This window comes from Thalia democratica, chromosome 9 (genome assembly GCF_965202585.1).
Source record: "Thalia democratica chromosome 9, ktThaDemo2.hap1.1, whole genome shotgun sequence".
NCBI classification, from domain to species: domain Eukaryota; kingdom Metazoa; phylum Chordata; class Thaliacea; order Salpida; family Salpidae; genus Thalia; species Thalia democratica.
Window position 1 is genome coordinate 22,061,569 of NC_139173.1, and position 144,179 is coordinate 22,205,747.

Consider the following 144,179-nt stretch of genomic DNA (forward strand, 5'->3'; position numbering starts at 1 on the left):
CTATGCCCTTAAGAGTTTAAATTTATTGAGATTTAAAACAGTATATGTGGATAATTTTATCTAACCAAGTTAGTTAACTTTACATACAATAGAATATAGTTTGAATCTTTTTTTGACATTTTCATTTCTTAACTTTAATATTACCACATAAAGTACTCACTGGCCATAGGGGGGTCCGACACTTTTTTTTTACAAATATTAATTTCTTTTACATAAAAGCTTTAAGTACAAACTACAAGCCAGTTTTTATAGAATTCAAAAATATCATTTAACTTTTGAGATATTATAACTTTTATAAAAGTTTCTGATACAAATGTATTGACTGCAATTTTTTTTTCTAAATCACTAAAATCTATCTCCTTCTTCATTTTTCAAGCAATCTTCTTCAAATTTTCAGGAAATGTTCCTTATATTATTAGAAAAGATACACTACTTATGAATTTTAATAATTAAAAAAAATATAAATTTTATGATAAAAAAAATTATATATATATTATAGTATGACAATAAACTTTACAATAATATAAAAAAAAAATATTTAGAATTTATTTTAGTTTAAAGTAACGTTTTTTTGTTATTGTATAAAGATTAGAATGTGAAAGTTTGAAAAGATTGCTTAAAAAATTTAGGAGGAAATAGAATTAAATGAAGTGGTCTTTTTTTTGCTGTTTTAGGGAACCTGTTATGCGGCCCAAATTTGACCTTCCATATCTCAAAAAATATTTCAGATTTTTAAAACAATAAAAATCAACTTGAAGCTTAATAAAAACTCTATAAAACCTGTAAAATCAACCTGTAAAAAACATGACTTACCCTCCCCTTATGGCCTTAACTCAAATCATTATAAATTCTAATTTCAATTTTAAAACAAAAACTACAATGTTATTTCTAAGAATTGTGAAGAACTACCCTCAAAGCTAAAAAAATTCAATTAAGTATTTCAAAATAAATGAAAATTATTTTCTTCAACAAAACTTGGTTTATGCAATAACAAAATATTGAAACAGGATAAACTAAGTCTCATTCTAGATCTCCAAAAAAATCTTCCCTGAGATTTTTATAAAAAGTCAAAACTGCCCTGAATCATCCTGCAAACAAAAAATAAAAACATAATATCCTGAGTTACTCTGAGACTTTCTAGAATTTCAAAATATCCTGGGTTTCCCTGAGTACCCTGAGTTAAATAGATTTTTTCAATCTATCTAATCCTTATTGTTTATTTAAAAATGAATTTAATATACAACTTTAATTAAACTACAAGTAGTTCTGAATATTTCAAGGTATATTTACTGAAAAATTTAGGTATTTATCTCAAAAAACTAAGAAGAAGATATATGTTTTGTGTATTTTTATTCAAAGTATATTGTACTGCCTGACTATAACCAGCTGTATCTCATTTTGAGTATTTCATTTAAATGTTTTTAAATATTCAAAAAGCAACTTGTGGCTTAGTTAAAACTCTGCAAAATATAAAATTTATCAATTTGTATAATAAGTTATTTACCCCTTTATAGCATTATTTTTTTTATATAGTCAGCCTTGTTTAAAATTTTCCATAAAAACTTATACACCATAGTTTTTCATTATGTTTTTAGAAAAATATAAAAATTTTTGTTTTAAGTATTTAAAAATTTCTCTGGCAATTTTTTTTTGTAGATGTTTGGAGGTATTTTTTTATTAAGTAATTTTTTTGCCATTTTTGTTTGAATCTTATTTTTCAAAAGAAACTTATTTTAGTCTCAGTTTTTGATCGCTTGTATCTCAAAAAAAATATTTAAGTTTAAAAAATCTGTAGAAGTAAACGAGTTTAGTAATTTATGTAATAAATCTAATGAACCTCACTTGTGTTCCTAATTCAGTTAGGGTTATAAAATTTAGTATATGATCAAAACAGTAAAATAACAATAAAGTTGGTAAGTCATGAAAACAGGGAAGCAAAAAAGCAGGACTGTCATAAACTTACACCCAACAAGTTAATTTGTAAAACTTAAGGCAGCCCAAGTTTTTCCTATTGAGACTTTTTGAAATACTCAAGTTGATTTGATTATTTAGCAGATATCAGGTTAGGTTTTATAAAATCTAATCAATTTCTTTATTTATTTATTTTCTAGATATTAAAGAATAAAGATTGGTTGATCACTTTTTTACAATTTGATATTATTTTTTAGAATCTTAATTAAGCTACAAGTTAAATTTTACAGATTTTTGTTATACAAACAATTTTTTGATATAGCTGTTACTACAATTGGTTTTTAAATAAGGCCCAAATAAAAAAAGCCAAAAAAGACTTGTTTTACTGCTTGCTAAATACCTGTGCTAATCATACAAATTATGAATTTTTAAAAGAAAGTCTGTATTTTTTATTGCAACTTTCTTTGAGTTTTGAAATTTTATCAAAACCTATTCATACACTTTTTAGTAACTTATCTCAAATGTTCTGTTTTTTTTTAATTACTAAGAAAAACTTGAAATTTATATAAGATAAATTAATTTAAGTATTATTTCTAAAAAAAATTTAACCAAAAATGAAAAGTTATTTTGAGTTTAAATTTCAGAATTTTTATAAAAAAAATATGTTTATATTTTTGTATAGGTTAGACTTGGATAATTTAAAAACAATAACTCAAAAAAATTTCAATAAGATTTTTAACAAAAAAATAATTTATTTCTTCTTAGTCTGTGCCTTTCCTATGAAACCTACTGAGTTTTTTATCTTAGTTGATGTATCAAAATAGTTACTTTAGATTTATAAATGGTAAAAGCAGATAGTCTTATATGTAAAAATAATAAGAATTAAGTGCATAGGGGGGGGGTAAACACCCTTTTTTGGTTTTTTATCTTATTTTATATAGTTTTTACTAAGCTACAAGATGCTTTTTACAGATTTAATTAATTCAAAATAATTTTTGAGATATAGCCGGTCAAAGTCAAAGCCGACAATAGGTTCCTAATGGGAGGCGCAAACTAAAACGGCAAAAATATACTATTTCACTAAAAATCTATCTTCTCCTACGTTTTTTGAGATAACTACCTCAAACTTTTAGGAAGTGTTCCTTGATATATTTAGAAAATTCTGTCGGAAGGAATTTTTAAAAAAATAAAAAATAAAAAAATTATATAAAAAATAAACAAAAAAAACAGTTTTTTTTTGTTTTTTTATTATAAATTTTTTTTTAAATAATGTTTTTATAATTCCTTCCGACAGAATTTTCTAAATACTGCAAGGAACATTTCCTGAAAATTTGAGGTAGTTATCTCAAAAAACGTAGGAGGAGATAGATTTTTAGTGATTTCTAGTTATTTGCCGTTTTAGTTTGCGCCTCTCATAAGGAACCTATTGTATGTTCCGACTTTGACCGGCTATATCTCAAAAATAATTTGAATTTTTTTAATCTGTAAAAAGCATCTTGTAGCTTAGTAAAAACTATATAAAATAAGATCAAAAACCAAAAAAGAGTGTTTACCCCCCCCCCCCCCCCCCTATGCCCTTAAAATAAGATTTACTCAAATTGTCTTATTCAAGTTGAACTATTTTTATTATGTAAACTATTAATGTTTAGCTTATAAATTCAAATAAAGTAGTTTTTAAACTCCACATTAGCTCATCATGCCAACAGTGAAGACCTTCCAAGATTTTGAGCAGCAGTCCGTCAAGCTGATGCAGACAGTGCAAAACCCGGACTGCTTCAGGTTCGTCATGAAGTACACCCACTGCAAAGGGGAGCTCAAAGCCACGGTCACCGACAGCGTCACCACTTGCAGCTACCAGACAAAAGCCAAAAACGACTTGAAGAAATTGGAAGCCCTTAACTTGAAAATCATGACTGCAATTTTCTCAAAACCAGCTGCATAAGGAATGGACTAGGAGATTGAACTGATTTGTACTATTTAAGTGTTTATGGATATTAAGTTATTTTTACTTTTATTTGAATTTCATTTATGTGTCTAGGAAAAAAAAGATAATTTTATAGAATAACCAGTTTCTTTATAATCTCCCTTTTTTGAAGTTTTAAAAGTTAAATATGAAATTTTGTTTATAATGATATTTTTAATATTTTTTTTTGACACATAAAAAAATTATAAGTTCAAAGCTAATTTTTCTAATAATAGTTTATTTGTGGTAAAAGTATATTTTAAGTTTGATGGTGTTATTTCAATATTTTTTGGTAAAGCTAAGTTTATTTTTCTTTAATTCCACATATTCTAAACTGCTCAGTTTAAAGTTTATATAATAAATGATTTTTTCAGAAAAATTTTAAATTAATATTTTTTAAAATATTAGAAAATTCTGAGTTGGTCATTGTGTGTTCTTTCAGAAACTGATAATATAAAAAAGCAAAGGTTTTTTGTTAATTGATTACATTTACAACGTTTAAAACAATGCTTAGTATCTTTAATAAGTTTTAATATTCTTGAGTTTGAAATTGGTGTAGTGAACCTAGGTAAACTGAGTTTTACTTTATACCTAACTGGGTTTCTAGTTATTGAGAAATTTAATTTTTTTATTTCTATTTGTACTTTATGTAACGTAGGTCATAATTATTACTTACTTACTAAAGGTAATTCAAAAATTTAGAAACTAAAGTTACTTGAAAAAAAGAGAACAGTCTTTGAAAATAAATTTATATAAAAATTTATTTGTTTAAAGCTTTATAGATAGTAATCAAGCAGATGAAATTATTTTAACACTGTTATAAAGTTGATAAAAAATTTAAGGCTCAGGCTAATTCATAATATAAAAAGTGTACTATTTTTCAAGTAATCCCAACTTTTTCCTGAAATAAAGTGAATCACTATAAACAGTAAACTTCACTCAGTTTAAAATTAAAGAAAATGAGTTACAACATTCTAAGTTTCTGAAAACACAAACAAAAAGCCTTCTAGAACTTTAAACTAGTATTCTCAAATAGGGACTTTTTGTAATTCTTTTTTTTCTATTTTTTATATATATAACTTAATTGCTTTTGACTCATACCATGTTACTAACTTTACGCAGCAATGTCTATGAGTTACAGATATCAAAAACTAAACAACAGCGTAGACAAGGGCGAACTTTACACGGCAGCGCAGTTCAGAAAACCCAAAGTCGAAGTGCCAGTTAAGTCGATTGCAATTTCTTGCGTGTTAACTTTCGTCGGCCTCTGTCTCGTCGTGGTCGGCGCTCTTTTGGTTTCCGGACACATAGACACGGCGCACAGGTTTAAAAGAAGTAAAGTTTAGACTAAAGTTGTTACTGGAAGTGTATTCAAGGGTAATTTCAACTTTCTCAGTCTGCCAATTTTTTTGTTGAATAATAGATTGCTTCTCAGCCAGGCTAATATCTTTAAAGATAGACAATTTAAAAGTTTTATGATATTTACTAAAACTGTTAGGCTGACTAATTTTTTTTGTAAGCCTAGGACTTGTATAGTTTAAATAGTATTAAGGCCATAGGAGGCTGGGTCCATTGTTTTTAACAATAAAATTTAATATGAGCTTTACTTTAAAGCTAAAGTAAATACTATAACATTATTTTCAAAAATTTGTTTAATTTTTGATTCTATTTAAAAAAAAGTTAGTGTTATAAAAACTTTTTTATAAAAAAGTAACGAAAGGGTAAATCTTTTATGGTTAATATTTTGAGTTATAAAAACTTACTATAAATCTTTGAAACTTTAGAACATTTTGTTGAAATATTTTTTTCTTTAAAATAAAAGTATCAAATTTATAACAAAAAAGGTCTATGCTTTTTTTGTTAAAAAAATAAAAGTTGTTTAGCTTAAGTTAATAAACTTCATTTAAACAATTAAAGCTAAATAAAGATTGCATTTAAAAATTAGGAAACTATTTCTCAAAAGTTTTAGATGATATAATCTTTTTTGCCTTTTTACTCTGCACTTTCTACAAAGAAGCTAATGAACTTTACCATATTGAAATGGTTATGTCACAAAAAAAGATCTAGATTAGAATAATGTTAAAAAACAGCTGATATCTTGGTTATTAAAATAAATAGTATACTAAATAAAAAGTGATGTATATGTAACCTTAACTTGGTTCAGTTTTTTGTATTTTTTTTAGTTTTAAGGATTGGGTAATAAAACTCTTATAAGTTTATCTCGTTTTGTAGGTTTTAACTGAGCTACCATTTAGTTTTTACTATTTAAAGTTTTTAGGCAAGTTTGCCACATTCTCAGGCTATTTTGAAATCTTTGTAAAACTCGATTAGTTTGAATTTTTTATAAAAATTCAGGCTTACTTTGTTTTTTTTTTTGTTTGAAAATGTTTTTTTTTTTAAACATATCTTTTTACTAGGTCTTTTTGTTATTATTTTTATATTTTGCTTGCTTAACTTTTTCTTTCAGATGTTTACAAAGTATGTATGTTTTTTTTAAATTACATTATAACCGGGTTGCTATACACTGTTGGTTGAATTTTACTTTCAAATTCAACTGACTCAGGATAGTTTGAGATTTTTTTAATAATCTTAGGATAGATTTTTTCTAGGTTTTGAATGAGACTTGTGACTTAGTTTCAATATTTTTTTACTTAATAATCAATTTTGTTGAAGAACTTGATTTTTAATAAATTTAAAAGGAAAAACTATTTTTAAAGATTTGTAAAAAAAACTCAGGGTGACTTATGACAGTTTAAGGTCATTCAGAACAGTGTTTTTGACTCAATAAGTGGCAAATTTTTTAGAAACTCTGGCTAGTTTAATTTAATTTGTAATAGTACTTGATCATTCAGGCTCACTTTTCTGACTCTAAGGATGACAACCCCATTTAGGGTACAAATGAGATAGTAAGGCATTAAGGCAAGAAAAAATCTATTTTATGACTTTTTTATCTCCTTGTTTTTTTTCAATATGTGCACTAGGGTGCTTAAAAATGCAGCAACCTTTGAGTTTTCAGCTGGAAATTTCTATTACGTTTAGCAAATACACAAAAACCATGAGCAAAATTTTAGTTGATTGAAGAAATTTTCACCATGGTCGAATTCAGTTTTCTGAAAACCACTCCAATGCGAACTGTATGGGACATAAAAAATGTGACTTTGGAGTTTTTAGCTTGAACCTTTTAAAATGCAGTAATTGTCACATAAAAACTTTGTGCACGATTCAAGACGATTTGCAGAAAATTTTATGGAGACAATTCTTTATTTTATGTAATTTTTATTATATTTATTAATTTTTTTCGAACTTCCAGTTTAAAAAAAATTCAACAAGTGCCATCATAAAGCTTTCTTTGAATTGTCTGAAATTGTGCAAAATGTGTTTTTGTGATAGTTGCCACATGTGAAAAAATTTCAAGCTAAAAACTCCAAGGTTACATTATTTATGTCCCATACAGTTTACATCTTTGGCCGTATAGTAAAATTTTAATCTAATTTGTTTATTTCTTATTAATCTTTTCACTCAAGTGTTAACAAATTTTCCTTTTGCATTAAAAGATTGTTTCTAAAAGTTTTGAACATAAATAAATTTAAAAAAATTATTCGAAATAAATAGATATCAAAATTATAATTTTATTCTAAATTCAATTTGGACTTTTAAGAAACCACTATAAATTTAAGTTATAATATACGGTATATTAGATCATTATGGTAAAATGTATAAACGACATAGGTATTAGTGCTTATGGTTTTCTGGCGCAGTAGTATCTTTATTTTTCTAAAATTTTAACTTAGAATTTACTAAATAAAAATTTTAAACTTTTGCTTTAAAACTGAATTTTTTCTTGATATTTTTATTATACAAAAGTCTGAGTTTCCCCATAAATTAATGCATAGTTTTGTACAAAACGTTTTAAATTGATGCGTTATTACAGGTTATACAAAATTCTGCTAAATAAGTTTTTCAAAAGGTAAAAAACATCAAATAAACTTTAAAAAAATTGATTTGCTCTTTTGATATTATTTAGGATTTTTTAAGCAAGAAAACAACAAAGTTTTATGCAAATAGAAAAAAATTGCCAAATTCTAAGATTGAGTTACATCAATTAGGGTTGCCAAAAAACCTGGAATTTTAAAAGTTTGTGAAGATTCTTGAAAAAACTGGAATTTAAAAAAAAAATTACTAAAAAAGCTGGAATTTTTACATTTAAATACAATGTACATTTAAAAAAACATAATTTAGATAGGCTTTTGTAAATGTTACTCTTAGTATTTATAATTTTTTATTAATTTTCAATAGTTTTTGTTATATTTAACAGCTTTTTAAATTCTGGTTTGTAAACATGTATGAGAGTAAAATATGGTTATACAAATTAAAAAAGAAAAACTTTTATTCTATTATTTCATAAAAACCCTTGTTGTTTATACAATATTCAATTGTGTTAAACTAAAATATCTCCTGCAGAGACAGCACTTGGCCTGTTTTAATTCTCGGACTGATAACTTTAGTGCCTGGGTTTTACCATCTTCGTATTGCTGTTTACACCTACTTAAACTATCCAGGATTTTCCTACGAAGATATTCCTACTTTTAATGACTAAGTAAGTAGAAGTTTGATAATTATGCCTCATAATAAACAAAAAAATTATTGAACAAGGTATAAAATAATTGATGTTTTTTATGAAATGCTAAAGTCTAATTTATCTTTAACATTTTTAGCTTTGGAAAAACGTCTGAATATTTATAAACATGAAACTTTATCTAAAAAATACTAACTTATATATTTGACTCATAACTAATTGGTATAGATGTTAAAATAAAAATGATTTTTTTTTTTTTATCAAAACTGATTTAAAATATATTATAGCATTTATTATCAGATTAGAATAATTATTTCAAGATTAGTTGTATTATAAAATATACTACAGTTTAGAGATTAGGACTTGGATCTTACTGAGATCCCCAAATAAAGATTTTAAACTTTTAAAGCTGAAAATATATAAGCTGTATATTAGGAAAAAGTTAAGTGGAGAGATAATAACTATGCTTAATATTCATCACATCAATGTTTGAAAAAAACTAATGTAACCTAGTTGAGAAATTCAAATAGTGAATAACTAACTGTAATTACATTATTTAATATCTTTCCAGTCCTACATTTTAGCAAACAAGTAGATCACCAAGCTTGAATAAAAATATGTTGTATCTCAGTTTTTACTGTATTACAGTCATTCAATTATTCTTTTCTAAAGTTTTTTAAGAAGTTGCCAATATAGAACTAATGCCTGCTTGGTAGGCTAGCATCTAATGTCAGAGTTTTTGAAGCAATTTAGGCTTTTTGTTTTTCATTTTAAAGTGTTTCATACTAGTACCTAATATGTTATTACTAAGATTTCTGTCAAATTTTTTTCATAGATAATTTAAAAGTTTTGTTTTACTGTTAAAATATAACATGGTCCCCATTTAAAAGAGAATCCTATTATTAGTTTATAATTAATATTGAGCTGTAAAAACTAGACAAAGTACCAATACATCAGACAGCTTGAATCAGAGGATTTATTTTTGCATGTTTAAAATTTTTTTAAGACACTGTCCAAATGAAGTATGCCAAATCATGCTTTTTTAAAGCTTTAAAAAAAAACAGCTAATTAAATAGAAATCAGTTGTCATGTGAGGTCCTCTGCTTTTTAAGGCTATCTATAGCCAACAAAGTAAATTGATATTTTAAAAAAACCTGACATTTTAAAATCAGTTTAATATTGGTTTTTTCCTAAACATAAAACATAATTATTCTATGGAATTTTAAAATATTTGAGTAATTTAAGATCACTAGTTTATGATAAACAGGAAGCAACTAGCACCTTTAACATTATTTATTCAACAAAACCAAGGTGTAAAGAAAAAAATAAGTTGTAACAAAACTGAAACCACACATCAAAGTTTGTACAATAAAAGTACCCAACACATAATTAAATATTGAAACAACTAAAAGTTCAGACAAACAAAACTCGGACAAAAGCAATTTAATTTACTTTAATACCCCTTTTTCTCTACTTTGGCTAAGGTGTGTTTTAAAACGTCCACAGGAAACAGTTCATCAGCAATCTCTTTGGCAACACAATCAGGAGTGTCCCGATTCTTCCTGTTAAATTTTAGATACATTTATTAGTAATCTAGTCCTTCTGTCTTAATATAGATTGAATATGTTAGAATTTTTTTTTACTAGCAATTTTTAAGTTATTCACTTTTGTTGATTGTATGTAACAACTTGAAATTAAACCAACCATTTAACAATGAAATATTGTGCTTCTTCATTAGATGCTTCACCCAATATCTTCTCAGGTCTCAGTCCTCGTTTGCTGTCAGGAGGTATCTTGTCATAATCATCATTTAATAAGAACCTTTTGGCAAGAGGCTCTCCACTTTCAGTAACTCTCTTCGGCCTTTCAACTTTCGGACTCTGGTTTGTCACCGGCACAACACTTTGAGGCGTCTGATTGGAATATTTTTCCGTGCCACCCGATGCACTTGATGGACTGTTGAGCCAGTAGTCTGTGTAGTTGTTATCAAAGTCCAGCTTTGGTAACTGTTGGTTTTTCAAGCGAGACTGAGAAACGTTCCAATCGTACTCGCCTCTTTTCCCTGCTTTGGAACTGTCAGGCGTTACTATGTGTGGCATGTCAAGGTGTCTTTCTCTTCTTCTGGTTTCTTCGGGCGACCACTGCGACAAGTGGTCGCAAATGTCAACTTTTGGAATTTTTGTCAGCGCATTCAATGTTTCTGTACCAGCTTGAATTTTTTTTCTAACTCCATCCATTCACTCAGTGGATCCCTACCTTGCGCTCTATTTCTTGAATTTTGAACTACAAGTTGCATTTGTTCTCTCAGCGCTTTTTTTTCAGAGTGTGTTTTTCTTCTCCAGTTTTCATCAATTTTTTTCAGCATATCGAGTTTTTCTTTTTGAGAATGAAATATTTTTCTCGGTCCAACTCTACCTTGCACTTTTTTTCTTGCAGTTGTAAGTTCAGATTGCACTTGTTCCCTCTTCGAACTCGTTACCTGCGCGATTTTTTTCGCAGTTGTGGGCGGCGAACAATCCGAACTCGACGACCTAAAATCGTCTGTATCGTCTGACGACAAACAGTCTTTTAAGTTCCAACCAGGCATCTTCGACTTGTCGTCCGACGTCGGCACGTTGCTCGAGCTTGCAGATTTCGTCCTCCAGTCGGAGGATCTCAGAGGAAGAAACTTTTTTGCGGCATTTGGAAAGTCGTCTGAAGGTGAGTACGAAGCAGATGGCGCTTGGTTCGAGATTTCATTCTTTGTCCTCCAGTCCGAGGATCTTGGGGGAAGAATATTATTTGCGAGATGGGCCGACGAGAAGTCATCTGATGATGAGTACGGACCAGATGGCACGGAACTGAAGCTCGTTTCCTGATTGGTAGAACCGGTGAGCTCCTGGATCAACCTCAAACTGCCTTCGTACCCTTCAATCAAATTTTCACAGTTGTACAAGTGATCTTCATGCACCCAAGAATTCTTCGAACTGTTGAAATTCAAACGGTTTTGAAAATGTCAAATGGTGTTGTTTAACAATTTGCAAGTCATTTGATATTAAAAATTAGTAACTCTCTATGTTTTGTTCATATGGAGCAGAGTTTCCCAAAGTTAGCCATGACAGAAATTTAGGGGCCATAAGGTCATAATTTAAAACTTACACTAGATATTCTGGAGTTGATGATAGAGAGCAAAATAAAGGTAATAGGTGTTTTTAATGGTAGTTTTGAAGCTTTCATCAGATATTTTGGACTTAATGATGAAGAGAAAAAAAAAGCTTCTTATATGTTTTCAATGGCAGTTTTAAAAAATTACAATAGATATTCTTGAGTTGATAATAAAAACAAAAAATTTTTTAAAACTATATTTTTTTGAGTAATCTTGTTGGAAGGAGCCATAGCTTTTTTAATTTATGTTTAGGGACCCTTTTTTAAAATAAGTTTGGGAAACCCTGATGTAGAGTCAACTTAGTAGATTAATACTTCATTTTCTTTTCATGTTTTTAGATGAGCTATATATTTAGTTTTTTTTTTAATTGTTCAACTACAATATTTCTACTTTATTCAATACGTATTTTACATAAGTCAGTAAATGTGAAAAAGTTTAAGTAAAGTAGTTAGATTTAAAATATATCTGAAAAACAAAATACATCATTATACGTGTCTATATTTTATTTTTGCATGCTCAAGTACACAAATTCAAGAGAGCAACTCACGGATCGCTGCAGTCTTTCCATTTCACTTCGTAACTTTTATCTTTTTTGCCAACGATGTCGCCCACTTTACACAACAAAACTTCCTTGTTCGTTATCACGTCAATATAAGCCCCGTTAAATTGGCAGCGAGCCATTATAATTACCACTAAAAATACTTATGACAAACTGAAAGTTTAAAATTTAAGTTAGTGGCTGCAAGTAGAACAAGTATAAGTAGAATAGTTTAATTCTTGATCACTAATTTGATAAAATGTTATATCATTAAATTTGTTACTTATACTTATAAAAATATAAATTTATAAAAAGTATTGAGTTTTCAAATTTAAGCATAAATAAGTTGTTTTTGTGTGTATAAAACAAAGATTATTAAAAAATCGATTGAAATATAACTTAACAATAAAGAAATTTTAACATTTAACTTAAATTTAGAAGTTTTCATACACAAGTGCAAAGTTTCAGTTTGTCTCTTTATATTACTTTAAACAAATTATTAGAAATTGACTCAAGCTTCAAAAGTTGAATATCTAAATTAGAGTTATGCTTTAATAGTTAAATAAACACATTTTGGCTTTTTATGACTACGTAAAATAACATATACTTCTGGTAAAAATAATGTTATTTGTAAATATCAATATCTAGGTAGAACTACTAAAAGACACAAGTTTTATTTTGAATAAATCAAACTTTGGAACTTGAACGTTGTGAGGTGAAACAATTAATAACTTTACATGTTTTAAACTAATAAACTAAAAAATATTTATTTAGTAAAAAAATATAAATTTGTATAATTATATAAACTTTTAAACAATTAAAAGCAAAAAAATTAATAAATTAAGTTACAACGCACTACTAATGCTAACTTATTAATTCGTCAAGGTTTAATTTTCAAAGTTAATTTTTTTAGAAATTTATACGCAAAATATATTCTACAACTGATTATTTCATAATGTTTTTGTGTTCAAATATTTTAGATTCGACCTGTTATTAGAAAATAAAAATTGAAAGTATCAGAAATCAAGCTACATTTTATAGCGTTAAAAAAAAAAAGTATAAAAGTAGTTTATATTAGCCTGCGTTTAGCATAAGAATTTTATTGACTAAGAATTATAAAAGATTTTAAATATTTTCATGTAATGATAATTAATTAAAAGAAGTTTACGAAGTTAATAAATATTATAAAAATATTTATTAACTATAATATTTTTATAATCTTTATTGTAAAGTAGGGTGGGGCAACTTGCTGCCCTCTGAGTGAAAATGCCAAATATTTACAAATTTTAGCGAAATCCGACCCGCGAAATTTAAAACTGTGGTCCGTTAAAACAAACTTTTGAAACTTACAACTTAAATTTAGAATTTGTAATGAAGCAAAAATATTTCAGGTACAACTTGAAAGACATTTGAAAATGTCACTAGATTAAGTAAAATAAAATCAAAAAAGTTTTTTTTTGAACAAATATATTAATAATGAACTAATCCGACTTAAGTAAAAAAATAATGGTCGGAATAAATGAAATAATCCGACCAAAAACGTTGTCCATCCTTATTAATTTGGGTCTATGTTTCCGCAACAATTGTTTTAGTTCTTTTTAAAAATCCTTCTGTTGTATCAGAAAACAATAGTCATTTGGTTGTTTTTTAATTTTTTTTTACTTAATTTATCTCCATAAAATTTATTAGTTATATTTATTTAAAGAACGTTAATAGCTGAATATGATAATTTATAAGTTTACAAAAAGTTATTGTATAACTGCATACTAATAATACTTTATTTAAACTAGAGTTTTTTGTTATTATTCTTGAAATTTAAACTCTAAACGTCAAGTCGTTTTTAGTTTTTGTATTTAAATATTGTATTTATACCTTTAGTTGTAACTTTATGTTAAAAACAAAGTCAGTTCTTTGAAGTATAAAAAATAATAAAATAGGTATGCCAACTGACATATACTTTAACACGTACAAAATTTAATATGACTTTTTTTTATTTAACGACAAAAAGACGCTCAAAATAATTGGTCCTGGGACCTGGTGCACGATAAAGCATTTCAGTTATCGAGTCGCACACACCTAGGATACCTTTTAACGTCTTGTCCAGGACATAATTGTTATACTTTTCTTTTAAATCTAGTTCAATCGCTTTAAAAATATTCTTGACTTCAGAAAATTTGTATGCGTGTACCAAACAAATAAACTTCAACAAAATTTTAAGATTCTTATTAAAATATAATCAAAACGTGTGTATCTATTGTTATTTATAAAAAAAAACAGCAAAATGGCAGCAAGAAAGCAGCAAATGGACGACCTGGTGCGCCAAAACAAAATGTACCAGGACATCAACAGGCTGGCCGAGCGGGTCGTGTCCACCAAGCATCACGTGATCAAGCTGTGCGAGATGGAGAATTCGAACCGGGAAGCTCTCAACGCCCTCAAGCGGATGGAAAATTTCGATCGGAAGTGCTGGGTGAATATGGGAGGCATGTTTATTAAAATGAACAAGGTTTGTTGTAATTAAAGTTTTATTTGTGTAAAAAAATTCAATATTATTAAAGTATAGCACTTCTGCGAAAATATAATCCAACTGTTCAGAAGTCGAATTCTATTTTTTTTGTGTTTTTTTGATGTTGAATTTTTTATCTTAATTACAAAAATTTTAACTGAGCCATTCAATTTTGATGGAAATTTTACATTAATGAAATTTGTTGTTTAGAAAAAGTTTGATACGTTAGTAATCACAGTTTAAAATTTAATAAAGTTATATATGAACATACAGTTGAAAAACTTCAAGACTCATTTTTACAAAGTTTTGAGGCACTGATATATTTCTAGTTATTTTAAGAAGCTGTAAGTTTTGTTAAATTTTAAATTTTGTAGTATATATGTGCAATGTTTTTTTTTTCCTTTGTTTCGATTAAAAACACGTGGTGAATGAAAAAATATCACTTTTATTTTTTATTTTTAGGCAGAACATTTGTTATAAATGCTTTATGATTTCAAAACTATGTAACATAAACTAAGAACTTTGTTAAACTTACAAGTTTTAAAAAGAAAAGAAATACGCCATCCGCTAAAGTTGTTAACTGAAGTACTAATTTAATAACTACTATACAATTCTTTATTTTATTCCAACTTTAAAAATCAAAATTCATAAAATCTCTTTTTTTTTAACAATTTGAAATGATATACTTTTACTCCAAGGATCAATGCAGAAACATGATCGTGGAAGATCAGGCGAGGTTGAGGGCGGGAATCGAGGAGGGGAGAAACTGCCAGCCGGACAAAGTGGCCGCGTTGAAGGATGCCGAGGGAGCGAGTCACGTGACCGCCTTCAACTTGAAACCGCTGTCGAGGCAGGAAGTGAAATGCGTCAAGTATTGAACTTTTTTGCTTCAGTCCTTCTTAGGTTAATTTTCCAGTACATGCCTGTTGATTGTACTTTGCTGCATTCCATTGTGTTAAAGTTATGATTTTCCTTTAAATACATATATTGTGACAATTTTACTAAAACTTAGTTGATAAAAAAAACACTAGGCACGTAAGCAAATGTAGTTATTTCTTTTTAGATACAGATAGTTGTGATTGCTATATTAGTTAAGATAAATTAAATTTGAACATTATTTTTGCTTCGTTTTTTCTCTCCAAGTTTCACAATTTTTGTTTTATAATAAAAATTTATACTGCAAAAGAGAAAAAATGCTTTAATAACTAATTTCGTTGTTTTTAAAATAATGCAATAATAGAAGTTTACACAAACAAAGTAAACAAAAATAATGTCAATTTTTTTTTCAAAGCTTATTTACAATTTATTATAGCTTTGATTATCAGATTAAAATAATTATTTTGAGATTAGCTGAAAATTTTATAATTTAAAGATTAGGACTTGGATCTTACTGAGAACCCAATATAAAGCTTTAAAACTTTATAAGCTGAATATATTTTAGCTATACATTGATAAAAATTGAAGTGAAGAGGAAATAACTATGCTTAATATTCATCAAGTTAATGTTTTAAATAACTAATGTAACCTAGTTGAGAAATACAAACAGTGAATAACTAACTGTAATTACATTATTTAATATCTTTTCAGTCCTACATTTTTTCAAATAGATTAATAATTAAGTTTGTATAAAAATATGTTGTATTAGTCTTAATTGTATTCCAGTCATCCAATTATTCTTTGCTGAGATTTTTTTTAAAAGTATTTGCCAATATAAAACTAATATCTGGTAAGCAAGCATGTAATCTATTGTCAGAGTTTTTAAAGCAAGCAATTTAGGTTTTTGGTTTTTCATTTTAAGCTCAAAGCAGTGTTTCATACTAGTAAGTAATATGTTGTTATGATTTCTGCCAAAATGTTTTTCATAAATAAATCAAAAATGTTTTTTTACTGTTAAGGAAAAAATTATTCTTTCTAATTAAATATCCATTTTTAAATGACTCTTACTTTTAGTAGTTTAAAATTAGTATTGAGAGCTGTAACAACTAGACAAAGTACCAATACAACAGACAGGTCGAACTGGAGAATTTATTTTTGCATGTTTAAAAATTTTTAAAGACACTGCCCAAATAAGTCTACCAAACCATGCTTTTTCGAAACTTTGATCGTTTTTAAGTTATCAAAAAAAACGGCAAGTTAAATAGAATTTAGTTTTTATTGAAGGTCCTCTACCTTTAAGGATATCTAAGCCGACAAAGTAATTTGGTAATTATAAAAACCTCTGACATTCTAAAATAAGTTTAATATTGCTTATTATTCTCTTAATTTCCTAAACATATAACATAGTTATTCTATGGAAACTTAAAGTATTTGATTATTAAAATCACTAGTTTATGATAAACTAGAAGCAAGTGGCAACTTTAACATTATTTATTAAATAAAACTTAAGTGTAAAGAAAAAAATAAGTTGTAACAAAACTGAAATCACACATTAAAGTTTGTACAATAAAAGTACCCAACACTTAATTAAATATTGAAAAAACTAAAAATTCAAAACTAAACTCGGACAAAAGCAGTTTAAATTATTTTAATACCCTTTTTCTCCATTTTGACTAAGGTGTGTGTTAAAACGTCCACAGGAAACAGTTCATCAGCAATCTCTTTGGCAACACAATCAGGAGTGTCCCGATTCTTCCTGTTAAATTTTAGAGATAATTGTTAATAATCTAGTTATTCTGTTTTAATATAGATTGAATATGTTACAATTTTTTTTTACTAGCAATTTTTAAGTTATTCACTTTTGTTAATTGTATGTAACAACTTAAAATAAAACCAACCATTTAACAATGAAATATTGTGCTTCTTCATTAGTTGCTTCACCCAATATCTTCTCAGGTCTCAGTCCTCTTTTGCTGTCAGGAGGTATCTTGTCATAATCATCATTTAATATGAACCTTTTGGCAAGAGGCTCTCCACTTTCAGTGACTCTCTTCGGCCTTTCAACTTTGGGACTCTGTTTTGTCACCGGCACAACACTTTGAGGCGTCTGATTGGAATATTTTTCCGTGCCACCCGATGCACTTGATGGACTGTTGAGCCAGTAGTCTGTGTAGTTCTTATCAGAGTCCAGCTTTGGTAACTGTTGGTTTTTCAATTGATACTGAGAAACGTTCCAATCGTACTCGCCTCTTTTCCCTGCTTTGGAACTGTCAGGCGTTACTATGTGTGGCATGCCAAGGCGTTTTTTTCTTCTCCAGTTTTCATCAATTTTTTTCAGCATATCGAGTTTTTCTTTTTGAGAATGAAATATTTTTCTCAGTCCAACTCTACCTTGCACTTTTTTTCGTGCAGTTGTAAGTTCAGATTGCACTTGTTCCCTCTTCGAACTCGTTACCTGCGCAATTTTTTTCGCAGTTGTGGGCGGCGAACAATCCGAACTCGACGACCTAAAATCGTCTGTATCGTCTGAAGACAAACAGTCTTTTAAGTTCCAACCAGGCATCTTCGACTTGTCGTCCGACGTCGGCACGTTGCTCGAGCTTGCAGATTTCGTCCTCCAGTCGGAAGATCTCAGAGGAAGAAACTTTTTTGCGGCATTTAGAAAGTCGTCTGAAGGTGAGTACGAAGCAGATGGTGCTTGGTTCGAGCTTTCATTCTTTGTCCTCCAGTCCGAGGATCCTGGAGAAAGAATATTATTTGCGAGATGGGCCGACGAGAAGTCGTCTGATGAAGAGTACGAAGCAGATGGCACGGAACTGAAGCTCGTTTCCTGATTGGTAGAACCGGTGAGCTCCTGGATCAACCTCAAACTGCCTTCGTACCCTTCAATCAAATTTTCACAGTTGTACAAGTGATCTTCACGCACCCAAGAATTCTTCGAACTGTTGAAATTCAAACGGTTTTGAAAATGTCAAATGGTGTTGTTTAACAATTTGCAAGTAATTTGATATTAAAAATTAGTAACTCTCTATGTTTTGTTCATATGGAGCAGAGTTTCCCAAAATTAGCCATGACAGAAATTTAGGGTTCATAAGGTCATAATTTGAAACTTATACTAGATATTCTGGAGTTGATGATAAATAAAGGTAATAAGTGTTTTTAATGGTAGTTTTGATGCTTACATCAGATATTTTAGACTTAATGATGAAGAGAAAAAAAAGTTCTTTTATGTTTTCAATGGCAGTTTTGAAAAATTACAATAGATATTCTTGAGTTGATAATAAAAACAAAAAAATTAAAAAAATCTATATTTTTTTGAGTAATCTTGTTAGAAGGAGCCATAGCTTTTTTAATTTATGTTTAGGGACCCTTTTTTAATAAAAGTTTGAGAAACCCTGATGTAGAGTCAACTTAGTAGATTAATACTACATTTTCTTTTCATGTTTTTAGATAAGCTCTATATTTAGTTTTTTTTTAATTACTGAATTACACTATTTGTACTTTATTCAATACGTATTTTACATAAGTCAGTAAATGTGAAAAAGTTAAAGTAAAGGAGTAAGATTTAATAAAATATCTGAAAAACAAAATACATCATTATACGTGTGTATATTTTATTTTTACATGCTCAAGTACAATTTTACACAAATTCAAGAAAGCACCTCACGGATCGCTGCAGTCTTTCCATTTCACTTCGTAACTTTTATCTTTTTTGCCAACGATGTCGCCCACTTTACACAACAAAACTTCCTTGTTCGTTATCACGTCAATATAAGCCCCTTTAAATTGGCAGCGAGCCGTTGTAACCACCACTAAAAATATGTATGATAAACTGAAAGTTTAAAATTTAAGTTAGAGGCTGCAAGTAGAACAAGTGTAAGTAGAACAGTTTAATTTCTGATCACTAATTTGATAAAATGTTATATCATTAAATTTGTTACTTATACTTATAGAAATATAGTTTTATAAAAAGTATTGAATTTACAAATAGAAGCATAAATAAGTTGTTTTTGTGTATATAAACAAAGGTTATTGAAAAACTAATTGAAGTATAACTTAACAATAAACAAATTTTAACATTTAACTAAAATTTGCATAAATGCAAAGTTTTAGTTTATCTCTTTATAATACTGAAAACAAATTATTAGAAATTGACTCAAGCTTCAAAAGTTAGGATTTTAAATTAGAGTTATGCTTTAACAATTAAATAAACACAATTTGGCTTTTTATGACTACGTAAAATAACATATACTTCTGGTAAAAATAATGTTATTTGTAGTTATCAAATGATAAATATCTAGGTAGAACTGCTATAAGACACAAGTTTTATTTTGAATAAGTCAAACTTTGGAACTTGAACGTTGTGAGGTGAAACAATTAATAACTTTACATGTTTTAAACTAATAAACTAAAAAATATTTATTTACTAAAAAAATATAAATTTGTATAATTATATAAACTTTTAAATAATTAAAAGCAAAAAATTAAGAAATTAACTTACAACGTACTACTAATGCTAACTAATTAATTCGTCAAGGTGGAATTTTCAATGTCAGTTTTTATAGAAATTTATACGCAAAATATATTCTACAACTGATTATTTCATAATGTTTTTGTGTTCAAATATTTTAGATACGACCTGTTATTAGAATAAAAATTGAAAGTATCAGAAATCAAGCTACATTTTATAGCGTTAAAAAAAGTACAAAAGTAGTTTATATTAGCCTGCGTTTAGCATAAGAATTTTATTGACTAAGAATTATAAAAGATTTCAAATATTTTCATCTAATGAAAATTAATTAAAATAAGTTTAAGAAGTTAATAAAAATTAAAAAAATATTTATTAACCCTTAAGACAAAAAAACGCTCAAAATAATTGGTCCTAGGACCTGGTGAACAAAAAAACCTTTCGATCATCGAGTTGCACGTCACGGGTACCTTTTAACGTCTTGTCCAGGACATAATTATTATACTTTTGTTTGAAATCTAGTTCAATCGCTTTAAAAATATTCTTGACTTCAGAAAGTTTTAATGCGTGTACCAAACAAATAAATTCAACAAGATTTTAAGATTATTATTAAAATTTAATCAAAACGTGTGTATCTATTGTTATTTATACAAAAAAAAAAAGCAAAATGGCAGCAAGAAAGCAGCAAATGGACGACCTGGTGCGCCAAAACAAAATGTACCAGGACATCAACAGGCTGGCCGAGCGGGTCGTGTCCACCAAGCATCACGTGATCAAGCTGTGCGAGATGGAGAATTCGAACCGGGAAGCTCTCAACGCCCTCAAGCGGAAGGAAAATTCCGATTGGAAGTGCTGGGTCAATATGGGAGGCATGTTTATTAAAATGAACAAGGTTTGATATAAATGAAAGTTTTATTTTTGTAAAAAAAATAATATATTTGAAATAACAAAGTTCTGCGAAAAAAATCCAACTGTTCAGAAGTCAAAGGCTGTTTTTTATTTTAATAACAAAAATTTTAAGTGAGCCATTCCAATTTGATGAAAATTGTTGTTGTTAAATAATAATTAGATGAAAATATATAACAGAATAAATTTCATAAATTTATTTAAGTACTTTCAAGTAGGACTCGTCAGAAATAGTTTCCTACTGAATTGGAATGAATACAAATTGAAATAAAGTTATACTGCAGTTTAAAGTTTTAAGATATAAAATGACGTAATAATCAAATGTTAAAAATTAAATAAGAGCTAATGCTAAACAAATTTGGTATACTAATAAAACTCGGTAGAATTAAAACAATCTAAATAAAGAAGCGATAATAATTTTAAATTAAAACTATGCTTAAAAATAAAGTTTAACAAGAAACTAATTACTTTAAAATTACTAATATAAGGATTTAAAAAGTCTAGTTTGGTAAACGAACTTTTTCTGCTTACATAAACTGGGCCTTAAAGATTGAATACATGAGGCTTCCAGAATATGCAATTGAAAAGAGTTCTCCGCTCTCACTAAGACTGAAAAAGACTGAGAGCGGAGAAAATGAAATGTATTCTGTTATATATTTTTAGTAAGTTATGCACCGGAAAAAAGCTGTTCAAGTAATTAGATAATATATGTTAAGAAAAATTGTTACTTAAATAGTTGTTTTTGTGAAAGAAACTAAAAATGTTATAGTCAGTAACTACGGTTTTTTGTTAATTAAAGTTATATACTTATTTTTACAAATTTCTGTTGCCCTGACATATTTCTAGTTATTTTAAGAAGCCTTAAGTTTTTATTATTTAAAATTGTCTATTATATACAATATTTTTTTCCTATATTTCTATAAAAAGACATGATGAATGATAAAATATAATAAATTTTTAAATTTTAGGCAGAACATTTGTTATAAATGCTTTATGATTTCAACACTATGTACCATAAACTAAGAACTTTGTAAAACTTATAATTTTTAATGAGAAGAAAAATGCACCAATCCACTAAAGTTTACTGTCATAAAACTAATTTTATAACTTGCAAATAAAACTTAGTAATTTTTTTTAGAATTTGTTAAAACTTATAGTTTTTTCAATGTTTAAAAAATTACTTTTAAAATTTTAATTAATAAAATTTAGTAAATAGAAATAATGACACATTGTTTATTTTTAACAATATTTTGTTTTTAAATACTTAATATTTTTATAGATAGCCTATTTTCTTCTATGTTTATCTATACTGTAAATATTTACTATCTATAATAAATATCTATAATAAATTTAATAATTGTTTTAAGAACTTTAAATAAAAAATAAAACTTAGTAAGCTTTGATACGATTTGGTCAAACTTATTATTTTTAAATATTTGAAAAAATGACTTTTGTAAAACTATTAAATAAAAATTAGAGAGGTGCAATAATGATAAATTGCTTATGTCTGACATTAGTTAATTTTTTTATTATACCGAATATATTTATAGATTGCCAGTTTTCTTGCATATTTATCTTTAGTATAAATATATACAAACTATTGTACACATCTAAAGTATAAATATATAAAAAATTATTATTGTAGCACTGCAAATTGTACAATTCTTTACTTTATTCCACTTTGAAATATCGAAATTCTCAAATATCATTATTTCCAAGTTAAAAAGTCAAAACTTCAAAAATCTCATTTTTTTAATAATTTGAAACAATATATTTTTACTCCAAGGATCAATGCAGAAACATGATCGAGGAAGATCAGGCGAGGTTGAGGGCGGGAATCGAGGAGGGGAGAAACTGCCAGCCGGACAAAGTGGCCGCGTTGAAGGATGCCGAGGGAGCGAGTCACGTGACCGCCTTCAACTTGAAACCGCTGTCGAGGCAGGAAGTGAAATGCGTCAAGTATTGAACTTTTTTGCTTCAGTCCTTCTTAGGTTAATTTTCCACTACAGCCCTGTTGATTGTAATTTGCTGCATTCCATTGTGTTAAAGTTTTGATTTTCCTTTAAATACATATATTGTGACAATTTTACTAAAACTTAGTTGATAAAAAAAACACTAGGCACGTAAGCAAATGTAGTTATTTCTTTTTAGATACAGATAGTTGTGATTGCTATATTAGTTAAGATAAATTAAATTTGAACATTATTTTTGCTTCGTTTTTTCTCTCCAAGTTTCACAATTTTTGTTTTATAATAAAAATTTATACTGCAAAAGAGAAAAAATGCTTTAATAACTAATTTCGTTGTTTTTAAAATAATGCAATAATAGAAGTTTACACAAACAAAGTAAACAAAAATAATGTCAATTTTTTTTTCAAAGCTTATTTACAATTTATTATAGCTTTGATTATCAGATTAAAATAATTATTTTGAGATTAGCTGAAAATTTTATAATTTAAAGATTAGGACTTGGATCTTACTGAGAACCCAATATAAAGCTTTAAAACTTTATAAGCTGAATATATTTTAGCTATACATTGATAAAAATTGAAGTGAAGAGGAAATAACTATGCTTAATATTCATCAAATTAATGTTTAAAAAACTAGTGTAACCTAGTTGAGAAATACAAACAGTGAATAACTAACTGTAATTACATTATTTAATATCTTTCCAGTCCTACATTTTTTCAAATAGGTAAATAATTAAGTTTGTATAAAAATATGTTGTATTAGTCTTAATTGTATTCCAGTCATCCAATTATTCTTTGCTGAAATTTAATAAAAAAGTATTTGCCAACATAAAACTAATGTCTGGTAAGCGAGCATCTAAACTAATGTCAGAGTTTTTGAAGCAATTAAGATTTTTGGTTTTTCATTTTAAGCTCAAAGTAGTGTTTCATACATGTAAGTAATATGTAGTTATGATTTCTGCCGAAATGTTTTTCATAAATAAATCAAAAATGTTTTTTTACTGTTAAGGAAAAAATTAGTCTTTCTAAGTAAATATCCATTTTAATAAGACTCTTACTTTTAGTAGTTTAAAATTAGTATTGAGAGCTGTTACAACTAGACAAAGTACCAATACACCAGACAGCTCGAACTGGAGAATTTATTTTTGCATATGTTTAAAAATTTTTAAAGACACTGCCCAAATAAGTATACCAAACCATGCTTTTTTGAAGCTTTAATCGTTTGTAAGTTAGCAAAAAAACGGCAAGTTAAATGAATTTAGTTTTTATTAAAGGTCCTCTAAAAATAAGCCGATAAAGGATATCTAAAGCCGACAAAGTAATTTGGTAATTATGAAAACCTCTGACATTCTAAAATAAGTTTAATATTGCTTATTATTCTCTTAATTTCCTATACATATAACATAGTTATTCTATGGAATCTTAAAGTATTTGATTATTAAAATCACTTGTTTATGATAAACTAGAAGCAAGTAGCAACTTTGACATTATTTATTCAACAAAACTAAGGTGTAAAGAAAAAATAAGTTGTTACAAAACTGAAATCACCCATCAAAGTTTGTACAATATAAGTACCCAACACTTAATTAAATTTTGAAAAAACTAAAAGTTCAGACAAACAAAACTCGGACAAAAGCAATTTAATTTTCTCTACTTTGGCTAAGGTGTGTTTTAAAACCTCCACAGGAAACAGTTCATCAGCAATCTCTTTGGCAACACAATCAGGAGTGTCCCGATTCTTCCTGTTAAATTTTAGAGATGATTGATAATACTCTAGTTCTTCCGTTTTAATATAGATTGAATATGTTAGAATTTTTTTTCCTAGCAATTTTTAAGTTATTCACTTTTGTTGATTGTATGTAACAACTTGAAATTAAACCAACCATTTAACAATGAAATATTGTGCTTCTTCATTAGTTGCTTCACCCAATATCTTCTCAGGTCTCAGTCCTCTTTTGCTGTCAGGAGTTATCTTGTCATAATCATCATTTAATATGAACCTTTTGGCAAGAGGCTCTCCACTTTCAGTGACTCTCTTCGGCATTTCAACTTTGGGACTCAGTTTTGTCACCGGCACAACACTCTGAGGCGTCTGATTCATATATTTTTCCGTGCCACCCGATGCACTTGATGGACTGTTACGGCAGTATTCCATGTAGTTATTATCAAAGTCCAACTTTGGTAACTGCTGGTTTTTCAATTGATACTGAGAAACGTTCCAATCGTACTCTCCTCTTTTCCCTGCTTTGTAACTGTCAGGCGTTACTATGTGTGGCATGCCAAGGCGTTTTTTTCTTCTCCAGTTTTCATCAATTTTTTTCAGCATATCGAGTTTTTCTTTTTGAGAATGAAATATTTTTCTCAGTCCAACTCTACCTTGCACTTTTTTTCGTGCAGTTGTAAGTTCAGATTGCACTTATTCCCTCTTCGAACTCGTTACCTGCGCGATTTTTTTCGCAGTTGTGGGCGGCGAACCATCCGAACTCGACGACCTAAAATCGTCTGAATCTTCTGAAGACAAACAGTCTTTTAAGTTCCAACCAGGCATCTTCGACTTGTCGTCCGACGTCGGCACGTTGCTCGAGCTTGCAGATTTCGTCCCCCAGTCGGAAGATCTCAGAGGAAGAAACTTTTTTGCGGCATTTGGAAAGTCGTCTGAAGGAGAGTACGAAGCAGATGGCGCTTGGTTCGAGCTTTCATTCTTTGTCCTCCAGTCCGAGGATCCTGGAGAAAGAATATTATTTGCGAGATGGGCCGACGAGAAGTCGTCTGATGATGAGTACGGAGCAGATGGCACGGAACTGAAGCTCGTTTCCTGATTGGTGGAACCGGTGAGCTCCTGGATCAACCTCAAACTGCCTTCGTACCCTTCAATCAAATTTTCATAGTTGTACAAGTGATCTTCACGCACCCAAGAATTCTTCGAACTGTTGAAATTCAAACGGTTTTGAAAATGTCAAATGGTGTTGTTTAACAATTTGCAAGTCATTTGATATTTAAAAATTAGTAACTCTCTATGTTTTGTTCACATGGAGCAGGGTTTCCCAAAAGCCATGACAGAAATTTAGGGGGCCATAAGGTCATAATTTGAAACTTACACTAGATATTCTGGAGTTGATGATAAAGAGCAAAATAAAGGTAATAGGTGTTTTTAATGGTAGTTTTGAAGCTTACACCAGATATTTTGGACTTAATGATGATGAGAAATAAAAGGTTCTTATATGTTTTCAATGGCTGTTTTGAAAAATTACAATAGATATTCTGGAGTTGATAATAAAAACAAAAAAATTAAAAAAAACTTTATTTTTTTGAGTAATCTTGTTGGAAGGAGCCATAGCTTTTTTGATTTATGTTTAGGGACCCTTTTTTAAAAAAAGTTTGGGAAACCCTGATGTAGAGTCAACTTAGTAGATTAATACTGCATTTTCTTTTCATGCTTTTAGAAGAGCTATATATTTAGTTTTTTTTAATTATTGAATTGCACTATTTCTACTTTATTCAACACGTATTTTACATAAGTCAGTAAATGTGAAAAAGTTTGAGTTAAGGAGTTAGATTTAAAAATATCTGAAAAACAAAATACATCATTATACGTGTCTATATTTTCTTTTTGCTTGCTCCCGTACGTTTTTACGCAAATTCAAGAGAGCAACTCACGGATCGCCGCAGTCTTTCCATTTCACTTCGTAACTTTTATCTTTTTTGCCAACGATGTCGCCCACTTTACACAACAAAACTTCCTTGTTCGTTATCACGTCAATATAAGCCCCTTTAAATTGGCAGCGAGCCATTGTAACCACCACTAAAAATATGTATGATAAACTGAAAGTTTAAAATTTAAGTTAGTGGCTGCAAGTAGAACAAGTATAAGTAGAATAGTTTAATTCTTGATCACTAATTTGATAAAATGTTATATCATTAAATTTGTTACTTATACTTATAAAAATATAAATTATAAAAAGTATTAAGTTTTCAAATTTAAGCATAAATAGGTTATTTTTGGGTATATATAACAAAGATTATTAAAAAATCGATTGAAATGTAACTTAACAGTAAACAAATTTTAACATTTAACTTAAATTTAAAAGTTTTCATACACAAGTGCTAAGTTTCAGTTTGTCTCTTTATATTACTTTAAACAAATTATTAGAAATTGACTCAAGCTTCAAAAGTTGAACATCTAAATTAGAGTTATGCTTTAACAATTAAATAAACACATTTTGGCTTTTTATGACTATGTAAAATAACATATACTTCTGGTAAAAATAATGTTATTTGTAGTTATCAAAAGATAAATATCTAGGTTGAACTACTAAAAGACACAAGTTTTATTTTGAATAAATCAAACTTTGGAACTTGAACGTTGTGAGGTGAAACAATTAATAAATTTACATGTTTTAAACTAATAAAACAAAAAAAATTATTTAGTAAAAAAATATTAATTTGTATAATTATATAAACTTTTAAGTTATAAAAAGCAAAAAAAATAAGAAATTAAGTTACAACGTACTACTAATGCTAACTTATTAACTCGTCAAGGTGTAATTTTCAAAGTTAGTCTTTATATAAATTTATACGCAAAATATATTCTACAACTGACTATTTCATAATGTTTTTGTGGTCAAATATTTTAGATTCGACCTGTTATTAGAAAATAAAAATTGAAAGTATCAGAAATCAAGCTACATTTCATAGCGTTAAAAAAAGTACAAAAGTAGTTTATCTTAGCCTGTGTTTAGCATAAGAATTTTATTGACTAGGAGTTATAAAAAAATTTAAATATTATCATCGCATAAAAATTAATTAAAATAAGTTTAAGAAGTTAATAAAAATTTAAAAAATATTTATTAACTATAATATTTTTATAATATTTATTGTAAAGTAGGGTGGGGCAACTTGCTGCCCTCTGAGTGAAAACGACCGGCCAGCCAATATTTACAAATTTAAGCGCAATCCAACCCGCGTAAAACTGTGGCTCGTTAAACCAAATTTTTGAAACTTACAACATAAATTTTAGAATTTGTAATGAAGCAAAAATATTTCAGGTACAATTTGAAAGAGATTTGAAAATGTCACTAGATAAAGTAAAATAAAATCACATAGGTTTTTTTTTGAACAAATATAATAATAATGAACTAATCCGATTTAACTAAACAAATAATGGTCGGAATAAATGAAATAATCCGACCAAAAACGTTGTCCATCCTTATTATTGTGGGTCTACCTTTCAACAACAATCGTTTTAGTTATTTTTTTAAATCATTTGGTTGTATCAGAAAACAATAGTCATTTGGTTGTTTTTTAAGTTTTTTTATTTAATTTATCTCCATAAAATTTATTAGTTATATTTATTTAAAGAACGTTAAAAGCTGAATATGAGAATTTATAAGTTTAGAAAAAGTTATTGTATAACTGCATACTAATAATACTTTATTTAAACTAGAATTTTTTGTTATCATTCTTGAAATTTAAACTCAAAATGTCAAGTCATTTTTAGTTTTTGTATTTAAATATTGTATTTATACCTTTAGTTGTAACTTTATGTTAAAAACAAAGTCAGTTCTTTGAAGTATAAAAAATAATAAAATAGATATGCCAACTGACATATACTTTAACACGTACAAAATTTAATATGACTTTTTTTTTTATTTAACGACAAAAAGACGCTCAAAATAATTGGTCCTGGGACCTGGTGAACAAAAAAACCTTTCGATCATCTAGTTGCACACACCTGGGATACCTTTTAACGTCTTGTCCAGGACATATTTATTATACTTTTCTTTTAAATCTAGTTCAATCGCTTTAAAAACATTCTTGACTTCAGAAAATTTTTGTGCGTGTACCAAACAAATAAATTCAACAAGATTTTAAGATTCTTATTAAAATTTAATCAAAACGTGTGTATCTATTGTTATTTATACAAAAAAAAAAGCAAAATGGCAGCGAGAAAGCAGCAAATGGACGACCTGGTGCGCCAAAACAAAATGTACCAGGACATCAACAGGCTGGCCGAGCGGGTCGTGTCCACCAAGCATCACGTGATCAAGCTGTGCGAGATGGAGAATTCGAACCGGGAAGCTCTCAACGCCCTCAAGCGGAAGGAAAATTCCGATCGGAAGTGCTGGGTGAATATGGGAGGCATGTTTATTAAAATGAACAAGGTTTGATGTAATTGAAGTTTTATTTGTTTTAAAAATATTATTAAAGTATAAGAGTTCTGCGAAAAAAAAATCCAACTGTTCAGTAGACGAATTCTTTTTTTTTTTTTTGTTGAATTTTTTAGCTTAATCACAAAAATTTTAACTAATCCATTCAATTTTGATGAAAATTGTACATGAACAAAATTTGTTGTTTAGAAAAAGTTTGATACGTTAGTAATCACAGTTTGAAATTAAAAAAGTTATATATGAACATACAGTTGAAAAACTTCAAGACTCATTTTTACAAAGTTTTGAGGCACTGATATATTTCTAGTTATTTGAAGAAGCTGTAAGTTTTGTTAAATTTTAAATTTTGTAATATACATGTGCAATGTTTTTTTTTTCCTTTGTTTCGATTAAAAACACGTGGTGAATGAAAAAGTTTCACTTTTATTGTTTATTTTTAGTCAGAAAATTTGTTATAAATGCCTTATGATTTCAAAACAATGTACCATAAACTAAGAACTTTATTAAACTTACAATTTTTTATAAGAAAAGAAATACGCCATTTACTAAAGTTGTTAACTAAGTACTAATTTAATAACTACTATACAATTCTTTACTTTATTCCAACTAAAAAAATCAAAATTCATAAAATCTCTTTTTTTTTAACAATTTGAAATGATATACTTTTACTCCAAGGATCAATGCAGAAACATGATCGTGGAAGATCAGGCGAGGTTGAGGGCGGGAATCGAGGAGGGGAGAAACTGCCAGCCGGACAAAGTGGCCGCGTTGAAGGATGCCGAGGGAGCGAGTCACGTGACCGCCTTCAACTTGAAACCGCTGTCGAGGCAGGAAGTGAAATGCGTCAAGTATTGAACTTTTTTGCTTCAGTCCTTCTTAGGTTAATTTTCCAGTACATGCCTGTTGATTGTACTTTGCTGCATTCCATTGTGTTAAAGTTATGATTTTCCTTTAAATACATATATTGTGACAATTTTACTAAAACTTAGTTGATAAAAAAAACACTAGGCACGTAAGCAAATGTAGTTATTTCTTTTTAGATACAGATAGTTGTGATTGCTATATTAGTTAAGATAAATTAAATTTGAACATTATTTTTGCTTCGTTTTTTCTCTCCAAGTTTCACAATTTTTGTTTTATAATAAAAATTTATACTGCAAAAGAGAAAAAATGCTTTAATAACTAATTTCGTTGTTTTTAAAATAATGCAATAATAGAAGTTTACACAAACAAAGTAAACAAAAATAATGTCAATTTTTTTTTCAAAGCTTATTTACAATTTATTATAGCTTTGATTATCAGATTAAAATAATTATTTTGAGATTAGCTGAAAATTTTATAATTTAAAGATTAGGACTTGGATCTTACTGAGAACCCAATATAAAGCTTTAAAACTTTATAAGCTGAATATATTTTAGCTATACATTGATAAAAATTGAAGTGAAGAGGAAATAACTATGCTTAATATTCATCAAGTTAATGTTTTAAATAACTAATGTAACCTAGTTGAGAAATACAAACAGTGAATAACTAACTGTAATTACATTATTTAATATCTTTTCAGTCCTACATTTTTTCAAATAGATTAATAATTAAGTTTGTATAAAAATATGTTGTATTAGTCTTAATTGTATTCCAGTCATCCAATTATTCTTTGCTGAGATTTTTTTTAAAAGTATTTGCCAATATAAAACTAATATCTGGTAAGCAAGCATGTAATCTATTGTCAGAGTTTTTAAAGCAAGCAATTTAGGTTTTTGGTTTTTCATTTTAAGCTCAAAGCAGTGTTTCATACTAGTAAGTAATATGTTGTTATGATTTCTGCCAAAATGTTTTTCATAAATAAATCAAAAATGTTTTTTTACTGTTAAGGAAAAAATTATTCTTTCTAATTAAATATCCATTTTTAAATGACTCTTACTTTTAGTAGTTTAAAATTAGTATTGAGAGCTGTAACAACTAGACAAAGTACCAATACAACAGACAGGTCGAACTGGAGAATTTATTTTTGCATGTTTAAAAATTTTTAAAGACACTGCCCAAATAAGTCTACCAAACCATGCTTTTTCGAAACTTTGATCGTTTTTAAGTTATCAAAAAAAACGGCAAGTTAAATAGAATTTAGTTTTTATTGAAGGTCCTCTACCTTTAAGGATATCTAAGCCGACAAAGTAATTTGGTAATTATAAAAACCTCTGACATTCTAAAATAAGTTTAATATTGCTTATTATTCTCTTAATTTCCTAAACATATAACATAGTTATTCTATGGAAACTTAAAGTATTTGATTATTAAAATCACTAGTTTATGATAAACTAGAAGCAAGTGGCAACTTTAACATTATTTATTAAATAAAACTTAAGTGTAAAGAAAAAAATAAGTTGTAACAAAACTGAAATCACACATTAAAGTTTGTACAATAAAAGTACCCAACACTTAATTAAATATTGAAAAAACTAAAAATTCAAAACTAAACTCGGACAAAAGCAGTTTAAATTATTTTAATACCCTTTTTCTCCATTTTGACTAAGGTGTGTGTTAAAACGTCCACAGGAAACAGTTCATCAGCAATCTCTTTGGCAACACAATCAGGAGTGTCCCGATTCTTCCTGTTAAATTTTAGAGATAATTGTTAATAATCTAGTTATTCTGTTTTAATATAGATTGAATATGTTACAATTTTTTTTTACTAGCAATTTTTAAGTTATTCACTTTTGTTAATTGTATGTAACAACTTAAAATAAAACCAACCATTTAACAATGAAATATTGTGCTTCTTCATTAGTTGCTTCACCCAATATCTTCTCAGGTCTCAGTCCTCTTTTGCTGTCAGGAGGTATCTTGTCATAATCATCATTTAATATGAACCTTTTGGCAAGAGGCTCTCCACTTTCAGTGACTCTCTTCGGCCTTTCAACTTTGGGACTCTGTTTTGTCACCGGCACAACACTTTGAGGCGTCTGATTGGAATATTTTTCCGTGCCACCCGATGCACTTGATGGACTGTTGAGCCAGTAGTCTGTGTAGTTCTTATCAGAGTCCAGCTTTGGTAACTGTTGGTTTTTCAATTGATACTGAGAAACGTTCCAATCGTACTCGCCTCTTTTCCCTGCTTTGGAACTGTCAGGCGTTACTATGTGTGGCATGCCAAGGCGTTTTTTTCTTCTCCAGTTTTCATCAATTTTTTTCAGCATATCGAGTTTTTCTTTTTGAGAATGAAATATTTTTCTCAGTCCAACTCTACCTTGCACTTTTTTTCGTGCAGTTGTAAGTTCAGATTGCACTTGTTCCCTCTTCGAACTCGTTACCTGCGCAATTTTTTTCGCAGTTGTGGGCGGCGAACAATCCGAACTCGACGACCTAAAATCGTCTGTATCGTCTGAAGACAAACAGTCTTTTAAGTTCCAACCAGGCATCTTCGACTTGTCGTCCGACGTCGGCACGTTGCTCGAGCTTGCAGATTTCGTCCTCCAGTCGGAAGATCTCAGAGGAAGAAACTTTTTTGCGGCATTTAGAAAGTCGTCTGAAGGTGAGTACGAAGCAGATGGTGCTTGGTTCGAGCTTTCATTCTTTGTCCTCCAGTCCGAGGATCCTGGAGAAAGAATATTATTTGCGAGATGGGCCGACGAGAAGTCGTCTGATGAAGAGTACGAAGCAGATGGCACGGAACTGAAGCTCGTTTCCTGATTGGTAGAACCGGTGAGCTCCTGGATCAACCTCAAACTGCCTTCGTACCCTTCAATCAAATTTTCACAGTTGTACAAGTGATCTTCACGCACCCAAGAATTCTTCGAACTGTTGAAATTCAAACGGTTTTGAAAATGTCAAATGGTGTTGTTTAACAATTTGCAAGTAATTTGATATTAAAAATTAGTAACTCTCTATGTTTTGTTCATATGGAGCAGAGTTTCCCAAAATTAGCCATGACAGAAATTTAGGGTTCATAAGGTCATAATTTGAAACTTATACTAGATATTCTGGAGTTGATGATAAATAAAGGTAATAAGTGTTTTTAATGGTAGTTTTGATGCTTACATCAGATATTTTAGACTTAATGATGAAGAGAAAAAAAAGTTCTTTTATGTTTTCAATGGCAGTTTTGAAAAATTACAATAGATATTCTTGAGTTGATAATAAAAACAAAAAAATTAAAAACATATTTTTATACAAACTTAATTATTAACCTATTGGAAAAAATGTAAGTTTGTATAAAAATATGTTGTATTAGTCTTAATAGTATTCCAGTCATTCAATTATTCTTTGCTGAAATTTTATAAAAAAGTATTTGCCAATATAAAACTAATGTCTGGTAAGCAAGCATCTAATCTATTGTCAGAGTTTTTGAAGCAATTAAGATTTTTGGTTTTTCATTTTAAGCTCAAAGTTGTGTTTCATACAAGTAATATGTAGTTATGATTTCTGCCGAAATGTTTTTAATAAATAAATCAAAAATGTTTTTTTATTGTTAAGGAAAAAATTAGTCTTTCTAATTAAATCTCCATTTTAAAATGACTCTTACTTTTAGTAGTTTAAAATTAGTATTGAGAGCTGTAACAACTAGACAAAGTACCAATACATCTGACGGCTCGATCTGGAGAATTTATAATTGCATTTGTTTAAAAATTTTTAAAGACACCGCCCACATAAGTATACCAAACCATGCTTTTTGAAACTTTAATCGTTTTTAAGTTATCAAAAAAATGGCAAGTAAAGTAGAATTTAGTTTTTATTGAAGGTCCTCTACCTTAAAGGATATCTATAGCCGACAAAGTAATTTGGTAATTATGAAAACCTCTCACGTTCTAAAATAAGTTTAATATTGCTTATTATTTTCTTAATTTCCTAAACATATAACATAGTTATTCTATGGAATTTTAAAGTATTTGATTATTAAAATCACTAGTTTATGATAAACTAGAAATAGCAACTTTGACATTATTTATTCAACAAAACTAAGGTGTAAAGAAAAAAATAAGTTGTTACAAAACTGAAATCACCCATCAAAATTTGTACAATAAAAGTACCCAAAACTTAATTAAATATTGAAACAATTAAAAATTCAGACAAACAAAACTGGGACAAAAGTAGTTTAAATTACTTTAATACCCTTTTTCTCCATTTTAACTAAGGTGTGTGTTAAAACGTCCACAGGAAACAGTTCATCAGCAATCTCTTTGGCAACACAATCAGGAGTGTCCCGATTCTTCCTGATAAATTTTAAAGATAATTGTTAATAATCTAGTTCTTCTGTTTTAATATAGTTTAAATAGTTTAATACTTATAAGATTGAATAAGTTAGCAAAAAAAATTGTTACTACCAATTTTTAAATTATTAACTTTCATGATTGTATGTAACAACTGAAATTAAACCAACCATTTAACAATGAAATATTCTGCTTCTTCATTAGATGCTTCACCCAATATCTTCTCAGGTCTCAGTCCTCTTCTGCTGTCAGGAGGTATCTTGTCATAATCATCATTTAATATGAACCTTTTTGCAAGAGGCTCTCCACTTTCAGTGACTCTCTTCGACCTTTCAACTTTCGGACTCTGTTTTGTCACCGGCACAACACTTATAGGCGTCTGATTCATATATTTTGCCGTGCCACCCGATGCACTTGATGGACTGTTGAGCCAGTAGTCCGTGTCGAACTTATCAAAGTCCAGCTTTGGTAACTGTTGGTTTTTCAAGCGAGACTGAGAAACGTTCCAATCGTACTCGCCTCTTTTCCCTGCTTTGGAACTGTCAGGCGTTACTATGTGTGGCATGTCAAGGTGTCTTTCTCCTCTTCTGTTTTCTTCGGGCGACCACTGCGACAGGTGGTCGCAAATGTCAACGTTTGGAATTTTTGTCAGCGCATTCAATGTTTCTGTACCAGCTTGAATTTTTTTTCTAAGTCCATCCATACCTTGCACTCTTTTTCTTGCAGTTGTAAGTTCAGATTTATTTTTTTTACTCAGTGCTCTATCTCTTGAATTTTGAAGTAAAAGTTGCATTTTTTCTCTATGCGCGATTTTTTCAGCGCGTTTAACCTCCTTGCTTTTTCTCGCAGTTTTGACCATAGTGGGCGGCAAACAATCAGACCCCGTAGAAGAATCGTCTGACGACAAACAAGCCAACCAGTCTTTCAAGTCCCAACCAAGCATGTGCGACTTGTCGTCCGACGTCGGCACGTTGCTCGAGCTTTCATTCTTTGTCCTCCAGTCTGAGGATCCTGGGGGAAGAATATTATTTGCGAGATGGGCCGACGAGAAGTCGTCTGATGAAGAGTACGGAGCAGATGGCGCGGAACTGAAGCTCGTTTCCTGATTGGTGGAACCGGTGAGCTCCTGGATCAACCTCAAACTACCTTCGTACCCTTCAATCAAATTTTCACAGTTGTACAAGTGATCTTCATGCACCCAAGAATTCTTCGAACTGTTGAAATTCAAACGGTTTTGAAAATGTCAAATGGTGTTGTTTAACAATTTGCAAGTCATTTGATATTAAAAATTTATTACTCGCTATGTTTTGTTCATATAGAGCAGAGTTTCAATTGAGCCATGACAGAAATTTAGGGGCCCATGACGTCATAATTTGAAACTTATACTAGATATATTGGAGTTGATGATAAAGAGCAAAATAAAGGTAATAGGTGTTTTTAATGGTAGTTTTGAAGCTTACACCAGATATTCTGGACTTGATGAAGAGAAAAAAAAGTTCTTAAATGTTTTTAATAGCAGTTTTGAAACTTACAATAGATACTCTTGAGTTGATGATAAAAACAAAAAAAAATAAAAAAGCTATATATTTTTGAGTAATCTTGTTGGAAGGAGCAATAGCTTTTTTTATTTATGTGTAGGGACCCTTTTTTAAAAAAAGTTTGGAAAACCCTGATGTAGAGTCAACTTAGTAGATAAATACTACATTTTCTTTTCATGTTTTTAGATGACCTATATATTTTGTTTTTTTTTATTATTGAATTACACTATTTCTACTTTATTCAATACGTATTTTACATAAGTCAGTAAATGTGAAAAAGTTAAAGTAAAGTAGTTAGATTTAAAATATATCTGAAAAACAAAATACATCATTATACGTGTCTATATTTTATTTTTGCATGCTCAAGTATATTTTTACACAAATTCAAGAGAGCAACTCACGGATCGCTGCAGTCTTTCCATTTCACTTCATAACTTTTATCTTTTTTGCCAACGATGTCGCCCACTTTACACAACAAAACTTCCTTGTTCGTTATCACGTCAATATAAGCCCCGTTAAATTGGCAGCGAGCCATTATAATTACCACTAAAAATATGTATGATAAACTGAAAGTTTAAAATTTAAGTTAGTGGCTGCAAGTAGAACAAGTATAAGTAGAATAGTTTAATTCTTGATCACTAATTTGATAAAATGTTATATCATTAAATTTGTTACTTATACTTGTAGAAATATAAATTCATGAAAAGTATTAAGTTTTCAAATTTAAGCATAAATAAGTTGTTTTTGTGTGTATAAAACAGAGATTACTAAAAAATCGATTGAAATATAACTAAAAAATAAACAAATTTTAACATTTAACTTAAATTTTAGAATTTTTCATTTATTAATGCAAAGTTTCAGTTTGTCTCTTTATAATACTTTGAACAAATTATTAGAAATTGACTCATGCTTCAAAAGTTGAATATCTAAATTAGAGTTATGCTTTAACAATTAAATAAACACAATTTGGCTTTTTATGACTTTGTAAAATAACATATACTTCTGGTAAAATTAATGTTATTTGTAGTTATCAAATGATCAATATCTAGGTAGAACTACTAAAAGACACAAGTTTTATTTGAATAAATCAAACTTGGAACTTGAACGTTATGAGGTGAAACGATTCATAACTTGTTTTAAACTAAAAGAATAAAAAATATTTATCTAGTAAAAAAATATAAATTTGTATATTTATATAAACTTTTAAACTATAAAAAGCAAAAAATTAATAAATTAAGTTACAACGTACTACTAATGCTAACTTATTAATTCGTCAAGGTGTAATTTTCAAAGTTAATTTTTATATAAATTTATACGCAAAATATATTCTACAACTGATTATTTCATAATGTTTTAGTGGTCAAATATTTTAGATTCGACCTGTTATTAGAAAATAAAAATTGAAAGTATCAGAAATCAAGCTACATTTTATAGCGTTAAAAAAAAAGTACAAAAGTAGTTTATATTAGCCTGCGTTTAGCATAAGAATTTTATTGACTAAGAATTATAAAAGATTTTAAATATTTTCATGTAATGATAATTAATAAAAAGAAGTTTACGAAGTTAATAAATATTATAAAAATATTTATTAACTATAATATTTTCATAATCTTTATTGTAAAGTAGGGTGGGGCAACTTGCTGCCCTCTGGGTGAAAATGCCAAATATTTACAAATTTTAGCGAAATCCGACCCGCGAAAGTTAAAACTGTGGTCCGTTAAAACAAACTTTTGAAACTTACAACATAAATTTTAGAATTTGTAATGAGGCAAAAATATTTCAGGTACAACTTGAAAGACATTTGAAAATGTCACTAGATAAAGTAAAATAAAATCACATAGGTTTTTTTTTGAACAAAATAAATAATAATGAACTAATTCGACTTAACTAAACAAATAATGGTCGGAATAAATGAAATAATCCGACCAAAAACGTTGTCCATCCTTATCATTTTGGGTCTATCTTTCCGCAATACTCGTTTTAGTTATTTTTTTAAAATCATTTGGTTGTATCAGAAAACAATAGTCATTTGGTTGTTTTTTAAGTTTTTTTATTTAATTTATCTCCATAAAATTTATTAGTTATATTTATTCAAAGAACGTTAATAGCTGAACATGATAATTTATAAGTTTACAAAAAGTTATTGTATAACTGCATACTAATAATACTTTATTTAAACTAGAATTGTTTGTTATCATTCTTGAAATTTAAACTCAAAACGTCAAGTCGTTTTTAGTTTTTGTATTTAAATATTGTATTTATACCGTTAGTTGTAACTTTATGTTAAAAACAAAGTCAGTTCTTTGAAGTATAAAAAATAATAAAATAGGTATGCCAACTGACAAATACTTTAAAACGTACAAAGTTTAATATGACTTTTTTCTTATTTAAAGACAAAAAGACGCTCAAAATAATTGGTCCTAGGACCTGGTGAACAAAAAAACCTTTCGATCATCGAGTTGCACGTCACGGGTACCTTTTAACGTCTTGTCCAGGACATATTTATTATACTTTTGTTTGAAATCTAGTTCAATCGCTTTAAAAATATTCTTGACTTCAGAAAGTTTTAATGCGTGTACCAAACAAATAAATTCAACAAGATTTTAAGATTCTTATTAAAATTTAATCAAAACGTGTGTATCTATTGTTATTTATACAAAAAAAAAAAGCAAAATGGCAGCGAGAAAGCAGCAAATGGACGACCTGGTGCGCCAAAACAAAATGTACCAGGACATCAACAGGCTGGCCGAGCGGGTCGTGTCCACCAAGCATCACGTGATCAAGCTGTGCGAGATGGAGAATTCGAACCGGGAAGCTCTAAACGCCCTCAAGCGGAAGGAAAATTCCGATCGGAAGTGCTGGGTGAACATGGGAGGCATGTTTATTAAAATGAACAAGGTTTGATATAAATGAAAGTTTGTTTTAATAAAAAGTTGAAAATTTCAACTATAAGAGTTGTGTTAAAATACTAAATTAGAAGCAAAAGACATGTTTTCGATATTGAAATTTATTAAAACTAAAGTTTATTAAAAAAGACTAAAAGAAATTTTGAGTTTGAAAATTTTATACATATTCTAGTATTAATGAAGGTTTTTCTGCAGCAACTTAAATACGCTGTTTTTAGTTTTGTTACTGGTTTAAAAATTTGTGCATTTTGAAAAGTTTGGAAAGTCAGCACTGTGTATACCATAAAATAAGAAGTTTGTTAAACTTACAGTTTTTTATAAGAAAAAAAATCACCAATCCACTAAAGTTGTTGACTGAACTAAAACTTGTTTTAGAACTTTGAATTGCAAACAAAATTTTCTCAGCAAAAAAGTGCAAATAAAAGTTTTAATTAATAAAAATTAGAGAGTAACAATAATGATAAATTAATTATTTTTGACAATAGTCAAGTTTTTTTATACCTAATATATTTATCTTTAGTATAAATATATACAACCTATTGTATAAATATATTGCTATATTATTATTGCACCATTGCAAATTATATAATTTTTTACTTTATTCCAAGTTAGAAAATCAAAACTTCAAAAACCCTCATTATTTTTAATCATTCAAAACAATATATTTTTACTCCAAGGATCAATGCAGAAACATGATCGTGGAAGATCAGGCGAGGTTGAGGGCGGGAATCGAGGAGGGGAGAAACTGCCAGCCGGACAAAGTGGCCGCGTTGAAGGATGCCGAGGGAGCGAGTCACGTGACCGCCTTCAACTTGAAACCGCTGTCGAGGCAGGAAGTGAAATGCGTCAAGTATTGAACTTTTCGCTTCAGTCCTTCTTAGGTTAATTTTCCACTACAGCCCTGTTGATTGTACTTTGCTGCATTCCATTGTGTTGAAGTTTTGATTCTTCCTTTGATACATATATTTTGACAATTTTACTAAAACTTAGTTGGTTAAAGAAACACTAGGCACGTAAGCAAATGTTGTTATTTTTCTTTTAAGATACAGATAGTTGTGATTGCTATAATAGTTAAGTTAAATTAAGTTTGAACATTATTTTTGCTTCGTTTTTTTATTTCTACATTTCACATTTTTTGTTTTATAATAAAAGTTTATAGTGCAAAAAAGAAAAAAATTTCAATAGTAATTAGTTTCGTTGTTTTTAAAATAATGCAATAATAGAAGTTTACATAAAGAAAGTAAACAAAAATAGTGTCAATTTCTTTTTCAAAGCTTATTTACAATTTATTATAGCTTTGATTATCAGATTAAAATAATTATTTTAAGATTAGCTGTTAATTTATAGTTTAAAGATTAGGACTTGGGTCTTACTGAGAACCCCAGATAAAGATTTAAAACTTAAAAAGCTGAATATATTTTAGCTATATATTGACTATGCTTAATATTCATCAAATTAATGTTTTAAAAAACTAGTGTCACCTAGTTGAGAAATACAAACAGTGAATAACTAACTGTAATTACATTATTTAATATCTTTCCACTCCTACATTTTTTCCAATAGGTAATTAATTAAGTTTGTATAAAAATATGTTGTATTAATCTTAATTGTATTCCAGTCATCCAATTATTCTTTGCTGAAATTTAATAAAAAAGTATTTGCCAATATAAAACTAATGTCTGGTAAGCAAGCATCTAATCTATTGTCAGAGTTTTCGAAGCAATTAAGGTTTTTGATTTTTCGTTTTAAGCTCGAAGTAGTGTTTCATACAAGTAATATGTAGTTATGATTTCTGCCAAAATGTTTTTCATAAATAAATCAAAAATGTTTTTTTACTGTTAAGGAAAAAATTATTCTTTCTAATTAAATCTCCATTTTAAAAAGACTCTTATTTTTAGTAGTTTAAAATTAGTATTGAGAGCTGTAACAACTAGACTAAGTACCAATACACCAGACAGCTCAAACTGGAGAATTCATTTAGCATAAGTTTTAAAAAAATTTAAGACACTGCCCAAATAAGTATACCAAACCATGCTTTTTTAAAACTTTAATCGTTTGTAAGTTATCAAAAAAACGGCAAGTTAAATAGAATTTGGTTTTCATTGAAAGTCCTCTACCTTTAAGGATATCTATAGCTGACAAAGTATTTTGGTAATTATGAAAACCTCTGACGTTCTAAAATAAGTTTGATATTGCTTATTATTCTCTTAATTTCCTAAACATATAACATAGTTATTCTTTGGAATAAGTATTTGATTATTAAAATCACTGGTTTATGATAAACTAGAAGCAAATAGCAACATTTGACATTATTTATTCAACAAAACTAAGGTATAAAGAAAAAAATAAGTTGTAACAAAACTGAAATCACACATCAAAGTTAGTACAATAAAAGTACCCAACACTTAATTAAATAATGAAACAATTAAAAATTCAGACAAACAAAACTGGGACAAAAGCAGTTTAAATTACTTTAATACCCTTTTTCTCCATTTTGGCTAAGGTGTGTGTTAAAACCTCCACAGGAAACAATTCATCAGCAATCTCTTTGGCAACACAATCAGGAGTGTCCCGATTCTTCCTGTTAAATTTTAGAGATATTTTATAATAATCTAGTTCTTCTGTTTTAATAAAGTTTCAATAGTTTAATACTTATAAGATTGAATAAGTTAGCAAAAAAAATTGTTACTACCAATTTTTAAATTATTAACTTTCATGATTGTATGTAACAACTTAAAATTAAACCAACCATTTAACAATGAAATACTGTGCTTCTTCATTAGATGCTTCACCCAATATCTTCTCAGGTCTCAGTCCTCTTTTGCTGTCAGGAGGTATCTTGTCATAATCATCATTTAATATGAACCTTTTGGCAAGAGGCTCTCCACTTTCAGTGACTCTCTTCGGCCTTTCAACTTTGGGACTCAGTTTTGTCACCGGCACAACACTTAGAGGCGTCTGATTCATAAATTTTTCCGTGCCACCCGATGCACTTGATGGACTGTTGAGCCAGTAGTCCATGTAGTTCTTATCAAAGTCCAGCTTTGGTAACTGTTGGTTTTTCAAGCGAGACTGAGAAACGTTCCAATCGTACTCGCCTCTTTTCCCTGCTTTGGAACTGTCAGGCGTTACTATGTGTGGCATGTCAAGGCGTTTTTTTCTTTTCCAGTTTTCATCAATTTTTTTCAGCATATCGAGTTTTTCTTTTTGAGAATGAAATATTTTTCTCAGTCCAACTCTACCTTGCACTTTTTTTCTTGCAGTTGTAAGTTCAGATTGCACTTGTTCCCTCTTCGAACTCGTTACCTGCGCAATTTTTTTCGCAGTTGTGGGCGGCGAACCATCCGAACTCGACGACCTAAAATCGTCTGTATCGTCTGACGACAAACAGTCTTTTAAGTTCCAACCAGGCATCTTCGACTTGTCGTCCGACGTCGGCACGTTGCTCGAGCTTGCAGATTTCGTCCTCCAGTCGGAAGACCTCAGAGGAAGAAACTTTTTTGCGGCATTTGGAAATTCGTCTGAAGGTGAGTACGAAGCAGATGGCGCTTGGTTCGAGCTTTCATTCTTTGTCCTCCAGTCTGAGGATCCTGGGGGAAGAATATTATTTGCGAGATGGGCCGACGAGAAGTCGTCTGATGATGAGTACGGAGCAGATGGCATGGAACTGAAGCTCGTTTCCTGATTGGTAGAACCGGTGAGCTCCTGGATCAACCTCAAACTGCCTGCGTACCCTTCAATCAAATTTTCACAGTTGTACAAGTGATCTTCACGCACCCAAGAATTCTTCGAACTGTTGAAATTCAAACGGTTTTGAAAAGGTCAAATGGTGTTGTTTAACAATTTGCAAGTCATTTGATATTAAAATTTAGTAACTCTCTATGTTTTGTTCATATAGAGCAGAGTTTCAAGTGGGCCATGACAGAAATTTAGGGGGCAATGAGGTCATAATTTGAAACTTATACTAGATATTCTGGAGTTGATGATAAAGAGCAAAATAAAGGTAATAGGTGTTTTTAATGGTAATTTTGAAGCTTACATCAGATAATCTGGACTTGATGAAGAGAGTAAAAAAAGGTTTTTATATATTTTCAATGACAGTTTTGAAACTTACAATAGATGTTCTTGAGTTGATGATAAAAACAAAAAAAAAAAATTAGCTATATTTTTTTGAGTAATCTTGTTGGAAGGAGCCATAGCTTTTTTGATTTATGTTTATGAGCCCTTTTTTAAGAAAATTTCGGGAAACCCTGATGTAGAGTCAACTTGGTAGATAAACTACATTTTCTTTTCATGTTTTTAGTTGAGCTATATATTTAGTCTTTTTTTAGTTATTGAATTACGCTATTTCTACTTTATTCAATACGTGATTTATATAAGTCAGTAAATGTGAAAAAAGTTTGAGTAAAGGAGTTAAATTTAAAAAATATCTGAAAAACAAAGTACATAATTATACGTGTCTATATTTTCTTTTTGCATGCTCAAGTACATTTTTACACAAATTCAAGAGAGCAACTCACGGATCGCTGCAGTCTTTCCATTTCACTTCGTAACTTTTATCTTTTTTGCCAACGATGTCGCCCACTTTACACAACAAAACTTCCTTGTTCGTTATCACGTCAATATAAGCCCCTTTAAATTGGCAGCGAGCCATTATAATTACCACTAAAAATAAGTATGACAAATTGAAAGTTTAAAATTAAGTTAGTGGCTGCAAGTAGAACAAGTATAAGTAGAATAGTTTAATTCTTGATCACTAATTTGATAAAATGTTATATCATTAAGTTTGTTACTTATACTTATAGAAATTTAATTTTATATTGAAAATATACTGTATATATAAATATACTATATTGAACATATAATTGAAAATATTTATAAAAACTATTGAATTTTCAAATTTAAGCATAAATAAGTTGCTTTATTGTATATAAACAAAGGTTATTAAAAATTAATTGAAATGTTACTTAAAAATAAACAAATTTTAACATTTAATTTAATTTTAGAATTTTTCATTTAACAATGCAAAGTTTAAGTTTATCTCTTTACAATACTGAAAACAAATTATAAAAAATTGACTGAACCTTCAAAAATTAAAAATTTAAATTAGAGTTATGCTTTAATAGTTAAATAAACACAATTTGGCTTTTTATGACTATGTAAAATAACATATACTTCTGGTAAAATTAATGTTATTTGTAGTTATCAGATGATAAATATCTAGGTAGAACAACTAAAAGACACAAGTTTTATTTTGAATAAATCAAACTTGGAACTTGAACGTTGTGAGGTGAAACGATTAATAACTTTACATGTTTTAAACTAATAAACTAAAAAATATTTATTTAGTAAAAAAATATTAATTTGTATAATTATATAAACTTTTAAATAATTAAAAGCAAAAAAATTAAGAAATTAAGTTACAACGTACTACTAATGCTAACTTATTAATTCGTCAAGGTGTAATTTTCAAAGTTAATTTTTATAGAAATTTATACGCAAAATATATTCTACAACTGATTATTTCATAATGTTTTTGTGGTCAAATATTTTAGATTTGACCTGTTATTAGAAAATAAAAATTGAAAGTATCAGAAATCAAGTTACATTTCATAGCGTTAAAAAAAGTACAAAAGTAGTTTATATTAGCCTGTGTTTAGCATAAGAATTTTATTGACTAAGAGTTATAAAAGATTTTTAATATTATCATCGAATAAAAATTAATCAAAATTAGTTTAAGAAGTTAATAAAAATTTAAAAAAATTTTTATTAACTATAATATTTTTGTAATTTTTATTGTAAACTAGGGTGGGGCAACTTGCTGCCCTCTGATTGAAAATGACCGGCCAGCCAATATTTACAAATTTAAGCGCAATCCAACCCACGTAAAACTGTGGCCCGTTAAACCAAATTTTTGAAACTTACAACATAAATTTTAGAATTTGTAATGAAGCAAAAATATTTCAGGTACAATTTGAAAGACATTTGAAATGTCACTAGATAAAGTAAAATAAAATCACATAGGTTTTTTTTGAACAAATATAATAATAATGAACTAATCCGACTTAAGTAAACAAATAATGGTCGGAATAAATGAAATAATCCGACCAAAAACGTTGTCCATCCTTATTATTTTGGGTCTATCTTTCCGCAACAATCGTTTTAGTTCTTTTTAAAAATCCTTCTGTTGTATTAGAAAACAATAGTCATTTGGTTGTTTTTCAAGTTTTTTTTTAGTTAATTTATCTCCATAAAATTTATTAGTTATATTTATTCAAAGAACGTTAATAGCTGAATATGAGAATTTATAAGTTTACAAAAAGTTATTGTATAAATGCATACTTATAAAACTTTATTTAAACTAGAATTATTTGTTATCATTCTTGAAATTTAAACTCTAAACGTCAAGTCGTTTTTAGTTTTTGTATTTAAATATTGTATTTATACCTTTAGTTGTAACTTTATGTTAAAAAAAAGTCAGTTCTTTTAAGTATAAATAATAAAAAAATAGATATGCAAACTGACAAATACTTTAAAACGTACAAAATTAAATATGACTTTTTTTTTATTTAACGACAAAAAGACGCTCAAAATAATTGGTCCTAGGACCTGGTGAACGAAAGAACCTTTCGGTCATCAAGTTGCATACACCTGGGATACCTTTTAACGTCTTGTCCAGGACATATTTATTATACTTTTGTTTGAAATCTAGTTCAATCGCTTTAAAAACATTCTTGAATTTAGAAAGTTTGTATGCGTGTACCAAACAAATAAACTTTTACAATATTTTAAGATTCTTATTAAAATTTAATCAAAACGTGTGTATTTATTGTTATTTATACAAAAAAAAACAGCAAAATGTCAGCGAGAAAGCAGCAAATGGACGACCTGGTGCGCCAAAACAAAATGTACCAGGACATCAACAGGCTGGCCGAGCGGGTCGTGTCCACCAAGCATCACGTGATCAAGCTGTGCGAGATGGAGAATTCGAACCGGGAAGCTCTCAACGCCCTCAAGCGGAAGGAAAATTCCGATCGGAAGTGTTGGGTGAATATGGGAGGCATGTTTATTAAAATGAACAAGGTTTGATATAAATGAAAGTTTGTTTTAATAAAAAGTTGAAAATTTTAACTATAAGAGTTGTGTTAAAAAACTAAATTAGAAGCAAAAGACATTTTTTCGATATTGAAATTTATTAAAACTAAAGTTTATTAAAAAAAGACTAAAATAAATTTTGAGTTTGAAAATGTTATACATATTCTAGTATTAATGAAGGTTTTTGTGCAGCAAGTTAAATACGCTGTTTTTAGTTTTGTTACTGGTTTAAGAATTTGTGCATTTTGAAAAGTTTGGAAAGTCAGCACTGTGTACCATAAAATAAGAAGTTTGTTAAACTTACAGTTTTTTATAAGAAAAAAAATCACCAATCCACTAAAGTTGTTAACTGAACTAAAACTTGTTTTAGAATTAAAAAGTGCAAACAAAATTTTCTTAGCAAAAAAGTGGAAACAAAAGTTTTAATTAATAAAAATTAGAGAGTAACAATAATGATAAATTAATTATTTTTGAAAATAGTCAAGTTTTTTTATACCGAATATATTTATATATAGCCAGTTTTCTTGTATGTTTATCTTTAGTATAAATATATACAACCTATTGTATAAATATATTGCTATATTATTATTGCACCATTGTAAATTATACAATTCTTTACTTTATTCCAAGTTAAAAAATCAAAACTTCAAAAACCCTCACTATTTTTAATTATTCAAAACAATATATTTTTACTCCAAGGATCAATGCAGAAACATGATCGAGGAAGATCAGGCGAGGTTGAGGGCGGGAATCGAGGAGGGGAGAAACTGCCAGCCGGACAAAGTGGCCGCGTTGAAGGATGCCGAGGGAGCGAGTCACGTGACCGCCTTCAACTTGAAACCGCTGTCGAGGCAGGAAGTGAAACGCGTCAAGTATTAAACTTTTTCGCTTCAGTCCTTCTTAGGTTAATTTTCTACTACATGCCTGTTGATTGTACTTTGCTGCATTCCATTGTGTTGAAGTTTTTTTTTTTCTTTCTTTGAATACATATATTTTTACAATGTTATTTTGATAAATAACTATAAGTCTGATGAAAAAAATTTATTAAAATTTACAACACTTTTTTAATTGGTTAAAAAAATACTATGCACTAAAGCAACTGTTGTTATTTTTTTTTTAAGATATTTGTGGTTATAAAATAGTGTTAGTTAAAATTAACTTAAACATTGTTTTTGCTTCGTTTTTTTTTCTACATTTCACACTTTTTGTTTTATAACAAAAGTTTATAGTGCAAAAGAGAAAAAAAATGCTTTAATAACTAATTTCGTTGTTTTTAAAATAATGCAATAATAGAAGTTTACACAAACAAAGTAAAACTTTTTTATTAATATTAGTAATTTTTTATAGGCCTATGACATAACATATTAAAAAAATTAGAGAAAATAAATTTAATCTTAGCGTCAACATTTTTTATGAAGTTTGTAAAATTTTTATGTTCGACTAAAATTTTACTAACTTAAAAGTTTTCTTCACCAAAAGTTCTTTCTTAACACCAGGTCATTTGACAATAAACGCTAAAGCTTCGTTTCTATCCCTAATAACACTCTGTTATTGTTGGTATAGAACTACTTAATTTGTTATTATCAAGCAGGATATAAAATGTTTTACTACATATTTGTAGTTGTATAAAGTATTTTTTACCAAGTTATTGGTTGTACAAAATAAAAAATGCAGTCTTATTAAACTGAGTTATAAACACCTTTCAAAAAAAATTATCAATGTTTCTTAATTTTCTAAAGGGTGTACGACTCGATAACTGAAAGGTTTTTTCGTATAAAAGGTCCTTAGGCCAAAATTTTTGAGCGGTTTTCTTTTAAGGTTCAATAAGGAATAAAAAAGACTGACTAATATTGGGGAATTCAAAGAATCTGAGTAATTTCACTTGCGACAGTGAGATGTTTCAGTAGATTAAATCGTAACAAAAATAAATCAGAATTACTTATGATAACAATTTTTTATTACTATTTGTTATACAAGGTTTGATCATACTAATTCGATCATCAGACCACAAGCTTTCGGTAGACTGAGACCGGTTTCGTCCTGATTAGGACACTCATCAGTTCATAAGTCACAACCGTTTTCAATCTGACTGCAATGGATTGAGTCTAATCATGACGAAACCGGTCTCAGTCTACCGAAAGCTTGTGGTCTGATGATCGAATTGGTATGATTAAACTTGAGCTTTTCTCACGGTATATGAAAGTCTAGGCTTCAGTTCTGTAGACTTTCGCCAATGTTTTTGTTGACTATATGGTATATTTACAAATGGTCATATAAAAGAAAGGCATTAAACTGAATAAAATCAGTATATTTCAAATTTATTTTGAAAGAATCCTCATAAATATTTTTAAACAATGTTTTATTAATCAATTTAGAAATAGAAAAAATTAAGGAAAAATTGCACAAATTCACTAAAAGCATAGGCATAAATATAATTTTAGAAAACCCCTCTTGGAAGATTGACTACTTAGATCTAAATTTCGGGAGCGGGTCAGAATGACACAGCGACAAAATGACACGGTCGTCAAATAGACACGGTGCGTCACTTTGGCACAGCGACAAAATGACACGGTGCGTCACCTTGGCACGGTGCGTCACTTTGGCACGGAGGGTCACTTTGGCACGGCGACAAAATGACACAGTGCGTCACTTTGGCACAGAGGGTCACTTTGGCACAGAGGGTCACTTTGGCACGGCGACTAAATGACACGGTGCGTCACTTTGGCACAGCGACAAAACGACACGGTGCGTCACTTTGGCACGGAGGGTCACTTTGGCGCAGCGACAAAATGACACGGAGGGTCACTTTAGCACAGCGACAAAATGACACGGTGGTTAATAAGGGAGGGAACGATTTGTTGTGAAACTTCAATGTTCATTGGTATGGACAACGATCTTATTGTTCTAGGAAACTTTTCGGTTTCCTGTCTTCTAACCGGTTTTGTAGAATCAGCAACAATCACATCGATTAACTTTTAAAACAAAGACCGCAGGAATTTTTGATCGTGACTTCATATAATAAAGTGAAACACGTAATGTTTATACCTTCTATTGTCCATCGTCGCACTTATAAACAACATGCTCATTTTTAAGCAGTAGCAAGGTGTTAGGTGTGCTTAAAAGCTGTGCTTAATAAACGACAACTAGTTGTTTATATCAAACAACGTTCACAAAGATGCAAAAACAGCAACTTTTTTTAACAAAATACGACTGCCAAAATTAAAGGGAATTTATTTTTGACCTCTTTCGTATGGAAAAACTTAAACACAGTTTAGTACTAGAACTTAAAACGAGTAATAAAAATTAGAAAGTTGTTTGCCATTTTACGACTAAAAAGATAAAAACTCATATAAACATATTTTTTAAACTTCAGCAACATTCTGATTTAAAAAATACAATCTTCATTTTAGATCAATCATTCATTACATTAAAACAATAAACTAGTAGATGTAAATACAGAGGAAAATTTGTTTATAAACTAAAACTCAGACGTTATCGAAAGCAACTTTTCTGCTGTTGTAATTCTAAATTCTAATGCGGTTCTTATTTTACGTTTTAATGCTTAAAAAAAATAATACTTGCGCTCTTTTGGCGACTTAATAGGTTGCAATTTTGAACTAAAATACTGCATTCCCTGACAAAATATAATAATAACTTTTTTTTTAAACTTTTTAATCAGAAAGAAATTAACTCCTAATTAATAAACAATATTGTTTTAAAATTTTAGAAAAAAGTTTTATTAAATCCTAGAAAATGTATTTATTTTTACAAAAAACTCCTTTTTTTATTCGCAAGATTAAAAATAAAAAATTAAATATTATTTTCATAACAGAGTTAAGACAAAACCGAGTTTTCAAAACTTTATAATAAAACTCAAGACTATAATGTAGAAGAATTGTTTTACAAGCAAATTAAAATCTGCTTTTACTGTATTATTATGAAATTTATTTACTGATTTTGTATTAAATATAAATGCAATTATATCCTTATATGCAATAAAATACTATAATATCTGTCATACTCAAAGTTTAATTTTTTATATTTTAGACTAAAAAGTTTTTTTAAAATAAAAAAGACTTAAAGTATTAACTTTAATAGAATGGCTGCAGCTTTAATTAGAAAACTGCTGCAGCAATGTTGTATGTATAATATCTACTAATGATTATTTTTATTTTAAGGTCATAAATATATAAAGCGCATGAATGGTTGCATCAGACTCTTAACTTTCTTAATACTATTTTTAACTTTTTCATAAATTTAGGCTCCAAGTCCGTTTATTTTAATTATTTGCTTTTAGACAAGTTTATTATATATTTTCAATACAGAGTTTTAAGTAAACATCCTAACTTATTAACTTTTGTTGAATATAAATATATATACATATTTAATATAAATGGCTAGTTACTACAAAAGTTGCTTAATCTGTATTTTTATAAACTAGAGTTAAAACACGAATGACTTATTCTTACTACGAAATAACTCTGTATTAAATTAAATCTCAGTTATTTTTTATAACATTTCCTGACAATAATTAATTAAAATTTTAACAAAAAACACTAAATTTTATTCAGTACATAAATATGAAAAATCGTGAAACGTAAAAAATAAAACTTAAGAATATTTTAGTTTTTATACTATGACTTAAATTTAAAAGCAATGTATCATATATAGTTTCAAATGCATCAAGCTACTATAGTTTGGAAAAAATATTATAATATTTTGTTTAACTAATTACTATCGAAATTTTACAATTAAAAGTTATATTACTGAAGATGTTTAGTTTTGCTTATAAGTTTGTTAATCCATGCTATAGCGACGCACCGTGTCATTTAGTCGCTGTGTCAAAGTGACGTATCGTGTCATTTTGTCGCTGTGCCAAAGTGACGCACCGTGTATTTTTGTCGCTGTGCCAAAGTGAACCTCCGTGCCAAAGTGACGCACCGTGTCATTTTGTCGTTGTGCCAAAGTGACGCACCGTGCCAGAGTGACGCACTATGTCATTATGTCGCTGTGCCAAAGTGACGCACCGTGTCATTTTGTCGCCGTGCCAAAGTGACCCTCCGTGTCGAAGTGACGCACCGTGCCAAAGTGACGCACCGTGTCGTTTTGTCGCTGTGCCAAAGTGACCCTCCGTGCCAGAGTGACGCACCGTGTCATTTTGTCGCTGTGCCAAAGTGACGCACCGTGTCATTTTGTCGCAGTGCCAAAGTGACCCTCCGTGTCGAAGTGACGCACCGTGCCAAAGTGACGCACCGTGTCGTTTTGTCGCTGTGTCATTCTGACACCCACCCCTAAATTTCAACCTACTGAACCATACATTCTACCCATATAGAAAAGACAACAACGAAATACGTTACATAAATTCAAAATCAAACCATCCACCAACCATACTCAAATAAATCCCAAAAATGGTAGAGACAAGACTTTCTAATAATTCTAGTAACAAAAACCTATTCAACAACATAAAAAATGACTATAATGATGCTTTAAAGGTAAACGGATACAATTATGAAATTAACTATACAGAAGAGTTCAAAGATAAATAAAGAAACAGAAAAAGAAAAATTATATGGTTCAATCCCCCATATTGCACGTAAGTAAAAATAGGTAAAAAGTTTCTAAAAATAATAAACAAGCACTTTGGAGAAAATAGTAAGTTAAAAAAATATTTAAACAAAAACAACATAAAATTAAGCTACAGCTGCATGTCAAACATTGAAACAATAATAAAAAACCGCAACAAAAAAGTAATAAACAACAATAAAGCAAACAAAGATGAATCATGCAACTGCAGAAAGAAAGAAACTTGCCCTCTTGAAGGAGGAGAATGTAGGGCCGAAAATGTAATTTACCAGGCAGTAATAGAAACAGATAATTTAACAAAAATATACATTGGACTAAGTGCTAATCAACTAAAAAAACGTATATCTACACACAACACAAAAATAAAAAGCAATCCAAACAACAAAAACTACCTCCAGTATAAACAAGCAACTGAACTCTCAAAATTAACCCATAAATTAAAAAATGAAAATAAGAAATACAAAATAAGTTGGAAAATATTACAAAAGGAGAAAAAATCAAAACCAGGTATTATGACATGCAGATTGTGCTTAAAAGAAGCTTTATTGATACTTGAATCTGCTAAAAATTGCATCAACAAAAGAACGGAATTAATGAACTCATGTAGACACAGAAACAAATTCTTATTAATAAACTGGAAAGCAGACAAAACTTAAACCAAACCATAATTAAAGTACAAAATAGGTTATTTTTCTTGATTTTTTCATTGAGTTTTTGTGGACATTTGGCTTAAATTTAAAAAAAAGTTTTTTTAGATAGTTTTTCATTGAGTTTTTGTGAACATTTGGCTTAAATTAAAAAAAAAGTTTTTTTAGATAGATCTTAATTTAACTTAGATAAATTTTTAGAATTTTTTAGATAGTTCTTAAATCCGTTTTAATTTTGACTGTTATGTTAATTTAACACAAATTAGATTTCAAAATCTTCAGCGACTTTGAGTTTTATAAATGTTTTGTTGACTCTTGGCTTAAAATCACAATTTTTGACAGTTCTTAATTTCATTTATATAAATCTCGAGGTATAAAATTTTTTTATTATGTTTTATTATTATTATCTTTTTTTAAAAAAGCTCTGAATTCAGTTTTTTTCTTTAATTCATTATATTAATATTAATTTAATTTGTTTTTTTTAAACTAGTACCAATTTTTCCTAAATATACTCTGATATGCTTAAATTTTCGAATATGCAACATTTTCGTTTTTGTTTATATTCTTCACGCATAAACAAGTTTTTAAATAACAGTATAAATAACTAACATTGTTATATGCAGTTTCATATTTTATTTTTTGCTTGAAAAGGTCGCAATCTCTTGCCACCGAAACCGGTCGTGAATAAAATATACAATTTGCATAAATCTATTTAAACAATATTTAAAAAAAAAAACAGTTATTTCAAGTTTTATTATAGTTTGTAATATGAGCTGAGTCTTTTTTTCAACGGCAAATATACAATTGTGTCATGGTTAAAATATTAATTGGAAAACACATGATTTTGTATATATTGTCTGTATAAATCTTTTTACTGCACCACTTTTAATTGACTTACTTTATGCTATATGCCAAAGTTTTAAACTTTTTCTAAACTAATAAAACTACTTGCTATTAATTAATTGCGTTTAAAACAGCAAAAAGTTGTTTTTAAGATATGTTTCGCTCAATTAACTTGCTAAAACTATAGAATGAAGCCTTAAATTCACTTAAAGTAAGTAGTTCAAAAATTTTAAGTTTGCATCAGAAATATAAAATAATGTTTTATCTTGAACATCTAACTAAACTTTTGTGTTTAAAACAAAGTTTTGTACTACCATTGCTTTTAAAACTTTTACAATGTTCACATATTAAAAAATCATTATTAACTATAATCTTTTTAAAGTTACTTTTATCGAGAAAAACATATTTAAAAAATTTTATATCTAGTAAAGTACAAACCACTAGTATGTATAAAGACTTACATTTTGAGATTTATATCAAAGAGTATTGAACTCCTAGCTATTACATAAAATTTATATTGACTAACAAAAGTTTTAAACTTTTTTTTGGTTACTTACGTTCATTATTTACTGGTTTTTGGTCAACATTTTATCTTTAAATCTGAAACAAATAACTATCAGTTTATACCTTTAAAAACTTTAAGTGTTTTACAGTTTGGTGTTCACATTAAATTGTTTTTAAAAAATACCAAAATTTCACCTTTGAAATACAAAACTAATTTATACTAATTTCTTAATAAGTAGTACAAAAATATTTAAAAGTAATCAATCTAGTTTTACGTTTACCAATCAAAAGCTTTCTCAAGATAACACTTTTTGTCAAAGTTACAGTTTTACAATAATTAGAACAAGAAATAACATTACAAATTTGGATGTAAAAAAATATGAGAAGCTAAACTTTTTAGTTATAAAGTATACTTATGTTTCAAATAGTGCTCAACAATATTAGATAAATATGTAGTTTTTCATATATTTATTTAAAGAAAATAACAATTGACCTTTTTATACCAACTTTATGTTATTTTTTTCAATTTTTTTAACATTTAATTAACTAAACTTTTTTAGAAGGTTAAATTAATAGAGTTAATAACAGTTTTAATAAAAAAATCGATTATTTTTAATAAGAAAACAAGTTAACATGTAAAAGTTTTATGGAAGTTGTTGTGATTTTATTCTTTTTCCGGTAAATTAAACCAACTTTAAAAAATTATAAATTAAATGCATCTAAACATTTAAATTTTTGTTGACATCTAATTAATTTAATAATGTGTGTTTTCTAAAGTTAGTTAAATGTAAGTTAATATACCTAAAATCAGCCAAATAAGCTATTTAATGTTGAAAAAAATACGTTTTAAGTTCTTAATGTTTAAAGTTAACAGTTTATAAAGAACGATTAGTTTTAAATTTTATTCAATTTAAATTAGAGTTTATAGCTGGATCACATATTTACTTTATTAGATAGCAATACTTAACAACAAATCAATATACTACAAAAAATCCCAAATTTTGCTAACATGGCTTTAAAATATTTCATTATACGATTATAAAAAGCATTTATTTTATCTAAGAATATCTATAACAAATTAATACTTTTCGACTAATTCCTACTAGTAATTTAATTAAAATAATATAGAAGTGGCTTGAAACTCTTATATTTTATCTGCAAAATGTAGAGATATGTATATTTTAAGTTCAAGAAGTACATAAATATACAAAATCATATTTCTTATCATAAAGTTCTGTAAATACTTATTTTAAGCTATTATTTTACTATATTAAAAAAACAAACTTAATCGCATACCTATTAATATTTAAAATGACCAACTCGACAGTTTGAAAGCTAATTATTTATTGTTTATTGAACTAAAATATAAGCACTCAATATAATTGTTGCTAGGACCTGGTACACGGAAAACCTTTCGGTTATCGAGTCGAACACCATTTCCATGAAACATGTCCTAGCACCAAATATTGTGAGCTTTTTTTTTGTCGTTCATAAAGCTCTAAATATTTTTTTTAATTCTATTAACCAGAAACAATTTTAAACATATCTAGTTTTTTTTACTGACTAAATATGTCTGGAAAACCAACTCATCGCAATTCTTCTGAGCGGGCGAGCTCGAAAATCGTCAAAGCGATCGCGTACGGCAACACCGCCACCCAGCGGCAAAATTTAAAAGAGACGCCCGGATGCAAACCCCACACCCACGAGTGGACCTTCTACGTGAGACCCTACAACAACGATCAGGGGTTCTCCGACTTCATCAAGAAGGTTGAGATCAGGCTCCACGCCACGTTCGAAGATCCGCTCCGGACGTTCGAAGAGCCGCCGTACGAGGTGACGGAGACCGGGTGGGGGGAGTTTGACATCCTGGTGACGATGCACTTCAAGTGCGAAGAAACGAAACCCGTCGTGTTCTCGCACCGGCTCCAGCTGTTCCCGCGATCGGAAGAAGAGAGGCTGAGGAACGAGGTCGAGGCGGATTGTTACGTGGAGGTGAGTTTTCCGAGCCCGTCCGGCGCGATGAGGAAGGCGTTGAAGGTGTGCGGCGGCGCGGGAATCGTCGAGAGGAAGGAGATCGTGCCCAGGTTTCAGAACTTTGCGGAGGTATGTTGGAAGAACGCGTATTTGATGTTGCAAAATAAAAAATTTAGTTAAACTTCTTCGTCCCGCTCTTTTGAGTGATTTCAGCGGTGATTGTTAGCTGGTTAAGAGTAAAGACCTATCGTATTATGTCGTATGTGTTTATATTTGTTTTAATGTTGCTCTATTGCATATAAAAATGTAGAATTCTTAATCTTTCACGAAGTCCATTGTAACATAACATTTTGAAGGTTCACTAGTAGTAGATTCACTGTTGTTACTCGCAACTTAGTTTATCTAAGCTATTTCTATTTTCATGTTCTTAAAAGTTTGTATTTTGTTTCAAAACCTATTTTAACCACGAAAAAAAAACTATTTAGTAATTTTAAACTAACTTATACCACTATTTCGAAAGTTATTTATTGAAGCCTAGAAAATCATCTAATAGCCTAAAAATCGTATTATTAACTTTTTCTTGAAATAAATTGCGTTAATTGAATCATTTTAAATGACTATTATATTACAAAATGACTTTTTAGTTCACTGATTTTCCTTATAAAACTGATGAAAGCGTTATTATTTATTTATCGCAATGTAACTTTTATTTCTAGAAATTCAAAACGATTTGATAGTAACAAAATCTTTATTAAAATTTAAAATTGTTAATAAAAAATGTTAATTGTTTTAATAGTCAAAAATTTTATTTACTTTGTTTTATTTACAATGTAATTATGCTATCATTAATAAAGAAAAAAACCTATTTCTTTTAATGACTATATTATTAGATTGAATATCTTTAGTGTCAAATATTCACTTCTACTTTTATCTTAAAACTATTTTTTATTTAATGTAATTCTTAGTTAACCTTTAATTACTCTGATTATTTATTACTCTTAAAATTTAATTCTAGATTACTCAATGATGAAAAAATACGCGACAATTACTTACTCATTTTTATTAAAATTTTATTTACGCACGGAAATTTTATGAAATTAGGACAGCTCTATTTAAACATGTTTTTTACTTTTATATTGTTGTTTTTATATTAAAAGACCCTATTTTTAAAACAACTCGTTTTTGTTATTAAAATTAAGAACCTAAGGATATTTTTGCCCTAATTAATTTACATTGTTTCATTAAATACTTAAATAAGTATATACCTTAAAAATAAGTTAGTAAATCTGTATAAAATTACAACTAAAATACACTAATGTTTCAATAAACATGCAATTAAAATACTCAATCTAGTTTTATTATTTCTTACCTTTATTATTATTATAAAGCATTTATATTAAAATATATTTTTTAATCCTTATTATTTTTTATTATTACTATTAAGTTACTAAATAAAAAAAATGTGTATGAAACCTTAGAACTGTCTTATTTAATATAAGTAACTCTACTTTTCATGTTTTTTAGATAAATTTTATTATAAATAACTAAAAAAGTAAAAGATGTGTAACCTATATTTTTACTATATCACTTTTATCTCAAATAAAAAGTAATAATTGATCTTAAAGTATTTCAATTGAGATAAATTAAAACATATATATTTATCAACATTAAAAGATTAAAAGAAATTAAAGTAAAAACCTTTAAAAAAACTTTTTCGGTTTAAATGTTTCATTTTTAATATTTTTTTTTAATTGATGCCCAAGATTTACTACCTTTTTAAAAAATAAAAAAACAGTTTTTGTTGTAAAAAAATAATAAGGCTTTTAATCTAATAACGATTATTTATCAATGTTTTATTATTGCGTATATTTTTGTACACTAATTGTTTTGTTTTGTATTTTTATTAATTAGTATATATAGTTCAAATAACTTCGATCCGTGAATAACACTTTTATCCAGCGCGACCCTTGATTAACTTTTTGCAGGACGCGCTACTTACAAAAGGCTGCTAGCCGAACTGTCTTTAGTAACAGCTCATTTCTGTTACTAGCTAGTAAAAAAACTTTAAAACTTTAAATGCTTTGTCTATAATTTTTTGGTTATAAACTAAATAAAATTGTATAAATAAATTCCAAATAAATTGTCCTGGACATGATGTTGAAGTGCATTCAAGTGGTGTACGACAGGGGCATGTTTTGACTGGTTTCCTGTTTCCTGTGAACTCCCTGAAAAAAAAATCATAAAATATCACTAAAAAAATTTTAATTGACTTTAGTTTGGTTATTTGATAAACTTGGAATAATGAATGTTAAATTTATAACGTATGCAAAATTAAAGTGAAAAATTCAAAAAAGCATTAAACTTTTAAAGGAACCCCACTACAAAAGTAAAACCCCAAATCGATGAAAATTATTGTGAAAATCTAAGAAAAAAAACGTTCTTTAGTATGAAAAAAAGTTCCAAGTTAGCACTAAAGAAATTAAAAATAACTGGTTTTTAAGTTTGGTTAAAAAAAATTACAAAAAAAGCCATTCAAGCCAAGTTTACGCTCGTTTTTAAGTTTCCGTAACAAAAAATTCTTGTTTTTTCCCAGCTAAAATATATTTTAAATAAAATTTTAAAGTAGCTTTTTTTTATGGGAACCTTTTTACTAAGATGCTCTTAGTTCCGATTATAAATTGTTTCTTAGTGTAAATAACTTTTGATCAAGTATTGTTTTTTCAACTAGTAAGTACAATTTTACTTTAAAATGTCCAATATAATCACTAAAGTTTTATATTACTTAGTTAATTGTATATAATAATCTTGTGTAAAGCTTTTAAACCTTAAAAAGTTCAATTCAGAGAGTTTTCAAAATCATCTTTAGACAACTACACCACCTGGTAATTAATTCTTTTATCATTTAATGATATTTTAATATTTTTATTTAAGTTGTTTTATTTTTTTATATCTGCTGGTCAAAAACAAAGTTGATTCTTGATTTTTTTGAATTTTTTAACTCAGAGAGATTTTAAAACCAACAATAGAATCCCTGCACCATCGTACAAACATCAAATTATATTTTAAAGAATTGTTAATTTAATTGTATGAGTCTTAACAATTTTTTTGTGAAATTTCAATTATTATAGATTAAATTACTTAAAAAAAAATTTTTGTTATAAATAAATATATAAATGTAAAGAGTTTAAATTTTAAAAGAAAAATTTGTAAGAACTTTATCTATACTAACATTTAAATCAAACTTTGTAAGTTCATAGCTTTTTTGTGGTTTATTTAGTTATAATTCAACTAAATTTAATACAGTATAATAAATAAAAACACATAATATTTTTTTTATTACTACTTAATTTTTTTTTTTTTCTAAGCAGAAAAAAGCAGTTTAAACACATATTTTTTTAGCTAAATATTGCGTACTTAACTGGCAGTGCATACCTAAGAAATGCGTACTTATGCGGCAAATTAAGAACAAAATAAAATTGTTAACCCCCTTTGAAAAAGTCTAGGCTCGCCCCTGGTGTACGACTCGATAACCGAATGGCTTTTTCGTACGTTAGATCCTAGTACCATTCATTTTAAGCGCCTTTTATTTTCGTTTATTAAACAATACATACATTAACAATGGAAACTTATGCAAACTGTTAATAACTAAGATTATCTGAACAAAGGAACTTAAAATTAATTTTAAAAATTAAAAATCAATATTTCTGCAAACCGTGAATAATTGAAGATTATCAGAACAAAAGAACTTTAGACTAATTTTTAAAAATCCCCTAAAAGTGGAACTTCAAAATATTATTCAATCAAATAACACATAGTGTAATAGTAAAATTTACAATCACTCTAAAACTGTATTTCTTAAAACTAGAATGTCATAGTACTATTCTTCCAGTTACTGGTTTTCCTTACATCTTACTTATAAAATAATCATCAAACTTAAGCTTAATTTAAAAAAAAAAAAATTCAAGTAAATGTGACTTTATAGCATAGATTCCTAATGACCAAATTGAAAACTCTTTTGAGTAGAACATTGCAAGATCAAACCAAGTATGACACATATACAAAAACTATTGTTATGTTTATTTGTTAAAACAATTTTGTAATTAAAAATAAAAATATTAATTTTCATCTCCTTTTTTTATACTGGTATCTTTCGCACGGAGGTTGTGGTTGGTCTGATGGACCAGGTTGGCTACGGCGCGAAGAGTGTGGGTCAACACCCCTTTTATTGATTCCTCTGTCAATGTTTCGCTGGCTACAGCGAGTTTCGGGGTTGTTGACCTTGTCTAAGGTATGATGTATGTTCTCTTTAGAGAACATACTATCCTTTTTGGTGGGCTTGGCTCTATTACTCATTATGCTATACCCACTATATACTATATAATAGTTAAGTATGGCCCACTAGTTATTTAGTTAAATTTAGATATTTTAGATATTTAGATATTTTAGATATTTAGATTAATCAAATTTGGTTTGTAAATTTCAGAGATTATTAAGAGCACCAAAAAGCAGCTTGCTTCTTAACTAATTATCCACAACAAAGCTTATTTATTCAATTTTATATAACCAATTTACAGATAATTTCAATATAATGATCTATTAACACCAAAGTTTAGTTATTTAAATTTATGCAAAATCAAAAGTACAATTAACTACAATTTTATTTTATCAACAGCAGAGTTTATTCAAATTTATGCAAACCACAGTAAAATTAACTTCAATTTAACTAATTTAGAAATTTCAATTTAAGAGACAGACCTAGAAAATAATAGATTAATGACAATACTCACAATTTAGCACCAGGAAGTTCAGCTTGAGCTTTTTCAAATCTAATCATTCAAAACTAAAGGCGGCAAAGTTAACAAATTAATAAAAAACCCCTAATTAGAGAAAACTCTTTTGCTAAATTTAATTTTTAGCCAGAGGCGTTACACTGGTAAACAATTTACAAAAATCAAGCAAACAAGTATTTTTGATGGTAGAAAAACATCAGACTTACTCTTCTCTCTATAGAAAAATAAACTATCAGTTTAACTGAAAAAAACTGTTTGGTGATATGTTATATTGGCAAACACTCACAAGGTTAAAATCTCAACACTAAAACCACAAAGTGTTGGAAAATAATGAAGCAAAAATCCCCAAGCAAGTATCTGCTGAGCAACAAAAAAATACATCATTGATTTAAAATGTTACAATCCACTGTAGTCACTGCCACTAGTGTGCTTAATAACAAATGAATGGGCAATGAGTCTTTTAAGGTCAGCATTGCTCTCAATGTTTTTCAATAGTAAAGTTGCTCTATTTTTTGGCCATCTACCCTGAGCCTAATTATTTGTCTTGAGTGGTATGTTCACATCTGTCATTGAACCTACAGAAGGGAACACAATGCTTCTTGTTCATGACATGCTTCAAGTATTGTGTAGTCTGATGTGAAGACCCTTGATGGCTTGAGCTATCTCGCTGGTGTTTTTAAAGTGGACACAGAAGTCACAATCAGCTGTTGCATATTTAAATAAACCAATATCTACTTGAAAGTATTGTTCTATAAAAATATTTATAAATAAGAGAATATTGTAAGTCAAAAAAAAAGTATTTATTATTAGAAAATAAAAGTTAATAAAATAACAAGTATTATAAAAATCTATTAGTACTAGCTTAACATAAAACCCAAAATAAAAGTTAATTAATATTTTTTTTCTACTTCTAATTTGTAACTAAAAGAATAATTATAAAATCAACTGTCTTGAATGGAACACAAAAACAAAATAGAATAAAAGATAATAAATAAAATAACTTGACAATAAGCTTAATTTATTTTAATAATTTATAACCATCACTGTTTCATTAGCCACAAATCATGAATTAAAAAGACCAATCACAATCTGCTATACATATAACATGCATTAAATTTCAATACAAATTAAACATACATACAAAAGAACTCTAGATCTACTCATTGTAATGTTTTAATAAAAAGTGTTTATAACAATGTTTAAAACTATTTTTTAAGTTTTTAAACGTTTTTAGGACACTAGAATTTTGGACCCAAATATCCTCAAGCAGTTTAGGCCAAGTTACTTCATGTGTAGTTTCATTTATCCCTTAAATAATTAAAACTTTATTATTTTAAAGTAATTGAGCGGATTAAGAATATCAATCCGGAAAACACATTCTTATCTTCCTTTGATGTGAAAAAAACTCTTTTCAAGTGTCCTGTTAGATGAGGTTGTACAAATTTGTGGGGATGTGTTATATAGCTTAAGAAAATTAAGTATCAAAAAAACAAGTTTAATACAGTTAATGAAAATAGCTACAAGCGACGTTCAATTTAGCTTTGATAATGAGATTTATAGTCAAATAGACAGAGTGGCTATGGGGTCTCCTCTTGGGCCTACTCTTGCTAATATATTTATGGAGTACCGAGAATCTAAATTGGTTGATGAATTACTATCCTAAGTTCTTTACTTAAGGTACATGGACGATTACTTAGTTATTTCACAAACAGAAAATTAATGAGGATTTGTTTTGTAATTTAAACATGTTACATAAAAAAATTTCATTTACTAAAGATGTTAAAATCAATGAACAAATTCCATTTTTAAATATGTTAGTTAAAAGGAGTAAAGAAAAATTTCTTACCAGTATGTATAGAAGCCATCTTTTACAGGACAATATTTGCATTTTCAATCTTTTTTGCACCAAGAAAAGAAAAATTAACTTGATAAGAACCCTATACCATTGGGCTTGTATGATTTGTTCTCCTGAAATGCTTCAAACTGAAAGAGAGAAAATTAATGAAATTCTAGTCGGAAAGGTTATCCATCAGAGCTAATAAGAAGAGTCATAAAGTCACACAATAATGACAACAGTAAGAAACCTAAAATGTTCGGATCAGAGAAACTTTCTGTGGTTCTTAGATTACCATATTAAGGTAACGTTTCATATTTATTTGAGAATAAAGTGCAAGAACTAACACAGTCGACTTATAACCAAGTTAAGCCTAGAGTAATATTTTTTTCTAAACCAGTTCTCAGAATGGAACTGAAAGACCTAATATCCCACCTTAATAAAAGTTGTATTATCTACAAATTTGACTGCTTTTGCGAAAAAAGCTACATTGGACAAACATCTATGCATCTAAAAACGAGAATAAATTAACATATACCAATATGTGTATTAAACTTTATAAATGGAAAGACTAATAACAAAACAAAAGATGCTATAAATGCAACAAAAAAATCTTCAATAGCAGAACACCTGATTAACAACGTTAATTGTGCTAAGAACTATGATTTATCAAGAATTAAGGTTATTTACAACTGTACAAATTCCATTGATTTGGTCAGACTAGAAGCAATCTCAATATTTTTAAATAAACCAGAACTGTGTAAGTAGAAAGAGTTTGACAATAAGGTCTCTTTTTTTTTTAAGTGTTTTAGTAAAATTGTTTAAAATTTTCCTTGATTATTTTAATTACTTAAAGGTGTCTTAGTTTGTCTTTAACATTTTGTTTTTTTTGTTATTTAAAGTGTTTGTTTTTTGCGTTAATTACTATTTTACATTAATTGGTTTTTGTTGATTTCTAAAGCTTATTGTTTTTACTTAAAAACCTATTGTTCTACTTCAAATGTCTGCAGTAAGTTTCTGATGAGTTGCAGTGAAAGTATATTAAAATCTTTATGGTAAAACATTGAGTGTTATTTTTTATAGGTAAAAACTTTATTATCTTAAGTGTGGCACAGAAGTCGTAATTATTTAAAATCTGAGAGTTTACAGATAAAAACCTGTATCTGCCTGACATATAAAAATAATTTAAATAAGCAAAGAAAAAAGGTTCTTTTAATTGAGTATTTATTGTTTACTAAATGCCCAGTACATTAACAACTGATTCACCTTCTCACTAGGTTCCTTTTAATCAGTTTTCTATAACAAAAACCAAATGGACTTTTTTATTGTAGTTGTATAACAAGATGTGGTTTAATAATAGTTTTTGATGCTACAAATAGAATATATTATTTTTTTTATATACTTAGTTTAAATTTATTTGAAAGTATAATAAAATCAAAAAAAATGGTGTTTTTTTATTAACAAACTAAATCGTAAACTAAACAACACATAAATCACATAAGATTTCTTGTTTTTCTATTTTTGCACAAGATGATTCTTTTATATTTTTCACATATTTTAAAGTAACTTTTAAACCACAAACTTAAACTAGATTTTATCGCCACTAATGTTATATCATCTTAAAGACTTTTCAACAATCATATGATTGTTGAAAATTGGCAGTTTTATCTTTTATTTTGCTTGAAGAGGTCGCAATTTTTTGCTACCAAAACCGGTTGTGAATAAAATATTTAATTTGCACACCTCTATTTAAATACGCTCTTTACATTTCTGTAAATTGAGCAATTGTTTTTTAGTTAAGGCAAATAACTATACAACAATCATATGAGAATATTCAAAATAATACTATAAGTTGCAATTGAATAGAACAAAATTTAAATACCAACACAGTATCTTTTAAGTAGTTCCTATCTAATTAAATTTTAAAAAAACTTTGATAACCCTGTAAGATTCAAAATCATCTTCTTAAGAGCACATTTTATTTCTCTACAAAAACTTAAGATTTTGAACAAAAATTTAAACAAATTTTATAAGCAAAATAATAAAATAAAACTCAAGTAAGAAATAGCTATTTTATATATCAATTTTTTTTTATAGTACACAGAGTTTTTTAATTATAAAACATTTTAAAGAAATTAGTTATAAAAGATATTAATTATAAAATATTTATAATATACAGTCCCTATTTTAAATATACAGTCTCTTCTCACTGATAATTTATACAATTAAAAACATTTTATTTTCTTTAATTAAACTATCTACTAAAAAGACAGAAGAATTTTTTACTTAAAAAGGCTTGAATAAGTAGAAAAATATACATAAATACAAGTTGACTCAGGCTAACTTTTTACCTGCAAAAATTACAACTTTGATTTTTTAATATTATAGTAATCAGTATCTAGATTCTTATTTAGAAATAGTAAAATGAAATTGCAAATGTATCAGATTGTGTAATTAACCTGGAATTTGAAAATTTAGGCCAATAATAACTTGGAAAAACCTTGAAAGTGGTACTTCTTGAAAAACCTGGAGTCTTAAATATTTCTTACATCTTAATTAATAAGGTAATATTAGAAAAGGAATAAGTATGAATATACGCAAATTTTTTTTTGTATTTTATCCACTATCAAACACAAATAAATAATAACTCATAGTACTTTCTTAATAATTTAGTACTTTTAAGTACAGTTTTAAACTTTTATTTTGTTTATTTTATTAAAAAGAAACAGGGATACTTATACTTTACTTTTAAAAAATTTGAAAGAAGTCTTTTAAAAACCAGTGGTCATCATGTTTATGTGTATACTTTGAAAGCTCTAAAAACATACTCAAACTGTTAGTATTATCAATCTTAAAAACTAATTATAAAACTTAGTTTAAACTACAATTCTGTTTTTATTGACTAAAATATAACTAAGTTTATGTAAGTGGTTGTAATTTTGTACCTTTTTAATTATGATTCAATAATTTTAAATTTCTTATCTGTAAGAAGCACACCATCTGAAGAGTAGTTCACAACCTAAAGTGGCATTTAGTAGGTTAAATGCAGGGTCAAAAAACCTTCCCTCAGTGACAAGAAACTTCCCTGAGTTTTCCGGAATTTTTAAAAATTCTTAAAAATTTTATTATTTATTAAAAAATTACAATGTTAATTCTAAGAATATTGAAGAACTAGCCGCAAGGCTTAAACATTACTAAAAAAGCACATAAAAATAAATGAAATTAACTATTTTGAACAAAATTTCGAAACTGGATTAACTAAATCTCATTCTAGATCTAGAAAAAATATTTCCCTGAAGTTTTTAGAAAAATCAAAACGGCCCTGAGTTTCCCTGAGTTAAAAAAAAAGAATCAAAATTCCCTGAGTTTCCCTGAGATTTTCTATAACTTGAAAATTCCCTTAGTGTGTGGCAACCCTGTAAATGGCTTACTTTGAAAGATTATTAGTTTAAAACAAAAAATTGGCTCTTTTGGGAAACCCTGATGTAAAAGTACTTTTCTGTTTATATTTTTATTTTGTCATAACTATTTATTTTTCAACAAAGAACTGAGATAGGTCATCTATATTTCATTAAGGTCATAAAGGGGGGTAAAACACTTTTTTCACGTTTTGATCTTATTTTGTATAGTTTTTATAGTTTTTTTCCAGTGCATAACTAATTTAAAAATTATAACAAAACATTTTTAATTTTTTTTTATTTATTGAGATCTTTTGTAGTAAGTCTTATCAAGTTTATATCTTACTAAATTAAACAGAATTGAGATTCAAATAGGAATATACTGTAGTTTAAAGTTTTAAAATAAGAATGAAGTAATAATCAAATGCAAAAACTAACTAAATGCTTCTACTGTAGAACTTTGTTGTACTAATAAAACTTGTTATTAATACTGCATTTAGTTTGATTTTATTCTAACAAGTTTTATTAGTACAACAAAGTTCTACAGTATAAGCCTTTAGTTAGTTTTTGCATTTGATTGTTACGTCATTTTATATGTTAAAACTTCAAACTACACTATATTCTTATTTCAATCTCAATTCAGTTTAATTTAGTAAGATATAATTTTTGATAAGACTAACTAAGAAAAATCTCAAATAAATTTAAAGTAAAAAATGAAATGTGTTTTATTATATTTTTTGAGTATAGATTTAACTAAGCTACTAGATTCTTTTTACAGATTTAATTCAAAATAGTTTTTGAGATATAGCAGATCAAATTTGGAGGCAGCAATAGGTTCCTTATGGGAGGGGCAAACTAAAACGACTATTTCACTAAAAATCTATCTTCTCCTATATTTTTTGAAATAACTACCTCAAAACTTCAGAAGGTGTTCCTTGATATATTTAGAAAATTCTGTTGGAAAGAATTTTTAAAAAAATAATAAATTAAACTTTTATATAAAAAAAAAGTATACAAAAAAACAGTTTTTTTTTTGTTATAAAGTTTTTATTTTTTGTTCCGATAAAATTTTCTAAATATTGCAAGGAACATTTTCTGAAAATTTGAGGTAGTTATCATAAAAAACGTAGGAGGAGATAGATTTTTAGTTATTTCTAGTTATTTGCTGTTTTAGTTTGCAAGTTTGTTTACTGGCACTTATGATTACAAGCTTGTGTCATTGAAGTTTAAATTTCAAATATACTGTGTTTTATGAAAACAAAAAATTGTTTATGGCTTAAACATGAAAATAAACTTGATTTCGTATATTAAACATAACAAAAAGTTCATTAATTTTCTGATTTATATAAATAATATAATTTTTCTTCAGTATTTTAAACTAAAGGGTTTTAACTAGTGATCAGGTGGAACCTTAAAATTAGTATTTGACCAGATCTAAACATTTTTTTTTAAACCTGGATCCAGTCGGATATCGAGTTTTTCTTCAATTAGGTTCTTGCCAGATTCTATCAAGTTTTCAAAACTACCATTAGATACGCTTAAGACTTTTTTTAATATATTCATCATAAACTTCACAATGTTAAGTTTAAGTTCAAAAACTACCCTAAGACTTTTATTTTGCTCTTCTTCATTAATTTCAGAATATCTAGTGATTGTTTCAAATCTCTTAGGTGACCTACCTAATCCAGATATTTTTTTATTAAGATCTGAATAGTATTTTTAAATAAGTATCCAGCCTGTCCTAGTATTTTTTTCTAATAAGGATCTGACTGAATCTGGATCCTGATAATATTTTCAACTTAAGATCAATCCAGATATAAAAATGCATTATATTACCAGATTGGGATACTTTGATGTCATAAATCACTAATTTTAACAAAACTATAACGTTTATATTTTCATATGTCCAATTTTTATAAATTTATAGTTTTCTTAGTTAAGGCTTATCATAAAAAAGTATAATAAGCTTCTACTTTAATAATAAAACAGTAGTAATTGGTAATTAAAGCACAAACATTTAGTTATGATATTGGCATTTAATGTTAAATAAATAAGGTATGTATAAGATATTTTACAAGTAACACCTAGCTGAATATTTTACAGAAACATTATGAAATTTGCGCACTTTTTAATACTCCTGTCTGTTTCTTATGCTTCAACAGCTCAGAACTCATCTGAAATTGAAAGCCTACCTGCTGAAAATGAGCTGGTCAGCATCAAGCACCCGGAAGACAAGCATCTGATGATCTACAGGAATCTTTTCAAAGTGAAAAGGAAAGAGCATTTGGCTGCTGTTCAGAAACTCATTCTGAATAAAGACATTGCGAAGCGCACAGAAATGATAAGGATTATGTTTCAAGCAATAATTACAGTTGGTTTTTTCTTTTTAACTTGTTTTTGTTTTTGGTCTATATACATATAGGCTATGAATGTATTTTTTAGTTTTTATTTCTAATTTAATTAATTACAACAATAATAATGAGGATTATTTTTCTATAAGTAAACTTTTAATGTTTTTTGAGTGTATTAAATTTTAGTACTGACACTAAAAACTTTTGTTCCTTAAAGTAAGTTTTATAAAACAAACTCTTATATTGATCCACAGGTTACTTAGTTAATATAAAGTATGTCTATTTTTGAGTTCACTTCTGACATTTATTAAAATCAAAAAAATCATTTTGTTTTACTAAATTTTAATAATATAAAATCATATATTTAATTTCGTTTTTTAATCTGTTTTTCTTAAGTATATATGAATGTTAATAAAAAAAGCTTTATTAGCTGATACTATAACCACTGACCGATTGCTCGGTCGTAGTTAGGTTAGGTAATTGCTTATTTTGGCTTTTCGCCTTAGTTTGTGACCGCGTCATGCGTTTTATGTCGTCCAATGATAAGCGTTTGGACGACATGGAATCTTAGTTGAATTATATATATATGTAATATTATAAAAACTTTCTAATGGAACGATCGATAACTTTAATGTATTGAGCTTACTTATAATCTAGTTTCTAGAAAACAACTTTAAGTGAATGGTGATTTTATATACATTTAAAAACAAAGCACGACAATGTGATAAAGTAACGTGATGAAGTTCTACCACAACTGACTCGAGGTTTTCTTAAGCTTAGTGGCTGTACGCTGGTTACGATTTACAAAACTCAAGCAATTCTACTATCCTTTGCAGTGCTTCTATTCCTTTTGCCCGATCCGTCAACAACACCCGCACAACAACCCAAACATCCTTTAACACACTAAGAAAAACTTGTTTATTTTTTTACTCTCTTCTCTACTTACTACGTCACGCACAAGTCTTTCTGTAATTTTCCACTTAAAACTTAGACTCCTTTGATGTAATTTCCACTTAACTTATCTTTGACTCCTTCATTGTACTTCTCGAAACAAGTAGTAAACTACTACTTGTTATAATACATTTTGTTGGCATGTATAAATTAATTAGTTTCATAAATGTTTAATTCAATTACACATGTTTGTTCTATTTTATAACTTGGGTTGACAACATGTATGTTTATGACAGACAATCAGAAGTGCGATGGGAAAGCTAAGAGGGGTTGATCTGAGCGAAACAAATGGGTTCCCTACTGATGAGAATGTGCAAAATGGTAAGTTTCCGTAAAAACATCAAATTAATGTTATTGTCCCCAAAAAAGGGTTAATAAGTTAAGAAAATGTGTTTTTTTAAAAAGTTTTTCAATGTAATGTTATGTAGCTCATAGTACCGTAATTCTTTATCTGTTGTTATCTTTACTGGTTATTCATTATTTATAAAAAAACAGTCAAGTAAGGAGTTATTCTTCATGAATCATCTTATTTATAATGAACTGTTTAAAAAAATTTTGTGTATAAATTATGCAATTAAACGAGCGTAACATACCACATAAAACATTTTGTTGAAACTACTATCTCATGCATTTTTGTTCAACAACAAAATTCAATTTATCAACAGATTTCTCGCAAGTGCTGGAGAACACAGCGTTCTTCGCCGACCTGATCATCAGGTTCCCGCAGATTTCCCGACCCCTCTTCAACCAGAACAGAAAAGTGTGGGGCTCTCAGATGCGGCTTGCCATCGACATGTGCCATCAGTCGCCAGTGTACGAGGGAGATTACCAAACATTACTGCATAATGTTAGTTAAGTTTAGAGAAAAATTACAAGTTTAAAATTCTTGTTCAGCTCTGACTGTTGAAATTTTACTTCGTTGTTATATAAAAATGTATGAGATGGTTTGATCAAAACAATTCAATTTATTTTGAGGGAATTACCAGACTTTGCTGCCCAATGTGGGTTTGATTTGTTAAGTATGAAAAATAGTTGCTAGTAAAATTTAACAGATTCAATCTAATAAGGTGTTGAGTTCTTTACATTGACTTTGCTGTAAAATGTTCATTTGATTCGTAGAATTTTGCACATAACTAAAAGAACATGTTTTAAATTGTTATTAAGCTGTGAGTTTGAAATTCTTATTTATTGTTGACTTAAAATCCATAAGACTACAAGGGAGATTATCATACTTTTCTGCACAATGTTAGTTTTACTTATGAAGTTTAGAAATAATCAAAAGCTAAAGTTTAAAATTCTTATTAAGCTCTGAATGTGAAATTGTCGTTTGTTTTCAGTTGAATATTTATATTTTAGTAGTTTAAAAAAATCATGTGTTATATGTTCACTACTTGTGTTTTATTATAATATAACTCATTTATTAGCTCAATTTTTTTGAAGATTATTTTAATGTGAGGGGTTTTATTATATACTTCTTATTTAAAGTAAAAATTTTTTTTACAAAATAATTAAAAAATATAACGGTGCTACGTTATTTTCAATGTTCATTTTTTCTTTTTGCATGTATATTAAGTTCAGTATAGAGTTTTTCTTACTCTTTATAGTTTATACTAATACATCCATTTGATCTTTAATTATTAAAGTTATTTTTCGTTTATTTTGTAATGAATTTTTTTTTTTGCTATAATAATTTTTCTCCAATTCTTATTAATTTATCTCAGTGTTTTAATTTAATTTATGCACTTGCAAATCAAAGACGATTAAGATTTCATTTCTGACTTTTTTTTATATGCTTTTTATGTTTTACTAACTTTCCGAAGTTTGTTTTTTAAACTTACAACTATTTTTTTTTATAATTAGTATTTTATTACCAACAGTTGCGTCAAGAACTTAAAATTGGTGAAGTTGACAAAACTTATGTGAACCCGTTTGTTCTGAATCCAGATGATATAAAAGTTAGTTTTTTATAAAAGTTTACGTTTGAATAATATCAATTGTTTTTAAAATTTTTTAATGAGAAATAATATTAATACCGAGTTTTATTTATAAGCTCAAGAATTTTATCTGTAAACACAAAGACTAGATCAACAATATTTATTAATCAAAGTTTTTCTTTTTAACATACTTGTTTATTTTTTTTTGTTTTGCTAAAATCGACAAAAAGTATTAAATAGCTAATTTCTTGGTCGATTGTACCAAAAAAATCTTTCATTCCAAAATCAAAAATGTTTTGATAATACTTTTTACATGTAATTAAATTCACTGAAATCTTATATTTTATATAATTGCCATTATAATTTATATAATATGTTTTATATTTACAAAGAAAAGTATTTTTTGTTCAATTATAATTGATAAGTTTTTCAAGCTTTACAATCTCTACTTAATTAATTTATTAGTTTCGTAAAATTTTAATTTGATTAACTTTTATGAAAAGTAAATGGTTCCTCATTATTAGCAATTATTACTTTTGTATTTTTTTAATGTTACATATGTTGTTTTTTTTAAGAATCAAGAAAGCAATCTTAGTAAAATTATGTATATTCTTTATTTATTTAAAATAATAATTTTATTATTAATTACAAATAAACTACTATTATAGGAAGCTACTACCGAGGAAAGACAAGAACTGTACCGGGAAGCCAAGAGAAAACAAAAGCTAAAATCTAAAAAGAACAACAAGAAAAAACCAAAACAAAAAAACAATAAAAATAAAAAGGAATTGTAAAACTGCAGTATTCGAAATAACGTGAACTCAACATTCCTGAACATTAAAAAACTTTCTTACTTAGACTAAAAATAATGTTTAATGGTTGCACAGGTAAAAAACTCATGATAGTTACCTAAGAATGTCCACGACAACGTTTGTTTTTTACATTTTGTCCTAAATTTAATCATATTTAATTTTGCATGAACTTATTATTTATTATTTTTTTGTATTTTACTGTTGTGCACACAAAGTTTGCTCAAGGATTAAGTTCGATATTTTTATTTTAACTACATTTAAATATTAAAACGCAACTAATTAGTTTAGGGAATTCTATAAATTAATTCTAACTAGAATGATTATTTTTGTTAAAGCAACAACTAGGTTTCACTGTTTAAAATTAATACTCAGATTTCGATGAAATTTAGTAATTTTATTGCACTGTTATCAAAAAGTGATTTTTAAACGCCTCGTTTTTTTTTATTCATTTTCAATTTTTTTACAATTGATATTGTACCCATAGCTTTTGTAAACAGATTTTTTTTAATAAAAATTATTTATTGTTCGAAAATTATTTGTAATATAAATATAATTTTAAGAACAACTCGATTTGACGATGCACTTAAATGAATAATTTTAAATGTTTAAAAATTGCTTTTGTTGTTAATTATAGCGTAGAAATATGTAAAAATTTATAAATTAGTAAGAATAAGTTTTGTTAATTCAGTCAAAGACATCTATCTATCAGTTATAAGAGAATGTGTTATCTCTGATAAGAATAAAAAAGTTTACGTATCAATTTTTCTAGTACCTAGCATACCCTTACGAAAAAAAATTCAAGTTAAATTTCAAGTACTTAAAAGTGAATAATTTAGCTCTGTGTAATTTTTATTTTTGTCTTATATTTATATTAAGCTATAACTTTACATAATAAAATAATTTAAATAAAAAATATAATATTATAAACAGAACATTAAATTTATTATCAGTTGGAGATTTAACACATGACTTTTCATTTCATAATCTTAAATTTTTTTTTATTAATGGCTACGAATTCAAAAAAAAAAAGTAAATACTATTAAATTATATTAGTTGACCGTTAAAAATTATATAGAAGGGTATAAGATTAAAATATTGTTTAAAAAAGGTTTTGTTGCTTAAAGTATTTTGTTAATAGCTACAATACTTATGGCAGTATAGCAGTTGTTTGCTTTCTTATACAAAATTCGATATTTTAATAGGAACTGTAAAGTAACTTTTTCTCAGGCTCAAATTTTTATAAAGCTAATCAGTGTTTTGTTTTACACTTTTTTTTAACAAAAAAATAGTTACCATTTTGATTTAACTTTTAATTATCAACCATGCGTTCGTAATTAAGATTTATCATAATTACGAATTGATGTGGTAGATAGCGTAAGTGTGTGGCTGGAATTGGATCGCATAAAAATTTACAAAACTAGTATAAGATGTTGCTAAATTTTAAAATTAAGTCAACCTGCCTTACTACATACACTAAAATTTTAATATTTATAAACGAGTAAATTGTTTTAAAAACTCTGAATAATTTAGCATCTGAATTAAAATTTTTAATCGTATTTCTTTTTTTCGACAGATAAACTCATTCTACAAAATTATGAATAATAAAAAAATAATATTTATGTTTTTTTTTCATTCTTTTTAGTAGTTTAATTGATTTATATTCGCTATTTTTGCATTAAAATCAAACACTTTCGAGAGAGTATAAAGTTGATGTTTGCAATTAAGTGTTTTAATTGAAAATTATCTATGTACTTATTTGGTAAAAATAGACAATAGTTTAAAGTTTTAGCACTTACTCTCGAGCAAAAAGGTTTTAAGTTAAAGTACAACTATTGTCTTAAAAAGGTAAACCATTACAAAAAAAAGTTTAAAAGCAGTTTAAACTTCTAGCTATGCTTAAGTCTTTAAAAAACTTAAATTTGTTAAATGTTAAAACTTATTTTTTAGTATGGTGTTTTAGTTTTAAGGTAAATCAAAATAATTTTCTTAGCATTGAAAAAGCTACGTTGTAAAAGTTTAAATGTTTAGTATTACTTAATGCTTGCGTTTTAAATTAAACAATCAAATTGCTAAATGTTTTAACTTTTATTTACGACAACAACCGTTCGACTTTAAAGCTGGTTACTTGTATTGAGTTCAAAATTATATACCTACTGTTAAGTACTAAAAATGATTAAATTACGTGTTTTTTTTTTGCCGTAAGTATAATTAGTAAAAGTATAGAATAATGTAAAAATTTTAACCAACAATTTAAGTTGTAGTTAATAATTGAACGTCAAACTTTTTAAATACTTTATTTTTACTTCAACCAGAAGATAAGCTGAGAAACATCTTATACGGTGAAGTATATAGCCTTAACAAAAATATTTAGATTTTTAACCCAAAACTACAACTTTTTTTAATTATTTGATTTAATCTAACAGGTTAGCTAGTTTTTTAACTAATGTTTGTTCGTTAAATACATAAAAACACCTTGAAAATTGGGATTGTATAGAAACAAATTTTAAAAACTATTTACTTGGTAAAAAAATACAAATGAGTGTGAAAAATATAAATTGTGTAAAAATAAAAAATCAAACATATATTTTTTTAATATTAATAAGAGTTAACTGCAAGTACTATGGTACTAATACCATTATTACGACCTTTTTGCTAAATGTATAAAGTATAATAAAGTTTAGCATAAAATATTGTTTTGTAAGTTTTCAAAAATAAGATTTATTAGAAAACATTATTATGAGTAAACTTCAGAGAGTTGTTTGTTATGGTTATTCATTATATGCTACTGCTGCACATTGATGATACAGTTTATTGAACGACAGATAAAAATGCGCTCAAAATATTTGGTCCTTGGACCTGATACACGATGAACCTTTCGGTTATCGAGTTGCACACCACGAATCTCTTTTAACGTCATATCTATGAGGTAAAATAATTAAATAAATACAAAACATAGTGGTTAAAGAGAACAGCGAAACAAAATTTCTAAAAACTGACAAAAAATATAATAGATAAAAAATTGATATTTTATTTTAAGTATTTTCCATTGATACGTTTACTTAAGTTTAGTTAAGTATTTATGTATAATGATAAAATTAAAGAGTAAAAATATGCGTAAAAACAGTGTTCATTTTATACATAGTTTTTGCTATGTATGTCTATACTCTATAGAATAACTTTAACTATTTTGCAAGCCAACTTTTACACTTTATTAAGTTTTCAAGAAAATCTATAGGTATAAAAAACTGTTAAATAAACTTAAAACTATAAAATAGACATTTGTTGTAGTGTTTTTTTGCAAAAAAAATAAATTTAAAGCATTTTCTACTTATTTTATTTTACAAAAGAAAGACAACAGCTTCGTCAACTAACAATTTGTAGTAAATGTTTAAAATTAAGTCTGTTCTTAATATTAGATCTCAAAAAACATTACTTGTTATACTCATCATACATTTAAAAACTATTTATGTTAAAGCTTGTTAAAATATCTAAGAAATTTTAGATAAAAATCAAGTAATTTAGATTGTTTAAAAAGATAATAAAACTTATTAGTTTTTTTTTTTTTATGACACATAACAGACGTTATTAGAAAGTTTTATTTGTAATTCATACTACATTAAAGTTACTAATAAGTAATCTAATGTATAAAAGCAAAATTTTAAAATTCATATTTTCTTACTTTATTTTATAGGTTACGTTTTACTTATATGAAAGTACAGTATAAATTAATAAGAGGTTTTAATATAAGTATTTTATCTAAAGAATACTTGTAGTAGCGTTTTGAGAAGTATATATTCCAAAAAGCTCATTTTACAAAACTTTTAGTTAAAAGAATAACAATTATTATTTTGTTATATACAAATGACAAAAAAAAACTCTCATTATACAAAACCTTTTTTTCTGTTACTGTATTGCTTTTTTTAAGCTATACTCAAACAACTCTGTCGACTTCTTAGAACTATATTAATAAGTAAAGTTTAAATAAGATACAGTTTGTATATTCAACTTATAACCGTTAGTTTATGTTTCTAAATTTAACTGTTCAAATATTAGACTAAGAAACAATTTTTAACCTAAACTTTTAATCTAAATAATTTGAAACTTTAAAAACTTGTACAGCGGTTGTAATTTTTTTAATTCTAGGTAATTTCTACATAAAAAGCTTAAACTAAAAAACTTTGGATTTTGAGTTAAATGTTAGACGATGTCGTTTTATTATTATTTTATATAGATTTAAGAAGTTTTTTTTTTCCCCGATAGTTTTGTTTAAACTATTTCAATTAACATTTTATTAGTCTTACTAGTAATTATATAGTGTCTAAAATTTAGACTCTTATCTCTTAATGATCACCTAATTCTAGTAAGTTTAAAAATTACTTAAAACTAAAAAAGCAATAATATAACGGAGCAAGATTACGAGCTTTAAAAATTATTTAATTTAAATTCAAAAGTGATCAAATAACTTAAGAATAACTATTTTTGCAGTTTAAGAACTTTTTACTACTAGAAATTAAGGGGTTTTAAATAAATTTTGTAATTGGTCAGCTTTATCAGAAAAACATACATTAATTAGTTAGTCGTTTTTTTAATGTACTTAAGTTATAGTTTAAACTTAATTACAGACCGAATTTTTAGTACAAAATTTATCTTAATGTCAAAAATTAAATTAAACTTTAATTACTGAAGAAGTAAGACTTTTGTTTAGAAAAAATAAAAGTATTTCAGCTGATAACTTCATTCATAGTGTTAAAGTCGTATTTATTACTGATTTTATATAGTATAGTATTTTTATTTTTAATAATTTAAAAGTCAATATTACTACTTATCTATATAGAATTTAATTGAAATTGTTTTTTAGTATTTAAAATATTTCAATACAAGTTATAATAATTAAGTTTTCGAAAACCTTTAGAAAAAGAATTGAATTTTTTGTTTCAATGAGTAGACGATATTTACTTTTGATCGTAATATTAACTGTTTTAATTTATAAACATGCTGGATTGCTAGAAATAGTTATAAGAAAAAAGTTTACGTCTTTATATAAAAACACTTCTTTTACACTCTTTTTTTTTCTTATAATAGTTCAGAATATGAACTTTTTATGCACTGTTTTTAATAGCGTTCACTAAAATGTTCACAAAAAGATTAGATTAATAATTTCAAGATTTTTTTTAATGAATCTTAATGCTTAAAAAATGTTTTTAGGTGATTCTAAAGGATTTTTATGAACAACTATAATTTTTAAACAGCTTCTCTTAATTCAAAAAAAAAAAGTATTGTTACAATTGTTTTTTATCTAATGCTGACTGCAATTTAAAAACAGAAAGTTATCAATTATTTAAACTAGTTTATATTAGTTTTCGGTATTTAATTAAGCTTACAAAATAATTTTTTCATTATTTAAAAATACTTTTTAACTTTAGAAATTTTTAGATTTTAGAAGCCCTATTATGCCAAAATCTTAAAATAACAAATCCTATTGAGAGAAGTTGTTCCAAAGAAAAGACTATTAGTACCTTAAAAAGGCAAAGTTGTAATTTACAATCTGAAACACTAATGCTGTTCTCAAATAAAGCTGTAAATAAACAAAAGTTTAATGAAAGTTATGACATTAAAAACAAAATGAGAGTGATTTTATAATTTATACTATACTATAGCTTATAACAGGAATGTAAAAATTATATAAAATAAATTTACAAATTTATTTTATTAAGATCTAATCTAGTTTTATAAAATGAATTTGTAAATTTATTATATATTATTTTTTACATTTCTGTTATAAGTTATAATATAAACTTTTTACACTCCAGTAAATTGAGCAATCTTTTTTAGTTAAGACGTATAGCTATATAATTTATACTATACAAAACCTTAATGGTATTTATAAATAAAAACAATTACTAATTTTATTAATGTGCATAACACTTTTTATATAAGAGTTCACTGCACATAGAATTTGAAATAAATTTAGGTCCATGTCAGGTAACAAAAAACCAGATGTTTGAATTTTTTTTACAACTTACAGTATCAAAATATTCAGTTTTCACACATCAAGGCTAACTAAAGGTTAAAGAAAAACTCTTTAAGTCCTGAAACTAATTTAAAAACGTTTTCAGACAGTCAAAAGTTCACACTAACTTAGACTCATTTGGAGCATTTAGCTAAGATCAGGATAATATAACTTTTTTTTAAATAGCAGGATATATTTTTTGATTCTGTAGTCAACAATATTTTAATTTCCACATTGTTAGAATCTTTTTGATACTACTAAGCTTTGTTATAGTACTTGTCAGTTATGTTTTTTGCTACTCTAACTTAAATGCTTCATCAACTTGATTTAAGCAAGTTTTTGGTTGCTTTTTTACTTAAAAGTGTAGCAACCTTGCAATTTAATAATAAAAACATAGTTAAGGACTTGTGGGTTAGTGGATTTCTAAAAAAAAATCATGTTTAGTCTCGTATAAAGGCTCACAGGGTTGCCACTCATTCAGGAAAACTCAGGGACTTTTTAAGTTATAGAAAACCTCAGTGAAACTCAGAGAATTTTGATTTTTTTTAAACTCAGAAAAACTCAGGGCAGTTTTGTTTTATTCTAAAAAATTCTCAGACTTTTTTTTTTAGATCTAGAAATAGAATGAGATTTAGTTAATTCATTTTCAATATTTTGTTCAAAAATGTTAATTTTATTCATTTAGAAATTTCTTAGCCATGCGACAAGTTCTTCAATATTCTCAGAGTTAACATGGTATTTTTTTAATAAAAAATTTTTTTTTAATGATTTAAAAAAAACTCAGGGAAGTTTAAGGTTACTCATGGAAGTTTTTGGTCACTCAGGGAAGATTTTTTGACTAAAAGAGTGGCAACCCTGTTTGGCCCTTTTTTTTTTTGCTTTTGTTAGTCTTAGCCTTTCCAAAAAAATTTATTGAACTCACCCATTTTATTCTTTTCTATCTCAAAAGTGACTATAAATTTTGTTAAGCAGTTGTGTTAGAGTCTAATATTTGAATAAAAAATAAGAAAAACAAATGTAAAAAACAAAGTAAACCCCACTTGGCTTTTAGTTTTTAGTGTTTTTATTTTTTGAATGTAATTTTTAGATTACATTTAGTGTGGTATTTTATTAAAAGGTGTTTTATATTTAGTTGTATAAAGTTATCTTTAATAAACTTTGCAGCTAATAAATGATAGAGTTTTTAATACATTTTTTATCTCTTCTACTAGCAATTTTAATTACTGCTTTCTTAATTTTTGAATTTTTGTGGGGAGATGATTTCTTTTCATGCTTTATTTTGGATTCTGAATCTGTTTATAAAATTATATTGGTGAGTTGCGTTAAAATCAAAAATTTTTTTTTTTCTAACATAACTATTTTTTGCTTTAAAATAAATGAAAAAGTGAAAATTAGTCTAATCAGATGTTTTTACTGAAGTATATATTATTTTATTATATTATTATTCTGACCGAAACTTTAAAATTGTTATATTTCATTGATACAAGGTGAAAATAATAAATTATTTTACATAATGTATACTTTTCAATAATGTTTTTTATTTATTTATTAATTTGTATTATAAAAAAGAATAGCTTTTTTGTTTATGTTTTACATATGTATCTAAATTTAGACTAGCTTACAATATAAACAACTATAACTTCCAAATTAATAAAAACAAATTGTTTCATAAAGTTAAGTATATCTTTCTTACAAATTAAAATTATTTGAAATATGTCATACTTTTTCGGTAAACATAAGTTCAAATTGTGGTATGATAACATCTGTTGAGAGTTGAAAAGGTTAAATTTGATTTAAGTTGGAAATGATTCAAACGGGAATTGATAAAAAACGTTTTAACAAAAAAAGGCTGATTTATAATATTTGGGTGCCCTCTGCTTGTGTTTTATTTTATGTAAAAAATAAAATACACAATTAAAACATTATATGTACTGATAATAAGTATTTCTTTTGCTATAAATAAAAAAATAGATTATTTTTTTTAGTATTAAAATATAAAATTTATGTTACTTTTATTTTTAATTATTAAAGAACTTTAGTATTTTGTACAATTTATACTTTCAAAAACGAGTTGGATGAAAAAAAAAATTTTTTTTAGACAAAACAAACATTCTCTTAAAACAGTAGCATTTTTTAAAGTTAGTGTTGTATATTAAAGGTTAAATAAACTAAATAAGTGAATTACTAAAAGAAACTAATTTCACAGATTACTATTACTATGTTTCTTTCTGGCATAATGTACAACAAAATAACAAATGCTGAAATTTTTGGATATATTATTGAGTCTGGAAGTATTACACTAATTCATAGGCGTGTAAGAGGTCAATACCAATTTGAAAGTTTCATAGTTTTTGTCCTTTCCTGGAAAGTCACTAATGCTTTAATTAGCATCAACAAAGCTTATGATTCTGGTTTATGTATGAGTACAAGAAAAAGTAAGTTTTTGTATAAGTTCAAAGTTTAATTTAAAGAATATGTAATTTAAAGGCTTAATTTTGATAATTTTATCTACTTTAACAGTAAATAACTTAATTTCTGAATATTTTTGTTTTCCGTAACATATTTCATTTCTAATTTCTCTTAACTACTATTTTATTAGAACTAATTCTGTCACATTTTATAAACACAAATAATCTGTTTTATGTTTTGACATCAGCGTTTTTTATCAACTTGTTAGTTTTGAAATTTTTAATTTATAAAAAATCTTATAATTTTTAATTCTTATAATTTTTTACTCATTTGTTTAATCTATTAAATTTTAAAAACTTAGTTACCTGGCAATTTACTTATTCCTACTTATATGCATCTTATCTTACAACAAAGCAACTAGTTTTTTTTTCTTATTTTATTTCCTTAGTCATGTAATTTCAAAATTAAGTTTTTAAATATTAAATTAAGCAATAATCAAAAAAAACTATAACTAAGATTAAAAAGTATGTATATTTACGCCAAAACTGTAAGTGTGTATAAATAAAACTAGTTATATAGTTTGCTTTTGAATATGACATTTTTACAATACAAGTTTGGTAAGCATAATATGTTAAAGCTCCTTTTTAACATTTTAATTAATCTCATATAAGAAAAAACAAACAGAAAAGTAGTTAATATGGTGTTTAAGTAGTTTTTAATTCATTTGTAAATAAAAGACAAGTATTTTGACTACAGTTGGTGTTATATATTTTTAAAGTTTTTTAAAGAAAACTGTTGAATAAGTTGAAAAAAGAATTTAATGTAATATTTATATAGTTTTACTATTGTTTAAACTAAAGTAAATAAAGTTGAGTATTTTTAGTATTAACAATTAGTTGTTTTAGTGGCAAGCTGGTCTTGTATAAGTATAAAAGTTTTTTTAAGTTTATTTCTTCAGTTTTATCTTCTAAATTTTTTTCCACAAAAAATACTTAATGATGCTTTAGTTATCATCAATACTGGCTTTTATGATGGAAATAAAGATAACGTAGTTGTTTTTTATAATATATGGCTTGGTAGTTAAAGTTAATTTTTATATAACTAACCATAGTTCTCCTACACATTTGATTATATTTTTTAATGTACTGCATTGTCTAACATATTTTATCAAAAATATATTAAAATATTATATATTGTTTACGTAGCATTGTTTTTTGTAAAACTCTAATGTAATCTAACATTAACTAAATAGTCATCCATAAAGCTGTTACTTAAGTAATTAGAAAACAACTTTTCAGATATGGTTGTAAATGGTATGCAGTCGTTTACAACTAATTTTTTCTTTTTGTATATTATTTTCTGTTTGAAGTGGTCAATAGCAAACGTGTTGGTCATGTCCATTGAAACAACCCTTAACTTCCTATGGATATATTTTTATTAGAGTATGTGTGGCATGCCATAATTTTTGTTCATTTTGCACTACAGCTAAGTAAGAAGTGTTTTATATATATTTCGTCTTTTGAACATTTATTTTTATTTTTAAAGGTACATACTTATTACATAACTTTACTTGTTTAATTTGTACGTTTTATTATTAAGTAATTTTTATTGAGGACGTAATTTTGAATTTATGTCGTTTTCTGAGATTAATTAAATTTCATCTTTCAAAGTATATAAAAGGTTGACGCATTCACATGAAAGTATACTTATAGAAAATTCAGTAAACTTTAAAACCAGCTGTAATGAAATTTAATTTATTTTTTCTTTAATTTATAAGTTTGAAGTATAATTTTTTATATCAACAGTGTTTGTTTTTTAATTATAAAGGTTTAATTATGTTTTTATTTTTTAAAAGTTATTAATTTTAGTGAATTTAAAATAAATATTAAACACTAGTTAGTATAGTCTATTAAGTTTGAAATATTTTGTAGGACTTACATCCTAATAGTTATAAAACACAATTGTTGGTGATAATAGGTTTCAATTAAAGTATTAAATCGCGAATACATACATACGTATTTAAGTTTTTTATTCGAAACTACTTAAATTTCTTAGTTTTTTATAAAAAGTATTTTGAATTTTGTGTTTACGAAATAAAAAATCGTGGATAATAAATTTAAAGCAAAAATATATGTTGTTTTTACTTCATAACTTAAACTTTCTCTTCAAAGTTTGTTTTTAATTTTTTTTTTTTTAAATGCTTGTTTCTATAGTTTTTAGCATCTATTAAAAACAACAAAGTTTTTTTAGTACAAACGTAAATTGATTAAAAATGCACAACGCTTCATGGTTTTTAAAAAGCATTGTAAAATTTTTGAAAGGTAAATAAACATTTAAGTCAGTATGTTTTTTCTAATGTTTTGAAGTAAGTTCACCAAATAACCGCTTTCAAAACTATTTAAATTAATTTCATCATAAATAACAAAATTATGTTAAAAGAGATTTTATTCTAGAGTTTAAAAAGCACATGTAATTAATTTTGTTTAAAAATTGTTAAAAATGTGAGCATTACATTCAAGTTTATTTCTAATAGTTAATGGGTGGTTTGTATGAACTTCAAACATTTAAAAATAATAGATATATATAAATACCTTTTTGAAATGTTTTTATAAAAACAGTAAAAGTTAAAGTAAGTATGTGTTTTAAAGAAGAATTAAAAATATCCCGTTTTACCCTGTTGTTTATGTTTAATGAGAGAAAAAAAAATTTTGATTTAAATTACGCTATTAACTTTAAAAAAGTGATAGTTTCTTTCGGCTAACTTTTTTCAAAACTTAAAAATATAATATTTTTGTAGCTTATGATTATGAAGCTAACAACCTCGGTTTTTAAAGTCATCACAAGATGTTATATTCAATTCAAAAACAAAATATTTAACGATTAATCAGTACTTTATAAAACTTCAATAACAAAACCGCTTTAGCCGAAAACAACTTAATTTTGATTAAAAATTTAAGTATTCTCCTGACCTTTAACAAGTCGTATTAAAACATAATTAGTTAAACAAATTTTTTTTTTATAAATATATTCATACAGCCTTTTTTTTTCTAATTACATAAATAATTGTTTATACTTCTCTAAATGTTTAGGTCTTAAAATTAGCACAAGGTCTAGTTTTTTTTAGTAAATTCGTAAAATTTTGTTTAAAAAAGTTTTATGAGTTGAAGTAATAGTTATGAGTATACTTCAGAAAAATCTTTGTTGACTAATTATGTTAAATGTTTTTTTTCACCAAAACTTAGAGCATATTTTTGTATTAGTCATTTTATAATACTAGTCATTATAACAGTATATTTCTAGGATATAATAGATATAGTTATTGTATATATTACAACTTTATACATAACTTATATATTCAAAACGAAATGTAAAATTTTAAGTTTTATTCTTTTGTATAATTACTCTTTTTTGTGTTTTTAAAATACACAATTTAGTAAAAAATTGAAATTAGTAATTTTTTTATTTACATTTACTTATCATTATAAAACTATAACTATATTTAAAAAAACATTTCTTAACTGTTCAGATGTATAAAGTTGTAATAAATAAAAACAAACTATTACAAATTTATGTTTTTATTGATTGTTCATAACTTGAGTCTATTTAAACATCTGTTTGCTTAAATCAAATAAATACTGAAAAATAGTAAAAAAAACACACTAGTCAACTTCATGTATGTTTACAATTTCTCTAAATCGTGAAAACAAAAAACGTAAAAAAAATGATACTTCGTCAAAAGAAAAAAAAATTGCTAGTGAAAATTTTTACTTTATTAATGTTTATTTGTTTTTCAAACGACTTGGATTTAACTTTATGGATAGTTTTGTAGTTTAAAAGCTGTTTTTTATGACCATCGCTTTTTGTTTGGTTGTTGATAAGTAGTCTAATTCCTGTTTTTCTTCTCCAAATTTATCTACTAACGGAGGAGGAACAATTTCCAAAAGTTGTTGCATGAATGAAGAGAATGAATCTGTATTTGAAAAAGTATATAAACGATTTGAATAAGGCTAAAATCAAAATATTTTAGTTTTCAATTTCAAAGTTTTAATTTTACTGGATTTGGCTTTGTATAGTGCTATATTTTAAATATAGTTAAAAAACTATCTACAATATGTGGTTTTTTAAATTACTTATAAATGATATGCAAAATTTTAACAGCAACTAAAAATACAGTTCAAACATTTAGTCCAAAACTTTGAATGAAAATAAATGTCTTTGTTTAGTTTTTTTATTAATTTCAATTATACTTGTTAACACATTGCTTAAGTTATAAATTTAGTTAAAGAAAGTAATATAGAGTTTTTACGCGGCAAAACACATTTTTTTTTAATTTACTTTGTTTGAAAACACAATAAAGTGTATATGAAGATGTTTAAAACTTATCTAAAACTAAATTGCCGGACCTGATCTATGCACTAAGCCTACATAGTTTTAAACTTTAAAAATACTTTGAATATACTGTCAAGTGTTTTGTCTTACAACATATATTTGAAAAACATTTAATAGTTAAGAGTTATTACAGATTTTTTCTACTAACCGACAAAAGGAAGTTTTTTCTTGAAATGTACGAACGGTATGTAAAAAATGTATCCAGCTAAAATAAAGCAAGCGGCGTACAAGTATTCAATTTTTGGATCTTCAATTATTGGAGCTAAAACGAGAAAAACAGCCGCTAAAAAGCAGAATGCAGGAATTATCAACCAAACCTGTAAGTTTGTAAGATAATTATTTTATGAGTGATTTTACTATGCGGACGACAGAAATCATATCTGACCTAACACAAGAAATACATATTTAGTCTGAATTTTAGTTCAGAAGATATTAATTAAACATCGGATAGTAAAGTCATTATTTATCTTAACTAAAGTTAACTTACTTTAAGTAAAGTTTTCATTAGGTTTTACGTTTTTTTATTTCAAATTAAAATCGAAGTAAGAGCAACTAAAACCTACTTTATATGGTCTATTCCATTCTGGGTGTCTGTACCTCAAGACTATTATAGATAGAAATGCTGCTCCGTAAAATATCCAGGAAGTAAATGAGGTGTAGTTGATGATCGTGGAAAAAGAAGAAGACTCTGGTAAAATCATGACCAATGCAATAAACGACTGTAAAAGTAACTGGATTCATATGTTTGTTTTTCAAATAAGTGTTTTGGTACTAAGTTGTAAAACAAGCAGTTAGATTTTATAAATGTTTTGACTTGGGCCGAAAATATTTTTTAGTAGTTTTAAGTGAAAAGCACTGAATAAAGTAATTCTTGAAACCTCTACTCTTTTCCTAATCAAAAAATCTAACATTAACTAAAATAGCTGGAGATGGGGTCAATCTTTTCACACTGATATAGGAAAGAAAATGAGGCATTTGACCTTCTCTTGCAGCTGCAAAGGTTAACCTAAAGAATTTATAAGTTTGTTAAACATTTGTTATCAGTTTATTTTAGATTAAGCAAATAAACATATTTTTAAAAAGATATCAAAATTGAATGAAGTATAAAATGTTAAAAGCACAACCAAAATATATACCTTTAATTTGAAATTACTGTTATGGCTCTCTTTTCATAAAACTATCAAAGTAAAAAAAAACCTGCCGCCTGCGAAAGAAATCGCGTTTGCTGCACCAAAAGTTGAGCATGCGACACCTAATGGAACAATGAAACTTGCAACCTGGAACACTCTGTCGCCAAAGGTCTGTAAGTTGTGCCAACTTAGTTAAAAATTAACCAGAAAACTGTTTTCAAAAACTTGATTAACTTTATTTTCAACTTTGTCTGTTTTACTTTTATAATCAGTTTATCATCACTTTTGTTTATGAAACATAATGTGAATTTTTGCTGCACGTCATAAAATTAGATGTATGACGTTATAATCAAACTTACAACTGCAACAGCTGGAGAGGCGAGCAGCTCGGCCGGTGTCATCACTGTAAAGTAAGCTATATTGACCATAATGTAGAACAAAGTGACCAGAGGAACGCCTAACATTAGTACTAGTGGAAAATTTCTGAAATTAGAAAATATTAGTCTGTATAATTTAAAAATCATAACTGAAATATGATGTTAGTTGTACATTTTTATAAGTGTTATCCTTTTTTACTAAAAGCATTCAAGCTTTGTTCTTTTCATTTCAAATAAATATTACGACAAACTATATTGAAACAAATGAGAAATAAATCTAAGAAGCATCCAAAAAAAAACGTATAGTTTACAGGTTTAACAAGTATTTTATAGGTAAAAAATATTTTCAGAAAGTAAAAACCAAATTTAAACATAATACAATCCCAAAACTAAGTACATATCGAAAAAGTATAGTTGTAATATTTTACAGTTTTTAACTTCATGCTTTTTATAAAATAACATGGAAAAATCCTAGTTGTCACTATATCGAAAAGATTTGTCAAAGCTTATAAATATAGTTAGTTTAAAATTATAATTTTAAGTAAATAAAAGTGAGCTGTTAATTTCACAAAAAATAAACAACAATTAGACCCATGTTTACTAAATGTTATTTAAAAGTTTATCTTACGATCATTATACAAACCTTACAGGATTTTTCAACTCTTCAGTAACATTGTTCAGCTGGTCCCTTTAAGCATTTTTTTTTAGTTAATTACTTTTTAAATTAAACTAAAACTTTGACTTTGATTTTTAGCTAATTAGTTTACCAAACTATCTTGTGATGAGTTATGTTTTAAATTATTTTTTTTAATTTATACACAATCTTATTTATTTAAAAAATTTTTTTAAATGCTAATGGTAAGTAAATTATTAATAATAATAAAAATTTCTTCAATAAAAAGTTTAAATTTATAACTTTACAGATCTATAAGAAAAAATTAACTAAGGTAACATCTCACCATCCATCGTAGCTGAACATTCCGCTGTAAAAAGCCAGCGCGACAGCTGAATAAGACAAAGTGCTGCCTTCAAATCCGTTTGAAAAATTTTCACTGCTTCCCTGAGCAAGCATCACGCATCCACCGAAGATGATGGCAATTATCAGGGTAATTTTTGCTGCCGTCATGAACACCGAAAGTCGATTTGAAACCTTCACGCTCAAGCAGTTGATGGTGGTGATTAGAACTGAAGGTTTTAAATACAAATATAGTTAACATTAATTTGGTATGTCGGTTTAAATATTTTTAGTAAAACTAAAATTACTAGTATTTAAGCTAGTTTTCAAACCTAGAGATTTTGTTTTTAAACAGTATCGATTCACAGATATTAGTTTTTTTTTTTTTTTGTAAATCATAGTTTATACATTCTAAATAAAATAGTTAAAGGTATTACTTAAATATATTTTATGAATAATTTTATATGTTTTAATGCTTGCTTTAAACAATATGTTCACTCTTTTAACTCACAATTAAATATCAATTCATTTGACTTAGAATTAAAAATCTACAACTACAAAGATTATTTCACATTAACTTAGATTTATTTATTTTCTCGCAACACACCAAAATTTTATTACATAAAATTATTTTACACAGTAGTCAGTTTTTATAAGTAGTATTTTATATTCGAGTTTTCGACCTTTAAGTTTTACTTTTTGAAAAAGAATGAACTTCTTAATAGGAATTAACAAAGTTATAAAAAAGTATTTTAGAGACCTATTTATAGAAAAAATAATCTTTTAAAATATTACCAAGCAAAAATATTTGTAATTGTAAAAAACTATAAAAAGAGTTCATTAAAAATTAGTTTTTGTTTATTATTAGTTAAATTTTTTTTTTCTTAAGGATATACTTTAGTTTGGAGGAATTTTGTTCAGCATTAGTTAAATATATTTTCATTTAGTTAAAGTAGTTGTGCATTTAAGCCACACTAAAGTTTAATGATATTTATCGTTGTATTAAACAAACAAAAACCAGTTAAACATGAAAGCTTTATAAAACTCTTTTGTTTATAAAATTAAAAAGAATAAAAGCAATTTAAAGTTTGTAAACAACAAACGAGAATAGTAAAAAATTACTTAAAACAAACATTAAGTAAATATTTCCTTAAGTTGTGATCGATCTAGTATGAATAAATCCACGATTTCTTTTAATAATTTTAATAAAACTTCCATTTTTTGCATGATTCGAATAAAAACCTTACATATTTTAACTATCAAAAGATCGCGAGCTTACTGGAAAATAAGCAGTTGATAAACAAAAAATCAAAAATTAGAAAAAAAAAGTACATGAAACTAGAAAACTAACTTATGCAAAAAGCTGCAGTACACTTTTGTACACTTAGAGGGGCCGCACACCCTGGATAAAATGGAGCAGTGACATATTCTGCGAATCCCAAAGATATCAAAGCCATGCCTGATGGTTTCAAAATGACCAAACTGGCCCAAGGATATAAAAATCCGATAGCCTGTAATTTTAAAAAGTATTTTTTTACGATAGTGTGCTAATTTTTGTTAGTTATAGTTTTTTATTACAATTGCACAAAAAATTGTTTATATTAATGTTTTTCTTACAGATGTACATATTGCTTTATAAAATTTCAAACTTTTTGTTGTTTTAATAAAAACAAATATACAAAATTTAAGTTTTTTTTCAAGTAGTTGCAACCTTTCCATACGCAGCAGATATGTATTGATATTTTCCTCCGGACTTTTTTATCATCAGTCCAAGCTCTATGAAACTAATCGCACCTATAAAATATCAGAACTGTTTGGTATATATCTTGTAAGAAAAAGTTTATGCAAACAAAATTTCAAATTATAAGATATAATATTTTTGTAAAGCATGAAAAACAACAACTTTTACAGTTTAACAAATTAAAAAAATATATATAAAATAAATAAAACTTACTTAATGTTGCAAGAAGTCCACAAGCTCCCCATATGCACAAACTTGCTCCTACAGAATTAGATTGTCGTAAAATTTGCTTTGGCGTAAGAAATATTCCAGATCCTATCATAGTGCCTACTACTATGGAAATCCCGCCAAATATTCCAAGCTAGATAATAAAAAAAACGTAAAGTTAATAAATCAAATATTTTTTGAAAGCAGTTTTTAAATATATAAAACTTAAAACTAAAAACACTTTAATTAAGATTAAATTATAGTTTACTCATTCAACATTTTTTCAAATGTAGATATATTCAAGAGTTTAAAGCTGTTAGTAAGACAAAATTTAAAAAAATTCATTGTAAATCTTGTTGTTTGAATTTTACAATTTAAATTAAAAAAATAAAAGATAAGAATAATTTACTTAAAAAAATTTTTTTTGAGTATCAAACATTTTTAATTAAAGCTATCAAAGATTAGATACATGTAAGCAAATTCAAATAATTTTTTCTGTTTTCTTTTGAAAGCTAAAAAACAAGCTTTCGAATAAAGACTAGATCATCAGACATTTATTTAGACAAAACTATACTTTTAGGGAACAAATTTAAATAATATATAAAAAACCAAAATAAGGACATACGTACTCATAATTTTTATTTTGAAATTTATACTTATAAATTCAAAATAAAAAGGTAAAAGTACATTTATATACTTCTTTAAAGCAAAAGCTCACTTCTTTTTTTAACTTTACATTGTTTTTGTCATTTTTTACCATATGATTTCCTCCATTCTCAAATTTATTATTACTTGATCGTTTTTTGATGTTTTGCATTTTTTATACTGTTTGCTTTAATTTATATTTCAATGTTTAGTTAAAATTGGTACATTTTAGAACACATAAGTGATTACATTACTTAGTTTGTTTGATATGAAATATATTATTATTTTTTACATTAACATTACTTCTTTGAAGTATTTATATTTAATCACATCTTATTTAAATAAAAAAAAAGTAAATTCTTGTGAAATAGTTTTAATTGGCATGAATTTAAAAATACACTCATTTTTAAACCAAAATTAATCTAATTAATCAAAATTTAAAATCTCGAAATTTTACTCTTTTTATAAAAGTTTTGATTGATTTTTTTTGAGCAACTCCGTAATAACAGAATATCAAAATATTAAAACTTTACAGTAACAAATATATTTTTAAGTTCAAACAAACCACCGAAAGCTGAGTAACAACAAATTATGCATGCAGTATATAAAAGAGTTATGAAAATTTATTGTTGTAACAAAACAAATTTTAATATTTTTCCAGATATTTAACAAGCAATAAATTACTTGTTTTACTAACAACTTAATGGAATCTAAAATTAAGCTCAAGTAATAACAATTAATAATAAATTAACTTAAAAGCTTAGAAATAGTAATAAAATAAAAAAAATTTCAATGAAACTATAGATATTTACTTAAAACTTAGGAAAAAAAAATTGCATACATAACAAAACTCTGTTCGTTTGGTAATATTCTTTTATCGTTAATTTAGATAACTTAATTATTTTAAATTGTGTATAAGTCCTTATAAAATGTCAAACAATGTGTCTTAATATCCTTAAAACATCTACCTAAGTTTTTAAAAACTAGCAATCATAACTAAAAGTTACAAACGTTTTGCTTAACGTAAAAATTTAACTAAAAGTTCTTTTAACATAATACTGAAAATAAAAAAGTTAATATTTGTTAAGAATTAATATGATTTTAGCTTACAGCTCAACTGTTAAGATAAACAGCAATTTTACATTTAAATAAGTATGTTCTTAAAAAAAAATGTACCCAAAAAGAAATAATAATCTGATTTAAGATTATGAAAGTTTAAAAAGTTTTTATATTTGTAATAAGATAACTTAAAAGAACGGAAATAGTCTATCACAACCAAACCGTCTGAAACTAAGCTCAAAGTTTTTGTTCGAAAAAAATTACTACAAAAATGGTAGAGTGAGTATACAGAAGAATGTAAACAAAAATAAAACATCGCTGTTTTGTTTTGAGTTTATTTGGAGTGTTTTGACCTTTTTTATAGTATAAGTTTACAATTAATTTATGCAGGTAAGTTTTCGTGTTTTGAAAAAGAACAAAAGAACTTTTGTAATTTTTTGAACAAAACATTTTTGACCCGACCAAGTTAAATACTACAAAGTGTTTCGGTAGTATAAACAAATATTTTTGTAAACAAAAAGCTGAGTTGTTAGTATAAGATTTAAGATAATGTTTTTGTTCGAATTTGAAATGAACTAACTTTTCAAGAAATAAACTTGAAGCTATATATAAGTATAGTTAGATTTCCAATAGAAAGTTTTCATGTTAAATTTTATTAAAACCAAATGAGAAAATTCTTGTTTTATATACTATTTAACTTCTTTCAGACGTAGTTTTTGCCAAATTTAGTTGAATTTTAACATTTCTCTAATACTTTTTAGTTTTATTAAGATGACAGTTTACTGCAAAAACCATATTTTAAATTAAAAAGAATTCACAATTGTAGTATATTTCAAAATAAATCATTTTTAACCTTTTTTTTTAAATTAATAATTTTTCGACCATGCTAACTGACATTTTCCAAAAAAAAACTAATAAAGCCTGACGCGTATGAACCCGGATTTTATTTTGACAAAAGTATTAGATTTATGGTTACTACTTTGGTTTTTTATCAAAATAGTGTTTGATAAATTCATAAAAAACTAAATTTGTTTTTAATTTAAATTGTAGAACAACTTAAATTCAGTTTTTAAAAAAAGTAATATATTAGTTGGCTGACCTAATTAATAGTTATTAATTTTAGGTAAAACTGAGCTATTTCTTTAAGGTTCGAACAAAAACATTGTAATTTTGGACTGATATTTTCCTAACCTTAGTTTGTCAGCGCCCAATCGGGCTTATATTCGGATAAAACTATGTTGACAATCAGTTTTACTAGTGGAACGTTTTAAAAAAGACATTATAGTAAATATTATATTTTTTTAATTCATTTTTTTGTAAATGGAAACTGGCAAATATCATAAGAATTTTTTTCTGAACTTGAACTGTCATGTAACCGGTAAAAACATTTGTTATTCTACTTTCAGAGTGCTGTGCTACAAATACCAAATGCTTATTTATAATAAGATCAAAATTTAGTATTTCACTTAAAATAAATCTTAAATTTCTTATAGAATCTCCGAAACATTTAAAGCATTTGTACTAATAAAAACTGTCGAACGCGTATGAACCTTGTTTTCTAGGTGCATAAATGACAACTTTTAAATTTCGTTTTAAACGTTCAAGTTAAACAAAGCTAAAAAAGTAAATAGAGAAACGTATGCAAAATCTTTTTTCTCATTTTCTATCAATAAATAAACAACTTGTATTTTTCTATGTTTTCATCTTTTCTTCTCAAAAACCCTCACTACAAACAATTATAAAGTTGGTTTGTCAGAATTCAAGAAATAAGGAGTTCAGGATAACGAATAAGTTTGTACTAAATTAAAACACTATGCTTAAGTAATTATTTTAAGGTTTTATGATAGAAACCTAGCAATTATGTTCAAACCAATCAAGTATAATTTAATCTCATTTTACTTCAAAAAACCTCACTTCTTTTTCAATACCTTAACATGTTACAACACAAATTATAACAATAAAATAAAACTAGGTATTTTTGAAAAATTAAAGAAGGCGTTTTCAAAACAAAACTTTGTAGATGTTTACTAATGTTAAGAATTTACTGTATACACTAGTATATATACAAAAGTAGTCAAAATGCTAATGGTTGTTACGTCAGTGTTTTAAAAACAAAATTTGACGCTCGAGTAATTAAAGCATTTCGTTTTAATCAGTGTGAAAAAAATGACTTAAAAGTGGGAAATATGAAAATTTTTATGTGTATATGATTCCTTGATTTTTGCTTGTTTTTTCCCTAAAATTTATGTGGTGCGGATAACCTTATTTTTGCAAACATCTAACAAAAAATTTAATAAATTATTATTATCAAGATAATGTTTTGTAGTTATTGTTGTACAAATTTTTAAGCAGATAACATGCTTTTTTTATTTGCAATTTAAATTGCAGCAAATTGTTTTAGTTTAACTATATAAAAAAATCACTTTTACTTTTATTGACATAAGTTTTATAATCAAAAGAAAAAGTAATGTGGAACGCTTAGCTACCAAAATGTTTTCAAGTATTTTATCAACTATCAACTGAATTCCAATTTATAAACTTATTAGTAAAATAAAAGCTTTTAAGTATGCAAACAAATTTTTGTTAAGCTTGATTAGTACATACTAGTTATAAAGCTTTTAATAAACTTTGCTATTTTTAAGAGCTAAAAACAACAAATACAAAATAAATATTTTTTATTGAACTCATTTACATATTAACACCAGTACTAATACTTAAGTAGCAGCAATAGAATTAGTTAACCTTTATAATTAAAAGACTTGTAACACTTGAAAAATGGGATTAATATAGATTGAATTTTAACAATTAATAATATTTACTTCAAACTGTAAACCAGAAAAAAGCAATAAAAAAGAAATTTTGAAATTTAAAAAAATCACACATTTGCTTCTGACTTTCATTTTTAAGTTTAATGTCAGTGTATAAAAAACTAAAAACACTGTGCGAAAAACTTATAAAAGCTTCAAACTAAAGGTAATCACAAATTAATTATTTATATTCTAACATTATTAGTAAAAAACAGTATAAGCTTTAAGTATAAACAAATTACAGTAAAAATATCTATATATATGGTGACATGCGAAAACTGGGTTCAATGATTTCTTTCTATATCAGCCAACCTATAAAACGGTTCTTGGTAAATAGTCAAAAAAAATAAATAAGTATTCTTATATAATTTAAAGTTTACACAAAATAAAAGTTATTCTGAAATTTTTATACACTTTAAACAATCAAATAATGGCATAGTATTAAGTATTATAATATAATTTAAGAATTTAGCATAAGAAAAAACATTTACTTCAAAGTTCTTGCTTGATCTGCTCGAATTTGGCATAAGCGCATTTCTCCAAACACCCTCTGCAATTTTCCCCGAGCGTTTCCTTGGTGCATTTCACGCAAACTTCATTGGTCAGATCCAGTTCACCGCCTGTTACAAACAAAACGTAGTTAGTAAATTGCCAAGTTTATTTTAAATTAGCTAGGTTTTGTTTAAATTGCATAAGCTGGATAAACCAGATTTGATATTTTCAGTGTAGAAGTTAACTACCAAAGTTTTTGTGGTCTGCACTTTGAAGATTTTCAAAATAAATATTTGTAAAATTAACACTCGGTAAGATATATAAAATATTGTCTGACTTTAGAGTTGATATAGTTGTACAACTTTTTATTACAAACTAGGTAAGTGAAACTTTTCCAGCCAGCTTGCTAGATTTACCAGAGAAATTTTTTGCAGGTCAGACTTGTTAAAATAAGTCAAAGCAGGCCATGTAATTTTGAAATATTGTACCATAAAAGTTAAAAAAAAAAGTTTAAATTAATTAGGTAGTCAATAAATAAACAAAGTTTTTGAAAACATTTATAATAATAATTTTCATTTTGTGCAGCTATAAGACACAACGTGGTAGGCTCGGACAGGTTGTACCTTACCCAGCTCAAATATAAAATACATAATTGATATAAATTGAATTTATTTGGGGTTATAGTTCATTGGTGACCAATTTTAAACCCATAGAAGTGTTAAAATAGTATATTTATTTGATTAAAGTATTTGAAACTTGTATCCTATGGTTGTTGATACGTTAGATGTGGTTCTAATTTATAATATATAAAACAGTAATCTGCCCGCTTGACTGCTTTTTGAATACAAAATGCTACAAAATCAACATTGCTTACTCAAGAAACCCTGTTATTTATTGAGCTATCTTAAACCTAATACATGTTAAAAACCACAAAAGTTTACGATGACTATTACACAAAAAATACTAAAAGCAAAAACATTTACCATTGAAAGAAAGCAAAAAAAAACTTCGTAGAATCTGATGATGTTTGTCATAACAGACCTGCAACTCTTTTAGACGCAGCAAACTACGTTAAAGAGAAATCAGAGAAGTTATTATTGAAACTATCAAAAGTGTCTTTCTGAACGCATGAAATAAGTTTATTTAGTGCTATTACAGATACCTTCAACAACAATAAATTGATCTTTTAAGAGCGTTTTAAGAATTTCAAAATTATGCCTCTTAAAGAATATAAATAAATTTATGGGCATTGATCATGAAAGCAGTCAAATGCTTCAAGGAGAAATATTAGGAGCAGATATTTTAAAGAACAGCAACCAGTAAAAAAAAGAAGAGATTATTACATAGAAGAGGATGAGCTAATATATGTTGGTGGCAATAATTTAAGTTTAAGAGCTACCAATATTCTTGATGTTGTAAACATAAAGTCTGTCATCCTAGAAGGAGGGCTGTCTTAGCAAAATTATAAGTAGCTGCCGGGTAAAATCATTATGAAAAGCTATTAAAATGTTTTAAAAAGAACTTGCTAACAACAAAAAGCTTTTGGTTAGACCAAAACAATTTTTTTAAGAGCATCTAGTTCTAAATTAGGGCTTGACTGTCAAGCCTGCCAATGTTTAAAAAAATCAAGTCAAATCCGACCTGCAACGGTAATGCAGCATGCTAAACCGAATTTTTAAACTTACACTATGAAGAAATGAAGAGGAATAAAGAAAAAACAATTTACAAGAGATTAGAAAAGATATAGTAAAAAAAGCTCACATAAAATTGTTGTTTTGACAAAATTAATCAATAATTGTATAAAATAAAACAACAGGGCCAGCCAAGGACTATATTTTTCCATGTCTGGCCTGACTAAAAACATTGCCCAACCCTATTCTAAATATTTAACTTCAATTACATTTATTAATAGTTTTGTAAAATATCAAGATTTTACATATACTTCTTATTCCTTTCAAATTTATGTTTTAATTAAATGTAATTTGCACTGTTTGTCATCATGTTAAATAATTAAACTGAATTATAATTGCTTTAAACAAAAAAATACTGGATTTGATATACAGTTAGTGCGATCATAACTTTCTTCCAATTCCTTTAGTTTTATTTAATTTGTCAAAAAAAATTATTTTAGAAAATAATATTTTTGTATCACTACTTTTAGATAACTATTCTTTTAATTTAAAAGTAAAACAAATGGATTTTGAACACAACTGCTAAAAAATGCTACTGAACTAGCAAGTTACTGTACTACATTACTCTTGAAAACACAGTAATTGAGAACAAAATTTATAATTAATATGGAATACAAGTTTTTTTACTAATGTTAAATTATTAGTAAAAAAATCTTTTTTAAGAAATAAACATACAGGGTTGCCAAATGTTTTAAAGCTATTTTTTAAGGTTTTCAAAAGTACTAGTTTTTGGTTCGATTTTTAGTTTAGTGTAAATCTAACTAAATAATAAGTAAAACATATGTTATAAATAAGTAAGGTAAAGCCTTAAATAGCACAACACCATTGAAAAGATACCTTTTAGCAAATTGAAATTTGTTATAAAACAAACTTATGATAACATAAATAACTTACAAGATAGATTTTTTGTGTCAATTCAAAATTTCATTTACTTAGCATGTAAAAATAGTTTAAAATTACAGGTTTTTTAGTGATTTTTGTTCAAAATTCCTTTGTTTTGTTTTTCAAATCAAGATTATTTTAGCTTAAATTTTTAAATTCCGGGATTCAAGGTCTTTCAACAACCCTGAAAATAGTCTAATACTTAATATGGTAAAAATGTTATAGAACTTATGTGACTTACAGATGACGTTTAAACATTAACTTACCCTTCATACAACCTGCTTCACATTTTTCAAGCATAAGTAGGATTATCTCCTGGGGGCAATTGTCAAAACAATCAACCATGCAGTTTGTAACTAGTTTCTCTGCTTTCTTCAAAGTATTAAATGGTCCAGAAGCAAAGCTGGAAGATACAACACACAAAATAAATAGTAAGGTGATTATATTACTATTTTTCATGATTATAACTACCTAAAAAAAAATTGCTAAAATCTTAAATAAAATCACTTTTTTGACATTAATTGATTAGAAAAAAATATCTTTTTGCACCATTCTAAATTTTAATATTAGGACAGGCCATATACAGCCTAAATGCAGACATTTCAAGTCAGTAAGAATTTTTTGAAGATTGGAAAACAATCTACTATCAATAAATATTAAAGCAAAAAAGAGTCTTTGATTTATAGGATATTTTTGAAATGTACTCTTTCTTTGATTTTCAGTGAACAGTACTGCTAGTTTTATTAAATGGAGACTCCAATTCTATTTTAGTTTTAAGGACTTTTTGTTATGTAACTTAGTAGATGACCAACAATAATTTTTTGTAAACTAGTCCACCAACTAAAAAAGTTACCCACCCCACTTTTGTGAACATTTTGTGAAAAGAACATTGTGGGTAAAAGTTTTATACTTATGTAAGAAATTAAAACATTTTTATTAGAGTAACAAAAAATTAAAAACAAAACTTTTGTATAAACTTTGAAAAACAAATTTTTAATTATCCCTGAAGTTCAGCGCAGCAAGCTGCTGTATAAATGAAAATTGTTTAGTCAGTTTGAGTCCTGTGGCTAAAGCTTGTGTTCTTTAAAGTGTAAATAAAATTTAATTACCTTTACAAAAAATTTTAAAGAATTTTTTATCAGAATGTATTTCAATTTGTTTTTTAAATTGTTAAATAAAATACAATTAACCCTTTTAATATATTATTTTGTTAACCTTGTATTTTTAACTCTATTCAAATTTTTAAAGCAACAAAAAGCAACTGGTAGCTATTAATATAAACATAGCTGTCCTTTTTGGGTCAAAAAAGCTGTCCCAAATCGTACAGAGTTTTTTTCAAATTGAAAGAAAAAAAAATTTCAACACTTATAAAAATCAAGTTATTTAACAAGTTGTTTATAAAATAACAAAATAATGCAACTAAGCCGACTGCATCTCATTCAAAATTTAGGAAAAAATTAGCCTGAAATCTTTTTGTACCTTAAAAAAGTCTAGAGTCAGCTTAAGTTAAAATAAATCAAAAAATCGTGAGTCATCCTGAGATTTTCGAAATTTTTTAACTATCCTTAGTGTGTGGAAACCTGTAAAGAAATAAACATTTTAAAAAAGTGTTTTTTCTTCTATTACCTATTCTTATGATACAGACTTATTTACGATATTGATTCTTTCTTTTTTTTTGTTTATGGTTTATCTTTTTTTTTCAAATTATAAAATAAGAGACATTGCAATACAAGATAAACTTCTACTACTTAAGATCATCTTAAATAAATCAAAGTCGAAGCCATGCTATAATAAATAATAATAAATAAACAATAAACAACTAATAAATAAATAATATATGATAATAAATAAATAATAAAGTAGAAGCCAATCTGTGACTACCACATGCCCTTAAATTTAATTTAAGAAACTATAAAAATAGTTTACCAGGGTAGTCACAGATTTTCTAAATTATTTTCTAGGTTTTCTCATTTTAATAGAGATTTTTTTTTATTTGTCCTATTTAGTTTGAAATTGAGCTAAAGGTAATTACAATTATCGATATACTTTTATCAAAACCATGTTGAAATACTATTTTATATATTCTCTGTAATCAAAAAAAAAAGCAAATAGTATATAATTATTATATTGTATACACAAGTTATTTTGTAGTAAACCTATATTTAACTATTTTGTACATAAAAACTGTTAGAAGTTCAAAGCTTTTTTTTTTTTAGTTGTCTATTTTCAGGTCATAATTTGCCTTAAATTCAAAATACCAGTTTTTTCCAAATAAAATGGCCAACACTTTCTGTGTTACTAAAGCTAGCCTGAGATTTCCAAATGATGAGTTTGTCCAAAATCTAAAAACAAGTCTGAGAAAACTTTAGTTTCTTACTTAAGACCTGATTTTTGTAAACTAATTTGAGATAAATAAAAAGTTCTTGCTTCAGATGATTAAGTGAGTGGTATGCCCTTTTTAATCAAATCAAAAACTCAAGGCTGCCACTCGTTTTTTTTTTTTATTTTACAGTTTTTCAAAATTTTATCCAGGTTTTTAAAAATACACATTTTTGGGTCTATTTTTAGTTTTAAGTTAAGTTTAAGGTAAAAAATTGTGTTAAAGAGTATAAAAACATTAAAAAGATACTGTAAAGCTATTTCAAATGTGTATTTAAAAAAAAATTTTGATGATGACAAAAAAATTATCTATATGGTAGATTTTTTGTGTCAAATCAAAAATTTTTCTACTTAACATGTAAAAATTGTTTAAAATTCAAGGTTTTTATTTTTGCCTAAATTTTAAAATTCTAGATTAATACCCAAACTGAAAAAGAAAATTCATATGGTTATTTTATTTCAACTCATAGTTAATTGGCTAAGGTGTAAAAATATTCTAAATTTATTTAAGTATCTTTAGTATTTATTGCAAAAGAATGCTTTAGTGTGCAACTTATTTATTTATGGGCATTTATTTTTATTGGATTGTTTGTTTTTAAACTAAATTTATGTTCATGGGTAAGTTAAAAGTCTGGTATATCATCAGTCAGCAATAAGTGTGAATTTACTGAATTTTTAAATAAGGTTTTTGCTTGATCTGACCCTAACTAACTTTCTACTGTTTTAAATTTTATGTTATTTATTATATTTTTACACATTTAAATTTGACATTTATATACAGAGTGGCAACCGTTTTTTTTCCAGGTATTTGAAAGTATAAGTTTTTTATGCATTTTTAGAATAAAAACAAACTAAAGGTTGTTTCTAGTAGAACAAAAACTTAAAACAGGGTTGCCAATCGTTTTTTCTAAATTTTTTCCAGGTTTTCAATATTTCTTCCAGGTTTTTAAAAGTACACATTTTTGGGTCTATTAGTTTTAAGTTAATTTCTTTATAAAAAACTGTGTTAAATATTATAAAAACATTGTAAACATACTGTAAAGTTACTGAAATGTGTTTTTAAATAAAATAATATTTGATGACAAAAAAATCCAATTTACGATTTTTGTGTCAAATCAAAATTTTACTACTGAAAATATTAAAATTATTAAAAATTCCAGGCTTTTCCAGGTTTTTCGATAAAAATTTCAGGTTTTTTTTTTAATTTCTCAAATTCCAGGTTTTTCCAGGTTATTTTAGCCTAAATTGTCAAATTCCAGGTTTTTCTAGGATTCCAGGTAAAGTGGCAACCCTGTTGAAAAGATAATGGAATGCTAGTATATAAGTGTGTGCATTTATTACTAAATTTTTTAATATTCTAAAAAAATTTATATATAAGATGTTTAGTAACTATTCTAAGCTTCAATATTTTGCACCATATGATATGTAAAAACTGTTCAAAATTCAAGATTTTAGATGTTTTTAGTTCATAATTTTAGATAATTGAAAATATATACATAATTAAAATTTTAATTTGGTCAGGGTAACTTGATTCAAAACTAAAAGCTTTAAGCATATTGTTAAAAAATATATTTCCTTAGTACTTCTCAAAAGTTATTTCAGCTTTTAAAACTTGAGATGACCAAAAGTTTGTAATAATTTTAAAAGACATCTGGTTAGTGCATTTGTTTTTTTTTTTTTTGCTTACAACTACAGTAGCAGAAAACTTTTAATAGTTTTGGTTCATGCTTGAATTAAATGAAAACTGTGGTTTAGAATGTTTAAACAGTTTTACCATAAAAACTAATAGGTTTAGCAAATAAACAATTTAAATTTAAACCTCTCAATGTAATAAATAGGCACAAAGTATTTTCAAAGAAATAATCAGGAACATATCGGTCCTCCTGAGCTTTAACACACTTAATTATTTTTTTGCCACATTTCGCTTTACATTTTAAAAAAATATTGTTTTTCTTTGAGTGTAATTTCTCCATTTGGTAAAAAAGAAAAGAATTGTGAAGATAGTGTTTCAAAATTGTTTTTAATTTTATCAATTTGATCCAGCTACTAAAAGAATAGAGTGGAGTGCAACATAATTTATATTTTCACAATAATCAAAAAAATTATAATAAAAATGATCAAAAAAGCGGGAAAATTACTTTTACATACAATGCCTTATTTTTTATTGTCATAAAAACAAAATAATATCAGAGGTAGTGTAAAAAACACTTAAATCCAACTAAAAAATCACGTCGGAAAAACCTTCAAAAAGACAACAATTAAAAAAAATTGACAGTTAATTTACTTTACATATGTGTACATAATTTACACCATGCAATTTTTTAATTCATGCTAGTCTTAACACGCTCCATGTGGTGTAGGTAGAATATAGATGTTTGATTCTATTTTCAGATAAAAGTCGATTAAAGTAAGTATTCGTGTAAAATATTTTTACGTAAAAAAACTGCATATCAAAACTTTCTCTCAAAACATTCTTTTACGAAAATGCTTTTTAATCTTGAAAAATTAAACTTTGAAAAAAAGCTTACTATAATTTTTGTTTGCATCAGTAATCTCATATGTAGTTCTTTCTAAACCAATAAAGTTCTTATGATTTTATGGTTAGTTATAAACCTTGTAAAAAACTACTTTATTTAAAATTACATTTTAATATTAACACTTAAAAATTATTCTATCAATAATACTAAATTGACATTTATAATTATTTATATTCTTTAAATCATTTTTATACTCTTTAAACTGTTTTTAAATAGATTAAAAAAGGTTTCTAAGCCAGTAAGCTTCGCTTTCATAAACATTAAAATAATATATATAAAAAATTAATTCAAAGTAAAATAAATAATTAAACATATAATTAGTTTTTTAATTTAAAAGACTTACTTTTATTCTATCTTAATTCTATTTTTACTGTTTATCTTATAAATAAATTTTATTGCGACTACTCTATCAAACTTGCTTAAAAACATGCTTTCCTAGATTAAATTAAACTAATTTAAACATTCACTAAACCGTTTTTAAAGTTCTATATGTTTTATCTAAATAACAACATATCAATGTAGGTCAATCTCAAACAGATTAAAGCGGTCATATCATAACTCATATTTTAAGTTTTGATAAACTCAAAAAAAAATTATTGCAACGGTTTCTTAAATTAAATTGTCATGCGTCTAGTTATGATAAACTAAAAACAAAAAAGAATATAACCTAGTACATTTTAATGTAAAGAACCTTCATTTTTAGCTGCTGTGTTTTAAAAACTGAGTTTTTTTGGCCACAAAACTAAAGCAAAAATGACAATTATATTTAATATAGTAGCGTGCGGACGTAATTTACCTAAAGCAATCGTTGTAATTTTTTGATAACTCAATTTAAATTTTTATGAATAGAAACCTATTTTTGAAAGTTTTTGGTAATATATGTATAACATAAAAGCTAATATTTTTGGATTTTAATCGAATATTAGACTAAACAGGTTTAATTAAAATTAAAGTTTTAATGCAAGTTTAACATAATAACTACAAAGTGCGTAATTTGTAAAGCGTACATAGTTTCTCTATGTTTGTTACAGCAAGGTTGCTAAAATACTAATATTACTGTGTTAACTGGACACTGAACACATTCCTAGATAAGACATTACACTGTATCCGTGATGTACGGCTCTATAACCGAAAGAGTCTTTTGCCCACCAGGTCCTTTGACCAAGTTTTTTAAGCGCTTTTTTTTTGTTATTCAATAAAATAAACTGAATAATCGATTAACTTTTTTTTTATTTAAACTAAAATAATATTTAACTTAATTGTAGTTAAAAATAAGAAGCCCAGTTTAAAGGATTCTGCTAACTAGCTTATCTTTAACAATAAAAAATATTTATTATTTTTAGAGTTTTTTTAATAACTAGTTATATTATTTTTAGGATTAAAGATTTTTTACAAGACTACTAGAGAACTTTAAATAGGAAACATCGTACAAACAACTTAAAAGCAAAAAAAATTAAAAATTAAAATGTCTTTAGATTTAACTTATTTGAAATGTTGAAAAAGTTTGAATTGAAATGGTTTAACAGTTTCACGTTGTAATTAATGTGTTATAGATCCCTAATAGATAAGTTTTGTTGGAAGTACTGTTAATGGTTAGAAAATATGCCACTAAGGCTTGAAAGGCAATTAGTTAAATAACCATTGAATAAATCAACTAATTATTATTTTTTCCTTTTTTAATAGACAAAAAAAAATCAGCTAAGAATAACAATGGTAAATTATTTTAAACTTTTAAAAGTGAGTTTTATAGTAGAAAATTATTATAAAAAAGTACTACATTTGCATGTTAAAAATATTCAGCACAGCCATAAGCACAAACTTTGTTTACTAAACGTTTAAAAAATAGTTTATGTTCCTTTTTGCCTTATACGTGATGTTAAATACGAAAACTTAATTAAGATTAATTTGTTTGAATTAAAATATAAAATAACTACAACTATAGAGCTTTAGTAGTCACCTAATACAATTAAGTAATTAAATGTTTGTAAATAAATCAAATAGTTAATTAGTAACAATACCATTAACTTAAAATTGATGTAAAAGATAAATGTAAGTTAAATAAAATAAAAAAAACTTTTCTAAATTTAAAATTAATAAAAAAATAAAATAAAAGAAAGTTAACCTAACTGGTTTTAAATATTTGGGTAATAATGCAATTAGAAAACCGTGTTTAAGTTGAATTATTTCAAATTTAACAAACTTTTAATTTATTTAAGACTTAAGTTAAACTTTTTGTTTTTTGCAGTTATGAAACTAAAAATAAGCTTTATTAAAAGTTACATACAAAGTCATTTTTAAGTACGGTTTTTAAATTGAAATATTTAATAGAAAAACTAGAAAATAATTTTATACGAAGTAAAACTATACATTAAAGATAAAAAAGATAAAACGTAGTAAACTATATAAAGTTATTTTAGAAAATTTGTACACGTTTTTAATTTGTAAAGAATGAAATTTTTAAACAATATATATTTTTTTTATAGTAAAGTATAATTACAAACATTCATAAAGTAAAAGTATTTAAGTATTCAAAGACACGTTAAAAGTTGAATAGTTGTTTAAAAAACTAAACTTGAAACTTAACTTTGTTTACTTTGTTGTATAACGTATTTGTTGGAATATATTATAATATGTATTTACAAATTTAATTTAAGAAAAAACTGCACGTTTTAGCAATTAAATTTATTTCTTTTTTTTTCAATTTCTTAGTCTATACTCTAAATAAATAAACGAACATGGTCTTGATATAAATGTATTTCGTAACTTTTTATTGCATAAAATCATTTTACTAACTTTGTTCCTTTTGTTATTTAGTGATTTTAATTTTTCGTATCATAATAACGTATCAAAAATATTTCGTTGCAGATTTTGCTTTTTTTTTTTCATTGTAGCTTATCTAATTTTTATATACAAATCATCATATTACTACCTAACTAAGTTTTCAGTTAACACCAAATTTTAAATTTATTGTCTACATAACTGTTTTTATTTTTATTATTTATATAACTTAAACTTTCAATAAAAAGTTATAATAAGTTTTAATGCTTTATACAATTTAGTTTTTTTTTTGGCATGTACTATTAAACTTTCATGTATACTTTAACAGAAATAAAAATATTAGCCGGAACTTCAAGCTACCTACCAAAAGTTATATTTCGGCTATAGTTTTTAAGTTTAAGATAGATTTATTTAACAAGTAGTACTTTATTTTTAAAACTTCCTCAAATCTAAGGGATCTAAAACTTGTATTTTCTGCACTTAATAATAATCTAAGGGTAAGTAACAAAAGCATTTACAGTGTTTAGGTATATAAAAACTTATATTAAGACAAATTTTCATCGTTTTACAGCTATTTTGCAATATTTTATTTCAAAAATGCATTTTCAAAAATTTAGAACCATTTCAATTATACACTTAATGCTCAAAAAGTTATTGAATAGAACTTAATAGTATTATCATATTTGATACAATTAAACATAATTTAACTGTCAACGAAAATGTTACAGTTGCTTTCATATATTTTTTTTTCATTTGGTTATAACTTTTATAAAATAAAAAGTTTAAAAGTTTTTATTATCTACTTATAGTTAAAAAAATCTGAGAGCTGTAGTTTTAAGTACTAGTTAATATATTAAATTAAAACAATAATCTTTAATTGTTAATTGTTTTGTTGTTAAAAAATTACAGTAAAATGTACTGTATACTTGAAAAATCTTAGCTAGACTTCAGGTGCTTTAAATTAAAAATAACCGAAATCGACTTTTAAGTCTTTAATCCCTTTGACTTTTTAGTTTAGTTTGCTTCTAAATATCATAATATTTATTTAGTTTTAAGTCTATAGTATACTATACAAAACGTATAAAAAGTAAAAAACTTCTTAAGTTTCTTTTTGTGATAGTAATGAATGATAAGATTTAAATTATATATATATCTAATTATATAAGTGTGTGGTTACAAGGGTTAAAATGGTTTCAAACTTATTTACTTTTGACATATCACTTGTTAAAAAAAGATTAATTTAAATGCTTGAAAAAAATAACAAGTATATTTGTTAACAAAACATAAGTGTATGTTTAGATTTTCAAAACAAGTATATATGGTTGAAACAAGAAAACTACAAAAATAAAAACTTCTTACTTCTTATACATATAATAAAAAAAAAAAACTAAACTAAGTAAAATGCATTGTACTTAATCATTTACCATGACTAAAATTATATATACTTTTTAAAGTTGTTTAAATTTAATGTTATTAAATGGTTAATTTTAGTGTCTTGTGCCTAAATTTTTATCATTACAGTTTGTTAAAAAGCATTATTTTAATATAAAAAGAAACAAATTTGTTCAATCAAGGAAATCTAAAAGAAGAAAACAAAAAGTAGTTTTTTGTAAGGTATTGCAAAAAGTAGGCTTTATCATTAAAGCCAAGAGTAGAGGTCAGAAAAATGCGGTCCGCGGGCCAAATGCGTCCCTCAAAGCAAAAAACTACGGTCTGCGATGTTCTTTTGAAAAAATAAAACTTGCTTTTTTTCAATTAAAAAACTTTTTTTTTTGTAAAAATAAACTAGGCTTTTTATTTAATACTTTGAGATATTCATTGCTTTGATAATGTTTGTTTTGTTATTATTTTGTTAAAATAATACTTTTTATACTCAGTACAACAGTTGTTTTAAGTGTATGTGGCCAGTGAAGAAGACAATTTTCTACAAACTGCGGCCCCGAGCGACTTTTTTTTAGAAAATTGACCTTTTACTTTTATAAGGTCCCTTCCCTTGCTCTATAGATTGACGATTAAAAAATACGTTTTAACTAAAAAAGTGTTGAATGGCGATCTAATAGCTGGAAGGCAAGTAAATTAAAATATCTTAAATTCATGGTTGTCAAAATCTTAATTAAAATCTTTATGAAAAATTTATAACTATTTGCATTTAATAGCATTTACCAGGGGCGTCCAGTTGGGTGGAGCATTGCAGCAAATGCTTCACCTAAAAGTTTTAAAAGACTTGTTGTAATATTATAAAACTGTTAAAGTTAATGTTTTTAAAATATGTTTTTGTTTACAAGGGATTTTTTGTAAAAGTATTATACTTATCATACTAAATTAGTTTTTGAAAGCATGAAATTAAAGGGTTTTTAAAATAATAAAAAAAATTCGCACCCCCTAATAATTCGCTGTTGGTATTTACGTATTTTTTTAAAGGACGTTTTGAAGTTTGCGAACTAAAAAAGTTAATTGCATTATACAAAATACTTTTACATATTTTCCAAAACGAAACATTTTCCAAACTCATAACATCGTAACACAATTTGAATAAACAAATTATATATGGTAATAAATTTCAGGTAATAAATTAATATCAATAATTATTATGATAAAGTCTTGTTGCGCTTTAAATATGTTTTATTTTTAATTCGAATTATAGTATGGAAAAAAAGGTCTAAACAAATTTTCAAAATTAGAATTTAATTTTCACTTTACTTATAAAACTTTACCATATAAATTTGTAACAAATATCTCATGAGATTATTTTTAGTTTGATGAACAGTATAAGAACTAGTCTAATGTTTACATTTCAAAATGCCGACAAATTAATTCTAAAAAGATTTATAACTCAACTTTTTAATATTTTCTGTTAAAGAACTGGTAGCAGTTGAAGGTTTTTACTTCAATGTTAATTAAAAAAAATATATATTTAGGAGGCTTTTTTTGTTAAAAAATAAACTTGTGCTTAAGTTAGGTAATCAATTTTAAAATTAGAAAAACTAAAATAACATTAGACGATGTGTTATCTAAAAAAGCTGTACAAATACAAAAATGAAATCGACTTAATAAGACTTAATAAACCAGAGGTCTTCAATCTTTTCAAATGCTGTGCAAAAAAAAACTACTAAAAACGTATTCTGTTCAAACTAAACGATAAAATTTTTTAACTATTAATCAAAAACACTATTTTTGTGTGTTCAATATGTAGCTTAGTTGTTAAAACTATTTATAACCTAGTGTTTTTTTTTTTCAATAGATAAAACCAAACCAACCTGTTTAAAGAAACCTAACCCTGTTTTTTACCTAACTCTGTTTTCTATGCACATGTGTAAGCTGTGAATAGTACTTATTTAGACATGGCCTAAATCTCTAGATCAATAAAAGATTGTATTCCATTGAACATCATTAGTTACATTAAGTTGTGCAAACTTAAAAAATATCAAATCAATTTGTTGCAAAATATATTTAGTTGTATTTACCTGTCTACGCTTTAAATGTCACTGTTATTTTCTATTGCATAAAGAAATTTATAAAAGTAAAAGTAAACTATAAATGAAAATTTTACAGCCTAAAAGTTTTTACAATAATGTTAAATTAAAAACGTTAAAAATAATTCAAAACAATAAATACTTGTACTTTAGCAAAACTATAGGTAATTTGTTTCAAAGTTTTCAACTATAAAATACATTAATGCATCATATACATGTATCTCGAACATTAGCTAAAGAGCATAACAAAAGTATTATGATAAGATCGAAAGCTGTTTGTTTTTGACTTCAAAAAGTTTTCCGTTAAAAATATAAACAAAATTTAAATAAACAAAGCGTAAGAAACGTTAAACTATAACATCAAAAGGTAGAAAAATCAAAAAAAAAGTGAATGCAAGTATTTATACATTTTTTTTTAGTTATAGCAGTTACAAAAGAACTTTTGGTTTTTAAAAATTTATATAAAGTTATTAGATAAACTATTTTTATATGAAAATAAATAAAATGTGTTAACTGCTTGCTGGAAAATTAAACTGTGACATCAGAAAAAAACGTTATTTTTCGAACAAAACGAGCGTAAAACAATTTCTAAAACAATTTCTAAAATAATTTCTAAAAATCTGTTCTACAAGTGTACAGTTTGAGTAAACTTGTTATAAATGCCAAAGGAAACTCTACAATTCATGCTTTAATCTTTTCATATCCTAAGCACACGTGTGACTTTTATTACTTGACTTATTATTTATTTTAAACAAGTGCTAATTTATTATGTTACAATTCAAAATAAGTTTATAACGTCGTAGGAAACGTATTTGACAAATGAAGTTATCGCAGAGCGAATCTCATTAAAACAGTGTGAAAATCTTTTGTTTTGCCGTCAAACGTTTGCGGCTGTAGCTGGTCAGTTTCGGTTAATATGAACCTGAAACGAGCAGTCAATGCCGCACAGTTTGTTTTCACAAAACAGGTTTGCGGAACAGGGGTACCATTGCGTAAGTACATTACATATCAATCAAAAATGCTATAATGAATTTAATATGCAAGTTAAATTAAATGAATTTCTAAATAAAATATTTTAAATGTTGCTCGAACTGTTGTAAAATATTGTAATACCAAAAGTAATTTAGCTTAATTGGAACTTAATGAGTTTCGTGAAGAAATTTTATCAAAACAATGTTGTGTAAATATAGTGCAATATGTCACCTAGAAAAAGTTTCATAAGACAAACTAAACGATAAAATTTTTTAACTATTAATCAAAAACACTATTTTTGTGTGTTCAATATGTAGCTTAGTTGTTAAAACTATTTATAACCTAGTGTTTTTTTTTCAATAGAAAAAACCAAACCAACCTGTTTAAAGAAACCTAACCCTGTTTTTTACCTAACTCTGTTTTCTATGCACATGTGTAAGCTGTGAATAGTACTTATTTAGACATGGCCTAAATCTCTAGATCAATAAAAGATTGTATTCCATTGAACATCATTAGTTACATTAAGTTGTGCAAACTTAAAAAATATCAAATCAATTTGTTGCAAAATATATTTAGTTGTATTTACCTATCTACGCTTTAAATGTCACTGTTATTTTCTATTGCATAAAGAAATTTATAAAAGTAAAAGTAAACTATAAATGAAAATTTTACAGCCTAAAAGTTTTTACAATAATGTTAAATTAAAAACGTTAAAAATAATTCAAAACAATAAATACTTGTACTTTAGCAAAACTATAGGTAATTTGTTTCAAAGTTTTCAACTATAAAATACATTAATGCATCATATACATGTATCTCGAACATTAGCTAAAGAGCATAACAAAAGTATTATGATAAGATCGAAAGCTGTTTGTTTTTGACTTCAAAAAGTTTTCCGTTAAAAATATAAACAAAATTTAAATAAACAAAGCGTAAGAAACGTTAAACTATAACATCAAAAGGTAGAAAAATCAAAAAAAAAGTGAATGCAAGTATTTATACATTTTTTTTTAGTTATAGCAGTTACAAAAGAACTTTTGGTTTTTAAAAATTTATATAAAGTTATTAGATAAACTATTTTTATATGAAAATAAATAAAATGTGTTAACTGCTTGCTGGAAAATTAAACTGTGACATCAGAAAAAAACGTTATTTTTCGAACAAAACGAGCGTAAAACAATTTCTAAAACAATTTCTAAAATAATTTCTAAAAATCTGTTCTACAAGTGTACAGTTTGAGTAAACTTGTTATAAATGCCAAAGGAAACTCTACAATTCATGCTTTAATCTTTTCATATCCTAAGCACACGTGTGACTTTTATTACTTGACTTATTATTTATTTTAAACAAGTGCTAATTTATTACGTTACAATTCAAAATAAGTTTATAACGTCGTAGGAAACGTATTTGACAAATGAAGTTATCGCAGAGCGAATCTAATTAAAAAAGTGTGAAAATCTTTTGTTTTGCCGTCAAACGTTTGCGGCTGTAGCCGGTTAGTTTTGGTTAATACGAACCTGAAACGAGCAGTCAATGCCGCACAGTTTGTTTTCACAAAACAGGTTTGCGGAACACGGGTACCATTGCGTAAGTACATTACATATCAATCAAAAATGCTATGATGAATTTAATATGCAAGTTAAATTAAATGAATTTCTAAATAAAATATTTTAAATGTTGCTCGAACTGTTGTAAAATATTGTAATACCAAAAGTAATTTAGCTTAATTGGAACTTAATGAGTTTCGTGAAGAAATCTTATCAAAGCGCTGTTGTGTAAATATAGTGCAATATGTCACCTAGAAAAAGTTTCATAAGACAAACTAGCGCTATTACCAACGCCCAACTCTTTTTCAAAACTTTGCATGGTTTAAGTTTATTATCTGCATCAAAGATTTGCATTCATCTGCATTTAAAATATAGCCCCTGGCTGCGTTGTAAATTCATAACATATAAATTTCTCGAAAAGTTAAATGCTGCAATACGTAAATATGAAAAATGTTAACAAGCCTGGAAAATGTTGATTTTATCACGGAATAATGCTCAAAAAAAAGTAATTTTCAGCGTTTTACATACTTGTCCAGCTTTATATTATGTAAGCTTTGAAAAACATGGAGTAATACAAGTTTAAATGACGAGGATTTGATTTTAATTTGTGTTATATGGGTTGTGAAACTATGCCACGTTACTGTATTTGGATCAAAAAACCCGTGTCTTTTATCATTTATGTTTCGTGAGTAAAGTAGATTAATCGTATGTAAATCAGCAAATATTTCGGCATGAATAAACAGCCTAAACTGATTGCATACTTAATTAGTCTTATTTAATAAAGAGGGTCTAATTAAAGTTTACTAACTAATCTTTTTAAACTTTAGTTAGAAAAGTATTTTAAGTTACAATTTATTTGTAAACAAGCAAGTTTTTTTAAAGTTTTCAAACCTGAGTTTTCGAATTACTAAAAAATATTTCTAAAATTCTTAAACATAGTCTTGTATTAATAAAAATAGATTAAAAATGTAGAAGTTTAGTTGAACTTAACTAACGATACTATTTTATTTCACGCGCAGTGTTATTAATCAAAGTTAAGTAATTAGTTTTTCAATAAAACCCAGTTTTACTTAGCATACAAGCTTTAACTACAAGTTTATGAGCAGAAAATAAAAAAACGTTGATAATTTTTTGCATTCTGTATTTCTTGATTATCTAATAATATTAAAACCCACTATATTTATCTAACACTTTATCTAAATCTAATTTTATCTTAATTGGATACTTTCTAGTTCAGTTGTTATTAGTATGTTTTAAAAGTCAAAACAAAATTACGTTTTAATTAAAGTATAAACCAATAAACTTATCATCAGTATTATAAACTTAAAAGCAGTGTTTAATAAAAATAATAAGATTGCTTTAAATAAACTTAGTTTTTTTTCTTCAACCATTATATATTATAAAACCATTTTAGACATAAAAATTTAATTGTTTTCTTAAATCATATATGTTGACATATTAGAAAACTTAATTTTTTTGACACTTAAAACAGCTAATTCACAATTTCGTATACTAATGACTATATTGGCTTAACGTAGGTACTACACAAATATGTAAATTGTTATAAAATTGTGCTTAAGTTCGGGTGTTTAATTAAAAACTTAAGTTGTAATTTAAATTTAGTTATAATGTAAAAAAATATCACTAAAACTAAAGCTTAAAATGTATTATAGTTAACAAAGTTTCCGAAAACTTTAACAAGTAGTATTTAGTTTGGTAATTGTAAAACATACTGTGCTTTTATATTCACATACATATTGTAACCCGCTTACATATGGTAACCTGCTTTTGAAAACAGATCAATTTAGTAGATATGTAGTTGGTTTTGTTACAAATTATAGGTTTACTTAGAGTTACAAGTTTTAATTACAAGTTTATGAACATAATTTAGACGATTTAATGCAACTTTAATAGCTGTATTCCTTAATTTTATAAAATATTAAAGCTTAATATATTAAATTAAATACTTTATCTTAATAAGAAAAACGTTAAATAATTTTAAAAACTATTTAGTTAAATTTCTGTTAGTATGGTAATAAAGCACCAAAAAAGTTACGTGTTGATTACAGTATAAACTTATTAATGGTTTATATTACAAACTTAAAAACAGTGATTTTTAAGGTGAGTTTTCAGTAAATTACTATTTTTTCGTTATAACTTTTTATATAACCATTTAAAACATAAGGTTTAAGTTGTTTTGTTAAATCAAATATGATAAAAAACCTTTTTTTAAACACTTAAAGGTGCTAGTTCACAATAACGTATACTAATGACTATATTGGCTTAACGTAGGTACTCCACAAATTTGTAAATTTTTATAAAATTTTTATAAAATTGTGCTTAAGTTCGGGTGTTTTATTAAACACTTAAATTACAACCTAAATTTAGTTATAATGTAAAAAAATCACTATTCATAAAGCTTAAATATATTATATCCTGGACAAGACGTTAAAAGGTATCCGTGGTGTGCGACTCGATAACCGAAAGGTTCTACGTGCACCAGGTCCTACGACAAAATATTTTGAGCGTATATTTGTCGTTCAATAAATTATATATATATGCTTAAAAAATTTTCCGAAATTCTGTAATAAATAGGATTTAATTCGTAAAGTGTAAAACATACTGTGCTTTTATATTCACATACATATTGTAACCCGCTTACATATTGTAACCTGTTTCTCAAAACCAATCAATTTAGAAGATATGTAGTTAGTTTTGTTATAAATTTTTAGTTACAAGTTTATGAGCTGAATTTAGAAGACTTAATGGCACTTTAATTGCTGTATTCCTTAATTTTAAATATATTATAGCTTACTTTATAAAATCAGAAAGTTTATAATAATCATAAAAAACGTTAAAAATTTCAAGTACTACTTAGTTCAGTTTTTATTAGTATGCTAAAAAAGTCTCAGCAAAGTTAAGTGTTGATTAAAGTATAAATCTGTTAATGGTTTATTAGTATCATAAACTGAAAAACAGTGTTTGTTAGTAACAATAAGTTTTCGGTAAACGTTTATTATCTTTTTAAATTAATTTTTCATTGTTTAATCATTTAAAACATAAGGTTTAAGTTGTTTTCTTAAATAAAATATATTATAAAATCATTTTCGTTTTGAACACTTTAAGCTGCTAGTTGTAACAACGAATACTAATGACAATATTGGCTTAACGTAGATACTACACAAAAATGTAAATTTTTATAAAATTGTGCTTAAGTTCGTGTGTTAATTAAAAACTTAAACTTTAATTTTAATTTAGTTATGATGTTAAAAAAATCACTTAATGTAAAATTTAAAATATATTATGGCTAAAAAGGTTTCCGACAAGATTTAACAAATAGTATTTAACTCGTTAAATGCAAAATAAATTTCGCTTAAATATTCTTACACATATTTTAATTTCCTCGTCAAAACCGATCAATTTATTAGACACGTCTTATAATCTTTTCAACAACTTGAGCAAAATTGTAACGCTAAAAGTCTAGTCATGGTCAGGTCGAACTAATTTATATAACGTCAAGTTTGGAGACAAGGAAGCAAATTGTGACATTAGGCGGTTTTGAAAGCTTATACAACTTCGTAGCTACGTAACACCAAACCGTGGCTTCCCCGGGGCCATTTGCGCTGCATTCAAGCTCTTTTGTGTGTTGTCTGAAAAGAAAAAAAAGTAAAGGTATTTTTGGAGTATAAAAAGCAGCGAAGTTCAAGTCGCAAGTCGTAGGCAAGAGAGTTTAATACTGAGAACTGAAAGTAGCTTTTTAGGATAACTTTTAATTTAAGTGTTTGTAAGGGTAGCTTAAATCTGATTAACCTAGTTTTATTTATTAATTTATCTATAGGTTTTAAAGTTTGTAACAAAGTTTACTTCATCAACTTTTAAGCGTTTTTTAATTTTTTTTAATACTAAGGCAAGAGGTTTAAATGGGGGGAATTAAAATAGGCTATTTAAAAAAATATTTGAAATAAGATTTTTGTACGGTTATATATACACTTTAATCTATTCTGACTAAAAGTATTACAATTTGAAATGAGTTATAAAAGCAATTTTTTTAAACGATTTTTAAACTTAAGTTAATAATTTTACTCTGTTCAGGTTTTACCTAGCTTTTAATAAATCTGAGAGTTGGGTACATCTCCAATCATGGGAAGTGCGTGGAAGATTTTGCTGATTTCTTCCCTAGTCCAACTAATAACGGCTCAAGAGCGAAATTTTTTTAAAAAGTAAATACATTTGATTTCTAGATATTCGTTTTAAAGTTATTATGTATTTGTTTAAAATGAAAACAAAGTGTTTTGTACTTAAAGTTGATTTAAAAAACTCAAATTACAATCAGTTATAAGTTGAAAAAAAAAAAAACCAGTTAACAACTTAATATATTTCATATCAACAGAAACTTCAACCTCACCTACTCCCAAAGTCTCGAAGACGGATTTGAGTTTAGATTAACCAACAACGTCAAAAATGACGATCTTTTCTTCACATACCATCTAGAAAGCTCAGACGGCAGCTACAATCAATCTGGACAGGGCGTGCTTTTTTCAGGTATAATAGTTTTTTTTATAAATTTCATAGAAACTTCGAAACATTTTAATTAAAGAATCTTTTGCTGGCTTTTGAACTTTTTCAATCTAATTTAATACTTTGTTAAGAGTTGTTATAGCATAATTTTATATATTGCCAAAAAATTTTATTTTATATTTTTTGCAATGAAGTTATAAATAAAAAAATGTTTAGTCTTAAAAATTTAATTTAATTATTAGCAACAGTTTTCTGTTTGTTTTAAATATTAAAATATTTTACTTAACAGTCTAAGTTAAGTTAAAAACTCGTTTTAGGACATAGAAAAAACTAAAAGTTTAAAAGTTATACACAAAACTATAAGTTAAAGTAATAAAAACTTTTTTCATAACTTATAAAATAAATTTTTTTTTTTTAACTCTAAAAGTTAAAATACAAAACTATTACAATTTAAAGTTGTCTAGCAAACAAGATTTAAAAAACCAACATGATTTTTCTAGGAGATGAAAACCGTCAATGGAATATCAGAAATGTAAGTTTTAACTTTTTCTTAAATAATAGCTGATGATAACTATTAACTAAACATAACTTTTCGTAGGAGCTTCCAAGGGACCAGAAGTTTAATTTCCGAATGTTTGGAAGATCCATGGTTTCCAAAGAAGAATTTAATTTCAACTTTAATTTCAGAACTTTGAAAGGGTAAGTTTTAAGTATGAAAATATTTATTACTAGCAGTAACTTATGAGTAATATAGAAATAAAAGTTTCTTAAAACCTTTTCGCACTATTAGTTAATCAGTACCATTAGTAAAAGTAAGCTTTAAACAACTTCACTAAACCAAAACAGTTTTTTATTTAGTTTCGAAAATATTTTTTTTTAATATGTTTCAAGGTAAATCTGTATAAAAAGCTGTTTAAACTTCTTTGTAGGCACATTCATGCGATATAAATTTTACAAAACTTTGAAAAAACCTAACACCTCAAACTTGCTTGCAGCAAAGATTTCGAAATAAGATACCCGAGGGAGTTCCGATCGAACGAAAACATCGAGCTGTACATCAAAAACAACATGGACACCGTGTTTTACTACAACTACACGCTCAGGTCACAAGATGGCGCCGTCTCCATGAACAACTTTAATCGCTTGGACGCAGGTACGTTTGTTTGTTGCGCAAAAAAAAAGTAGGTTTTAACTATATGATGCTGTGCAAAAAAACGTTTTAGTTTATTTAAGCAATTAAAAATTAAAAATTGAGTATAAAGCTACCAAGCCCAGCTTTTGAATAAGTCGAATTTTCTGCACACATTTTTTTTTACATCAAAGGTTTTTTTAATGCTTCTTTGAAAATAGTGTACATTACTATATTATTTTTTAATTCCTATAATTTTATTCTACTTAACATTTTTCAGGTCAAGATACAGTTGAAGAAATTGGATCTGTAAGTTAACTTATACTTCTTACATGAAGTAATAATCTAACTTGTTGTAATTTAATATACAGATTCCTCGCAACTGGCAGTACTCGAGAGACTTTTCTTTTGAAGTTTACCTTCTAGACGAGAACTTCAACCAGTTCCACTCGGAGTCGTACGACGACTTTAGATACATGAACGAGTAAGTTTCAGTTTTCTTGTTTCAAAATACTTCAACCAATGAAAGTCACTATGATTATTTTTCTAGCACACACATGTTCGACATGAAAAGCAACTTCGACTTGGACGAAAACGTCACTTTCGCTTTTCAAAATTTCATGGACGTCGATGCTGGACTTCAGTACAACTTTTATTCGAACGACGGCCAGAAATACTTCTACAACGACTCAGTTACACTTTCACCAGGTTAAAATGAAACTTGCAATTTTTTTCAAAGCAAACTGAAACCAGAAAAACTTTTTTTTGTAGATTACTTTTTTAGATTTTGTTTAAAACGATTATATGAAAGTTGTTTTCGATATTTTTCTTTATCATTTCCTAAGAAAGCTTTAGAGTTACTTACTTATTTTCGAGCTTTTTTTATTTAATACAATATTTTTTAAATTATTTATTTATTTATTTATTTCAGGATCAAAGGTAGTCGTGAACTTCGGAAGCGTAAGTGAAAACTTTTTTTTATTTAAAATAACAAAAACAAAATTATAACAACCACATTTTCAGTCTGAATACTTCATGAAAATGATGAACGAAAGTTCAATCGACAGCTACTCATTCAACATGACGGCATTTTTTGGATACGAAAACAACACAGCTGTAGCTGTGAAAAACTTTTCTGTTGAAGAAATTAACTTTGGAAAGGGGTAATTACTTTTTGAACTTTATAATGCAAAAACAAAACATCAGTCTGAACTAACCGAACTCAACTCTTTCTAAAACTTTCCAGAAACGAAGACTATTATTTCGAAATGTCGAGAAAGGTGGAACATGGAGAAAGCCCGATGTTCTACATCAGGAACAAAATGCAATTTCACGCCCTCAGAGTGGTCTACTACGTTTTCGGTGAAGGGGAAACCCCTTTGAGATCGGAATCGATCAACATGGCGCCGCGCAGTGACTTAAATCATTTCGTCAATGTGGTAAGTTGCTCTAAAATATTTTTTTTTAATATTAATCAATTTAGTTGTCAGTATCGAGTCATTGGGATGACTTAATTTTTCAACTAATCACTTGTTAAAGTTTTTTATCTGTTTTTATTTAGAATATTTTTTCTTTACTGATTTACTCAATACAGATGATGAACTCAACTAGAGACATGAAAAGGTCATCGTTTTACGTGGTCGGATACAACATGAGCGACGGAGAACCAATGTTCCACAGGACCGTGGGCAATTTCGAGCCGTTTGAAAAGTAATAGAAACTTACTGAATAACTTATGCAAAAAATTAAATTGTAAACAAAATTTAGTATACTGAAGCTAAACAAGAAGAGTGTAGAGTACTGTTTTAAATGTGTAAATTTTGCAGATCGTATGCCGTTTTCATCCAAAGCCAGATCGGGCCCGGGAGGACTTTCAGCTTCAAGTTTGAAAACAACAACGAGAACGTTTCGATGTACAGCGTCACGTGGAAGTTCGAGTCTTCCGACCAAGAGACTTTCAGAAGCGGGGCTTTTATTCTGACGGAACGTGACTACGTGATGGACGTGTTCAAAGTGAGTTCGCTTGTCGATCGCTTGTTTGGAAACAAATAGTAACTTTTGCGTTTGTTTTCAGTTTCCCACGGACTACCAAGGAGACAAGAAGTTTTCTTTCGAGCTGATCGCGGTCGACTCGAACGGCAAAGAATTCAGAAGGACTTTCGACAACTTCGAGTTCATGCCGGAGCCTTTCGAAAGCGAGTACGTGAAAACCTAAAATTAACTTCTCGTTTTTCTTAACTATTTGATAAAAAACACTTAAGTGGTAAAACTTAATTTTGAGTACTACTTATAGACTACAACTACTACAGTTAATATAAGCTTTTTTGAGACTACTTTTGATTAAATTTTTACGATCACTTTATAGTTCCGACTACTACGAGGTGATGATGAGCGAAAAGCTTCGGGCCGGCCAGAACGTCACTTTCATGTTCATGAACAAGCGAGCAAACCAGAACGCTACCGCGGTGTACAGGTTTTACTCCAAGGACGGCGAAGTCGACATGACCGGCTCTTTCATGTCCAGCCAAAGTAATTTACACTCACATGTTTTTTTAACTTTGCGTAACAATATATCTTTTAAATGAAGTGTTATTTTGATAAAATATTTCTTTTATTCAGATCTCAAAGAAGTGGACATTGGAGTGGTGAGTGTGGATATTTTTCATTTGTTGTTTTTAGTTATTTGTTTTTAATTTGGCAACATTTAGATCGAGGAAGATTACACTGGATCCGATGAGTTTGTGTTCGAAATGGACGTTACGTTTTACGGCGAGAACGAAGACGGCAATGTCGTCAGCAGTTTCAGCTACGAAAAGAAGTCTTTCGAGCTTGAGAGAAGGTGAAAAAAAAAGATTCAAATTTTTTATTATACCTTTAACAACCGTTCAAAAAGCACCAGTTTTACTAACTTAATTTTTAAGTCTTACGGTTTTTTTTTCAAAAGTACATACAAAGTTTACAGCAAAACAACAAAACCTTAAAAATCACTTTCGGCTTGAATACTATTGGTTTTCAAAATTTTCTACTTGCAGCGACTACATGATGAAGATGTCATCCACCGTGCAGGCCGGGCAGTTCATCACTTTCACCGTTCACAACTTCATGCGCGACGACATGAAGGTGGACTACACGTTCTCAAGCGACGACTTCCAGGTCGACATGGGCGGCAACGGAAGGGTCAGGGCCGGAGCGAAGAAGACGTTCACGCTGGGCAAGATCAGCAGGACGTACGAGGGATCGGAGAACTTCAACTTCCGTGTGGACGCGGTGAACGTGCAGACCGGGGAGAAGATGCAGAGCAGGAAGATGAACGATTTCTACTTGGAGAGAGGGTGAGTAAAAAAATATTTTCAAGATAACGTAGGTATAGTACATAGCATGCAATGCACTCTTGATAAGTAGTAAAAGCGTCTATATTTAAACCAAAAATAAAATCGGGAAAAAAGAGACGAAAAAAATTTTAAAGTCTGTAGTCGAGTCTTAAAACAACTGTATCTAGCCCTTTAAAATAAACTAATGAGCTGTGCAAGCTTTAAACCAAGGAAGAATTTTTATAATTAGTTATTTTTAGAAATAAGTAAATATGAAGTAGATACGACAAGCTAATCTTGCTGTTTAACAGAATGTACGCCGTGTACATGCCAAAGATGATCAGGCCCAACTTCGACATAACCTTCTCCATAATGAGCACCAGGAACACCAACAACACCGTCTTCTTCTACGAGTTCGCGTCCGAGGACAAGCAGGTGCACTTCATGGACAGCTTCATCATCATGCAGGGAGAAAGTCTCAACTTTGTCGTGGGATCGGTGAGTTTTTCTTTTCCTTTAACTTTTCCTATAATATTTTCATAAGTTTTAGCATTTAAAACCAATGTTTATTTGAAAATTCGGATGTACTTAACGTTTTTAAAAAAGGAAAAAGTTAATTTAATAACTTTATTGTAATTTTTCAAAGCAGTTTGCAATAATAACTTGTTGTTGTCAGCTAGTGTAAAAAAAGGTTTGAAGTTATAAAAATAACATTAAAAGACTAAATGTTATAAAAACCGTGGAGTTCAACTTTTTTTTATTTTCTAACTTGTAGATAATTTATCTGAAACAAATTTGTTTCCAGATTCCTCAGGGCTACAAAGGATCGCGCAACTTCATGTTCAACATAACCGGCGAAGACATTGAAACTCAAGAAAAAGTTTTCTACGAAGAAACAGACGATTTCATGTTCGAAGAAAAATCGACTACGATCCTCATCGAAGCCAACCAGGACTCGTACAGAGCGGGAGAAATGAGTGAGTTTTATATTTTAGAAAAAAATAAGTAATGATGCTATGACATCTAAGTTTTTCAATTCGTCCTGGCATATCAATTTGTTTTTTGTGATTATATATATAGGAACGGGTCACAAATGCACGGACCTTAAACTGTTGCTGGAGCTTAAAATGATCTGATTAAGAACTTTTATAGCTTAAAGATTTTTTATCTTTAAAACGTTGCTTTACAATAGATAAAAAATAGTTTGCTAGCTAATTTCAAAACTGTAATTTTTTAATTGAAAAAGTTTTGCTTCGTGTATAAAACGACTCTACGTGCTCAATTTAAGAGGTTTAGTTGAGAAAGTAAACAAAAAATTTTTGCAGTGAGATTCAGAGCGGTGTTTTTGAACCCGGACATGACTCCGGTCAACGGCGACGTCGAGTACATGTTCATGGGACCGAAGGGAGAAGCGTACAAACAGCAGAGAGATTCGCTTGAGTACGGAGTATTGGAAGGCCACATGCCGCTCCACGAAAACTGCCAGGAAGGGCAGTGGACCATCCGCGTTCAGTACGAGGTAGAGTGAAATCCTTACAATTAAATAAAAAAAAACTGCCTAGAGTTGTTTTTAAGTTTTGTATGCTCTTACATCAGAAAGTTTTATCTTTTAAAAAAACGTTTGCGCAAATTTATTGAAGCAGAGTTGTTAAACCACTTTTTTAAATTGTTAAACCAATTCTAATTATGAATGTTAATTATACTTTTCAATAAAACAAAAGTACTTTCAAAAACTGAGGTCTTTTTATAAAGTATCTTTTTATTAAAAAAAGTCGAGTCAGTTTAAGTGCTACAATGCAACATGAGAATAAACGGCAAAAATACTAGTTATAAACTTTATTTCACTACTAGCTTTAAAACTTTAAATTAGATTCAGCTTTGTTTAAAACATATACCTTTAAAAGGATCAAGTAGAAGAAATGAAATTTGAAGTAACCAGAGAACAAGCCCAAAGCTTCAATGTTTACATCGACTCACCCGAATACTACTACAACAAAATGGAAGGAATTAACCTGAAACTTACTGCTAAGTTAGTAATTGTAATTCGAGAAGCAACAAACTAGAAAATACACTAATAAATTAAAAATATTTTTTTCTTATATATTAAAACATTAAAATTCGCAGCATCAAAAAATACCACTGAAAAAAAAACCGATAATGTTGAACTCTTTCCGTATCTTTAAATCTTCATTTTAATTTTTAACTTTATCGGCGGTTCAGAGTGTGTCTAAAGTTAAATTACTTTTTACACCTTTTAGTCTAAACTTTTAAAGTACCGCTTTGTATCTTCCTTAAAATATTTGAACTAACACACAAAAAATCAGGTATCCCAAAGGCGAAGGAGTGCGTGGCACTGCCAGACTTCAGGCCGAAATAAAATCGACTGTGTCGAGGTTCAACAGAAGAAGCAAACCAAACGTGTACAAGAAAACATTCAACGTAAGTTTGAAAACTTTATGAAGCAAAGTGCTCAACCTAGTATTGATGAGCTTTGTTAATTTAGTTTTATTCGACAATAAGCCATAAAGTTAACAATGATTCGCCTCATAAGAACCTGTAAATGACCTAACATAAAGTTTACAGCATTTTGAGCAGTTTAAAGAATTAAAAATTAATGATAACAAATAAGAAAATAACTAAATTAAAAAAAAAAAGCTTTTCATGTGAACATAATCTTATTAGCACTTTAAAGTGTTTCGGAAATTTTTATGACTTGTTATTTATTAAAAAATTGATAATATACTATGTGACGTAACATAATACTCACAGCACTTTGAGGAGTTCGAACAGTTCTTCATAAGCAAGAGGATGCTGAGGGAGCTGGGGTGGCAGTCGTGGACGGACCTGGTGCTCGAGCTGACCTTCCGGGTCACCGACAAGTTCAACGGGGACACTTACGAGGACGTGGCGGTGGTAGACCTGAGGAGGACCAACATCAAGGTGGACGTGCAGTACAGGCCCGACGTCATCAAGCCAGGGCTGTCCTACTCTGCCAACGTTAGTCGTTCGGAAATGTTTTTGTTAAATATATATTGTTTGTTTTGTTTATTCGTAACCTCGAAAATGTTCAAGGTCCAAGTTTGTTGCTTTTATAAGGATCAAAACGATTGTGTAGTTTTTATTTGTTTAATTTGTGTAAGTTTTTGTTGTAAAATATTGTATACTTTTTCGTAAAAATTTGAATGAATGCAATTAAAATATGAGAAACAAAAGTGATTAATTATTCAGATCTTCGTAACCGAACAAGACGGAAAACCGATGAGAAGTGAAGACAGGAAGAACAATGACCTCATCGTCGATGTTGAATACAGGTTTCAATTTTAATATACAAGCACTCATTTACTTACCTTTAAAATTAAAAAATAGCTATTTAAAATAAAAATTGTGCATATTTTTATACATTTGAGTCATTACTTTACCTTATATCCAAGGTACCCTATCCGCGGAATTCCTAAGGACTTCAGGTTTACCAAGGACTGGGCCGACTCCCTCACCTACACCAAGCCCAAGTCGGAGCGTCACGTGATGAAAATCCCCGAAAACGGGTTTGTCAGCTTCCACATGAATGTGCTCAACGACAACTTCGAGTACGCAAGCTTCAGAGTGAGTTTTGTTAAATAAATAGTTAAATTAAAAAAAAAACATGGTTTTGTTATTCAAAAAATTTATTTTGTACTCAAGCTTCAGAGTTAGTTTGTTTTTGTTAAAAAAATAGTGAACTTTAAAAAAATTAATCTTAAAAAAATTTTTGAGCATGCAAGCTACAGACTTTTAAAGTGACTTTGCATTTATTAGAAAAAAAAAAACATTTTGTTTATTTATTATAAATGAAGTTCTTATTAATACTATTTAGCAATGGAAGAAATAAAATATCATTCGATAAATAAATTCGTGAATCAAAAAGATCGTAAATAAAATAACAGTTAAACAGTGTTGTTTTAATCATAATAAAGAAATAGTACATTGAACATGCATATTTGCAACAGGTTTTCACCAACACCACTTCGAGGTTGTACGGACTTTCCAGGTCGTCCCAGTGGATCGCCAAGCCCAAAAAATCCCCGTCCAGCTCGTACATTCAAACTTCGATGAAGAAGAGCGCATTGTCGGTCGGCGACCAAGTTGAGATGAGAGCTCACTTCAGCAAACCCGTGAAATCATTCAGAGTTACTGTGAGTTTTTTTTAAACATTATGTTAAACATTTTTTAAAAGATCCTGAAAAGAAATAAATGAAAGGCAAAAATTTGCTAAAGATATAACAGCTTTTATTAAATATTTTTTACTAAAATTAAGACAAAAAACAAATTTTATCTTCTTAAAGTAATAACAGCTTTTATTAAAAATCAAAATACTAAAGTGAAAAAAAATCAAAATTTAAAGACAATAATATTTAGTTCATAAAAATGCTAGATAAACTAATTAAATTATAAATGCAACTTTCATGCAATTTTCTTAACAAAAAAAGGTTATGGCGCGCGGTCAAATCCAAACGGAGTTTTTGAAAAACTTCGATAGTGAGAACCATGTGTTCGAGTTCGAGTTCAACACCACCCAGCGGATGACGCCAGGGTTCCAGGTGATGGTGTCCTACTTTGAGGAGAATGGCGAGCTCGTGGCAGACTACTGCTCGTGCACTCTCTTCAGAGACATGGTTCACGAGGTCAGTTGGTTTACAGTTTGACCAAAGTTTGACTTTTACGACAACTTAGCAGCTTGCGTAGTTTGTGGAAATGATATGTGGCTGTTGATAAGCTCAAGTTTACTAAAATCACAAATGTTTCAAGAAGCATAATGTGTTTTAATATAATCCTTGTAGTATGTTGTAGTACAAGTAAAGTACTAAACTTAAAGTTGAAAAAAATCACTGCAAAATCTGTCTCAGCCTATTTTCATATTAAAATTATGACTTTTAAGCAAACAAAGTTTCAACATTTTCAAAAAACACTCGCTTTTACTTATATTAATATTATTTTCTATTTTACTTTGTTATCATTTCGCATTAATTTATTATTATTTCACTTTTTATTAATTAACAGAAAATGCATTAAACATTTTTCGCCACCAGGTGGACATGGAAGTGTCGGACAAGGAGTTTAAGTTCGAGGACGATATGAGGGTGCAGGTCAACACCGACACGCCCTCGTACGTGGGAGTGACCGCCAAGACTTACGACCACCAGGACGACAAGCACGACAGGCAGGACTTCTCCATGGAGAGGATCGTGGAAGACATGATGAGGTTAAACAGAGTACTTTCACTTTACACTAATTACAATGTAATGATAAAACATTAGAAGAAAACATGTTGAGTAAATATGTTAAATAAAATTAGTTAAAAATTAGTTATTAGTAAATACCTGTAAAATAAACTATTTTTAATAAAACCTGTAAAATAAAATACGTTTAATAAAACCTGTTGAATAAAACATTTTGAATAAAACGTTTGAATAAAACCTGTTAATTTAAACTTTTTAATAAAAACCTGCAAAATAAAAATTGAACAAAACTTCTGAAATTAAATAGGTACTCATTCCCTTCGTCACGTGACATGGACCACATGCAGCCGTGGCACATGTGGAACGGAGCCAGGCAGTCCATGGCGGTTGATTCCATGGAGTCTTTCGACGATCTGTACATGAACGTGATGACCGATGTCGACATGAACAGGCAGAAAAGTGAGTTTTTTGTTTTTAAGTTTAGTTTTAGTCTGAAGTAGTAGCAATATTTTGCATTGAAAAATAAACCTGTTAAAGTTCATTTTCAAAAAAAGTTAGCTTTTTGTTTTATTAAAAGTTTAAATGATAATTTAACTTTTGTCTAAGTTTTCTCAACTTTTTTTAGTATTCAAAAAAAAGTAACTTGCACTACTGCATTACCAAATAAAGTTTCAAGTAGGAAATATAAAATTTTCTTTAAAAAAGTTTGGTTTAGCCTGGTTAAGTAGCAATATTTGAACTGACGAAAGTGACCTATAAAATTAGTTTAAAAAAATTACTACTGTTGTTGAAATAATTTTTAAGATATATTTTGGTTTGTACTTAATCCCTGCCGTTAATGACGTACAAACCAAAATATGTATAAAAATTTGTTGCAACACAAACGAAACATTTAAATCAAGTAAAAAGATTAATCCCTTCCAACTAATTAAGTTTCATAACACTGTAATTTGTTTGTGTAGAAATGTCATTAACGGCAGGGATTAGGTTTTATAGTACAGTAATTTTTTGTATAGAAAAATTCATTTGTAGGCAGGGGTTAAGTTTTATAACACTGTAATTTGTTTGTGTAGAAATGACAAAGTTTTATAAAACTGTAACTTGTTTGAATAGGAATGTCAAACAGCCGTCATTCGCAGATGATGTACGAGGCGAAGAAGCCGCGAACACACAAATATTCCAACTACAGAAGAAGTACCTGGATGTGGAACAACACCATGTCTAAGTTTGAAACTTGATTAGTTGTTAAATTTGATTTCTTAGAAAATTTATTAAAATAGTAAATTCTCCTGTTGAAAATAAAACTGACGTAGTTTTTCTGAAGATAAAAATTAAATACAACAAACATTTTCTAAAAATAATTTTCTCAAAATGATTCATTTTCAAAATAATAACCTTACTTCTTAATAACTAATTATTTTAAGTTTTATTATATAAACACAATTATCTTAACTTCAAGCGTTAGTACAGAAAATTTCTTTTCCAAAGATGTTTCTTCCTAAAATTTTATGTAATTTTAGGAAAAGTTTAAGTAGAATTTTTTCAAGTATGATAAAGCTATTAACATTTCTAATTTTTAGATCAGGTTAATAACTTAAGTTTATTTTATTAAACAAAGACATAATGTATATTGCATTTAAATTTAAAGTAAGTTTAAATTTTTCAGGTTGCTTGTGCTTTAAAACATAGCTTAAGTTTATAAGTTTAATTAAAAATATTCACATAAAACAAGTTTAATTTTAAAATCTCTGAAATGTCTTATCTTAAATTTTAAGTCCAAATTAACCCCTGAGTCAACCTAAATTAAATTAATTATGGTTAAAACCACCAAACAACATTGTATAATAAGCTTATATAAATCAAAATACGTCTTATTTGAAATTAGGCGAGGCTTAAGCGATTTACATAAGTAATCGATTTAAGATAGCCATCTAAATTAGTTTTTAGCGTATTAAAATGTATTTGACAATCTGTATACGATAAGTACATAAACGTAGTTTATGAATTAGATGAAGTATAACAAAACTTGATCTTAATAGTTTGTTCTTTTTTTTAGTGATGCTGGTTTGGCCAACTTTGAAATGAGCACTCCCAACATGATGGCATCTTCATACATCCGTTCATTCGTCGTTTCACAGAACGGCTTTGCTCTTTCCAAAGACCACAATGTTAGTTTATTTTTTTGTAAAAAAATAAATAAACTCTTTAGTTAATATTTAGTTTGTATGACTATATACTTTAAAATGTTTAAAAGTAAAAGTTCACAAAAAGTAGTAAAACTTAATGCATTAGTTTAATATCTAGTACAAATACTCGATAAACGTTAAGTTTAATGTTTAATGCAATCAATTATTTTTTACAAAATTAAAGGTAAAAGTCTACGAAACCTTGTTTATGAACATTGACGCCCCAATGAAGGTCACTCAAGGCGAAGTGATCATTGTTCGCGCGACTGTCTACAACTACAACAAACAAGACTTGCCTGTTAGTTTATTTTTCAACTAAATAAACGATTAACATTGTGATGGCATCCTAAAGTTTAGAAAATAATAACTTTGTTGTACTGTTTGTTTAAGGTAAATTTAAACAATAATGCAAAAGTGAACTAAAGTATGTGTAAAAGATATTTAACTAGTATCATACAAAACCAACGCTTTATACTTAACATTATTAAGAAAAAATTGATTAAAAACATAAATATTTTTCCAATTTATCTCAAGTTTACAAAAATGCTAAAAAAATTTTATTTTTAAAAAAACAGGTGAACATGATCATGCAGTACGAGCACGACTCCGACTTCGAGCTGATCATGATCGGCGATGACGTCACCGCTTCCGGTCCGGTCAGGTGGGTGACGGTGCCCTCCGGTGGCAGCGTCGAGGTCGACTACCCGATCAGGATGACGTCATCGGGTAGCGTCGACGTCACCGTCATGATGCGGTCGAACGAGGGTGAGATGAGCATGGACAGGAACATCTACGTCGACGTGATTATTTGTTTTATTTTATTAATTATGTTTATTTGTTTTATTATATTTTAATTATATTTATTTGTTTTATTTTATTAATTATATTCATTTGTTTTATTATTTTTTGTTTGTTTTGATGGTAATAATATTGAAAAAACTTTCTTCTTAAATTCATGAAAAAGTTCAAAATTAAAACTAAATCCATAAATAGTAAACTTAATTAAACTGGTTTTATTACTTTGTTAACTATTTAAGTTTTTAATTTTTGAAATAAGATTTAATTTTGGGCTTCATTAAAAATTTTTTTAAAGGTTCACAACTTAAAAAGCTAAAAGTCCTAGAAAGGGGTTTTGTTTAAGTAAGCATTACCTGTTTAACTAGCTATTTTTTTAACAGCTTTATTATCAGATTATCATTAATTTCTTAACTACATGGTTTAATGTTATGTTTTAAATTATCTCATCAGAAAGATTAAATATTAATTGTAAACTTATACTTCTAAACCAATTTAAGACAAATTCATTTTGATTATAATCAACCCGATAACATGTTTTAGTAATCACATTTAAATTGATTAATTTATACTTACTTTAAATGACGCATAAGCGTGTTTAACAATGTGTTAACTTAATTATATCCGAAAAAAATAATTAATTTATAAACTTATTAAAACTAATTTGTACTTTTTTTAGACGTCGATTTAATTACTGATAAATGAACCAAATTAAAGTTTAATATAATTTTAGTTTTAACTATCATTTAGATAAAAAAAGTAACTAAACAATACTTTTGTAGATGTTTTTAAGTTTTTTATTACATGAGAAACTAAAAAACTAAGCTAGTTCCAAAAGATAAATTTTATTTTCCAAAAAATTAATTAACACTCATTAAACTTATTATTAAAACTAAATATTAACCTCTTTTTATATAAACAGTTCAAAGGTGAACGTGAGTGCTACACATTCACGAGAGAATTTTCGGAAGAAACCAACTATGACGAAGCTGAATCCAAAAACTTCAGGATCAAATACCCCGAAAACATGGTGGAAGGATCGCAATCCGCAGAAGTGTTTGTATACAGTGAGTTGCTGCAGTGAGATTATTTAAAAGTATTCGAGTGAAACTTTTGTTAAGCTTTTACTTCGATATTGAAAACAAATTTTGTTGTTCTTTTATTGAATCTCTCCCTTTTACTAAATAACAACTTTTAGTTTTAAGAAGCATTGTGTCAGATACTTTATTTTGATGTACAAATTGGCAAATATTTTTTTTTTTTTTTTTTTGTCAATCAAATTGTCTAGACACTATCATCATGAATCAAATTGAACATTTTTACTTGCTGTTTCAATGTTTGTATACAGTGAGTTAAAGAAAGAATAACTTTTATTACTCAAGCAAAAAAAAGATCTTTTACTTAGATATTAAAGCTGGCAATATATTTTTCGTTGCTTTTAGTTTTCCGATCACATAGCTCTAAGACTTATGTGTTTAAAAACAAGCATTCAACATCACTTTAAAGTTTAACCTAAATATTCACTCACGCAGCCGACCTGATGAGGAACGTGATGGACAACTTGGGAACGATGCACGAGGACACCAAGGCCACCGCCGAGCACTCCATGTTCGAGTTCGCCTCCGCCATCCACATGTACCTCAACAGGAGGCAGTTCGGAGGGGAGGACAACGAGTTCGTGGAGGACGTGACTGAGGCCATGCAGAACCTCGAAAAGTAATTTGAGTTGAAAATGTAAATTAAAAATTTGAAATTTTACAGGCTTCAATGGTAAACGAACTTCAAGATGATCTTCTTGATTTATGCAGAATCTTGACAAGTAAACTCAGAAAAATTGAGCTCAGAAAGTTTTAAAATTATACGAATTATTTTAATAGAAAATATTTTTGAGATGATCTACAAAATTACTTTCTAAATTTAAAATACAAGCTCAAAAATAAACAACAATTAATAATATAAGTTCGATATGACTAATAATTAAACTTAATTTCTTATTCAAATTTAATATCTAATTCTACAAATTATTTCAATATTAAACAAATTCTGAGATAGTTTAGCGCGACTTAACTTTTCAATGACTGTTAGGGGTGCAAACAATAATTAGTTGAGCTTCCGCCGAGACGAAAATAAACTAAACTCAAAAGATAAATTAAAAAAACAATGTAATAATTCCAAAAAAAAATCAAGATAACTTAGTGTTACTCAGATTTGATAAACTGATAAAAAAAGTTGTTGCTAAAGCTAATGTCAAAACAGCTTCCGCCGAGACGACGGATCTTACAGCATGTTCGGTAACAAGGACGAGTTCGGTTCCACTTGGCTGACCGCGTACGCGGTGAGGGGCCACATGTGGGCGATCCAGCAGCAACCGGAGAACGAGTGGCTGGAAGAGAAGCTGCAGAGGACGGTGGAGTTCGTGCTAAGGAGGCAGAACTACACGGACGGCGGCTTCTACGAGGACGGCAACTCGTACAACAGGAGATACCAGGTGATTGAACGCTGTTGAATTTAAATTATTTTTACTTCAAATCAATTTTAATCGTATTGAAAATTTAATGAGTTGAGAAAGCTGTTACTATCTAGAACTTTTTCTTTGATTTTTTATAAACTAATTAAATTTTACGGGGCAACTTAAATTTAAAATAAAAAGTATTGAAAACTAAATGTGGTAAAAATAATACTGAGTAAAGCAGCTTTCAAGTTTTTTTTGTTTTTTACAAATTGTATGCTTTTTAAGGGCAACTCTACCGAACAGAGGATGGTTCTCACCTCCTACGTTGTCTTCGCCATCGCAGAAAGCGGCCTTTGGAACTTCACAGTCAGTTTTCAGTTTAACTAATTTCAATTTTTGTAATTGAGAAAAAAACTAACACCCGAACTTTCAGGAAGTCCAGGAGAGCTTCTACGGGGGAATAATGTACCTGCAAAACAACCTGGACGCCATCAAGGACGATCAGTACGCCCTTTCTCACGTAGCTTACGTCTTGCAGATGGTGCAGTCCGAAAAGGCTGAGCAAGCGTTCGAATATTTCAAAAACTTCATGCAGAACAACTGTAAGAGCTTAAGTTTATTTTTCTACTAAATTCGTTTAAAAAAAGTGTTTGAAATGTTTGTTTTTAAGAGTTTTCTTATAAAATACTTTCAAAAAATTTGTTTGAATATAGTTACAAAAATTTTAAAAGCACTTAATTTGTTAAAACTAACGAGTTTTTAAATTTTAACTTAACAACAAGGACTATTAAAAAATTCAATGCGCTAAAACTTAACCAGTAGACTTTAACATACGTTAAAACTCAAGTAACTTTTGTTAGCAAACTAGCTTAAAAAATCGTTGTAAGATTAAAAAAAATTGCAAAGTTATGTACTAAACTACAAATTTTGCCAGTTAAAACGATGCTAGTTCAATAGAAAGAAAACCTTAATTTAAAATAACAAAACTGTTCAGACTTACCACAAACATTTCAAAACACAGCTGACAACACTACTATGTTCTGGACCATGGGCGACAAGACGAACGCCAAGATGGCTGACGACTACAAGTTCCCCTACCCGTACCCGAGCGCCCCCTGCGTCGAGATGACGTCACACGGCCTCATGCTCTTCATGGCCAACAACGACACCGAGAGCAGCATGAAGGTGGCCAGGTGGCTGGTCAGGAACAGGAACCAGTTCGGAAGCTACAGGAACTCATACGTGAGTAGTGCAGTGAAAGTTTATTTTATAATCAGCTTTTGTTTTAAGTAATTCTAAGTTGTCAACTGCTATTTAATGTAGTTTAGTAAAACTTAGACTCGTAAAGGGTATGTAATCGTATGAAATTTTTACGTGTATAGCTTTTTGTTAAAGTTTATTTTACAATGAGCTTTCTTTTAAACACTCTTATGTTGTCAAGTTCTTTTGATGTGCTTCAGAAATCTTTAAAGTTTTAATTGGTTTAATGTTGTATAAAAATTTATATTTCACAAAAAAGTTAATGCATAAAACTGTTGTAACCATCAACATTTGCAGTTTTTATTACTTTTTGTTGTTCTTAGCCAGGTTTTTCAAAAGTTTTTGCTTACAAAGCACATTTATTTATTTTTATATTTCGGTCAAGCGTAAAAATGTAGTGTTGTTAATCAACTTTTATAACATAGAGCTCAATTCTGGCAATCAGAAGTTTGTCTATCATGATGATGAGCGACAACACCAGATCTGTCATGAACCGCGAGTTTACGGTTTCTCATACCGAGGAAGACACATTCAGCGAACAGTTTGACAACTACAGCAACGATAAAAAGAGCTTCAGATTCAATGTAAGTTATAAAATTTTGTCTTTATATTTTTTTACTAAAATATAAACATGTGATAGTTTTTTTTTTGAAATCCTGATAATCACTTAGCTGGTCAAGCTAAAACATAAATTAAAAGTTTAATCTGAATAGGTACTTGTTTATCGCTTTTTGTATTTTTTTTTAAATTGGTGACTAGTGATGACTAATAAACAGACTGCATAAAGAAACATACCAAAATTCTAAACTAAAAGTTTGAATATAAATTTAAAAAAAATTTGTAAAGCTTAGATTAATTATACGTTAATTTAACTCTAATGTTTATTTTTAAAACTTGTAACTTATTTTTTTCTACAAATGTTTATATGTTACTTTATTCAAATTTTTACTCCAAAACAAGTAACTAATATTTTCGTACTCTTCAGGTTCCAGCAAAGAACGGACAAATCCGAGTTCGGAGCCAGGGCAAAGGAATGGCCTTCGTGCAGATGAAAGTCTGCTACAACGTGATGCGCAAGCACGAGCAGTACAAGTACCAGACTTTCGAATGCTCCTTGAACGCAAGATCAGATGACTACAACTCGGCACACGTTGAGTACTGCTGCAAGTATGTATAGTAATCATATTATTAGTATTGTTTGATGAGCTGCATGAACTATTTAGTGTGTAAGAAAAAAAAAGTTTAGTCATTTGTAAACTATTTGTTAGCAAATGGTGAAACAGAGAAAACACGAGGTTGTTTACATTATTTAATTTGATTTTTAATCTTGTAACGTCGTTAAATATTTTTTTCGACAGCATAAAATAACTTTCGTACGAATAAGCCTGCATTTGTATTTAAATTTTACATCAAGTCAAAAAAATTTTAATGAATGGACTTTTTTGTGATTTTCGATGGAATTTTGAGCTCAATTATTGTAAAAAAATACTTTAATCACCCAAACTTAAGTACCCTTGTGCGTACAAGCTTACGGCGCGATTAATTATACTCTTGCGAACATACGTATATATATATATAATCTTGCGAACATACGTATATATATAATCTTGCGAACATACGTATATATATAATCTTGCGAACATACGTATATATATAATCTTACGAAAACAACCAATTATTTTCAGCCTGAGGAAGAGTGAGGACAGGACGACCGGCATGTTCGTGATGCAGATCGAAACTCCCAACGGCTTCACGGTCGACGTGGACGATCAGCGTCAGGACAACGAGGACGCCCAGCACATGCACTACGAGAACGGACAGCTGAACGTTTACTTCAAACACGTGAGTGGATAATCTGGATTTTTTTTAAAACTGCAATATAACCTTTTTTTAAGTCAAAAATTAAAACTTGTAAAAAAAAGTTGTTTTGTTGCTAATTTTATCAGAAACTTCGTAAAATACTCGTTTGAATCTTACAAGTTGTTTTCTGAACTTTAGGTAAGTTTTGTATTCGTTTTCGTAATGCAGCAGTTTCGTTTTTTCAATAAAAAGTATTCAAACTTTAGCTCGCTCCGGAACAAAAAGTGTGCACTCGCGTGCGAATGGAGAGAAACGGAAAAGTTGCGAGAACCGAAATGAAATTCGTCAGAGCTTTCGATTACTTCAACCCAGGTTTGTTTACGAAATAACTCATGACGTAATAAATGACATGCAGACGTAATAAACTGTTTAAAGTATTAAAACTCGCAAATATAACTTTTGCAGCACTAAGATTAAATACTAAACACCAAAAACTTAAAACTGCATTTTATTTTGTTTGTTTATTATTTATTTTTCTTTTAGCCCGAAGTAGCTATTTACTTTAAGATTTTTAAATGCGAATAAATTTAGATATTAAACATAGTTAACTTTTAAAATATTTTTCAGCCCGAAGAAGCATGGACTCGTACAAGATCAAAAGTCTCAATGACGTCACCGCCTGCAACGTGTGCGGAATGGACTGCAGCGGATGCAAAGGTACGTCATGAAAACAATGAAAATTTAAAATAACATTCACAAACAAAACAAAGGCCATTTTGAAACAAAAAACAAGCGCGACCGTAATGTAAATAAACTGTAGTACAGCTCAAATGCCTTGCGGTTAAATTAACTTGTTTTGATCAAAACAAAAACGAAGGCTTATGCGGCGCATTTGATTTCAATCTTGTTGCTTAAGATGCAGCTTTAGATAGCAATTTGAGGTTTAAATTTATCGGTTGTTTAATACTAGTGATACGTTAAATAATAAAATCCGTCTATTACAAGAAAATAAAGTGTATTTATAATGTTATAAAAAGCGTAAGCAGAACATCAAATACAAAATAACAAAATTAAAATATAAAAATAAGTAATTCTTTTATAAGGCCAAAAAGTCTATTTTTAAGAAAAAATTATTGGAGAAAAGTTTAGTGTTTTTATAAAAAAAGTTAATTTTTGTAAAAGACCATTTTAAAATCATCAATAAGCAATTTTTTCCCAACAGAACCGCAACTGAGCGACTGGCAGGAAGTGATCCCGTGCATCTCGTGCGACCAGAAGTTCTCCATTTGGAGGCGCTACTGCGTCGACCCCAACACCCAGATGAGGCTGGACGCTGCGGATTGCTACTACGAGGAGGAGGAAGAGAGAAGAGAGTGCGACACCAACGACGTGTTCCCCGTCTGCCCCGGTTAGAACGAATATAATTCAAGTTTTACAGTTTTTATTGAAAATTTGAATTAACTTTTTTTTTTAGTACCAAATGGTGTTTTTTAAGCAATATAACCATAGCAAAACTTGTAATATTTAACACTATAACAGTTTAACTAAATTATATAGTTTTGCCCAATCTGGCCCGGTTAGAATAAGTTGATAAAGTTTTATGTTGAAAATGCAAACTTTGAATTGAGCGTTTATGCTGTGCGATGGTGTTTTTGTTCAATTAATCTAAGAATAGTAAGCCTTGTAATAAATTTGGAAAAAGTTTTATACTAGATTTAATAGATTTCAGATTATATTAGTTTCCAAAAAATGTTAAAAAAAATTATCAACTAAATTATTCTTTATCTAACATACTCTTTTAGTTTAATTAAAAAGTTTTCTTTTGGTTTTGAAAAAAGTTTTATATTTCAGACATGCACGACGGATTGTGGAGGGTGTTACCCGAATACGAAGACAAAAACTTCGACAACCAGGACTTCGATCAAATGTGCGAAACCAAACCGGCGTTCATGAACAACTACGTCACTTCCAAGTACGAAAACGCTGCTAAAAACGGAATTCCAGGTTCATTTAACTAGATGTATTTTTTATAAAAACGATGGTTTTTCTGAATATAACTAGTTTAACTGGTTTTTTATGGAGTTATTGTTTGATTTTCAGATAATTTTAAAGAAAGATAACAATTAAGATTTTTAAACTTGATAAAGTTACTACAGTAGCGGTACGTAAAATGAAGTTTTGATTTATTTATGCAAACACAAAAAACTAAAAGTTAATTTTGGTAAAAGAGCGAACTAAAATTACTATTAATCAACAGCTCAATAATTTTCAGGAACCGATCTTGAGTACCGCCAGTCGTACATGGAGTGCAACATGAAGAACGCTCAGCTGGGAGAACAAGGAAACTTTTCGCTCTCCCTCCTCGTCTACGTTGAAAAGTTCGAGGAGAAAGGCAGCGGCGTCATTTTCTCCTACGGTGACGAAGGAAAACCGGCCGTATTCAAACTGTGGCACCACTCCATGTTTGTTTATTATACGATTATGCACTTTACATGTTGAAAAATTTTTACTATGTTTTCATTCAAAGAATAAAACGCTAAAACCTAGTTGAGCATTATTTTGGTTTTAAGCAGAAAAGCCTTTAAAAGTTTTTTTTAAGTTTCAGTATCAGCAAAAGTGTTTTTATTAATGTTTATAATAACAATAAAGGTATGGAAGCCCAATTGTGTTCCGCGTCAGCCTCAACAATTTCATATATACAGTTGGACCTGTTGACGGAAGGTTTGTAATTTTTTAAAATATTTATTATAGAAGTGGTTAAACAAAACATACTGTTTTAGTAGCGTTAGAAACAAGTTAAGTTTGACAAACATAACATAAGGAGTTTTAAAAGACTAACGGTTTTCTATAATTATAACATAACTTTGAAAACGTATTTTGAAGTTTAAAGTTATAAAAATAAGTTGTTATCGATACTGTGCCCTTATAGCAATAATTTTAATAGTTTCCCTCTGTGTTAGAATTAAAATTTATATTTTTAAACAATATTTTATAGGTCTCTGTTGAAGAAATGGACTCACATAATGGTGAGCTGGAGCACGGAGAAGACTTCCTTCTACATCAACGGCACCTCGGTCGGATGGAGCTTCCACTTCCCTTCCAGGAAGGAGCAGGTCGAACCGCGAAACGCCAAACTCTTCATCGGTCGCGACACCTTGAACAGCAAAAAAGGTTTGACGACAACAATGTTTTTAACTAAGTAGATACTTGATCAAACACTATACTGGTTTATCGCTGCTCATAAAACCAACGTTTTCGTATTGCTCAGTTTTATTTTTTTTTAAAGTTTATTCAACTTTTACGCTTTAACCTGAACAAAGATCAAATACGTTCAAAAAAGAATCAAAAATTTTTCTGACAAGCTCACACAAACAAACAGACACTCTGAACGGGTGGGTGTCGTCGCTGGACTTCTGGTCGAGGACGCTCAGCGAGGATGAGGTGGATCGGGTGTACGACTTCTACAGGCCGATGGTGGAGGCTTCGAGGGATCGGGAGGAGGAGGCGGTCATCTCGCAGGAGAACTTGAGGTACGTCGCTCCTCCCGCCTACAAGCAGTGCTTCTTCTCCCCGTCCTCAGTCAAAAACCTCTTCCTCGGCAAGCAGATGTGCGATAACTGAATGAAAAATTGTGCGCGTTTTTGTTTGTAGAAAAATTTCGTGAAAAATCTTCAAATGCTTAAATGAAAAGTTTTAAACTTTACCTTCTGTTTTTTTTTTAGTTTTATTTTTTTACCTCTCAAATAGTTTTGTGTATTTTTTGTATTTTTCGATTTACATTGAAATAAAATTTTACCAATTGTAAAGAAAAGCTCGGAATGTAATGTTACAAAGTTTGGAAATATAAATTCTAAAAGAATATTTAGACGAAAATTTATTGCAAGTAAAAGTGTTTCAAAACGATATTGTAACAAAATGTTTTAGAAACTATTACAAACCCTTATATGTTTAAGAAAGTAATTTAAAAACCGACAACTTATGTTTGTTGTAATATATTCTAATGTTTTAATCATACATGTTTTGTGTTAAAACTAACGGTATCAAATACTCACGAAAAAAAGGTTGGATTATTGACACATATTTGAAATAAATTTTTCTAAGTCTTATTTTGATCCTTTTGAGGTCACTTCAAAAAATAAAAAGTTTAAAAATTTTTACTATTATTTTATATCTAGTGCAAGATGCTGATTGGTTTTTCTCAAGCAAACAAAAACAACTTAAAGTTTCATTTAAGAAAACGTAATACTTGAGGTTGATAATGTATAAAACAAATATATCTTTAAAAGTTAAACTTAAAACAAAAAACAATTCATAAATAGTATTAATTAAAAATCTAAATGCTTTTATTATATTAATGTTTGTTGAACGAAAAAAAAGCGCTCAAAATATTTTGTCGAAGACCCGGTGCACGAAAAAACCTTTCGGTTATCGAGTCGCGCACCACTTGGATTCCTTATAACGTCTTGTCCAGGACAGTTTAGTTGTTGTAAATTGATTTTTTATTTTATTAATTTTTATTTATTATGCGTGCAAATTTAATTTTATTTAATAAATTAGTAATACACTTTATCATAACTTTATTTACTGTCAATAAAAAATACACCTTTCCAACAGCTTACTATTTTAGATGTATAACAATAAAAAGTTAGTTAAAAATTAAAAATGGTTTCTTGTTTTTAATGCAGACCCGTTATAAACAAAGCTTTCTTAAACCTAACATTTAAAAATTTTTGTACTTTATATGTCAACCAGTGGGGTCGCGTGGTATTTTTCTTAGATGGTGCAGAAAAAAATCCTAGTTGAAGGTTTGTATTTATACTTTAGTAGAGGTAAAACAATAGGACAATACCTTAAGCTAGCTTCTTTATCGCAGTAGAGTTTCTCAACTTTATAATTATTTGTGTTATAAAATTGTATTTGAATACAGTTGATTAAAAACAAATGAATTAAGCGCTTATTACACGGAAGATTATTCTTACAAGCTTAAGTTTATTTCTCTTTAATTAAAGTGTTTTTATTTTTAAGAACATCAGTGAAAATTACTCAACAAATAAAAATTAAAGTTATACATAAACTTTATTTGTTTTCCTCATTTATTTTTCAATACAGACTGTAAATACGTGTTTTGTTTTAATTTACCAAAAAATATAATAAGATAGTGATCGTTACTTGCACAGTTTATGCTAGTTAAAAATAGTTTACACTACAAACAAATTTTTTACTGCTTTAGCTTAAGCTTTAGTAATTAAACGTTGATTGTAACTAGTATTAGTTTGTATCAGCTGATTGTGTTAGTAATGTTATTGGTTTAATTTTTTAGTCTTTGACAATAGTTTGTTTAAGAATAAAATTTTCTCATTTATAACTGTTGTATTTTAGAATTTTGTTTTGAGTTTTGCTTGTAAGTAGTGAGTATTTACTTTATTTTTTCTAATTTATTTAAAAATTAGTTTTTTTAGGTCAATCTAAGATTCTGAAATTATATTAAATTCTTAAAAAGAAATTCATTTTTTAAAAAGATTTAACAAAAACAGTTTTTACATTTTATTTTAAACAAAATAGTATGGTTGAGGTTTATTGAACAACAAGGAAAAATTGCTCAAAACTTTTTTCGGTTTAAGGACCTGGATACACAAAAAGACCTCTCGGTTATCTAGTTGCATACCTAACTTTAATCAAAATTATAATAAGCTAAAAAATGTAAAAAAAAACTTTACAGTCAAAATTTAAACTCTAAAAGGAAAAGCTCTATGAAATATGAGATTAATAAACTTTACATTATTAAACATTATTCGAAACAAAATATTCAAAAGAAATAAAAATAACTTTTATATAATAGTTATACACTCGTAAAATATATATTGAATTTTACTTAAAAAGGTAAAGTTTTAATCTGAAATAATCTTAATTTAAAAGTTTATCAATATTTTTAGCAAATAATTTAATGTTTTATATGACGTTTGAAAAAAAAAATTTTAAGTTTTTAAAAACTATCAAAACTTTTAACCCTGTTTTATAGAAACCAAAGTTTTTAAAAGAAAAAAAAACCGTTAGTGCATTAAAAATGTCAAATAAATTGATGAAAGCTTTGTTTAATTTATATTTCACTCGACAGTTATTTATCAGCTATATTATAGCCTTTCTGACTTGCGCAAACACATAAAATAAATCAATTAAAAGTAAGTAAACAGCAAATACCTCCATCTAATTCAGATCATACTTGATTGTATAATTGATAAAATATTTGCTTGTTTGCGTTGTCAAAAGTTTTTTATTTTCATTTTAGTAAGAATAAGCTTTAGTTTAAGATGAATAGGTTTTTAAAACAGCTTAAAAGTAGTTTGGGATAAAATTAGAAGTTCAACCCAAGTATACACTTTTTTCTTGTAAGTATAGACCAGGTTATCAAAGTAGGCCATGTGTCCTCTTGTGGGCTATCTTAGCAAGTAAGGATACAAAAAGCTGCAAAGAAGCAAGAGGGGGAGGGTGAAGGGACGATAAGGGTATTACTAGACAAAATCTGCTAAAACTAGAAATCAATAGTTTAGAATACTTTTGTTATATGCTTTGTTTTTTTATTAGTTCTATTAATTTCTATCAATGTTTCAAATTAACGTCCAAAAGTTTTTTCAGTTAAATTGATATGTTAGTTTCTGTGGAAATCTTAGGCTGATAAGTTTTTATAAGAATAGATTCTAAAACACTTAAATGGTATGTGTTACGTCCTTTAGTTAACATTTTAAATTTAAACTGTTAAAGACAACAGTATTCGATAAGTGTGTTTTGAAAATATTTCTTCTTCAATAAAATGTGCAATGTATTTGTCGATATTAAAAAAATAATAAGTGTTAGTGTATTTAGGCTTTTGCAATGATTGATGATCATCAAAGAGAAACTTTTTTCAGGTAATTAAAAAGTTTAATTTAGTAGTTTAAAAGTATGAACTTGTTAATTCTACTGCAGTTATGTTTTTTAGTAGCAGCAATGAACAGCTTACTTTACATAGTCGAAGGTAAGAATCTATAGTAAGTACAGATTGTATTTTTAAAAATTGTATATATAAAAAACTAAAGAATTTACCCTTAAAACACTTTCCTAAATTCAATTTTAAACATATTTAAAGACAAAAATACGTGTTTTTATTAAAACAAACGAACTAGTTTGATTTAATATAAATCTATACTCTTTTAAATCACAAAAGGGTTGATCATGCCAATTCGATTATCAGACCACAAGTTTCGGTAGACTGAGACCGGTTTCGTCCTTATTAGGACTCATCAGTCAGTCATAACCAAAAAACTTGTAGTCGTCAATCTACAAACGGTTTATCATGCTTTCACATGAAGCAACCATTTGCTGGCAATGATTAGGACGAAACCGGTCTCAGTCTACCTAAACTTGTGGTCTGATGATCGAATTTTGCATGATCAACCCTTTTGTTAAATTTGAGCTTGTCTCACGGCAAACGAAAGTCCGGACTTCTGTTCTGCAGACTTTTGCCGATGTTTTTTGTTTTCTCTTTTAAATCAGTAAAAACTTTTAAATATAAACACCATGTAACAAGGAGTAAAGTCCCGGAAATTTTACGAGAACGAGTTGACATTTAAAATACATTTATAAAAAAACGACACCTCTTAAAAACACATAACTGAACCTGACAGCAAAAAATGGATTTCAAAAGATCTGCTCGACCGACGAAGACTGCAGGAACGGAACTTGCAGAACAATACCCGAGCTCACGTCATCTTGCGAGTGCAATGAAGCGTATCACGGAAAATTTTGCGACATCAGTCAGTGCCAAGTATTTATCACGTTACTGTAAATCTTAACTGTTCACACTTTTACTAAAGACTTTTGGTTGACGAATAGTCAGAGTTTCGTAAACACCGTACATTATTTTTTTTAAATTTCTTTGTTGTCTACTGACAAAAAAGCTTTATTGTTTTTTGAAAGATTTTTTGAAACTTTTGTTTTTCCTGTATAAATCACTTTTTAATTTTGTTAAAAAATATTCAAGCTAAATCAGAGGTTGTACTATTATTATTTTAGGTTTATAAGCATTAATTTCTCAAATAAGTAATTTTTTAGTCATAAAAAAAAAACAAAATGTATAAAATTTTGCAGGACAATGTTCCGATAGCAGCTATTCAACTGACTGTACAAGTCATCGTTAGTTTATGTGTAACTAAAAAATTTTTTTTAAATTAATTGTGTTCTATATCTAATACGAAAAAGTGCTGAGTGGTTATTACTTTATTCAAGTAATGTTTTAGAGCTTTGTTTGTGAAACCTTTACCGTTAGTTATGAAAATTATAGGCAAAAAAGTGATTTTTTTCAGTGGAAAAATGACTAAGAACTAAATAAAACTATTTATTTGTTTTTTTAAATAATATTTAAAATAACACCAGTTTAAATATGCGATAAAACTTGTGCAATTTAGAACTAAGAATACTTAAATACTTAGAAAAACATTTCAAACAAAAGCTTAAATAAACTACAATGAAACTAAAAAACTTAAACTTTAAACATAGTTACACAGCACACATTTTTGCAGCTGGAAATTCACCCGCAGACCCCATTAACAAATATTTTGTTGAATGTGACACTGACAACTACTGTGTGAACGGAAGGTGCGTCGAGCGTGATGATGGGTTTGAATGCGTTTGCCCCACGCGTTACTTCGGCCCGCATTGTGAATACTGTGAGTTGTGTTGCTGTAAAGTGTAAGGAATAAATACTATTGCAGCTTTGTTTCTATCTGTTAAACACTTTGCAAAAAAAAAAAGTTATTATAAAAACTGCAAGTTTGAAGAAACAGTCAAAGTGTAGTCCTCGATTGGCCTGAGGTAGGAACTACCTTTAATTGGGGGAAGTCCCCTTTTTTGTGCTAAACGCTTAGCGCGTTTAGCTTTTAAGGTTTTTACTGAATTTACCTTACTCATTAGGTTTAACTTAGTAATTAATAAGTATGTAATAAACTTAATATATATAATTTCTTTAATGAAGTGAGTTTATTGAAAACGTGATGTTAATGTGAAAATTAGGAAGTAGAAATAATAAAGCAGCCAATTTATCAGTAGAATAAAACTGCGAATATAAACACAACAAGTAAACACCAAATTCTACAAACTAAAATGCCTTAATAATGTTCTTAAAGTGTCTTAATGACACAATCTTAAGCACAAAATAGGTCTTACTAAAAATACTACTAATAATACAGAGTCTTAATATATGTCGTGCTTCATGCACAACGATGGCTAAACTAAGCACAATATAATACAATCATGCAAATAAAGATAAAGTTCTTATAAAATGACAATCATAACAAAGTTCTTAAATTCAATCAGTGTCTTAAGTTCTTAAAATTAGTGTGCTTTTTGCACGATCTTATGGCTAACTGAGCCAAAAACAAAAATAACGAACAACATATCGAACTGCGCGTAGTGCGCAAGCTAGGGCCTAATGAGCATTATCACAAACATTTTTAAAGTTTTATAGTGTAATTTGATATAAAATCGTCTAACGCTCCCTGGCGGTCATTTAAAATACAACAAAATGCATATTTTGTTACATTTCCCCACCTAAAAGTCTTCAATTGAAGTCTTTTGGTGGGGTCTTGTAACATTTTTAAGTGTTTCTTACAAAATGTTAATGCAAAATTTTTGAATATTAATTTTCAAAATGTACAACATTGTTAGATAGTATTGTTTTTAAGTTCAAAATGGTTCTTATAAGTGCTTATACAATAGTGAAAAGTAGATAATACTGTCTGTCAGAAGTTTTAATAAGTGTTCACTCCATCGGCGGCCATCAGCTGCTGATTTTTCTGCCCGTCTCTCCAATCTGACCAGTTTTAGGCGCTAAGCACCTCTGTCCATTGAATACCTCTCTTCAACTCGGTTTGATCTCTTTGTAACATCAGCTGTGGTGTATAATAGCTACCAGTGACTTCGAACGTCAGAAACATTGCTTCGCGTCGTTTCAATCATCTGATGACGTATGTGGTATTTTTTCCGTTAGGATGTGCACAAGAGCAAGTATTTGCGTCTTTTGTATAAAACAATTTTTTGCATGCTCAACCATTAACTTTAAAAAAATTAGTACAAAAGTACTTGTTATAAATGGACAAGGCAAGCAACTAAAGAACATTAATAGTGATATCGATAAAAATGTTAATTGTTAATATTTCAAATGTCGTTTAGGGTCAATTTGAAAAAAAAAGTATTAAATTTTTTAATTTCTTATAGCTTTGCTCAAAAACATTGTTACTAAAATTTTAATTGTCAAAAAATAAAGTTATTTAATTCTTTTTATTAGAACATAACACAGTTAACCTCTTAAAAATATTGCTTGAAACAAACGATTTTAATAATAACAAGATAATAGCAATATGACAAAGCAATTAAATTCCTGTTGTGGCAAAGTTAATAACTTTAATCTCCATGCTTAATGCAAAATAAACAACATTATTTTTTAAATCGCATATGTTTTCATGCTTTTTGTAAAACTTTGCTACTAATTAAGTTTAATTACCCGAGTTTAAAGTACGTGATTAGCCAACTGTAAAACTTTTAAGTCTTCCCAGTTCGCGAAGCAAAAAATATCAATAAGCTTTGAAAATTGATTTTCAAAGTAATACTTTACGAAACAATTTTGAGCAAGTTCTTTCTGTGCAAGTTCAATTTTGAGCAACCAAGTTTGAACTTGTTTTAAATTATTTTAAGTTTTATAGGTCAAAAAGATATTGGCTTAAGAAAGCAGATTAAATTAGTGTTTAAAATAATTTTACACATGTATTTAATTCAAAGTTGTAAAAATTGACCTTAAAACATAAAAGGTCAAAATTAGAATAGGTAAAAGATGTATTCTTTTTAGAAAAAACACACTGTTGAACTTAATTTGGTTCTCAAAATAGCTTAAAAAAGTTTTTTATTTATGGTCGTAAAGTTTGACCTAAATTACACTTACAACACATTTTAACAAGTTGCTTTACTTTTGAAACCGAGTTGCTATTTTATGAAATCTTAGTGGAAAGTTTTTTGAAAACTTTTTATCAGCTGCATTGTTACTCGCACTTTAAGCAATAATAAACTTTTTAGTTACAACAAAATTTAAAACTGACTTCATACATTGTTTTTTCAACGTTCTTTTCAAAAATAAACTTGCTCAAATACATACGAAGTTCTAAACTAAAACTCTTTAAAACCTCTCACTACAAGAAGTTATAAAACTTATTACCATAAAATCTTAAAATATTAGTTAAAAAGCTTTAAGGTTTACATAGATTCTAAAAATACATTAAATTTAAAAACGTTTTAACAAAACTTTATATTAGTTTAAGTTGATAATGTTTTTCTTAGTAAAATTTTTTTTTTAAATATTTTAAATATTTAAAATTGATTTTTAATTTCGAAATTGTTGTTTGAAAACTATTTAAACTTAATAACATTGAAGTTATGAAGGTTAAGAAAAATTTTTTTAAGCAACAGATATTTAATAAAAACTACATTTCGTTTGAACTATGTCTAAAAACATCAAAACTTTAAAATTCATCAAAATTTTAATACAAGTTATTGTCACAACCAACAAATTTGCTGCGCTATCATTTGCTTAAATTTGCATAGAATAATTTATAATTGATT

General features: G+C 27.5%; 8 protein-coding genes across 9 annotated transcripts; 7 read left to right on the plus strand and 1 right to left on the minus strand.

Moving 5' to 3' along the window:
- The first annotated feature begins 3,564 nt into the window (after positions 1-3,564).
- LOC145844049 (transmembrane protein 230-like) lies at positions 3,565-15,814 on the plus strand. 2 transcript variants are annotated; one of them, XM_082951384.1, is made up of 4 exons: positions 3,565-4,341; positions 8,336-8,471; positions 14,411-14,639; positions 15,338-15,814. In XM_082951384.1, the coding sequence occupies exons 2-4, from the start codon at positions 8,464-8,466 to the stop codon at positions 15,515-15,517; spliced, it is 417 nt and encodes a 138-aa protein (XP_082807510.1). In that variant the 5' UTR covers positions 3,565-4,341; positions 8,336-8,463; the 3' UTR covers positions 15,518-15,814. The 2 variants fall into 2 exon arrangements, with proteins under 2 accessions (XP_082807510.1, XP_082807511.1); XM_082951385.1 differs by lacking the exons at positions 3,565-4,341; positions 15,338-15,814 and adding an exon at positions 4,669-5,198 and having other exon boundaries at positions 14,411-14,549.
- A 4,836-nt stretch (positions 15,815-20,650) lies between these two features.
- LOC145844918 (p53 and DNA damage-regulated protein 1-like) lies at positions 20,651-22,855 on the plus strand. The gene is made up of 2 exons (XM_082952337.1): positions 20,651-20,875; positions 22,676-22,855. Exons 1-2 carry the CDS (start codon positions 20,651-20,653, stop codon positions 22,853-22,855), a joined length of 405 nt encoding a protein of 134 aa, XP_082808463.1.
- Positions 22,856-28,816: 5,961 nt separating this feature from the next.
- LOC145844519 (p53 and DNA damage-regulated protein 1-like) lies at positions 28,817-30,177 on the plus strand. The gene is made up of 2 exons (XM_082951916.1): positions 28,817-29,019; positions 29,701-30,177. Exons 1-2 carry the CDS (start codon positions 28,843-28,845, stop codon positions 29,878-29,880), a joined length of 357 nt encoding a protein of 118 aa, XP_082808042.1. The 5' UTR covers positions 28,817-28,842; the 3' UTR covers positions 29,881-30,177.
- Positions 30,178-38,440: 8,263 nt separating this feature from the next.
- On the plus strand, positions 38,441-39,530 carry LOC145844919 (p53 and DNA damage-regulated protein 1-like). Its single transcript, XM_082952338.1, has 2 exons — positions 38,441-38,665; positions 39,351-39,530. The coding sequence occupies exons 1-2, from the start codon at positions 38,441-38,443 to the stop codon at positions 39,528-39,530; spliced, it is 405 nt and encodes a 134-aa protein (XP_082808464.1).
- Positions 39,531-45,555: 6,025 nt separating this feature from the next.
- On the plus strand, positions 45,556-46,647 carry LOC145844605 (p53 and DNA damage-regulated protein 1-like). The gene is made up of 2 exons (XM_082952001.1): positions 45,556-45,756; positions 46,468-46,647. Exons 1-2 carry the CDS (start codon positions 45,580-45,582, stop codon positions 46,645-46,647), a joined length of 357 nt encoding a protein of 118 aa, XP_082808127.1. The 5' UTR covers positions 45,556-45,579.
- Positions 46,648-54,914: 8,267 nt separating this feature from the next.
- Positions 54,915-55,499, plus strand: LOC145844920 (YEATS domain-containing protein 4-like). Its single transcript, XM_082952339.1, has one exon. The coding sequence runs from the start codon at positions 54,915-54,917 to the stop codon at positions 55,497-55,499; it is 585 nt and encodes a 194-aa protein (XP_082808465.1).
- An 11,950-nt stretch (positions 55,500-67,449) lies between these two features.
- Positions 67,450-71,915, plus strand: LOC145844205 (coiled-coil domain-containing protein 134-like). The gene is made up of 5 exons (XM_082951577.1): positions 67,450-67,712; positions 68,880-68,964; positions 69,309-69,490; positions 70,521-70,598; positions 71,246-71,915. The coding sequence occupies exons 1-5, from the start codon at positions 67,452-67,454 to the stop codon at positions 71,369-71,371; spliced, it is 732 nt and encodes a 243-aa protein (XP_082807703.1). The 5' UTR covers positions 67,450-67,451; the 3' UTR covers positions 71,372-71,915.
- An 11,482-nt stretch (positions 71,916-83,397) lies between these two features.
- On the minus strand, positions 83,398-89,440 carry LOC145843850 (b(0,+)-type amino acid transporter 1-like). Its single transcript, XM_082951094.1, has 12 exons — positions 89,326-89,440; positions 88,614-88,761; positions 88,371-88,453; positions 88,011-88,170; positions 86,664-86,889; positions 86,348-86,392; positions 85,687-85,810; positions 85,395-85,498; positions 85,107-85,203; positions 84,761-84,916; positions 84,346-84,514; positions 83,398-83,778 (listed from the first exon to the last, which is right to left on the minus strand). Exons 1-12 carry the CDS (start codon positions 89,422-89,424, stop codon positions 83,639-83,641), a joined length of 1,551 nt encoding a protein of 516 aa, XP_082807220.1. The 5' UTR covers positions 89,425-89,440; the 3' UTR covers positions 83,398-83,638.
- Positions 89,441-144,179: the final 54,739 nt, after the last annotated feature.

Coding starts and splice junctions, on each gene's coding strand:
- LOC145844919 (XM_082952338.1), top strand. CDS start 38,441: ATGGCAGCGAGAAAGCAGCAAATGGACGACCTGGTGCGCCAAAACAAA. Junction 38,666..39,350: donor TGTTTATTAAAATGAACAAG/GTTTGATATAAA, acceptor TTTTACTCCAAG/GATCAATGCAGAAACATGAT.
- LOC145844049 (XM_082951384.1), top strand. Junction 14,640..15,337: donor TGTTTATTAAAATGAACAAG/GTTTGTTGTAAT, acceptor TTTTACTCCAAG/GATCAATGCAGAAACATGAT.
- LOC145844519 (XM_082951916.1), top strand. CDS start 28,843: ATGTACCAGGACATCAACAGGCTGGCCGAGCGGGTCGTGTCCACCAAG. Junction 29,020..29,700: donor TGTTTATTAAAATGAACAAG/GTTTGATGTAAT, acceptor TTTTACTCCAAG/GATCAATGCAGAAACATGAT.
- LOC145844605 (XM_082952001.1), top strand. CDS start 45,580: ATGTACCAGGACATCAACAGGCTGGCCGAGCGGGTCGTGTCCACCAAG. Junction 45,757..46,467: donor TGTTTATTAAAATGAACAAG/GTTTGATATAAA, acceptor TTTTACTCCAAG/GATCAATGCAGAAACATGAT.
- LOC145844918 (XM_082952337.1), top strand. CDS start 20,651: ATGGCAGCAAGAAAGCAGCAAATGGACGACCTGGTGCGCCAAAACAAA. Junction 20,876..22,675: donor TGTTTATTAAAATGAACAAG/GTTTGATATAAA, acceptor TTTTACTCCAAG/GATCAATGCAGAAACATGAT.
- LOC145844920 (XM_082952339.1), top strand. CDS start 54,915: ATGTCTGGAAAACCAACTCATCGCAATTCTTCTGAGCGGGCGAGCTCG.
- LOC145844205 (XM_082951577.1), top strand. CDS start 67,452: ATGAAATTTGCGCACTTTTTAATACTCCTGTCTGTTTCTTATGCTTCA. Junction 67,713..68,879: donor TGTTTCAAGCAATAATTACA/GTTGGTTTTTTC, acceptor TGTTTATGACAG/ACAATCAGAAGTGCGATGGG. Junction 69,491..70,520: donor ACCAAACATTACTGCATAAT/GTTAGTTAAGTT, acceptor TATTACCAACAG/TTGCGTCAAGAACTTAAAAT.
- LOC145843850 (XM_082951094.1), bottom strand. CDS start 89,424: ATGCAAAACATCAAAAAACGATCAAGTAATAATAAATTTGAGAATGGA. Junction 85,499..85,686: donor CCTCTCCAGCTGTTGCAGTT/GTAAGTTTGATT, acceptor CACAACTTACAG/ACCTTTGGCGACAGAGTGTT. Junction 84,917..85,106: donor CTCCAGCTATTTTAGTTAAT/GTTAGATTTTTT, acceptor TTACTTTTACAG/TCGTTTATTGCATTGGTCAT.